Genomic DNA, 144,179 nt, shown 5'->3' with positions numbered 1-144,179 from the left:
CATGCTCTCGTTCCTTTTTATGGCTGAGTAGTAGTACATGGAGTATATATGCCACATTTTCTTTATCCACTCATTGGTTGATGGGCACTTAGGTTGGTTCCGTATCTTTGCAATTATGAACTGTGCTGCTATAAACATGCCTGTGCCTGTGTCTTTTTTTCATGTAATGACTTCTTTTCCTTTTGGTAGATACTCAGTAGTGGGATTGCTGGATCAAATGGTAGCTCTACTTTTAGTTCATTAAGGAATCCCCATACAGTTTTGCATAGCGGTTATACTAATTTACATTCCCACCAGCAGTATAAAAGTGTTCCCTTTCCACCACACTCATCCCAATATCCATTGTGTTTTGACTTTTTAATTATGGCCACTCTTGCAGGAGTAAGGTGGTATCTCACTGTGGTTTTAGTTTGCAATTCCCTAATGATTAGTGATATTGAGCATTTTTTTCATATGTTTATTAGCTGTTTGTACATCTTCTTTTGAGAGTTGTCTGTTCATGTCCTTTGCCCACTTTTTGATGGGATTATTTCTTTGTTGTTGCTTATTTGTTTGAGTTTCTTGTAGATTCTGGATATTAGTCCTTTGGCAGATGCATAGTTTGCAAATATTTTCTTCCACTCTGTGGGTTGTCTGTTTACTGATTATGTCTTCTGATATGCAGAAGCTTTTTCATTTAATTAGGTCCCATTCATTTATTTTTGCTTTTGTTGCATTTGTTTTGGGGGTCTTAATCATGAATTGTTTACCTAAACCAATGTTCAGAAGAATTTTTTGATGCTATCTTTTAGAATTTTTATGATTTCTGGTCTTAGATGTAAGTCTTTGATCTATCTTGAGTTGATTTTTGTATAAGATGAGAGATGGGGATTCAATTTCATTCTTCCACATGTGGTTTGCTGGTTTTCCCAGAACCATTTATTGAATAGGGTGTCCTTTCCCTAATTTATGTTTTTGTATATGTTGTTGTATATTTGGCTATAAGTATTTGGCTTTATTTCTGGGTTCTCTACTCTTGTTCCATTGGTCTATGTGCCTATTTTTATACCAGTACCATGCTGTTTTGGTAATTATAACCTTGTAGTATAATTTGAAGCTGGGTAATGTATTGCCTTCAGATTTGTTCTTTTTGCTTAGTATTGCTTTGACTATGTGGAGATTTATTTATTTATTTATTTCGAAACGGAGTTTCACTCTTGTGGCCCAGGTTGGAATGCAATGGCATGACCTCGGCTTACCACAACCTCTGCCTCCCAGGTTCAAGTGATTCTCCTACCTCAGCCTCCCGAGTAGCTGGGATTACAGGCATGCGCTACCATGCCCAACTAATTTTGTGTTTTTAGTAGAGATGGGGTTTCTCCATATTGGTCAGGCTCATCTAGAACTCCTGACCTCAGGTGATCCATCCGCCTCGGCCTCCCAAAGTGCTGGGATTACAGGCATGAGTCACCATGCCCAGCCTATGTAGGCTTGTTTTTTGTTCACTTTAATCCAGGCACATATCTTAAAATGCCCAATTTGTCCACAAACTCATGCTTATGTTATATCTGTGTGCTACACTGATTAGGACACAAAATGTAGAGGACTACGTGCTCGCAAACTAGGCGTTCCTGATAAGTCCTGCTCTTGCAAACGAAGCAGGGCTTTCCCAATAAGTCCTGCTCTTGCAAACGAAGCAGGGCCTTGGGGGCTTGTTTATGTGTAAACATCTTAAAAATCCAGAAAGTCAGGGAAAGGTCAGAAAAACAACAATGTGTCTTGTGACTTGGCAACATTCCACAAACGACTGTATAAAATAAAGCAGAGCGCGCCATTCAAGGCAGCCGCCATGTTTGTCTTGTCTTGTGTTGTCTTGTGTGTTCATTCCTTTGTTTAGGAAACACGCGGACCCCAACAACAAAATGCTTGAGATGAGGGACAATGCCTATCTTGCCTACTCTTTTAACTTAGAGCCAAGAACTACATCTAGAAGACACTGTATATTCAATAAAAGTTAGGAAAATAAGGACCCTAGAGAAAATTACAGGAGGCTTCAACCACCCATAGGAGACATTACTATTGAGGTGTGTATGTTTTATAACAGCAACCAATTTCTGTTAAAAAGCAAGAAATAAAATGTCATTTTTTTTCACATCTGAGGATGTAATTTCAGAATGCCATGGTACATATAAAGGACTAAATATTACCTATGAAATGTATGTGAAGTATCTAGCATTAAATCTGGCACATAGTAGGTGCTCAATGGACAATTACTATTGAAATTATTGCTGCTATTATTATAAACATTGGGTGTTTTTGTTTTTTAATTCAGGAAATAGACTGCAATTATATGGGTTTTTTTGCCATGGAAACTGAGTAAGGATTAAAATCTCCAGGAACTCTGCCTGTGAAGATAATAAGGACAGGGTCCTCTAGTTGTAATTACAGGGTTTTCTCTGAGTTAGCAGAATACAAGCCTCTGATCATTTTAAAATAAATCTGTCTTCCTACGATCATTTTAAAATAAATCTGTCTTCCCATAAATCACACATATTGAGAATAGTTTAAAAACATAATGAACAATTTTGTGGCATTTTACAAGATTATATGTTTTTTAGAGAAGAAAAGACTACACATATATACATGCAGACTCACAAGTAAGTATATATGTGTATGTATTAGAAAAAAACAGAATTTTTAAAATTGACATAGCCTAAAGTTGTCTCTCTTTATTTTAAATGTACCAAAAATTTTTTAAAGCTAAATGTATAAGTCAGAGACATACACTCTGCCCATAAATTCCGGTGGTTCAAATTTTAGACAGATATTACACTGCAAAAAATTCTTATTTACCCACAGTCCAGACCACTAGGATAGGGAAGTACCATAAATGGACTTAATGGGATTTTTGTAAATGCTGTCCTTCAGTTTTATGCTAAAAGAGAGGGAAGTGGTAAGCAAATACACTGTTAAGGCTTTGGTCGGATGAAACAACCTCTAGAATGTGTAAAGGATTAGGGAAGCCTGCCCAAGCTTTCATGACCAGTGGTTCTTAACCTTTCATTTCTTAGGGATTACTCTAAGAGCCTCATGAAAACCACTGGTTTTCTCTGAAGAAATGTACTTTCACACATGCACATAAAATCTGGCATACAGTTTCAGGGTGTTCACAACTCCTGGAGAAATTAAGTTTAAGAAAAAGCCCACATACTAGTTATTTAAAAGGTTTCCAGCTGAGGTTGTGAGCCATGACCCTTCCTTGCCAAATGCTACATGTTTCCACTCAGTGACTCAGCTCGGGGACAGCCAGTGTAAAGTCCAGATGTGAGCAAGTATACCAGCATAGGTGGACACTACTTTCTTAGAAACTATGGAGTGTACCAGCATAGGTGGACACTACTTTCTTAGTGTACCAGCATAGGTGGACACTACTTTCTTAGAAACTACGGAAATGTTGCTGAATGCATGACTCTGGTCTTTTCTTAAGAATGATGTCCTATGACCTCTTTTCTCTTTGAAAATTCCAAGAATCTCAAGCATTGTGGAAGACAGTGTGGCAATTCCTCAAGGATCTAGAACTAGAAATAACATTTGACCCAGCAATCCCATTACTGGGTATATACCAAAGGATTATAAATCATGCTACTATAAAGACACATGTACACATATGTTTATTGTGGCACTGTTTTCAATAGCAAAGACTTGGAACCAACCCGAATGTCCAACAATGATAGACTGAATTACGAAAATGTGGCACATATTCACCATGGAATACTATGCAGCCATAAAAAAGGATGAGTTCATGTCCTTTATAGGGACATGGATGAAGCTGGAAATCATCATTCTGAGCAAACTATTGCAAGGACAGAAAACCAAACACCGCATGTTCTCACTCATAGGTGGGAGTTGAACAATGAGAACACATGGACACAGGGCAGGGAGCATCACACCCCAGGGCCTGTCGTGGGGTGGGAGGTTGGGGGAGGGATAGCATTAGAAGAAATACCTAACGTAAATGATGAGTTAATGGGTGCAGCAAACCAATGGCACACGTATACATATGTAACAAACCTGCACATTGTGCACATGTACCCTAGAACTTAAAGTATAATAATAAAAAAAAAAAAGAAAATCCCAAGAATCGTCTCCTTATTAAATTGTGATAAGTGGAATTGTCCTTTCAGATGCTATTTAATTATCAGCATGTCAAAAATCTGATAAAGTAATCACAAGTATTTACTTCATGCTTGGTGTATCTCTGGCACTGTACTAGACTCTATGGCGGTCAGTGCAAGACAGCATAAGGCACAGTCTTACCTATCCTTGAAGAAATTCAGAACTGCTTGAGAGGTCTGAAACTTTTGAAACAAGGACATACCTAATGAATAGCATGCACCTAACAAATCTCGAGATGTTTGGCATTATTATATATGTCACTAAAGGAACATACAGTACATTTTAGATTGCCAAAATGTGGTGTCTTATGTAGGAACTTAGTTGCAACAGTATCTTGGGGCTCAGCCAGGCATTGCCCTCTGGTTTATAAGAGAGAACATATTTATTTGTTATATAGCCACATAAAGCTAAAATACCCACCCACAAGAAACTCTATTGCAAAGTATTAAAGTGGTAACCAAATTCAGTATAGAAAAAAAGAGTTATAGTTAAAATAAACATGAGGAATTCTAAGAGCACAAAGCAGCAGCAACTTCGTCAGACTTGGGGACGGGAAAGGTTCATTAGAAGTGGCAACAGATGAGACAGAGAATAGTGAAAGAGAAAGGAAGGATGTGGAGAGGGAGGAAGAGGGAGAAGACACCAGGGAGGGGAATGGAGAAAGGGAATTGGAGAGAAGGAAGGGGAGAGAAGTTATTGCAAGGGGGAAGTACAGGAGAGGTAATGGCTTATTTGGGGCCAGGTGAGTACAGTGGATTACCTGAAGAAAGAAGTGTAGTGGGTGTGAGTGTGGCAGGGGTAGTGGAGTGAGAAGAAGGCTGGGTTAGAGTAGACTTGAGTAAGATCCTACAGAGCCTTGGGAAACTGACTAGAATATTAGACTTTATGTTGAAGGTAATGGAGAACTCCTAAAATTTTGCAAAAGGAAGAACTAATGGAGCATATTTGCAACTCAGGGAGGTAAGTCTATTTGGCAGCAGTGTGCAATGGATGATAGGAGAAGGCAGCCACATGGAAGACCAGAGATTCTGTCAGGAGGTGGTTCCAACAAAGCACCCCATTCAAAAGTGGGCAAAGGACACGAACAGGCACTTTTCAAAAGAAAATATACATGTGGCCCACAAGCAAATGAAAAAAAAGCTCAATATCACTGATCACTAGAGAAATGTAAATCAAAACCACAGTGAGTTGCGATCTCACAGCAGCCAAAATGGCTATTACTAAAAAGTCAAAAGTAATAGGTGCTGGCAAGGTTGTGGAGACAAAGGAACGCTGACACATTGTTGGTGGGAGTGTAAGTTATTTCAAACGTTGTAGAAAATAGTGTGACAATTCCTCAAAGACCTAAAAACAGAATTAACACTTGACCCAGCAATCCCATTACTGTGCATATACCCTAAAGGAATATAAATCATTCTATCATAAAGACACATGCATGCATATGTTCACTGCAGCACTATTCACAATAGGAAAGACATAGAATCAACATAAATATCCATCAATGGTAGATTGGATGAAGAAACTGTGGTACACATACACCATGGAATACTATGCAGTCATAAAAAAGAATGAGATCATATTCTTTGTGTGAACATAGGTGGAGCTGGAAGCCATTATCTTTAGCAAACCAGTGCAGGAGCAGAAAATCAAATGCCTCACTTATAAGGCACTTAAAGTGGGAGTTAAATGATGAGAACACATACACATATAGAGGACAGCAACAGATACTGTGGCCTGCTGGAGGGTGGAGAGTGGGAGGAGGGAAAGGATCTGGAAAAATATAATGGGTACTAAACTTAGTGCCTGGGTGACAAAACAATCTGTACAACAAATCCCCATGGTACAAGTTTACTTATGTAACAAATCTGCACATGTACCCCCTAAACCAATAATAAAAGTTATATTTAAAAACAAAAAGAAGGAGGAGGAGTGAAACTGAAGCTGCCGTCGGTGTATGGAGGGCATGATTTAAAAACAAATCAGAAAAATAGAACTAATACTACCTGGGACTAATTAGATGGAGGGATAAGCCATGAAGGCAGTCAAAGAGGAGCCCCAGTTTCCAGACTTGGGCATTTATTGGCTTGTGCTGCTACTCATCAAGATAAGGAATAGAGACTCAGGACCAGAAATGAAGCAAAAGGTAAGGAATAAATTTCTGGTGTGTCTTTGGTGTATCCAGGCAGAGATGTCAAGCAGCCTGATCAATAGATGCTCTGAAGTTCAAGACCGACGTCCAAACATACAGAGCTGGGAATCATCAGTATGCAAGTGATTACTAAATCGCAGGAGTGATTTAGAACTCTTAGAGAGAGTATGCATAGTGTCCTCTCCCTATAACATTGCTAGGAAGTGGTTCTAAGAAAAATTTAATAATTTAATCATTTCAAAGCTTTTTTTTTTGACATTTTAACGTCCCTAAATCAAAATGCCTCTTAAAATTAATGGAAGTTCATAGTTTAGTTGACAGTACTTTTTCCCTAGGATTAGAAAAATAATAGTTTCTTATAATCAATGACATTTTTGATTCATAAAATAATGTAGCACATCAAAGCAGCCTGGATCTAGTGATTGCTTAATGAGAAGGCTACATTTATTTAAGTTAAAGAAGCAGTTTATGAAAAAAAATGCATTAAAAAATGGTAGTGTAGGCCAGGCACGGTGGCTCATGCCTATAATCCCAGCACTTTGGAAGGGGCCAAGGTGGGCGGATCACGAGGTCAGGAGTTCGACACCAGCCTGGCCAACATAGTGAAACCCCATCTCTACTAAAAGTACAAAAGAAAAAATGAGCTGGGCATGGTGGCGGGCACCTGTAGTCCCCGCTACTTGGGAGGCTGAGGCACGAGAATCGTTTGAACCTGGGAGGCAGAGGTTGCAGTGAGCCAAGATCATGCCATTGCACTCCAGCTTGGGCAACAGGGCAAGATTCAATCTCAAAAAAAAAAAAATTGGTAGTGCAGGTAGTATGCTAATGATGAAAAATAATGAGATGACTCAAGTGACAAATTTGGGAGCACTGCGCTAAAGAGTTTTAATAACAGCAATGGCAAAAACTGCAATTATTTATTGTACACTATATGGCACACTGTGCAGGTGCTTAGCTAAGTATACATGTATATTAATTCAATCTCATATGGATCACAGGAGGTAAGTACTATTATTTCCTTTGTTTTACAGATTAGAAAACTTCATCAGTATGATACAGCATCAAGTCTAAGTCCTAGCAAAGAAGCAAGTCCACAATAGAAATTAGAATGATCTGATGGTTCCCGGGATTGAAGCATAGCCAGAAAAAAATTTTGGAAAGTCAGTACCAAGAAGTGGAGGTTCAACAGCTTGTAGAGGAGACATAAATTGTGTTAGCAAATGACAGAATTCTAGCTACACAGCACAATTCATGAACGAACAAGATACAAAGACTCTGGAATGGAAACTTCCAAGAATAACTCAAGACCTCAGTTCCAAGAAGGGAATGGGGTGCTTGGGGAAGTCACTAGAATGAGAAATAAGGAGCAGAGTCAAGAGGTAGGTATAACAGAACTGACTGAGTCTTTTGGAGGAAAACTTTGGGGATAGAGATAGAGTAATTCTTGGTAGACTCCAGGATATGTACCAGGAAGTGGTTTGGGAACTGCTTCAGACTTAGTCAACTTTTGGTTCAAATTGATTCTGGAACTGAGGAAGGAACTAGCTTATAAGGGGGATGAAGATGCCAAAGTTGTGAGAAATGAGAGGTTACGGAGGCTAGAGAATCAAGCAGGACTTGAAATCAAGAAGAAAGTGTTCAGGAATTCCTTGGCTGTCTGATGTTATCAGTTGTGAGGAAAACTCAGTCTCAGATAATAGTGATGAAGACAGAAATCTCCAATAGTTTCAAATAGCTAGATTTTTGCCCTTCCAATTTATGGGTCAAAAACAATAAAGTAAACCCTGCCACAAGCAATTTACCAATTTATCAAACCTGCACATGTACTGCTGAAACTAAAATAAACGTTTTATAATAATAATAATAAAGCATGAAAAATTTTTAAATCATGTTGTGATTTAGCCAGATCTATCGATTAAAAACAAAAAGTAAAAATATTTATAAGAATACTGTTAATATCCAGCCTGGACAACATGGTGAAACCCATTTCTACAAAAAAAAAATACAAAAATTAGCCAGGCACGATGGCACATACCTGTGACCCCAGCTACTCGGGAGGCTGAGGTGGAAGGATGGCTTGAGTCTGGGAGGGTGAAACTGTAGCGAGCTGTAATTGTGTCACTGCAATCCAGTCTTAATGACAGAAGGAGACCCTACCTCAAAAAAAAAAAAAAAAGAATACTGTTAATATTAATAACTGAAATATAATGTTGCTTATCATGTTCACCATGCTGTATATTTCACATCTACTAACTAAACTCTCCAGATAACACAATGAAGAAAGCCTATTATTACCATATCTATTGCTATACACTAGGAAACTGAGGTTCAGTGATGTGATGTAATTTGCCCAAGAACTAGATAACAGAGACAAGAATCAAACTCAGGTCACTGACCATGAAGCCTATGGTCTTTCCACTATATTATTCTGCTAAAGACCGGCCTGGCCAAGATGGTGAAATCTCATCTCTACTAAAAATACAAAAATAATTAGCCAGGAGTGGTGGTGGGCACCTGTAATCCCAGCTAGTAGGGAGGCTGAGGCAGAGAATTGATTGAAGCCGGGAGGCGGAGGTTGCAGTGAGCCGAGACTGCACCACTGCACTCCAGCCTGGGCAATAGATCAAGACTCCATCTCAATAAATAAATAAATAAATAAATAAATAAATAAATAAGGCCCAGGTGTGGTGGCTCACGCCTGTAATCCCAGCACTTTGGGAGGCCAAGGCAGGCGGATCACCTGAGGTCAGGAGTTCTAGACCAACCTGGGCAACATGGTGAAACCCCATCTCTACTAAAAATATAAAAATTAGCTGGATGTGGTGGTGGGCACCTGTAATCCCAGCTACTTGGGAGGCTGACGCAGGAGAATTGCTGGAACCTAGGAGATGGAGGTTGCAGTGAGCCGACACAGTGCCACTGCACTCTAGCCTGGGTGACAGAGTGAGACTCTGTCTCTCAAAAAAAAAAAAAAAAAAAAAAAAAAATTTAAACTCTCAGATGAAATTTTTGATGCTGGTAATAGGTAAAAAGCTATTAAATTCAAAATTCAAGTAGTTAAGGAGAATATAGATCTCTCTGCTAAAATGAAGAACAACTTCAGAATTGTTAAGGCTTTCCTATACAGATAATCAGTAAGTAAATAAGCCTCAACTTTTCCAAAATGCAAAACACACCTATGTGTCAAGAAGTCCTGGTTTTTATGCAATTTAGGTATTAAGAGGGAAGAAACAAACTAGATTCATGAGGTTTCGTGGGGGTCTAAGCTTAGGATGTGAGTTAGAAAATGACAAAATCCTTGAAAAATTCTAGGTCAGGGGCGGACAAACTGCAGCCGTGGACCAAATTCTGCCAACTATCTGTTTTTGAACAATCTGTAAACTAAGAATGGTTTCTACATTTTTCAATAGTTAGAATAAAAAAAAAAACACATACAAAATACAATATTTCATGACATGTGAAAATGATATAAAATTCAATATTTGGTGCCCATAACAAAAGTTTATCAACATACTGCCACATTTATTCATTGACATATAGCCTGTGGCTGCTTTCTAGCTACAACAGTAGAGTACAGTGGTTGCAACAGAGACCACAAAGTCTTACTATCTTGCCCTTCACACACACACAAAATGTTTCCTGATCCCTGCTCTAAAAGAAAAATGAAAAAGCATCTTTTTCAAACCAATCATTCATAACTCCTGAAAAGGTAGATCCCAGTGGTAAGTGAATAAATTTCATTGATAAAATTGGTGGAGAGTCGGGTGTGGTGGCTCACACCTGTAATCCCAGCACTTTGGGAGGCCAAGGCAGGCAGATCACCTGAGGTCTGGAGTTCGAGGCCAACCTGGCCAACATGGTAAAACCCCATCTCTCCTAAAAATACAAAAATTAGCCAGTGTGGTGGTGGGCGCCTGTAATCCTAGCTACTCCGGAGGCTGAGACCAGAGAATCACTTGAACCCAGGAGGCGGAGGTTGCAATAAGCCAAGATCACATCACTGCTCTCCAGCCTGGGCAACAGAGTGAGACTCTGTTTAAAAAAAAAAAAAGAAAGAAAAAGATTGTTTGAGAAAACACCTCTGGTCTCTACTCCCACATCTCTGTCTTCCCTTTCACATCCCATATTTTCAATCCTGGTTAGACATTATTTTTAGAACTTAGAACCTGATGTCCTTCTACCTTGAGTTTTTGTTTATGCTGTCACCTGGTTGGAACAGTTTCCCCCTCCCACTTCTGCACCAATAATTATTATTGTTGCTCAATCATATAGCCTACAACAAAAATATGCAGATAAATTAAGACTTATTTTAAATTTTTCTATAATTATGAATCTTTAAATATTACATTTTTTCTCATAGAATAAGTTGTCATTACAATGATTAATAATGTTCAGTTGACTAGACAATGGAATTATTTTGTAGATTAGATTACAATTATTAAACATAAAAAGGGAAATGTCATTATGTAAGTATCCTTAATAAGATAAATTGGGTTATTTTAATCTATTTTTTTCTAGGTTCCTATGTCTTGAATGAATATTACTGATAGAATAGCACAGGACTCAGCATCAAGATTTTTCCTCCCCATTTTTCATTATTGTCTTTGTTTTTAGATGTAGCACTGAGAAAATATGTTATCATAAATAAGTAGTTGGGAATAGAAGAGTTTGGGGAGACTCAATTCATAGCCCACCTTGGAATTTCACCACAGACATTAACTTGTAATCTGACATCTAAAAATATTTTTTATGTTTCCTTACTCTTCCACTGTATTAGGTTCTCATTCTTTCTTTTCTAAGCAAATAATTGGAAATCATTTAGATTCGCAAGGGATTAGTTACACAGTCCTTAGTGATTCATTTTCTTATCACCATTGCTCTGTTAGTGAAAAGTTCTTACACATCTAAGTAGAACCTCAGAGACCTGATTTTTTCTTGTAACTGGAAGAAGAGCTACCCTGAAAGGGAGGTAGGAAAGTTCCATCTCAGATAGATTGACTTTAGGAACATGTAACGATGGAGTCTACTGTCTAGACAGTGATGTCTGTAGAATTCTTTGGCTGCTCCTACTACCCTGAAAGTCTATATACATCTGCCAAGTACATGTAGCCCAGTGTGAAAACTGTTGTTGTAAATGTCTCTATCGTTACTGTATAAACTGTATTCACCTCTGCATCTCCACGTGGCCGATACAACATGTGTTCAGTTGTGTTCAATAAATTGAATTTAGATGATTTGCAGATCTAATTATATCATAAGATTCTAACTCTCATTAAAATGTGACATTTTCCTTCCTTGTCATTCACATATGAGCCAGAAATGTCTACATTTCCCACAATTAAAAAAAAAAAAATTCAACATTTTCAGCTTTCAAGGACACAGTTTTTCTCTAACAAAACCCTATAAAGAAATTCAATTCCATATTTCTAACCCTTTTTGAGAAAGGGGGAACAAGAAGCCTTGGGCTTTAACAATACACTAACCTTACCTTTTGAAAATGTGGCTATTGAAAGAACAGATTAATTAACACTCTAAGAGCTAGGTTATATTCACAAATTAGAGAACTCAGTCAAGGTGGCTTCTGGCCAAAATAAGAGTGCTAAGTTGCTAATTAGCTTTGCCTATTATTTGCAGGAAGGCGTTTATTCTGTCTCTGAGAATAAAGTATATATTAGAGCTACCTCAATTATTAAGAAACTTGATATATTGCAACTAGCCAAAAATAATGATGGAATAATAGAAAAACCTGAATACTTGCATTTTCTAAAACAACTTTAATTTACGTTCTGCCTTTTTTCCATAGTTACCTTTTTCTATACCCAAAAACTAAAGGAAGGATAAATCACAATACAGGAGTTCTCTCTGTTATAGAACATTTTCCCAGGTACCTTTTCCCCTGCCAAGCACCCTTTTGTCTATAAAGGCAAAGAAAAAAAATTGATTCCATTCAATTTCTTCTAAACCTGCTACTGTAGTTTTATAAGATAGGAAAACCAAGGGCAAAACCATCCAGATTGGCTGCCTGTAGTAGTAGAATGACCTGAAGTCTATGGTTTGCTTTGTCTTTATAGATATACCATAAATTTCAGGATTTGCTTTTCTACATCTACATTTCTTTTCTTTTTTTATTTTATTTTATTTTATTTATTTTTTATTATTATTATACTTTAAGTTCTAGGGTACATGTGCATAACGTGCAGGTTTGTTACATATGTATACTTGTGCCATGTTGCTGTGCTGCACCCATCAACTCGTCAGCACCCATCAACTCGTCATTTACATTTCTTTATTGGCGTTCCACAGTTAAAATCGCTGACCCCATTAGATGCTTGTTCCTAAAGTAAGCATTGAGCTTTCAGCTTTTCTTTTTTCTTTTCAATGGTAATTTCTGCCTTGAGGACACTGGTTTATACATTCTTGGAATGACCAGTTTGACAGAAAATCCCAAAGTATACTATTTGCAAATGGATCTGCAATATATATGTCAAGGTTGGTTTCATTTAGGAGAAAAGTTGGTCTGAGTGTGAGCCTAAGTGTAACTTAAATTTCATAAAACTGTGTACCATTATCTCTATTGAACAGACACAAAACCTAGGACTACAGATACAGTAAGGTAGCCAACAAGGCTATTAAAATGCAGATCTGGGATTGCTGACTGCATCCTCAGTGCCCTTTCTCAACATACCATGCTGTAAACGCACTTTAATTCTAGAGAGAAGCACTCATGGATAGGCAAGTACTTAGAACAGTCAGTACCCAAGGCAAGGCCAGAGACACTTCCTTTCTCTTCTTAGTATAGAAACACACACCAAAGAAAGTTCAGAATTGCCAGTGGATATACAATTAACCACGTATTGACTTATTCATTACCAATCATAAATGAGTGCTATTTAAGTACCTAAACAAATGACAACTATTTACATTTGAATTGAGGTGACTGTAGGTAACAAACTGTCCAAACATTTTAAAAATGTTTGTCCTCTAGGACCCTCAGAGACTATTAAAAAAAAAAGGAACACATTTATATAGATAAATAATGTGTTATGCTTGTACAAATAAATAAACAGAATTGTATACCATAATAATATGTTAAAGTATCCTACAAATAACTAAAATTTGAAATACTCAAATGAATTCTAAAATCCATCAAGTATCCTCTGCTTACCTCCCTCTCAACCTCCATTTCCACTTTTCTGTAGCCTCCTGCAGCCCTGCTGGTCACTCCAATGTCAACATACACAAAAGCAGAAAATTCTTCAACACAAGAGGCAGCTCAATCTTGAAATAACCAAACATCTAATAGCATCTTTCTCATCAAATAAAAATATATATATATTACAAAAGTCTTTCTTCTCTCTATTTCTCTGCTCAGGGACTTCCTCACTTCTTGCTTTCCCTTAGTGGCAAAATTCCTTATAGTTATGGCCTGCATCCACTGTCTCCATGTCTCTCCTTCTGTATTAGTTTGTTCTCAAGCTGCTAATAAAGACAAGCCTCAGACTGAGTAATCTATTAAGGAAAGAGATTTAATGAACTGAAAGTTCCAGCTGGATGGGGAGGCCTCACAATCATGGCGGAAAGAGAAGGGGAAGCGAGACACATCTTATATGGCAGCAGGCAAGAGAGCTTGTGCAGGGGAGCTCCTATTTATAAAACTATCACATCTCACGAGACTTATTTACTATCACAAGAACACTATGAGGAAAACTGGCCCCATGATTCAATTATCTCCACCTGGCCCCACTCTTGACATGTGGGGATTATTACAATTCAAGGTGAGACTTGGGTGGGGACACTGCCAAATTTTATCACTTTCTCTTCTTGTTTGAAGTCACTAAAGTGAGGTTCTCTCCAGCAGAACTCCACGACAAGAACATTATTGTTTTCAAGTTCATCAGCGGCCTTTGTCATGGACAGAATTACATCTCTCTCAAATTCACATGTTGAAGCCCTAACCCTCAACGTGACTGTTTGGAGATAGGATATCTTAAGAGGTAATTAAGGTTAAATGAGATCATAGGGTGAGATTCTAATCCCATATGACTGGTGTCCTTATAAGAAAGAGAAAAAGCTGGGATACACTTGTACAGAGAAAAGTCCATATGAGAACACAGTAAGAAGGCATTGTCTGCAAATGACAGAGAGAGACTTCAGGAGAAATCAACCCTGCCACCCCTCAAACTTTCAGCCTTTAGAACGGTAGGAAAATAAATTTCTGTTGTTTAAGCCACCCAGTCACTGAATTTTGTTATGGCAGCCTCAGCAGACCAATACAACCTTCACATTACCAAATTCAATGATAGTTTTTTCCATTGTCCAGTTTTACTTTACCTATCAGCAGTATCTTAAAGAGTTGAACATTGACTCAGGATACCACAACTAATTAGTTTTTCTCTTATTTTCCTACCCACTCTTTCTCATCTCCTTTTTCTACTCCTTTTCAATCATCTACTTCTAAATGTTAGTAGGCTTCAGTCAGTGAACTCATCCTCTTTACTAATTATGCTTTGCCCCTAGATGATCTCATCTGGTTCCTGGCTTTAGTTACCACTTGTATGCTGATGACTATCAAATTTATGTCTCCTACCTGAAACTCTCTTCTGATCTCCGGACCTAAATATCCAACTTCCTGCAAAACACTGACACTTGGATGTCTATCAGATATCTCAAAATAACATACTGTAAACTAAAAATTTGCTATCACCTCCAACTCACCTATGCCTCCTACAGGTTTTAAATCTCAGTTAATAAAATCTCAATTTTGCTCCAGGCAAAACAATTGTGTTTTACTCATGATCCAGATCCTGTCTATCGGCAAATCTGTTGGCTGTGCCTTCAAACAGGAAGGAAAACAAGTTCCATGAAGGCATGGAAGGTAAAATGAAGTCCATAAAATGAAGGAAAAATGAAGGTAAATGTAGTTGGGAAAGACCAAATAACCAATTAATTATGCCACACACAGTTTAGGTTACCTATATGCAATGGTTTGAGTGTGGCTCCTAAAGTTCATATGTTGGAAACTTAATTCTCAATGCAATAGTGTTGGGAAGTGGGGCCTAATGGGAGATGTTTATGTCATAAGGACTCCACCCTCATAAATGGGTTAATGCCAAAGGACTTGAGGCTGTGAGTTCACTCTCTTGTCTTCTATCACCCTCTTATGCCCTTCTGCCATGGGATGATGCAGCAAGCAGGCCCTCAACAGATGCCAGCACCTTGGTCTTGGACTTCCAAGCCTCTAGAACTGTGAGGAAATAAATTTCAATTGTTTATAAGTCACTCAGTTTCAGGTATTCTGGTACAACAGCACAAAATGGGCTAAGACACCATCCATATAAGCCTCCCTTTCTAAGGGGTCATCTCCAGCCATACAACATTAAAGAATTGGCTTAGAAAGCCATGTTTTATTCCATATGATGATACTTCTCCTGGGCCTAACTGATGAGACCAGCAACGAGCCACAACAGAAGGACACTGAAAGACACAGTCCTGGAAACTAATCTATCATCTTTATAGCCTCATTCAAAGAAGTGAGGTGAGACAGTAAGAGTCCTCTATCCAGCATTTGGTTTTGGAATGCTGAGAGATTGAGCCCCTGGATAGGCTTAGGACAGAGAATGATCCAGGAATGGCAATGAAGGACCAAGTGGACAGCAAAGATAAGAAGGAGGAGCAGTGGGGAACAAAATGAATGCAGATGAAGTTAGTTTATAGGGGAACAAAACTGGAGCAAGAAAAGAGCATAAAAGCTGTGATAATAAATCAAGGTCTCAAGCGAAGACTTGCTTCTTAAACATACCAATATGGCTATAAACCACTGTTTCAAGGTAACTTGAACAGATTCTTTTTTTTTCCTTGCAAACAAGCTAGTCTAAAAAATTCACCGGCTAAGTGCACTGGGAGGTTATATTTATATTAACTATATAAAAAAATGTATCTTACTCAAGCATTTGAGCAAATGTTTGTGAAGTCAGGTGTGTTTGCCTAAGGGTATCCACAAACACAAATGCACAGAATCACAGTTAAACAACTAAATGTTTAGGGCAATTGCAGACAACAGTGTCTCTCTGAATGACATTTTGTTAAAACAAATACATTTAATGAGCTACTTGCAAATGATTTTTGTTCCTGTGAAAATCTAGTGAAGCTTAGAACTATATAGCCATAATTTAAATTCACCTGACAGAGGTAGGTGTAGTAAAGGTACAGTCTTTCATTTCATTCTTTATTTTCAAATATATGAAGCTAAAGATCAACCATAACAAGAAAAGATGGAGGGTGATCATTTCTAAGGGGATAGAAGGCACATTTTTATTTGGTGATGCTGATTTTGTGGCATCTATTGTATGAAGGTGACAGAGAAAAATAGACCCCAGAGACATTAATCACACAAAATCTGTCAGTAAGGACGAACACAACCAACAATTTTACCATCAAAATGCAATCCATAATCAGGAGAAAAGGGAATTGCTTCTCTGTGTGATTCCAACCCTGATAACTAATTACTTAGATGCCAACTCCTAAATAGTGGAGCCAAGACAGACAAAGGGTCTATTTTCTCCCTTGGCAACAAAAGCGTTTATCAATGAACTATATTCATTTCTTTAAAAAAATTTTTTTGTTAGTTTAAGATTTGAAATAAATCGTTCCTAAAACTCTGATAACTAAAATCCCTCATCTTCAGTATGAATCTACAAGTAGAAAATCTTAGAAATGTGATCAGTAGCATTTATTCCATATATCTTTAAAACAGCATGATACGCTGCTCCGAAAGTTCTAAACGTTTGTTGTTACCTTGAGTTAAAATTTCAGTAAACATTAAACCAGAAGAAAGAAGTTTTATGTAAAAGTCAGATTGGTATATATTTTTGTGTACACATGGCTTACATTTCCTGTTGAGAGTTAACAAAGGAAGTAAAATATGCAAAAGAAAGAAAAAAAATAGTTGTCTTTGGCCTTCAGATTTCAAATCCATTAAAAGATAGGTTTTAGAGAGGTGGTTGCTTTATCTGAATTGTTTTTTTTCTTTTCTTTTTTTTTTTTTTCTATTCCTATCCTAGTTATTAACCAAATTAGAGTTATTACCCAAAGAATAGAGGTCCTAGAATCAGGCCCAGAGGGAATTCAAGGGCAGCAGCTTTTGTGCATGAATTTGTGCTATTCTGTTTAAAGAAAGCCATTCGGGCTTTCAATAACTTTCTTTATTTTTATCAATGTTTTAGGGGGAGCAACAAAAAAAGAATGAATATTGTGTGTCCATAAGGGAGGGGGAGGGTAGGGTATGCGGGATTTGCGTGGTCTAAAGACAAAATTCGAAGAGGAATTGGTGGAATTTCTATTCAGTGGTGTCTTGGGAAATGTTAAACCTAATGGGATGTTGTGGTGTCTAGGTGATACAACGCAAAGCATTACCTGGTAGTTCTACAAATCAGTTGCAGTGAGCAATCACTTGCAGGTTAAAGTAACTACCCCCGATAATTACCCCACACGTTTTCTGTGATTTCCAGTAAAAAGTAAGTCCCCACGCTCTCTAGATCTTATACGAAACTAAAACCTCTTTACCCAGATATGTTAGTAATTTCTTACTGAAAGCAAATTAATTCAGCCCTTTTTGGCATCAGCCACTACATTTTTATTGGCTACTCACCATTTGACTAACTTGTACAGTGTCTTCTGGGTATTCAATGGGTAACACATATTTTCTGCCCTCAAAGAGACCTGTAATCTACAAGTCTGTGGTGGAAGCAGATCTAACACATAAGAAATAACAAAGTTGGAGGGAGGAAAGGCATAGAATGGCACAAAGTGACTTAAAACGCAAAAGAAACCCGGCACCTTGACTCACGCCTGTAATCCCAGCACTTTGGGAGGCCAAGACGGGCGGATCACGAGGTCAGGAGATGGAGACCATCTTGGCGAACACGGTGAAACCCCGTCTGTACCAAAAATACAAAAAATTAGCCAGGCGCGGTGGCGGGCGCCTGTAGCTCCAGCTACTCTGGAGGCTGAGGCCGGAGAATGGCGGGAACCCGGGCGGCGGAGCTTGCAGTGAGCCAAGATGGCGCCACCGCACTCCAGACTGGGGACATAGCGAGACTCCGTCTCAAAAAAAAAAAAAAAAAAAGCAAAAGACATTCCCTTATTGTCAATCCCTCAATCCTAAAATAATTCATGTATAAGTGAATGTGAGGTATTATAATAGTAAAGGATAAACTAATTTTGTCCATGTTTATGCTGTTCATTAGAAAAGCTAAGAGTCCGGGGGGCGTGACTCACGCCTGTAATCCTAGTACTTTGAGAGGCTGAGGTGGGAGGATCACCCGGGGTCAGGGGTGAAACCCTGTCTCTACTAAAAGTACAAAAATTACCCTGTTGTGTTGACGCATGCCTGTAGTTCCAGCTGCTCGGGAGGCTGAGGCAGGAGAAATGCTTGAACCTGGGAGGTGGAGATTGCCGTGAGCCGAGATCACACCACTGCACTCCATTCTGAGCGACAGAGCAAGACTGTGACTCAAAAAAAAAGGTAAAAGAACTTATATTATTTAAATTTGGAAACTATGTTTCATAGCAAGTGTTAGCCAGTTTTTATTGATATAACGCCTTCTGCAAATGTCTCTAATAATTCGTTTATTTTTCATGACCTGCTTATGTTGCTTAGGGTGACTAAACACCGCCTTTGAATCCTTCTTTATTGCTCCATTCTCTATTTCCAAGAGGCCAGTCACTACCAAGGTGCCAATGAAATCTTTTCTATGGTTTAAAGTAAATACTTGATTAAGAGTTTCCTTTTCTTCACAGTATAATGCATGATGAAATATTTGAATTGATTTTTTTAAAGTATACCTATATCATCTTTACTTGTCAGAACGAGGTAGCTTTAAATTATTTTTATAGTGTTTTATGTAAATTTGGCACTTGGGTACACGAGCATCATTTGTGTTCTAAAATGTATGCAGACAGCATTTGGGTATATTATGCCAGCTGATTTATCGAGAGTACTATAGCATTCATACTTTGATATTAGTGGGCTCTGTAAAATATTGTACTAAGTGGCCATTTCTTCAAAAGATTTTTTAATCCATTTTTTTGTTTCCACAAAATGTTAGAAGCAGAGTTCTATGCTGGGTATCAGGAGTCTTAAGTCTTTCTCTCTGCTATAGCTAAGCTGTGTTCTGACCTTGGGTCACATCAAAATTTTGAATGATTTCCCATTTCCTAATAACAATAGCAACAATAACAATAAAAGTTAACATTTATTGAATGCTTTATTATACACCAGGTGCTACATGTCTTAACTCATTTAATCTTCACTTCCCTCTAATGCAGTAGGCACTGTCACAATCTCCATTCACTGTTAGGAAACAAGCCCAGAGAGCTGAGAATCCTCTAGCTGACAAGTCACAGAGCGAGTATATGCCCAGCCTGACTCCAGATTCACAATTTCATCCAGGTTACCTTTGAAACCTAAACTCTCTAATATTCCATTTATGTCTTTCCCCCATGTGTTTTATCCTTATTCTTCAACATCCGTCCTCAACTACCTTTCGTTCCAAACAAATTAAACTCTTCCATTGCCAATTTTTCTTCTAATCTTTGCAGGCTGTGGATTTTTACTTAGGTTTGTTCCTCTGTCTGGAATGTTCTTTGCCCATCTTTACCTTTCCAAAGTCCTTCCTACCCCTTAAGAACTAGTAATTATTAACAACAACAAAAAAGAACAAATAATTACTAATAATAACAATAGAAAAATAAAATACTCTTCAATATCACACCAAAACTTTAGCAACCAACTAAATAAAGAAAAAGATATTTACAGAGTAATTGGAGAAATTTTGAATAAATGGAAGATAAACCATTTACATAGATAGGGCAATATAGTATGATAATGATGTCTTTCTTCCCAAATTATCCTACAAATTCAAAGCAATCACAATAAAAATTCCAGCTGATATTTTTAGAAAATTGATAAAACTCCATCTAAAATTAATATAAAATAATAATGGTCTACAAGTATTTATATTGGTTTTGAAAAAAGAGAATTAAGGTTGAGTTAGGCAGAATTAATTTGCTACATATTAAGATATATTACATGGTTGGCCAGGCACGGTGGTTTATGCCTCCCAACACTTTGGGAGGCCAAGGTGGGTAGATCACTTGAGGTCAGGAGTTTGAGACCAGCCTGGCCAACATGGTGAAATCCTGTCTCTACTAAGATACAAAAATTAGCTGGGTATGGTGGTGCACACCTGTAATCCCAGCTACCTGGGAGGCTGAGGCAGAAGAATTGCCTGAACCTGGGAGGCGGAGGTTGCACTGAGCCAAGATTGTGTCATTGCACTCCAGCCTGGGCAACAGAGCAAAACTCCATCTAAAAATATATATTACATGGTTAAAATAAAACAAAGAGTATGATATAGGTGCAGGAACAAAAATGTCAGTGGAACAGAATGCATAGCTTATGTATATTATGTATAGATCTATTTAGACAAAGAAACATATGTTATGCAAAGAAATATGTATCAGTGATACTTCAAAGCAAAGAGGACAGAATGGATTGTTCTATATATGGTGTTGGTAAAACAAGATCCTTCTATACAAAAAATTTAAACAGTTCTCTACTATATACAAAATGCAAAAGCATACCCCATAAAAATTATTTTAAAAAATTCAAGAGGTAATACCATTAAACTATTAGTTTAATGGTACCTCCCAGGTAGCTGGGATTACAGGTGTGTGCCACCATGCCCAGCTAATTTTTGTATTTTAGTAGAGACAGGATTCACCATGTTGGCCAGGCTGGACTCAAACTCCTGACCTCAAGTGATCTACCCACCTCGGCCTCCCAAAGTGTTGGGAGGCATAAGCCACCGTGCCTGGCCAACCATGTAATATATCTTAATATGTAAATAGGATGAGTTTTTATCTAATAATGGGTAATATAGACAAAGTTAATTGATAAGAGACTGGAAAAAGGTATTTGAAATGTCTGAAATAAACACACTAATACTCTCTTTAATTACAAAAAAAACTCAAAATTTTAAAGAAAGACAGAAATCCCAATCTTTTCAATAGTCAAATATACTTAAAAAGCAGTTAACAGAAAAGGAAGTTCAAATACAAATTTTATGAAAAGAGATCCAACCTCATTAGTTATCAAATAAATTTATATACAAATTTTATGAAAAGAGATCCAACCTCATTAGTTATCAAATAAATTTGTATTCTAATGATGCTATTTTATATTCACAAGCATTGTAAAACCTACTTTTTGGTGAGATCATGTGGAAATAAACTTAGCCAAACAACTTGTTGATTGTGCAAAGTAGCATTCAATCTGGAAAGCAGTTTTTTAATACTTAGTGAAATCAAGTCAGCACGTAACCTTTGACTTTCAAGCACCTTGTTCCTAGGGGTTGGTAATGGTCCAGGTATATAAACATTTTTTTCAGCATTGTTTGACATAATGATTTGGTAACATTAAAATGATAATGATAACATTTGTAGCACAATACCATTCATGTAAAGATAACACACACGCATCAACAACAGCACCACATCAATTTATTTTGCAAAACTACATATATATTTAATGACGTATACCCAACATACCATAGTAAATGTCTACAGGGTAAAACAATGGGAGGGGAGGTTCAGGATGGAGGGAGAAAAGTAAAAGTGTATAAGTAAGAGAGATACTTTGCTTGAACTCACAATAATAATTTGACTTACATGGAAAAGTACGATTATCTCAAATCTCTGCACCTGAAGATCAAGAGGAAAAACAGAAAGTATACTTTAGATTCAGATAAATACACCTGGACCGGTGCAATGAGGAACCCCTGAGAGGGGGCTGGGAGAGCTCATAGGTCTGAGAAGGAGAGAAACAGAGAGGAGTTTTGCCTTCTATTCACTGCAACCATATACAGTTCCCCATTCTCTCTTTCTCTCTGATGATATGATGGTTTTGGCTAAAAGCACATTCTTATTTGGAGAACAAAGAAATGGAACTAAGAGAACCCGTAAGGCACATGGAGGAATTGTTGAAATAATGGCTGCTTTGGTATCAGAGTAAAGTTCTGCCCAGCTCTAGACAGGCCATGTGACTTTGAGTGAGTTATTTATTTCTGTTTGATAAGCCTTGGTTTCCTTATCTGTCAATAGAGGCAATACCCCTTACAGTGTGGCATTGTTACAATGCAATAATTTATTCATTTCATTCTACAAGTATTTATTGTCTCTGTCATATTCTAACTATTCTCGGGGCCAGAATACAGCATGAGCAAAACAAGTTAAAAAAAGATGCCTAGCTTTTATGGATTATAACGGGCAGTGGGGAGAGACTAAAATAAATAAGGTAAGCAAAATGTCCAGAATGGCAGATGGTGATAAATTTAGGAGAAACAAAAAAGAAGGAAAGGAGAAAGGAGGACGGGAAATGCCCAGAAGTAGGGCAATTCTTTTTTAAATAGGATTGTTGGGAAAAACCTTGCTGAGAAGTTTAAACATAGATCTGGAAAAAGTGAGTGAGTAGGCCATGCAGATAACAGGGAAAAGGGCAATCGGTCTTGGTGACCATGAGGGAGAAGTTCTGTTACAGAAGAACAAGGACTCAGTATAATTAGAGGACAGGGAGGAAAGAAGAAGGCAGTAAGGATAAGGGGCAAGAGCTCAGCATCCACATCACAAGGGTTTTATGGACCATTTTAATGACTTTTGACCTCTGCTCTGAGACAGGAGGCTCTTGAAGGCATCTGAATATGGAGGTCATAGGACTTACCTTACTTGAAAAGTGAACTTTCTGGTGACTGTGTTGAGCTAGACTGCAGAAGAGTAAGGTAGAAGAAAGAAACAAGCTAGACTGGGCACAGAGACTCACACCTATAATCCCAGCATTTAGGGAAGCCGAGGCAGGAGGATTGCTTGAGCTCAGGAGTTCTAGACAAGCCTGAGCCAAAAAGTGAGACCTTGTCCTTACAAAAAAAAAAAAAAAGTTTTAATTAGCTGGACATAATGATGTATGTCTGTAGTCCCAGCTACCTAGCAGGCTGAGGCACGAGGATCACTTGAGCCCAGGAAGTCGAGCTTGCTCTGAGCCGTGATCATACCGTTGCACTCCAGCCTGGGTGACAGAGTGAGACCCTGTCTCAAAAAAAGAAAAAAAAAAAAAAAAAAAAAAAAAGCAGAAGCTAGGAGGCATTTGCAGTGATTTCATCAAAAGATGATAGTGGCTTTACCAGACCAACTTGTAGAGCAGAAATAGAGAGTGAGAATCTGGGTCTGTTTTGAATAGGCTGACAGATTTAAATGCAGAGTGTGAAACAAAAAGAGATACCTGGATAAGTGCACATAAGCCACCAGGCATGACACTTGGAATCCGGAAGTCACTTTCTAAAGCAATCACCTCGAATATTAGTTTATACCAGAACTCCCTGGAGGGACACTGTTACAGTGTAGACTGCTGGTATCTGTGCTTAGAGATTTGCATTCAGTACCTCCAGGATGAGCCATCTCTGGAATCTGCATTTTTGACAGGCATGTTGGGTAATTCTGGCACACATGGTCTACACAACCACCCTCAAAGAAACACTGATCTCTACACAGGAGTTGATGTTTTCAAAATTTTATGCATTCATGGAAGAAATGCAATGAAACTAGAAAAAGCTAATGAAAATCCTGAGAAAATTATTGCATTTTAATTCTAAGACAGGGAAAAATATACAGAATAAATGAAATTTATCCCAAAATGTATTAAGAGTGGAAGTAGGTGGTGACTATGGTTAGTGCCTTCTTCTTCCAGTGACTATAAAAGTCAAGATGACTGAGTGTACCTATGAAGATATACTTGATTGCCTTTATGTGTGGGGTTAATGAGCTGTATAAAAATTGAGGTAAAAGCAGAAATGAGAGGAAGGGGATGGACTCTATGACTATTCTTTTACCATTATTTTGTGTCGGGGTTAAAATTAAACACCTGATATTGCCGAAGCAAAATCAGAGGAAATGAAAATTGTCCACCACTGATCTTCAGCTCTCAGCCTGAACTTAAAGAGTCAACTTGGAGGATTAGAAAACATTGTAAAGCCTTCCTTTTTTAACTTGAGTATTATCTTTCTTTTAAAAGTGCAGTGTTTCACGCCTGTAATCCCAGCACTTTGGGAGGCCAAGACAGGTGAATCACCTGAAGTCAGGAGTTTGAGACCAGCCTGGCCAACATGGTGAAACCCCATCTCTATTAAAAATACAAAAATTAGCTAAGCATGGTCAGGGGTACCTGTAATCCCAGCTACTCAGGAGGCTGAGGCAGGAGAATCATTTGAACATGGGAGGCCAAGGTTGCAGTGAGCCGAGATCACTCCAGTGCACTCCAGCCTGGACGACAGAGCGAGACTCCATCTCTAAAAAACAAAACAAAATGAAACAAAAGTGCAAACTACTTAAAGTGCCTCAGTCAAGGTTTCTGCTTTTGTAGATTGAAGGCCCTCAAATGCATCCTAAATTAGGATTCTTTTTTGGTCCAAAATAGCATGTCATGCTAAACAAAGACAAGCGACAAAGTGTAGGTTGTAATTTTAATTAAATATCAAAGGCTCACATGCAGAAGTTCCCTGCATACATAAATTCCCCCTAAATTAGCCACTTTTCTTCAAAGCAGGAAGCCTAGTGAGAGAGCTTGCTCTCCAATTTCAAGCTCAGTATTTGAGATGTGAGATTCAGGAAGCCCAGATCATTTAGATAAGGTTCAGATAAAGATCCTAACGTTTGCATGCTTTTGAACCTCTTTAATTCAACATCTCCATCTAACGTGGGAGTTGGGTATTTGTGGATAAAGCCTAGAGATTGTTAGTAGAGATGGAGTATATAGATAAACATCAAGGTTACTGGCCAAGAGTACTTTTCAGTACTTTTCATAAATAAAAATACAAATAGCATCATCATCTTGGCTTGAGAACTCCTAGAATATTATAAACAACCTTGTTATGTAATCAGAAAAATTAAAGGCAGAGAATGCCAAAAGTAGCTTACTCTAACTAACGAATCATCACGGAGGGGTAAGTAACCAGGCAAAATATAGTACAAACGCAGGAAAGCCAGGCTCAAATGGTTACAGATGAAAGACAGTTCAATGCGGACAAATGAAATGTAATTATGACTTTGAAGAGTCTTCATGCCACAAGACAATGCTTTGTAAGAAATAAAATATGAGATTTTTTTCTGAAAGGATGAAAAAAGTCTCTGGAGACAAATCGCTATGTGTCATTAATGAAAGATAAACAGAAAGAAAAAGATAAATTAATGCAGTGAACAAGTCTTAATGGCTCAATTGTGTATTCACTTCACCAAATCTGAACACTTGAGAGAACACAAAACAAAAGATGACTTTGGAATTATGAAATTCTAGAAATAAGTAATAGACTGCGAAGGTCTGGAGAATCTTTCAATGGTGGGGGGTGGGGGGCAGGATTCATCCTGCATTCTCTCAGGTTTGATAAGCCTAAAATTAGAAAATAATGATGCTCACAAGATTTCCCAAATGACAGCATTTTAGACTATGTTATTTCCTCTTTCTTTTCTTTTTTCTCCCTTTTCCTTGTCAACTACCATCAATCCTTCAAGAGGCAAATAAGGGCAATTCATATTTATGTTGAATTCAGTGACTATCTGGTGGTCATAGGACCAAAGCCAGGAAGAGGCAAAGGCAAAAGTTTGATCTGGAATAATGGTTCTTTACCTCCAGGCAATTTTGCTTCCTAGGAGACCTCTGACAATATCTAGACACATCTTTGATTATCATGACTGGTGGGGGCGTTACTGGTATCTTGTGCATAGAGGCACACAAGGGTGGTGCTAAACATCCTGTTACGTTTTGGGAAAGTTTCCCTGTAATAGAGTCTTCCAACTCAAAATGTCAGTAGAACAGAGGCTGAGAAACTTCAGACTAGACCTTTAAGGAGCCATCAGTTTATGCTCTTTGAGCAAAATAGGAAGAGAAGAATTCAGAGTATAATGGGAATATATCTGAGGTGGTGATTAGTTTATTTAGGGATGTGGAGTAGGCAAGAGAAATACTTCAGATCTCAAGTGATCTTGGAGCTCCCTGGTTGATGGAGGTGAAGAAAGACTGAAAGCAGAGAGACATAAAAGTGAGTGAGAATGTCAATGTCTGTTAAATAACAATCAGGAAGACATGGGGCTGGGGAGAAGCATGTGACATATTCATTCATAAAGTGTCTACTATGTTGTATTAGTCCATTTTCATGCTGCTGATAAAGATATACCCATGACTGAATAATTTATAAAGAAAAATAGGTTTAATGAACTCATAGTTCCACATGGCTGGGAAGGCCTCACAATCATGGTGGAAGGCAAAAGGCATGTCTTACATGGCAGCAAACAAGAGAGAATGTGAGCCAACTGAAAGAGGAAACCCCTTATAAAATCATCAGATCTTGTGAGACTTATTCAGTACTACGAGAACAGTATGGGGGAAACTGCCCCCATGATTCTGTTATCTCCCCCCAGGTCCCTCCCACAACACATGAGAATTATAGGAACTACAATTAAAGATGAGATATGGATAGGGACACAACTAAACCATATCATATGTGCAACTGGTAAAGATGAATTGTAGAGGGAGCCTCCAACTTTGAACACTGTGGTCAAGAGGTTGGACTTATTCTATAGCTAACGTGAAGCCATTTAGAGTTTTTGAAGCCAGGAACAATATTATCAGCCACGTAATTTTAGAAAGATAATCCTGGTGTCAGAAAATAAAATGAACTAAAGGAAAAAGAAGCTTGAGTAAAGTTGTTGGAGTACTTCCCAAAATGAATTCTCAGACTTGTTACGAAGTGTCATTGGATAAGAGTCTTCTGTGATCAAATAAGTTTGAACAATGCTTAGTTAAACTAAATCAAAGTGAGTTCTCCACTACAGCACTTCTCAGAGTCTTTGCTTAGCTATTTGCACATTGTGACCCTTCATAAGGAGGATGTTGCAAGTATATTTGCCAACAGAAATTTTTCATGGCTTATACTACAGGAATGTGTTCCAAAGAACACTTCATAAGAAATGTAAGGTAAAATTTAGGGGTGGCGGGGGGAGTTGACAATGGGTTAATCTAAGAGCTATTGGGATGGCAGAATTAGCTTTCTGACTTTCAGCTGAGAAAATGAGCAGACAGTGATACACAGGGAAAATCCTTAAGGATCAAGATGTTCTTGTCACCTCAAGATAGGCCTGGAGGTAGGAAGTAGGGAACTCTAACAAAGTGTTAGAAGGAAGATGATGCTTAACCTATTTGCCAATACTAACCAATTATTATAGCTGTCTGAAATGCTGGGTTGAGAAGGATTCTAAGATTTCACCAGGAATCAATGTGAGCTTACATAAATCTAGTTATACTGTATTCATCTGTTCTTACACTGCTATAAAGAAATACCCCAGACTGGGTAATTTATGAAGGAAAGAGGTTTAATTGACTCACAATTCCTCATGGCTGGTGAAGCCTCAGGAAACTTACAATCATGGCAGAAGGGGAAGCAGATGCCTTCTTCACAAGGCAGCAGGAGAGAGAGAAATACCAGCGAAGCACACAGAGCCCCTTATAAAACCATCAAATCTCGTGAGAACTCACTCACAATCACTAGAACAGCATGGAGGAAACCACGCCCATGATCCAATCGCCTACTTTTCTCCACTTGCGGGGTTTACAGGTCCCTCCCTTGACATGTTGGAGATTATAATTCAAGATGAGATTTGGCAGGGGACACAAAGCCAAACCATATCAGAAACCTTCCATGGAAGCAATGAAAATAACAAGTAGTGCTTCTGTCATATGTTTGTCACATATGGACCAGAGGTACCCAGCTCAGATAGTTTGTGTTGCGGTTTTAAACATTCTTAGCTCATGAAAACTTTCTTCAAAAGAAACTTCACCTGAAAGGTAAACATAATAGGCAAAAGTAAAACTGTCTATGTAATGTCCACCTGCTCTACTATTTCTTTCTACCTTCCTCCCCACTGACATTACTATTCATAACTTCTGCAGTTAATTCACTAGTTGAGAAAGATAAGGTTAGCAGATGCTCAGGAAAGCTAGATAGGATGAACACGCACATTTCTACCTTATCAGGGGAAAGACTTATTTTTTTCTTTTCTTTTCTAACATTTAGTTCCCATTTGTTCCTTATGAATATTCAGTAAAGATTTGGGGAACTTCCAGAGTAATTCAGTTTTACCAACAGACAATTAAAGGGAGGGATTTTGGTTTCACATGTGGACGTCAAAAGAAAAGATTGGCATGTACAGCTAACGGACCCAGGTGAAGTTGAGGAGTAGATTGGCTGCAGTCACTGAAAGTAGGAAAACCCTAAGAGGAAGACATTATCTGTGGTAAGCAGAGTCAGTGATCTCCTCTCTCTCTCTCTGGCAATTACCCTTGTTGAACCTTAGAGGTTTGGAGATGTATTTAATTACTAGCAAAGGATTTCTTAACTTAATCGTCTGTCCAGTAAACTCACAATGAAGTGCAAAGCACAGGCTCAACATGTTTAAAAATAATATTTTGTCTTGTAGTAGAAGTACTACAAGAATAATTTGTCACTTTGACAAGCTTTGAATAGCTAATGAAACTAGCAGATACCTGGTTTTTTAAAAAGATTAGATCTAGAACAAAAGCAAGTCAATAATTTGGAGTAGGACAATAATTGACAGGTTTTACCGGATACGTTCTTGTCAAGTAAAGCAACTTAATGTTCTCTTCTCTAGTTGCAACCAAATAAATTCTGAAGGCTCACAGCTAGGACAGCTTCCTCTTCAGCTTTGCATCTCCAACACCTAGCATACATGCTCAGCACACGTGTAGTAGGTTCTCAGGTATTATTTACTGATGTAAGGTTATTGTTTTCTGAGTGTCTAGATAATGTGCAACAGCTACCTTACTTCTGAGAGATTTAAACAATAAGGAGGATGAAAAACTCTAGCCCCCTTCTTGGAGGCCTTGTAGATATGTCTGAGAGTATAAAATCTGTGCCCAGGTAGTTGCAAAGTCCAGAAAGCATGCAGACTCTGCCTTCTGACAATTTTTGAGCAATGGGGCTAAAAAAGTTGCTAACAATGCATTTCTATCCATAGATTGAAGTGATTAACAAAGAAGATGGGGTAATTTTTGCTAAGTTACAAACTCCAGTTTATGATAATACAGAATAATAAGTATATTTTAAGCAGTGAATCTTTGAACATTTTCCACATGACTGAGGTAGTTATTTGGTGAGATATGACTTTTTTAAGTGGGTTTTTTTAAAGCATTGATTTTGTGTTTCGAATTATCTAAAATGCATTCTATGCACTGTGGCTATGAAATTTTGAAGAGGTACAATCTTGATCACTTACTCTGGATTTGTTTCAGCCAAAGCAATACTTTTTTTTTTTTTTCAACTAATTGTAAATATCACCTTTCGGGGGTTTTAATGAACCTAATAAAAAGATATGGCAATTTGTCTGCTCTATGCAAACACTTAGCTATGAGAAAATTAAACAAGAATGAAACCATATTAACCCTCATTACTAAGTCAAAGTAGATATATATTTGTATAACTTAAGACAATAAAACAATGTTATATGTGAATCTTCATAATTTTTGAAACAAACATCTGATATTCTTTACAGTTATATTTCAGATGCAATAGATGGGATTACTCCTTATACTTTGAATAAGATGAAACATCTACAGGGACATTTGGGCTTGAACCTGGATAGACCCAGCTTTATTCTAACCATATACTTGGTAAGAACCAGGCACTTTTTCTATCCTTTGTGTGTGTATGTATGTATGTCCTGTTTCACTAAAGTGAACCCCATCATTATAGGAAAAAACTCAAGGATATGTTGTTAGACCTGTGTAGTCGTGTCTACATGACAGACAGTACAACTAACAGGATCTTTTAAAGCTGATAAAACAATTTTTAAAAGTAGTGAACCCTAGGTTCTGCCTTTTGGAACATAGACAAACCATGCATTTTGCTCTCTGGACAATGGATCCCTCTGAAAATGTAAATCACTACATACACACACACACACACACATACACACACTCCAAATAAATGGCCTTCAACTGTATGCCTCCACGTTATTTTCTGAGCACACTAAATGAAACCTTATTCTCACACATCTGGACGTACTCAGGGCTCGTCATGTTGAAATTAAGAACTCAAGATGGCAATGACCCTGCTGTCATTGGGTTTTGACATTTGTATCAGTGTCCTCTCTTTAAAACAGGGGCATGTAGACAGTTCCTGGAGGGTTCTGGAGATCTAAAGCACATGAATGTGACTCCATCTACATGAGAAGGAAATGTTTCATTGTTTGGTAGTGGTTTCCACGCCAAAAGTTTCCAGACACTGAAGATATTGACAGCAAAGTTTCAGAGACTAGGAACTGGTAGAATGGCAGGGAGTGGGGATATGGACAGAATCTCCAGATTTTGGATGCTAAAACCAATGAAAGCTTGAGGTCCCAAGTTATATTTGCCAGGAATTTAAAAGCTGCATCTTCTCCATTTGATGGGCTCTGATGGCCCACAAGAGAGGCATGCCAAAAAGGAGGAGCAAAGAAATTTCCTTTCCTTGTAAGAGAATAATATCTCCCAAATGTCGTGCAGAACCCAGTCATTAGGAGTTGCCAAAACATTTTAACATCACATTTGGCACATTATGGCACAACCTCACTGACTTCATGTTCATCTGCAGAAAATGAAGGATGGAAGCAAAAATGGAGATGGAACGAATGAGAAAAAAATAGCATAAGAACACCAGGTCATCAAGGCAACAGTAGTGATATTATCTGGGAAACTGGAAGAAATCCAATTGTGGATAAAGATAAATTACAGATGAAACCAGTGTTTAAAAAAGAAAGAAAGAAATGGAATAGAAACTATAAGGTATGTAACTTTCAAAGGAGAAAAGGCAGATTCTTCACTCATCTTATCTTTTAAGAATGAGATATTGCACCATCTGCTCCCCAAACCGTTATTTCATTTCACTCTGGATTTCTCCTCGGTCTCCTCCCTGTGTTCTCTGAATTTTCAGATTGGCTCTCTTCCTGTGAGTCACATCCTTTCTCTAAATGTTTCCATATTTCCCCCTGTCTCTGCTGCTTATGTATGACTCTTTGTTAAGCATTTCAAAATATTACATGTTACTGGGTTGTAATACTTTGCTTGTATCTAGCACCTTTTATTTTTAGAACTTGGTGTTTAAACAAATACTGTCTAACTACTGTGTTAAAAATGCCTGTACATTTTATAGGTGTAAAGTTACATCATAATTTTTTAAATGATAGAATGGCTAGCTCACACTCTCATACTACAATGCTTATTCTAACTTTGTGTTTTTGTGGGGCATTTCAAGATATACTCCAAATTATAATAACTTCTATTATTGCATCATTGCCCTTTTCTATAACATCTTCATGGTATATTAACACACATGCCTTAGAATTATTCACTGGTAATTATCTGCTTCACATTGACTAAGCCAGAAACTTACCATCTCGGTCTCCCTTACTTCTAGCAGGTGACCAAACCCTTGCAATTGACCTTAGCAGCAGCTTTCTAGGTTTTGCAAATTCTGACCTGTGGGTCAGTTCCAGCCACCCACCTTGCTTTGTAAATAAAGTTTTACTGGAACACACTCATTTGTTTACATATTGTCTATGACAGAGTTAAGTAGCAAAATTATAAATTGGATGTTATTACCCTCCTGTTTAAAAACCTTCAATGCTCCTTATTTCCCTCAATATAAAGCTCACCCTTCTAAATTCAACCTGCAGAGCCTATTTCTACCTCTGACTCTTCTTTTATCCCCTTCCTCCACATAGACATTTCATGCAGAGTGTGAATGGCATTAAATCAGTTTCTGCAGTATTCCATGCCATACCAGAAAAAGCTCCTGGCTCCGAAAGAATATGTTAGATGCCTCTTCCATGCTCTTATATAGAACGTATGTTTCCGCTCATCTAGTCCTTACTAGAATTGCACTGTAATTTTACTTATTTGTCTGAACCCTCTGCAATAATCTGCTGCAGAGCTAGCATTCTTGCTGCCACATTTAACTGAATCAAATACAGCACCTAACACATAGTAGGGTTTCAGAAATATTTAATAACATGAGTAATAAAATGCAGATACCATTTCTATACTAAAGAAAAAAACGAAAAAGAATCTATAATATCAAGATGAAGTTTAATCTGGAAAAGTACAAACAAAACAACCATTAAGGAGAAGTACGCAAGGTCCAAGAGTGGTAGAGTGAACATGAATTTTTGCTGGGACGTTAGGGAAATCTGAGAAAGTGATGATATAGCTATGAGAGATAATGATGTAATAACTAGACATTTATGGATTATGATACACAACGACCAGGAAACAATTCCATAACTGTATTTCACACAGCTTTGTCCATCATTATAAGCATGTGGATGTCTCCACATCCACATTTTCTTGTTATTAATGATTCTAACGTACCCACTGCAATTATTTAGATATGCATTTTGATTAATTATTCTTCTTCTAAATAATTGCATAGTTTGAATCTCACTGTTTTAAAATATGTTAAAAGTAGTTGCATGAAAGTGGTAAACTTCTAGAAGGTAGAAGAAGAGACATTAGGGTTGCTGATAAATCTGAAGAAGTTTGCAGGTATAGGCATAGGAAATACATGCTTTATTTTCCATAAACACATTTTACAGATGGTGACCCATTGTCAGCATATCCTATATCTTAACTAGTTTATCCATAGTTGGTAATGAATTGTCTCAGATACAGCTGTATGCATTTTCCACATGTATGAATATCATCCTGTGAGACATATGAAATTTTCTTTCTTTCTTTTTTTTTTTTTCTTCTTGAGACAGAATCTCACTGTATCACCCAGGCTAGAGTGCAGTGGTGCGATCTTGGCTCACTGAAACCTCTGCCTCCCAGGTTCAAGCGATTCTCCTGCCTCAGCCCCTGGAGTAGCTGGGATTACAGGCATGCACCACCACATCTGCTAATTTTTGTATTTTTAGTAGAGAGGGAGTTTCACCATATTAGTCAGGCTAGTCTTGAACTCCTGACCTCAGGGAATCCACCCGCCTCAGCCTCCCAAAGTGCTGGGTTTACAAGTATGACCCACCATGCCTGGCCTGAAGTTTTCTATGTTACCTAAACTCCATTTGCCTCATTAGACCAATCCCTAACCACGTAGCCAACGGTTTACCTGGAGTAAAATGAATGGAGGGGTTCACAGGCAAGAAAAGCAGCCAGGAAATTACTGTTTTAATTCACCTTAGAGTATCTGGCCCTCCCAAAACGACTTGGAAATTCGGACTGAATATAGTCTTCTTCAAAAATATTGTAAAATTAATTATATTAAAATATACTTTTATATGCTCTGTACAAATTGCACCCACACAATTATTTAAATGGTCTTGTTAGCATTAATCCTGTTGGAATCTTTGCTTGTATAACTACAAAACAAAAGTATGTTCCAACTAATAGATGTGCTTTAAAACAGTTCTAAGAAGGAAAATATGAATAGAATATCAGAAAATAAATAATAAAACATTTACAAATAAAAGAATTTTGGAGGGTTTGGAAAGCTAGGTATAACCAAAATATAAAAAGGAACCTTAGGTAAATGAGCCCTAGTGAATAAAGAATGTACTCTCACCCATAGTCCCTAAGATGCTCTGGCTTCTTGCTTGTCCCAAAGCAGCCTCTTCCTACATAAAAGTCTTTGCCAGTAGAATTTATGAATCGCTTAGAAATAACACTTGCCTTTTAATCTTAAAATATCCATGGAAAGGACTGTCAGCATTCTTTTCTAACTATAACTTTATAGCATTGGTTTCTAAAGGCAAATAAATGTGGAATATTATCTGATTCACATAAATGACTTGACTTACCCGAAGAAAGGAAAGCCCTCCTACTGTTCTTAATGGTTGTGTGACAGGACAAACCATGTTTGAACTGTTTGAATACATATCCCCTTACTTCTGCCTGGTGGGATTCATAGTCACCCACTAGGCAGGGTTAACTAATGACTGAAATAAAATCCAGTCATTTAAAGAAATCTCAAAGGCTTCCTGGAGTTAGGTTGGAAAGATGTCACTAAGAGAAGGGCTGTACTTTATGCTTTTGCAATGTTTACAGAACCTGTAGCACAATGGAGCATGATTAATGAGACTCTTCAAACTCTAGCACAAGCATAGGACTTTGTACTTGTCATGTCTAAAGATCAGCCTTTATCACCCCCATAACATAAGAAATGTAAACCAGAACCTAATCATTTCCTAAAGGAGTTACCTTGGCTGTTATTCTCAAGTAAACTTAGGGGTTAAAGAGGAGACATTCTCATTTTTTAATAAGAATGGCACCTTTGCTTTGGGAAATGCTTTTCCCTTAAATGTTTTTACATTTATCATTTTATCCTATACTTACCAAATGATGTAAAGCATGTTTGCCCGAAATTATTATCACCTGTGACAGATGAGACATCTGGGGCATAAAGAGATTAAGTGACTTTCCTAAATACCCAGCTATTTTGAAACATATTTGACACCAAAACTCAGCCTGATTCTATTCCAAATAGACTGCAACATGCTATTATGCTTAAACACAGCCTACAAGAGATTAGCAAAAGAACTTGCGCAATTAGCAAATTTTCCTAGTATCTTTGAATCTGCTTTCTATTCTTTCCCTAAAGTCTGAGTAATGTAAAGAATTCTTAAAAAGATAATTTATATCCACAATAAAATATTTTCCATTGTGTTAATTCAAGAAGTTGATCTCAAAACCTTCAGAATTGTGTTTTTCCGTCCATTCAAAGCTCACACCTCATTAAATGTGCCCACCCTCATCTCTCTTCCATTCGGGATACTGTTGTAAATGGGTGATGGATGGCTCACAGGTTCAGCAGATCCAGTAACAATCCTAACCGCCTTCATTCTATCAACAGTTTCCTGAGGCCTGACAAACAAGATCTTCCTGCCTGTAAAAAGGCCATTTAAGAGCATACAAACTCAATTTTACCACATCTTGTGGGCAAACTTCTATTTGAGAAAAATAAACTCAGAATACCAACTAGGGTCCGTTTTCAACTGAGAGCAACTGTGTCAGTTGTCCTGAAGCTTCTTGCGTCAGAATCACACATCAGTGCTTTGGATCCCTCTGTATTGTCGAAAGAGATGTGGATTATTCTTCCCGGATGTTTTCATCAGTTGCATCTAGAAAAGCATGATAACCATCTACCCAGATGTAATAGACATGATGCGACCCTATTCAGTTTTCTTCTTTTTTCCTTTTCTATTTTGGTTACTTTTTTTTCAGGTAATCTTCCCAGTAAAATAACATGTTTGTCTGTTCCAGATATTACAGTGGAAACCATGGAGAAACACTTTTGGTGGTTGTGCTTATTTATTTTCTCGTTGCTCACAGCTCTGGAGCTGTCATCATTTGAGAGAAGAAAGAGCCTTTATCTGAGTTCCTTGATGGACAGGATGTTGTCTTTACTTGTTTTCCCCCCTTTGGCAACTGATACTGTGTCTGACTTTCTTCTTAACCCATCTGTCTTATGCTTTCTTGTTTTGCCAAAAAAAAGAAAAATTTGACATCCTCACAAAATGGTATTTATATTGCCCTAAGTGGACAGAGTAAAAAATACGTGAGTGATGAATATCTGAAGGAATTAAACCATTCTTGAATATGTAAAAATACTTCTTAACTATATTATGAAAGATAGATTTTTATTAATAAACAATCATGTTAACGTGGGCCATAGTAAATAAACGTACCTTGGGTTGTAAAAATAGAAGAATCTTTTGGCAGAAGATCCTGGTGAGCAGAGAGCTTAATACAAATACAGAAAATTTGTTTACTCTTGGTGATTCATAAGCTTTTAAAAAATGTAAACTTTTTAAAAAGGAAAATAGAGTGAAAGAGATATGTCACTTGGTATTTTGTTTATTTCATTTCTAAATTTTACAGATCAAAAAGTGTATTTAATTAGATTGGAAATTACCTGCTGTTTTGAAAAGTTAGGGAACTACAGGAAAAATTGTTTAGACTTGCATATTTGTTCACTATTTCTGATACATTTCATATTCTTTATTTATCCTCTTAAGATAATTCAAGTCCTATTTATTGATGATGTATGAGGATCTAACAAGAATTTGACCAAGATATAGGTATTGACCTCTTCCTTCCTAGCTTTTTAAAAAACACTTTTATTTAGATATATTTTGCATATCATATGATTTGTTCTTTTTGTGTGTATAGCTCTCCATACATCTTTTTAGTAATTTTTTTTTTTTTTTTTTTTTTTTTTTTTTTAGGTGGAGTCTCGCTCTGTCACCCAGGCTGGAGTTTAGTGGCACAATCTCAGCTCACTGTAGCCTCCACCTCCTGGGTTCAAGTGATTCTCTTGCCTCAGTCTCCTGATTAGCTGGGATTACAGGTGCGTGTCACCATACCCAGCTAATTTTTGTATTTTTAGTAGGATGGGATTTCACCACGTAGGCCAGGCTGGTCTCGAACTACTGACCTCAGGTGATCCACCCACCTTGGCCTCCCAAAGTGCTGGGATTACAGGTGCGAGCTCTTGTGCCCAGCCTCTTCTTAGTAAATTTATCAAGTTAAACATCCATCATCATGAATCAATTTTAGAACCTTTTCTTCATGGCATTATGATCCCACATGCATATTTACTGTTAACCCCTATTCTCTCTTCTCTCCCCCTAATCCCACTCCTCTGGCAACCAATAATCTGCATCCTGTCTCCACAGCTTTGACTTTTCTGTAGATTTCTATAAATTAAATCATACAATATGTGGTCTCTTGTATACATCTTGGACAAATTTAACTCCTTTCCCTATACGATTAATAAAAAGCAAAAATCTAATTCTAATAAACTCACTTGTATTCACAGTAAGTGATTGTCCAGCCTATTTATAAAATATTGTACTAAAGGAAGCTTCAAAAGATAAGACAGAGACAGAGAAACAGACACTATTTGTGAGGAACTGTTTCTTTAACTTTCTGATCAAGTTTTTAGTGTTAATTTTATTTTTCAAAGTTGTTTTATGTAGAGAAAAAGGAAACATAAAATCCAAGTGTTCCAACCAAGTAAGTAAATGAGACAACTAAATCCAGAAAACTCAAGCACTAAAATAATTCAGGAATAAAATTAAAAAGCAAAATAAAAGACTCACTTGAAAAACTTTACAGTTACCTCTATTAGCTAAGGAAAACAAGGGTGAAAGAAAATTGGCTAAGCAATTTATACAAATTTTTAAATAATATATATAGTGAAAAGGCAAGCTCAGAATTCTCTGGTTTGAGGAAGTTTATTTCTAGGGTAGGTCAAGTTTATTTCTAGGGTGGCAGATGGTGAAACCTGAAAGCACTGCAGAGTTAACTGTGCAAGAACTAAGCAGCTCTACACCTTCGAAGCTCTCAGAGGTCATATGGAACAGTTACCAACAAAGCAGGAAGTAGCAATGCAATTAATACTCCATGAAATGGCTGAAGGTTAGATGGACTAAATATATCTCACGCTAAATTGTGTTCATATTAATTATATAAATTATATATATTTATATGTTATATAAACACATTAATTATATAAATAATGACAGCTTTTTCTTATTTTGAGCTTTGAAACACCTCACTTTACTTGATCTTTTCATATCTACCCTGAAAGATGATCTTTATTATACTCTTTTTATTTGATAGAAGGGATGCTGAGGCTCCGAGCAGTTACGTGATTTCCCTGATAAGATGGAGACTTGAAATAAGACCTTCCAAGACCAAGCTCAGAGCTCTTTGTAACTGTATAAAGTTTGAGTGCAAATATTCATTTTTTTTCTGTGAATAAGCACTCTTGAAAATTGCCTCTGTCCTTCCAAAGAAGGCAATTTTATTTTTCTAGCACATTGATAGTGAGAGAAAGTACATATCAATTTTAATTCAGAATCTCTTATACATGTTTGATTAAGTGTGTTTTCCCAGATTAAAACATCACTTCTCTCTTTATCAGAACTACAGTTAGATATAGGTAGACTCGTAACTTTTTTTTTCCATATTGATTACTTTATTATTATTATTATTTTATTATACTTTATGTTCTAGGGTACATGTGCACAACGTGCAGGTTTGTTACGTATGTATACATGTGCCATGTTGGTGTGCTGATTCGGTAACATTTTGCACAATGGTAGCATCTAAGTTTGAATAAGTCCCTAGGTAGATCTTTTATCTGTTTGTATGCCTTTTTTAAAAAGGTGTTACCTTCACTTATTCCTCCCAGTGCAGTTGGAGAATGTTTGTATCAAGTTTTTGCCAGCTTCCCTGTGGAATAGAGAGCAACTGCTTAACAAATGGCAGGTTTATGTGAGAGGAAATCTCCATGGTTTAACGTGCTTTTGTTTCCTGCCAGTATGTACCTTCTGTTTTTGTTCACGCATAATCATCTTGTAACCTGCACAGAAAGGCAAAGAAACCAAGGCTTGAGGAAATGGATATTCAAGCAATTACTTTCACGCTGATTTTCCAATTCTTGGCCCAAAGGAATTTCCTTGAGACTAGGGACGCCAGTAGCTGGGGCTGCTGTATGCAGAAGGCTGGATATAAAATAATGCCACAAAGTCCCTGGTAAAATCAGTACATTATCAAAAGACTCTCATCATCATTTGAATGAGCCTTTTCTCTAGAAAGAACCTGTTTCAGGGCACAAAAGTACTTTGCACATATCTAAATTGTTATATTTCCCTAAAGAGAGGATAATTATTTTTCTATGGGTCTCCTCTAGACTTTGAGTTTTGACAGACAGGGACTGAATCTATTCATCAAGGGCCTGATACATGTTTTGTGTTTTCTACAGATGTGTGTTGGATAAATGGATGAGCCATTCCCTGTAGAGTGGTGGTTCAAAATCAGAAGAATATGCATTTCAATGTCACAGATTCACGTGAATCAAGTCACACTCACTAAAGGATGTCATAGACTGAGTATTTTATACTCATGGGAGAAAAGAAACCCACTTCTCCATAGCATGGTAGGCATGGGTTTCCTTACACTGGTCCACATCGTGGAGAACAAGATGCTCTCTACCTGACAGAGGAGCTTATTTGTGAACTCAGCAATCGTGTTTTGAGCATCAATCAGGTGAAAGTTCTATACGGAACACTAAGAGAATAGAAAAGTGAAACGAACTTAATTCTCGGAGTCAATAAGATCTAGTCACGATATTAAACATGTAGATTGTTAATATTACTTTAAGAGAGAATGAAATGAGTACCATAATGGTGGAAAAATGTAAGAGAAAAGGTTAGGATGTAATGGATATTATCTTTTCATAGAGAAGTTGGAGTTTTGAGTCATCCAGAAATGTGGCAATGGGACTGGACAAAAGGGAGAATAAAAAACAAAACAAAACAAAACAAAAACAAAATAAACAAACAAAAAAACTTTACCAAGATTTGGAGAATGACTGGGTTTGGGAATTGTAAAACACAGACTAATTGAAAATTGCTTCAAAATATGTAGCCAAAGGAGATTGTTGAGCACTTTCTCCTTTCCTTTCCTTTCCTTTCCTCTCCTCTCTACTCCTCTCCTCTCCTCTCCTCTCCTCTCCTCTCCTCTCCTCTCCTCTCCTCACCTCTCCTCTCCTCTCGTCTCCTCTCCTCTCCTTTCCTTTCCTTCTTTCCTCCCTCCCTCCCTTCCTTCCTTCCTTCTTTCTGGTTTTTTTGTTTGTTTGTTTTTTGACAGAGTCTTGCTCTGTTGCCCAGGCGGGAGTACAATGGCTCGATCTTGGCTCACTGCAACCTCTGCCTCCCGGGTTCAAGCGAATCTCCTGCCTCAGCCTCCAGAGTAGCTGGGATTACAGATGCGCACCATCATGCCTGCATAATTTTTTGTATCTTTAGTAGAGACAGAGTTTCACCATCTTGGCCAGGCTGGTCTTGAAATCCTGACTTCGTGATCCACCCACCCCGGCCTCCCAAAGCGCTGGGATTACAGGCATGAACCACTGCACCTGGCCTGCTCAGCATTTTCCTAAGGAAATACAGGAGGACTTCTCTAAATTGTATACAGGAAAAATTTTGTGAGAGATTATTCCTGAGTAAATTTGATATTTGAGATGTTTATAAATCATAAATGCTTATTCTGCTCACTTAAAAATTTTAAATTCATGAGGGTGGGCCAGATTCAGTGACTCACTTATAAAGAACCGAGTATTGAAAGGGCAAATAACTTTATAGTAGAGAACTCTGATATGAAATATCTTGGAGAATGTTAATGTCATCAGTGGCATCATGCTGCTATCATGTGCCAGCTGACATGATGTGACCAGTAAAGCATTCCACCTCGGATACTTTTTACCAAGAACTATAGCTAGAGCCTAATCATGAGAAAACTTTAGATGAACCAAGTGATAGATATTCCACAAAATACCTGACTATCACTTCTCAAAACTTACAGGATCATACAAAACAAGAAAAGACTGAAGAACTGTACAGAATACAGGAGATAGGATGTTTAAAGGCAATGTGGTATCCTAGATGAGATCCTAAAACAGGACAAAGACTTAGTGGGAAAACTGATGAACTATGAATAAAGTTTAAGATTTAGTTAATAGCAATGTAGCTGGTTTCTTAGTTTTGATAAATGTTCTAAGGTAATGTAAGATGATAACACCAGGGGAAACTGACAATGTTTACACTAATATAATTTGTCAATATTTTGAAGGCTGATATGGTGTGATGGAATGATAATATCATTAGCAGTAACAAGTCGAATTTCTAAAGCACTTTCTCATATGCTGACTCATGGTGGGACAATGTTATAAGGCTGGCAGAAGAGGGATTTTTTTTCATATTCATTTTATAAATGAAGAGGAACTTCAGCGTCGAATTTACCCAAGATCAAAACTGAGCTGAAATCATGATCTTATTATACTGTGTTATTTTTACTTTCACAAAGTATTAGAAAAGAAAGGCCAATGTACATATGTGTGTATAGATGGGGAATGATGTAAGAAACATGGGGGTGGGGGATTAAAGAATTTGAGATGATAGTCAGTTTCAATTGAAAGGAAAACTATTGAAGACTGAAGTCTTAAGAATAGTGGGCTGACCCTCTGTTTTTTGAAGCTTGCAGATTTGCTTTTCGTTTTTCTTTCACCCACTTCTCTTATGGATCAGTGAGTTTCCTAATAAAAATAAAGTAATGTAATTATTATAGTTTTGTGAGTCTGCAAAATTATCACTCTTTGGAGTCCCTGAGCCACATTTCCTATTCTTTCCTCTGGCCCCATCATCACACATTTCTAAAGCCGACTCATAGGTCATGTGCATAAGAAATTTGTTACAACAATTCTGCTTGTATTTTGGCGTGGTATTTTCCTTACTTAATTTTCCTTGTCCTGATTACAATAGCTGCAACCAATAGCTTTTAATAGGTGGCACATACTCATAACATGGTTTGCTCATGGTTTAGAAACAGCAATAATTTAAAATATGAATTCTGTACATCTGCAACAACTCCCTCCCCCATTTTCGATCTCGTTCGTTTTCTAGCAGCATAAATCAGAAAGCAAAACCTTTGTTGCTTTAAAAGTCCTGCTTTGCCTTTTTAAAATGTGTTCTTAAAGATGAAATAATTACGCTGCTTTCTTGGATCAAGATTTCAAAGGAAGAACCTCCTGCGGATACTTATGTACACTTACATACGAAAATGGATGTTTAAATGCAGGTAGATGAGTATTTGTCCTAAAATGTGATCTTCCTTGTTGATGCTGGAACTTGAGGAGCTATCCCTATGCTCTGCTGCCACCTTGGCAACTCAGACGGATTTACAACGGAGTTCTGCACAGGGAAAGCTGGAAGCAGCATCCCCACAGCCTCTCATGGGGCTGGCACGGCTCAGAGAGGCATTTGAAATGGCTGTTACTGATACCCATAGACTTGGGTATGCTTCAGAGAGGAATTATAACATCTATCTGGTGGGAAAACATACTTTCTCTGTTTTTAAGTAACTCCGTTTCAGCAAGATCCATGTGTGTAGCCTCTGAATGCTCTATAAAGGTTCCGTATTCGTTTCTTTCTCTCCTTAGCCCGGAATAGAGACAGAAGAAGGATTCGGTCGAAGATGTCCGTGTGTGGATCTGAGTTTGCGCTCTGAGCGACGTCCTCGCTCATTTGGGTGTGACGGTGACAGCAGAGGCGCTCTGCTGACAGTTTTTTCTTGTCTAAGCTTGCATTCCGCATCCACAATATGACTCGCCTTCCACTCCGGTTAACTTCTTGGAAGTCCAGAGCACTTAGCAAAGCATCTGGGCGGCTAAGGCAGAGGCTCCTGTATTCTCTATGTAACCGCCTCCAAAAAAGCTGGGAAATTTCGCGGATCAAAATGTAGGCGCTTAAAGCTGACCCGCTGCTGTCAATGTTGGGACTCTGATACATTTTTGCGTCGTCATTCTTGTATGTGTTTCCCGTTCATTCCATTCTAAGGCTCAGGCTCCCGCTGTCTCTCGCGCGCGCGCTCTCCCCTCTCTTTCCATTTCCCATTCACATATCAAACTCCGTCCTCCGCACCCCTATCTTCCTGTGTCTTCGTCTTAGTTATGTGAATGCGTGTCATTAGGCTTACTCGGACACTGGATGGGTGAGTGGGAGGCAGCTTTTCTTGCGGTTTCATTTACACTTGGCATGGGTGGCTGGGTACCCTCCACAATTCGTCTCTCATACGGAACACAGTTAAAATCTATAGCTAGAACCAGCGAAGAGTTCCGAATCTTCAAAGCGCAGCTAGGACAGGAAATAATACAGGGTTGGGGGGCGTGGACGGGGGCGGAGAGTAGAGAAGTAAAGGAATAAAACCAACTTCGCTGGCAACTTCAGTAAATCCGGTAACTGGAGGCAAAAAATAGACTCCGAGGGCTGGGTCTGGTCCGGATGAAACGCTAGGGCTCCTTCCCATCCTTGAATCTGGGCGCTGGAAGCCAGCCACGGGCGTCTTGCCACGCGAGTGCCCCTAGACAGCAACACACCCACTGGAAACGCACGTGAACAAAGCTCTCGCCCCCGGGAGCCGCCGCCTGCGGTTTCCTAGTCGATCCCAGCTTCTCTAGGGAGTGTCAGGCGCTCACAGGGTTAAGTTAGTTCCCTCCCTGGTAGGAGGGAGAGGAGGGGGAGGGGAAAGGCAGCGTACTGTCTCAGGCTGGGTACCTTGTAGTTAGTTGTACGTTCGAAACCTGTCGCCGTCACTTGCGCTTTTGGCATTATCCATTGTCACCGCGGAGGAACGAGCGCTTGAGATAACATCAGCGCCCGCAAATCTCCGCGCCAAGGCGCTGCGCTACTCCTTCCGAGGTGCGCCTCTGGTCCTCCGTCCCGGGTGCCCAGCAGCGGCGAGGCGGCATCTCCGCTCCCACCGCCGTGTCCACCGAGCCCCGGGATCAGGGTGGCAGTTCTCAACGATGGGCAGGAGGGACCTCGGCGGCGACCCCTAAAACAATACCATGCCCCGGGAGCCCCGCTGCTGCCGCGCCAGCGTCTTCCCTTTCCACCTCCCTGACCCTGTCGGATTTGGATGAGCCCTTTGCGAGGAGAAGACGCAGCCGTCAGGTAAAAGGGGCTGCGGTGCCAGGTGAAGTTTCCAATAACCGGCCGAGCTGCTGCTACGCTGGCACCAGGCTGTTTCTTTGGGGGATTTCTTTTTTTTTTTTGAAAGAGTTGGGGTGGTCATCTTAAGTGGGGTGTTCTAATCTTTGTCTTTTACCTGGAGAGAAAATAGGCAGCTTAGCTTTCTCTCGACTTTGGGGACATCTGTCTGCTGGTCAAATCCACCTCCTCTAAGGAGCTTCATAACTGAGTTCTGGGTCAAAACGCAAATTTGCTTGTCTAGTAGATGCATCGATGCTAAACTGGGGTTCTCAGTGCCCCTAACCTTGCCAGAGTTCACCCTCCTACTTCCGTAGATTGAATCTCTTAACTTTCACCAGTAACAACCGTCTCCCCTCCACAAGCTGTTGTTAATGTCACCAGCGTTATTATCAAGCGGTTGTATCTAAAGACACCAGCGTGCTACCTGCCCATAATCTGGGATCCATTAGCAGTTAAACAGATGCGGTGGATACTAATTCCTTTTCCTTAGAGTTGGTGGGGGTGGGAGTGGTGGTGGGGAGGGTGCTTTTTCCAAAACCAAGTCCCTTCCAGCCCTGCTTGTCCTCTTCAGGCTGGCGGGCACTGAGCTGGGGCCATCTAGCCTTTCTAGAGCGCCTGAGGAGGTGGGAAGGCTTGGGGAGCACAGCGGACGGAATCGGGATCGAGTTCCTTGAGCCGCGTGCGTGGGACGCAGGGAGAGGGCGAAAAAAGCCCCCAGGTGCTGAATGCAGGGACAAGGAGCCAGCGAGGTTGACTGGAGCAGGGCCTTGCCAGCTGTTACCCAGTCTCTGAACAGGCTTGGGAGATTGGAGTCTCCTGGAAAGATCCCTCCGCCGCGCTGACCAGTACCGGGCTCGCCCCCGCACTTTGAGCGCTGCCGCGGTCTTTTGTAATCAAGCCCTAGATCAAGGCTGTAAGTGGAAGTCGGGGTACTGACCAGGGAAAGGAAGCCATAGTGGAAGAGGGTGACTGGGACGGGCTGGATCCATATTTGACACCCGGGAAACTCCTAGAGCGTGTGGGGCTCCTGCCAGCGGTAGTTACTGGTGGAGCTGAGGCCACCGCCACTGTCGTCGTTGGCGCTTTGCTCCTGGAACCTCCCAGCAAGATGGCACTCACTGTCTGTTCCCTTCCGCTTAACACCCCCAGCCGCGCCCCCTCCTCCCCGGGATACTTATTAGTCACACTCTGGGGGGAGAAGACGGACTATGTAAATCAAAGTCAAGGCGCGTTCTTAGCCACCTTTGCATAATGCAACAGGAACAGAGAGACCCGCGCGCATGAACCGGGTAGTGTGCGCGTGTGTGTGTGCGCGTGTGTGAGCGCGTGTGCCAGCGTGCGTCTCCGCGCGGGCGTGCGTCTGGGTGGATCCTTGCGTGGCAAATCGGGCTTTTCTCCAAGTCGTCTTAACATGATTTAGGCTCTCAAATACGGGAAGGCGGTAGACACAACAGGGATGCGAAGGAAATAAAAAACAATTGGGGAAGTGGTGCCAAGTCACTCACGCTTTGAACTGAGGACGAGGAGTGCGGTCGCGCCTGGGGCGCGTCCGGAAATCATCCTCTGCCTGTGGCGGCCACCGCCCCAGTACAACTCTTCTGCGGGGAGAGCTGAGCGGATCCCTGGGGGGTTGGTCCTGGGCTAGTTTCAAACTCTCCGGTTGCATCTCGCGTGGCCACACCGACGGCGCGTCTCGGCGTAGCTCTTGGAGCGGGCTCGTTCTCCCTCTTCTGTTCAGATTCAGCCTCACCGGACTTGTTACAACATGACAGCAACTTGCTGGAGGCAGAAGGAGCAGCATGAAATGAGATGAGAAAACCAAAAATATCTCCTCCTTCCGACATGGAGACGTGCACCTAGTTTTTTTGCTTGTTTGTTTGTTTTTTACGTTACTCTTTAACCTTTGGAAAGAGATTGCGAAGTGGAAACGTTGCCTGTACAGAAATCAGGCTTCTTAGCTGTCAAGACTGTTTGCTAATCTTTAGGCTGAATCTCTCGTTGTCCGCTGCAATCTGTGGGGAAATTTAACAACGCTCTTGCCAGAAGCAGCCAGCGTGAAGGAAGAAAGTGGGGGCGTTTAAATTAATCTCTTTCATTTTTTGATCACTCCCCCAGTTAAAGTCATTTAAGGTGGTCCAGGATGAGGGAACTAGTGATGGGGTGAGGAGTGGGGGGGCACATCACCAAGGTTGTCTGCATTTGAAATAACGCCATTTTGGTTGAGAGGTTTGCTGTATTTTACCCTCTAATCTCACGTTTCGATCATTTCTCAATGTCTAAGTAATAGATCCTCCCTCTTGGCAGTACACCATTAAGCAGGCATGGGGAAAATCTCCTTTCAGGGTTCAGATGGTGGCATTATCCCTAAGGGCTGGTGGTAGGGACAGTATGTGCTGGGTAGACAGAGAGAAGGTCAGGTTGGCATCTGCCGGGTTAGCCAGGCGCTCTGAAACTCTTTTCAGAGAGGACAGGGTTAAAAGCCAAGTCCGACTTTGCCTCTTGGAAATCGCTGGGTAGCAGCCGCGCCTCCCAAGCATTCTTTAAACCAGAAAAGTGGGAGGGACTCCGGGAGAGAGGGAGGGAATGAAGCAGGGAGAGAAAGAGGGCTCCAGGAGCGGAGCGCGCCAGAGCGCGAGGGACGGAGGGAGAGGAGGAGCGCGGGAGCTGCGGAGACGATCCCGCGAATTCATTACTGTAAACATCTCTGGGGGTGTCAGGAGGGGTGGGGGTGGGGGCCGCGGCGCCTACATTAGCCCGGCCGCGTCGGATTGAAGCAGTAGTGTGGTCTGAGCAGCCTCCAGACCCACGCCGGGCGGGCGCAGCACTTGGAGCGAGCCCTGCGCCCGCCCCCGCGCAGCGCCGCACGCCCGGCTCCGAGCTGTCCGCACACACGCGTCGGAGGAGCGCCCGCCTCGGTCTCCCGCCGAGTCCCGGGATCCTCCAAATCCGAGGAGCTCGGGCGCCGCGGGGCCGCTTTCTGCCGCCTTCCCCGCTCGCTGTACTTCTTTTGGGGTTCGTTGGCTTGACGAAGCGGAGAGGGGGAGGCGGAGGAGGAGAGAAGGCGGGGGCCGCGGCGGCCGGAGCCAAGAGAAAGTGGCATGCCCGAACCCTGGAGGCGGAGGTGGCGGAGGACTGGGGAAGACGATGCCGCAGCTCCGTAGGGGACGTAGGCGAGAGCGAGCGAGGCGAGCTGGGCGCCCCGGCCCTGGCCGGCTGCGGAGAGGCGCGCGTCGCTCTGAGGCTCCGGCCTCCGCACCCCCGCGCCCCGACGCTGCGGGCGACAGGGCTTGGCTCCAGCAGCCGCCGCCGTCTCCTCCGCCGCCACCCGGAGGACCCAGCAAAAGTTTGGATCTGGGGGAGGGCGCTGCGCTGAGCGGGATTACCACCAGGGCTGGAAGGAGACCTCGAGAACCTTTGCAGGTAACGCGCGCCCCCAAGCCTCTTCTTCCATGCCCCTCGGTTGCGCTCCCGCTTCCTCCCAGAACCTTTCCTGGCCCTCGCGGGTCTGGCAGGAAGTAAGAGGGAGGCGAAGTTCAAGGTCCCGGGGATGGGCACGGAGCACTGGCAGATCACTAGTCACGTTAGAGGGGCAGCTGTGCGGCGAGGCAAATCCCCCCAGGAGTGGATGGGAACCCTCAGCCCCAGCTGGCGCCTCATCTTGTATCTCTTTGGAAATTTGGAATGTGAATTTATGGGCTTTTAGTATTCTTCAGTCCAGAGAAATGGTTCATGGATTTCACTTACCGCACGCACCCGCCTTCACACTCTCACCCGTTTACCATTTTAAAAAAATAATTTGAGCCCACTCCCTACTCGCCTGCTTCGTTTAGCTGGACAGCAAATTTCAGGGGTGAAATACTGCCAGCAAAGGGGAAAAACATATCCTTTCCCCTTTTGACATCCCTGGAGTCCTCCTTCCCTCCCTTCACCTCTGGCGTCATAAAATAGGAACTTTAGAAGTTACATTTTCATTCGGGGGTGAGGTGAAACGTGTTAGCTATTGGTGATGTGAATTTGCCACGACTGTGCGTATGTATGTTTCTGTGTGTGCGTGTTTGGGGGAGGGGGTTAGTGGTGGTGCAGAGAGGCTGAATTTTTCTCGGGGGCCTGAAGCGCAGTGGTCCCAAGGTAGTGAGTGGCCGCGTGTGCGCATTGAGGCGGCGGCAGCAGCGGAGAGAAGACGGTCACGTTTCCCGAACGACAGCCTTACTCAGGCTAAGAAAATAGCTGCAGCTCACTCCAAAAGCAGAAAGATTCCAGCCCCAACTCCCCGACGCCCCCTGTCCCCCAACTCAGTTTTTAGTTTCAAAGCAGCTCAGCGTTTGCTGCTGCTATCTTTATTATGATCATTATTTATTCGCCTGGAAACTCATCCTGTCTTCTCCTGTGAATGGGAATCAGTCTTCAAGAGCTTTTGATTAATTTTAGTAAGGGAATCTCTTGTAAAGCTTACAGTTAGCTAACCAAGTGCAAGGCACAAATCCGTGTAAACGCTCGCTCAAGAGTGCAAGATGCTGATTAGATTTCTTTACATGCTGCGTTTGCTATGCAAAGCCTCTTCTAAATGGGAGCTATTGCTCCCCACTAGAGGCTGTTTAATCACAGAGGGTTACAGGGTGCTTTGGAGCATGTCCACTCGCCCACAGACTTACTGCTAAATTTATTATGTCTAACTTCTCACAGCCGAAAGCTAACACGAAAGCTAGCTTCCATATCGGACCGATATTGTCTGTCGACTTAACCGATATGACCTTAATAAATATCCAATGAAAAGGCCCCCACCAAAAAAAATTTTTTTGAGGTAAATAGAATGCAGATTGGCATTTTTCCAGGGATATATTAGGTTGTTCAGTGTGAATGTAAAATTTTAGGTCAGTATTTGAAATGTTAGAACTAGATTCTTATTTGTTTTCATTACTGAACAACATGGGCCAGCTACTTACGATGGGCAGGCCACCAGCCACCATATTAGCAGATAATCAATCTGTAGGTAATACGCATACCACGAAAAGTTGCTTTTTTCTCCACAGCTTTATTGCGTCTGAGAATACTGCTTCTCTTCCTCCCCTCCTTGAAAGCCTGAAACAGGATAGGGTTAAACCATTTAGGGATTTTTAATAATCACTGAAGACAGCGCAACACCATACTGTCATGTTGAGTTGCATATATCTTTGACTGGAGGAGGTTGGAAGATGAAATTTCAAACATTATTCCATGTCTCTGCCAGTAGATACAAGAAATTGTAAAAAGAATTGGGCTAGCTGTACTTTAGCAGAACCTATTACAAACCTAGCATGGAAGGAATGCTGGTTTTTTTTTTTTTTTTTTTTTTTTTAAAAAAGCCCATGTCTTAACACTTCAGTAGTTTCATTGCAGTTTTAGAAATTCCAGGGGATGCTTTTAGCAGAATAAAGTAGATTCCCAAATGACACCATGCTGGGTTACCCTGGAGTCCCCAAAGCAGTCGTGGCTTTTCCTGTATGCTTGGTTTCAGATGATGTGATCATATCCGAGTTTGACTTTGACCGGCTGGATCTAATTTGAACCTTCTCTGATGCCCATTACATTTATATTCTGGCCTGCTGGTGAGTTTGATTTAGGATTTAGACAACTTTATATTTTCCCAGTTTGAAGCTGTGGTTTTAAGAAAGGCTCAAGTATGTATAAGTCCAGAAGCTTTATTCTGTAGAGACCCAGTGTGAACATCTGATCTAGTTTGACTCTTGAGCTTTGTACTTTACAAGGAAGAATTCCTGCTTCTGGGATCTGAAGCGTCTGAAGTTAAAAAACAGCAAGGGTGCCAAGCGGCTTTTGGTTTTGCTCTCTCTTAAGAAGATTCAAAAAAGGTCAAGGTGTTGTAATACTTGTATTCAGGTCAGACTTTTCCGGATAATCATCTTTTGATATCTTTAATTTCAATTCAAGTTCCTTTTTCACTAGATTACTTTAATAACTTTGTGGTTTCTGCTACAGTGATTCAAATTCAGTCCATTAGTGACCTCTATCTGTGAGAAGTGAATACTCATTGTTTTTTTTTTTTTCGTTCTCATCAAGGTCTGAAGATAATGTTGGGGGTGCTGGGGGTGAATCCCAACAGCTCTGTCGTTCTTTCTGGATATTTCAGTTTACCTAATTTGATTTTTCTAATACAGAGTTCAATATGGATAATGACATTTAATTACAGTAATAAAAATGTTATGGACTAACAGGCAACTAAATGGTTATTCCATATAGCATTGACAATATGATCAACATAAATAAAACACCAGAGCTATCCACTGCCAATGAAGGGATTGTACAGTCAGGCTGACTATTGTTTTGGGACTCACAATGCTGCTGAATGTAAGTGAAATTTTATTGCTCCTAAGTGCTTACATAACAAGGGAAACTTGAGACGAGCTCAGAATATGTATGTGGTAACTAGACTTCGTGGTAGCTGTGTGTCTCTGTCTTTAAATTCAGCTGTGCTTCTACCGTGAACTTATGGTACAGATCAAAGAGTGTGAGAAGAGTATCTATAAACAGATGGTCCTTTTAAGGAGACTTTAAAAATCTGATTCCTAATCCAGGTTTGTCTTTTGAGGGTTTTCAGATAGAAATTTCAATTTTAGCCAATTATTTCAAATGCTAATTGAAGACAAAGTTTACTGAATTTCTTAGGTGGGTGGATACCATTATCTGACATTTTCCAGATGGTTTTGGATCTAGAGGTATTTGGGGATATGGAATTTTTAGGAGGTTTTCTTTCTTTTCCCTTGGGCAATTTTTACACAAAAGACTTTTTTAAGACTAGCTATTATTATTATTAAAGTTAAACAACCATTATCATACTGCAGCCAACTTTCTTACCTTTTCTACTCTCCAAATTGCTTTTGCGCAATTATATCTTTCTTTTAAAACTACATGTTGTGAATTGAAGTATCAGTATACTTTTACTCCTTTCGGTAATAAAGGACCTCCAATTACGTATCTGTTTATAGTAAAACATACACACACACACACGAAGAACCATTTTAAGACAGAGATTCTTTTAAAGGTTTTAAGTATGTTCCTTTTTCAAAGGCTACGACACAAATATTGTAATAAAAATACCCTGTGTTCTGATGAATACAGAGACTTATTTCAGTCTCATGGAACAGTAAAACACTGTATTAGTAAAATAATCAGTGGTATTTTGAGTACATGGTCAAAATCTGTTAGAACCTTCATGGTTTTTTTTTTTTGTTTTTTTTTTTTCCTTCCTTGGCGAATTTCACATCTACTGGTCTTTTTGGTTTTCTTTGATTCCTTCTACTGTGGCTCTTTGAAGTGATTCAAAATTAAACAGTAGCTACTTTTTCAGGGGAATTCATCATGTTATGTTCAGGATTCCAGAAGAGTTAATGATGCAGAAAAAGTCCTGTAAAACATCTTTCTAAAAGAAGTCCTTCTCTTGCAAGCTTCCCACTTACTGGCCTCCTGTACCATTTGCAGTGAATTGGAACTCCGTTATTTATTTATTTTTCAAATACCACCTCTAACTTAATTTAATGTAGGATGTGTTCCTGCCAAAGTGTGCAGTGCCATGTGTCTTGAGTCACCCAAACAAAGCAGTGTCATTGTTACATCCGGATCTGTTAATCAGGGAAGGTCAAAGAAAATATTCTTATATAATTTGGAAAGTCAAAAGGGCATGTTGGTGATTCTCACACACTGGTCAGTTATTCTACTAATACTTAATAAGGACATACTTTTTCTGGCAGTTTAATGGTTACAGACCTCAGCCATTTTTGAAGCATTCACTAAATAACTCTCTGAAGCTACTAACCATTAGATGCTCATTAGAAACTGAGCAGTTTTTCCCCCTACTTTGTTCCCAGGTTGCTTTTAAGGGAATGTGCAAGAAACTTGGAAAAAGGTCTTCTCTTCCCTTGGTTCACATGTCATACTGTTATCTTTCAGTTCTCTTTATTAGAGCTTTCATGACACAGATAAAAGAATCTTCCCTCTGAACCCCTTAAGAACTTGAGGGCTTTTGGATTTAAACCCACTGAAAAAATACCAGGTCCCAAAGTTTATAGATGATATTAGGCCTCAGAACAATTGAAACCACCTTCAGCAGGGAGCAAAAGAACAGTGGCTTCTAAAATTGGTTCACAAATATACTATCCATTGAAGTCAACAGAGGTCATATGACTGAATGGAAAGCATTAGACGCATATCAGTCCTGAAATAGGTTCACATGCTGGTGTCACTCTTAGCCCCAGCTGCCTCTACATGTCACTTTCATCAGAATCCAGCATCTAAACAGCCTCTGTAATGATTTCCTCTCTCACTTTGGCCCCAAAATTGGACTCAAGTACTTAGACAAAGGAAATAATGCAAGGAATTTTAATATTCATCATATCTAATAGACAAAATGGAGGTTACAGGTTAGTTTGGGTGCATATGGGCCATAGAGGTTCGAGGAATCTCTTTTTAAGATTGATTTTGAAAGCACATTCGTATCCACCCTCATCACTCCTGGTCCTTACGTTTTCCAGTTCTCACGTCCAGGATTTCATCTGTTTCTCACAACTGCTTCTGAATTTATACAAGAAAATCCTACCTGCCTCACTTCTGATTGGGTAACTGGAGCCAGAAAGAAGTTAAGGGCTACTAAGGCTGGGCATTTTATTATACAGATGTAGAATTCTGCAGATAGAATTGAGAAGTTCCATTCTTTATGAACCGACCCAAAATAATTAGAGTTGTTTGTTTTAGTTAGAACAGTAAGAAAAATCACAAACCTAGAAATATTTATATTTAAAATAATAGCATTTCACTCTTCTGCATTAGATTAGATGACAAGTTTGCCTGTTCTGAATGAGTATAATCCTATGATGTAGGTATTTGGCACTTTGACTGTGGTGGGGAGTGGGAAATAAATGAGGTTGCCTTAGGGGAAAGAACAGAAAATCTGCATTCTCGTGTCAGCATACTTCTTTCTATAGTCAACCTTGTATGAATTACTTAATCTCCTGGAGACTTAATTTCCTCTCTACAGAGTTCAACAGAGTTGTTGAGAGGTCACATAAGATTAATGTGTGTGAAAATACCTTGATAACAATACAGTGGTATATTCCTATAAAGAGGCATTATTCAAATTGATAACATTTATCACTGCATGCCTGTCTTGTGCTATGACAGACGAGGTTTTATATAAATAAGATGGTAACCAAGACAGAGTCCTGCCTTTCAGGAGCTTTCACTCTTACGGGTTCAAGGGATATCGTCTAACCAATACAGTGTCTGGTAGCCCCCGCATCATTTCTTCCATTCAGTTAATAATGGATTGTCTCCTTTTCTGAGTTTGTGGTATTTTGATGAAAGTATCCATTTTAAGGATAAAGGATAATTAGGGTGAGTTGAGTCCGAGGGTCAAACTTTTCCTTTGACAGCTTGGCTTGATTTTGGAAATATAATTTTGAGGATTTTTTTTGGAAAAAGAAATCATCAATGTTTTCTGAAATGAGGTTGTTTCTCTTTTTGACTGGATTTACAGTTTAACCATCCAGGTTACCTTTTGCAAACACACACCAATAGAAATACAATGATTTTTTAAAATTTTGATTTGCAAAATAAGGCAGGCTAGTGCAAAAGAGTCATTTTAGTACATTGGCAAACCTCCTCAGCCCATTACCAGTGAATAGAAAGATAATTTATTGTGAAGCCAACATATATTCCAAAGCCTGGCTTTATCTTGATGTTAGTGTCATTAAACCCTGTGGAACAGTTCTTTACAGTGTATTTCTGCATGTTTTGTTCAGTTCTGTTTTTTCTGTTGTCAAATCTGAGACACCTAATTTTAAATGTTCCAAGAGTGAGCATGTTTATTTGTTTCTGCTAAATTGTTTACATTTAGGCCTTTGTAAAGGTTAATTCTTAATTGTTTTTGTGTTGCATAGTTGAAGCCTTCAGAAAACAAATCCCTTGGTGAAATCTATATTTATAAAATATGTAGTTGGATTCTGATTCTTGGCCAAAATGAATATTTCTTTCAGTGATTTGAGGTACGAAGTCTGTATCCAACAACATTCTTTTCAATCTATGATTTGCTATTGTAGGAGTTCTGACACTTGCTTTTTTAATGTTTTTGTTTTTGTTTTTGTTTTTTTAAGTTGATTAGTAGTTTAGCAGTACATTGTAAAATATGTGACCACAGAACTGTATTTTAACATGAAAAATTGCTTGCATAGTTTGGCAAAATTAATCTGAATTCCTTTTGTACTGGCAGTGTTGAATGATATGATATTTGAAGAGAGAAAATATTTGCTACTACTTTAAAGAGGTCTACTGATAAAATGAGAATCATCTGTAGGCATATATGTGGGGAGTTAGTATGTATTTAAATCTCTGAAATGCACCAACAAATATAAGTCTTATGTACCATGGGGAGGAAGTACTGTTATACCCTGAAGCTAGGTGGTGCCAGTTTAGCCCCTATGTCCTTAATATGATAAAAATAATGATATAACCCAAATAGTTTTTAATTGGTGCTTTTCTTTTCCAGATAGGTCTTAGGGAAACTGTAAATGAAGAAAAGCACAAAATGAAATCAGAAAATATATTTAAGTCTGACTGGCCTGATCTTCATGAAGGAGATATTCTTATGGAGGTTTCACCAAATGAAGAAAGCTTGCTCATTGATTCAGGAGATGATTTTTAGCACTAACAATGTACTGGGCATAGAGTAAGATGAGACAGGCCAAAAGTAGGTAAGGCATGATCCCTCCACTTGAGGCCAGCTAGGCTGGTAAGCAGAGAGGTAAACACAAAACCTAATTGCACTGCAGTGTTATACAAGATTGAAGGGAGTGCAGTGAACACTAAGTGTGCCAGAAACACATAGTGTTAGTGAAAAGAGCTCTTCATTGGGAGATGGACAGTCCTGGGCTCTAGTGCTAGCTCTGTGACTTGTTAATTTTGTAAACTTGGCCAAATTTTTAAATGTCTTTTACTCTTTGTCTCCTCAAGTAGAAAATGGAGGAAAATACTTTCTGCTCCTAGAGCTATTATCTTAGGATCGAGGTAATTCTTAAAATGTCTACCTGTTCTGGCACATAGTAGAGGCCTAATGAATGACGACTGTAGGTCCTTCTGTCTCCAAAATGGTAATGATTTCATTGTGTTCCCTTACCTTCTACTGACTTGTCTCAGTTTGGGGAATGAACTGAGTCCTAACTTGGGCTTTATTTGTTCGTTGAAAGCATAGCCTTTGTGACAATTAACGGGTTTATACCCGCCCCCATGCCTTCTACCTCATAGCCATGTGTCCTTCTACCAATGACACCAGTGCCTGCAGCTTCCAAGGAGTTCCATGTCTGGACTGTGACACCGAGCTCAGTGAGCCATGGTTATTATGTCTTTGCCAAAGTACAAAAATTTTTATCAAAATGAATTTTAACAACTTTCCTCATACAATTCACTTTATACATGACTCTTGGCAGAGTCATGAAAATATTTTATCATAGAAGATTAGCATGTAAATTATCGTTATGCTTGCTTAAGGCTTATTCTATCTTTATAGAATGATTATACCTTGCTGTGGACGTTAGAATCAGAATGATACTCTTGGGCTATGAGTTCAGTGTGGAACTATTTCTTTTAGAAGATAATTTTCAATTAAGTAAAGGAACTTCTTACTGTTTCTACTGCAGATACTTCTGAACAAATAGCAGTGCTCAGATGTCCTGGTAAAAATACGTGGTACTGGGTTATTTTTCATTTATCATTATAATTGCATGTATGTATAGTATAATTTCTGTGTTCCACTTAACATTTGAGATTTGCCCCTGTTTTTTTCAACACTGTGAATCTGTAAATTTATTGATGCAGGAAAGCTATATTTAACAAGATGTTAGGCATGCCCCAGACCTCCAAGCTAGGAAACACATAGGCTTTTTCTGTTAAGATCACATAATATATAATGTAATATATACATATAATTAATCAAATTGGACCTGAGAGAAGCAGTCACTAGAGTGTGTTTTGTAAGCTGTTAACATCTTGGTAAGTTGCTTCTGAACCAACATTCAACCCAACATAAAACAAAAAGACCTTGTTTTGCTACTTTAGGAAATGTAAGAGAGATTAAAATTCTTTGGGAAATGGTTTTAAAAAGTATTTTTGTACTCAAATAGGTAAAGAACAAGTCCAGTGGTCCTGGCAGCAATGGAATTTAAAACTCAATTCTAATAATCTCTGAGTCCCGAAGGAATGCCACGCAGGCATCCATTTGAGTCACGAGCTTGTAACTGAGGATTTGACAAAGATTGAGTCCTCACTGTGTGCCAGGCACCATGCTAAATTTTGTGCTAGGCCCTTGGGAGACTCTTTCAGACAAGACTTTGTCCCTGCACACAGAGAAATCTGATAGGTTGGCCTATAGTCACTCTTTTATAAACTTGACCTATCTACCCGAATTAACTGAAGGAACTGGTTAGAAATACAGATTCCTGGGCCAATAAGAAGAACCTGAAGTCCAACTTCCTGTAACCATCAACACATTAAACCCTATAAGTTTAGAGTTTATTGTAACCTTCTCATGCCCTTTGCTGTACTCAGTGTGCAAATCATGAAGACTAAAGTGAATCCTGTTTTGGTGGTGATCCTGGTGTGTTAAGTCTGTGATGAAACCTGGGAATGTGAGTTCTTGAAAACTCCCATTATTGGAAATCACTGAGCAGGATAGTTTTTAGAATTTTTTTTCTGACCTGGAGAATCAGTGGTTTTTATAGTTGTCTGACTTGCAGTCACTTGTGACTTTCTGAAAGTTTTTCTGTGTGTTTTGCCACATAGAAAATATTGCTGAATTTAACTCCATCTTCTAGAAAAGTATCTTCAGAGAGGCCAGATATTAGGGCTGGCTTCCCTCTTGGTAGCTGCAATCTCCTGTACTGTTCTTGGTGTCCCCAGAGTTAATTTCCTAAAAACAAAATAAAGAAACCACATCATATTCCTTTAGAAACCTACCTCTTGTATCCCCTATACCTCTGGATAAAGCCCATCAAAACTTGTTATCATGCCATGTGAGATCCGTGACAATCCAGATCTCAAACCACTCCTCAGACCTCATCGTTCAGCACACATTCCCTGTACCCTCATGCCAAACATGGTGAGACATGGCCCCCAAATACTTTGCCTTTCCCGTGCTGTTTACCATTTACCTAGAACATTATCGCATACTGTCCGTTTGGCAAACTCTTCCTTTAAGAGGCACGTGGATGACACTTTCCCTCCCGGTCACTCCTTTTTCTGGGCTTCTGCAGCGTTTTGTTTGAACCTTGATTGGTTCCCGGTTTATGTTGTATTATAAAATGTGTCTGCTTACATGTCTATCTTTCTCATTAGACTTTAGGAACATTGGCCCATTCGTTTCATCTCCATGGTGCCAACAAAGTTGCCCAATGTACCACATTCTGCAAAAATGTAATTGAGTTAGTAAATGGCATAGCACTGGCCAGACCTGGAACACAAGAAGATCTTCATAATCCAGTGAGAAGGACTGCTTCCTCAGAAGTACTTTTTTGTTCCCATAGGTTGATTGCCCAATTTATCTATGGGCAATGCAACCACCACCTTTCTGCCTTACTCTGAGCAGGTCTATCAGACAAATGTTGGCTGGTTAACCCAACCCTGATAAGGAGCAAGCTTTCCAAACCACACATGAGGCAATTCATATGCCACACTGGATAGGTCTGTTTAAAGAAATAATAATTCCACTTGATGATACATCTTTCTTGGAACTGAGTAAAACTGTCAGTTAAGTAGATGTTCACACAGATGTGCTTTTCCATACAATGAGAAATTTAACTCATAGCATTAACTTTGTGTATCTGTCTTGGCATGATTAACAAGAGCAAAGCAAAGGTCTTGTGAAATTTTGTGCATTTGCTCTCTTCTTGATTTTTTGCTTTTCATTATTTTGTTTATTTCATCCTAGGCCCATTATTTCCTGATGGAGGCCTCTCAGGACCCAGGGCTCTCCAGAGAAGGGAAAAGACTAGAAATCACAACGCCTTAATTTGGCTCCACAAAACAGGATCCATCCTTAGTCTTCATGATTTGCACATTGAGTACAGCACAAAGCTTGGGAAAGTTACAATAAATTCTAAATTTATATGGTTTAATGTGTTGATGGTTACAGGAAGTTGGACTTTAGGTTCTTCTTGTTGGCCAATAGAAAACTCTAACAATACTTTGCTGAGTTTTGCAGTAGATTGTCATTTGATGGACAAAGTTGACTTGCATGCAAGTGGTGTATTTGCAAACACACATTAAACACACTCTAATCCCTTCCTCCCCTTTTTTCAACAAAACTTTTCAGTGGCTGAAAAGAGGTAGAAGAGGATAGAGCATAATTTGATATGCCCCTTTCTAGCTTTTGGTTCCATCTGGTCTGTCTGCATGTTGGGAATATTTCCCAAGCCAGCGGGAAACACGTGAAAAAACACCTGAGATGATTTTTGATCAGACACTACCCCTTAATACTGGAGACTTGCAACACCACCCCAGATCTTTTCATGTTAATTTATGAGACTGTTTAGAAACAACGTGCTCTCCTGATTTCTTGAATTACAACGAGTATTGGCAAGGCCAATTTCTTATCCAGAAGTCCAGTAATACAACAACAATAACAACAATACTAATAGTGATATTGATCATAAGGTTTATTGAGAGTGCTGCTTATGCAGTTCATGTATATTATCTCTTTTAAACCTTGTAAAGTAGTTTCTGTTGATGTAAGTTGTGAACAGCCTCATTTCACACAAAGGGAAACTGCAGTAGAGTTGCCTCAGATTGCTTATCTTACTTTAGAGTTATTATGAATTGTCTTAATAGGGTAGATGAACACTGGATAATTTCCAAAATCCACTCAAAATTTATTTGTCCAGGGCTTAAAAATCAAATTCAGAGGTGATTACTCACTGTCCAGTGGATATAAATGATGAGCTGCTAACCAGTGGTCCAACTTTCTATATTTGACTTTTCTAATAGATAACTGCCTAAGAAATCATTAGGTAGTCTTTGCCACTTTTGAGTGAAAGAGATTCATGAGTCTCTCAATGTATTTCTGTAACATGGAAATAGTGAAGAATCATTAATTTGAAAACAAAGCATGACGACTTTTGGCACATTTTCAGTACTAAGGAAAGCTTGTGGATACATGCCTAATGATTAGGGGCTATATTTATTGTAGAGAACGCTCTCCATTTTTTCCCCTTACCCTTTTACCAGCACTGCTAATAAATAGTTAAATGGATTGATTTGAGATTCACCTCTTTTTCTCTGTGGAGGTGATAATGGACAATGGAATGACCAGAGGGAAGATAATAGCATAAAGTGTGTGTCCTCTGAGAGGGCCTGCGAAAAACGGAGAATTGACTGTGTTATTAATAGATCAGCTTCACTGATTTTCGAAATCTTTGTAATTGCTCAGGTGATAGACTTTTATCGGGTGAAAAAATGACCAGAGATGGGCTGGGAAAGACTTGTTCCACATTGATGAATGGAAAATAAGCACAGTATGTGCTTGTAAGTTTTTCCACTATTCAGTTAGATTTTTGACCATCCCTCGCTTTTTGCACTTTCTGTGGTTGCACTAATCTCTACACGTACGAAAGTTGTGTTTTTTGAATTCTAGGGTTGTAATTAAGACCCTTCAGTTATTAGTCCATGGTATTTCTATGTAAATATTATTAATACTGTCTAAATTCTGTGATCCATTCCTTAATTCCTTCACTTCCCTTTAAGCAGCTAGACTGTGGCTTCTGTCACTTCTGTGTTCTTTTGTCACCATCTGCTCATTATCTGTCAAGAGGCAACTCTGAATTGTTTTTGCCCTGGGCCAGTCTAATGGAATCCTTGATGGGGCTGTTTAGGGAAGTAGGTACTACCTAGGTGTGGTAGCAGTTAGGTGAATGGCTCCACAGTCAGCCAGCTCCATTACCACATGAAAGCACCAGCACCATTTGGCTTCCTGGTGAATTCTGCGGTGTTTCTTCTGACTATGGAAGTGCAAATTTAGCTGAAATGGGTGGAACCAAAACGCTTGCCCTCTGCAATTTGCTACTGAAAAATGGTCAGGCCCTATAAAGGAAACCGTAACCTACCAGTGTCTCTGCTGCTAGAAATGGCTTCCTGGTTTGGCTGGACTGCATGCATCTGTCAAGAATCAGCCTATGGCCTGGTGTCCTTCTTCCTCCCCTCCAAGTGCTGAACTCACTTGGATTTTCCACTGGACTTCGGTGTCAGTGTGTTTTAGAATGAACTAAACATTCCCAATAAAGTCCTACTTGTGCTGAATTAACATTTCTTTATTAAACAAAATATGCTGCCTAGAATCAGTAGTTTGAGTCTTCTTTGATTACTGTCTTTTATTCATCGTCATGTGTTCTGTCACTAGTCTTAGGCACTTAAAACAAATTTCTGTTTTGGTTATACTGGGGTCATTGTAATTAAGCCCATGTTTCTCCCTCCCTTTCATCTTTCCTTTCCTGACCTGCACACCAATTACATTACTCTTCCTCATTCTTGTGGTGACAATATGACTCTCCATTGTTTAGAAGATCAAGTCTAAACTCCCCAGTTTGACTTTCAAGGCCCCTCTTTCTCAAACTGTCCCTAATCTTTCCAAAGAAAGTTATTCTTCCCTTCTGACCTAAATTTAGGATGTGCCCCCATTTTTATCTGCATAGTAGCCCCAATGTGATATAAAATTTCACCAAATGCTTTGCCTTTTCTTTTTTTTTTTTGACGGAGTTTCGCTCTTTCGCCCAGACTGGAGTGCAGTGGCGTGATCTCGGCTCGCTACACCCTCTGCCTTCCAGTTTCAAGCGATTCTCCTGCCTCAACTTCCCAAGTAGCTGGGATTACAGGTGCCTGCCACCACACCTGGCTAATTTTTGTATTTTTAGTAGAGACGGGGTTTCACCATGCTGGTCAGGCTGGTCTCGAACTCCTGACCTTGTGATCAGCCCGCCTAGGCCTCCCAAAGTGCTGGGATTATAGGCTTGAGCCACCTTGCCCAGCTGCTTTGTCTTTATTTTCTGAGGGTAAACTCATCTAGAGTATGAACCCCGAAAATCTGAGACAGGTCTCAAGTAATTTAGAAAGTTTATTTTGCCAAGGTTGAGGATGTGCACCTGTGACACAGCCTCAGGAGGTCCTGATGACATGTGCCAGGGAGGTAGGGGCACAGCTTGGTTTTTATACATTTTAGGGAGGCGTGAGACATCAGTCAATACGTGTGAGATGTCCATTGGTTCTGTCCGAAAAGGTGGGACAACTTGAAGCAGGGAGGGGGCTTTCAGATCATAGGGAGAAGAGAGAAAAATGGTTGCATTCGTTTGAGTTTCTGATTACCTTCTCCAAATGAAGCAACCAGATGTGCATTTATTTATCTCAGTGAGCAGAGGGGTGACTGAATGGAATGAGAGCCAGGTTTGCCCAACCAGTTCCCAGCTTGACTTTTCCCTTTAGCTTAGTGATTTTGGGGCCCCAGGATTTATTTTCCTTTCACAAGGGCAAAAATAATGCTGAATAAATGTTTGAGGAGTTGAATTGAACTCAGGTGTGTGGCCCCAAACCACCTCTGTGAAACTTACGTAGAGTACCACTCTGTCTACTTCATGTATGCTACTGCCCATTAGATTTAAATATTGGGTAAATTAATATTTACCAAATAGGCACAAATAACTCTGATATATATGAATTTTAAAATTATCTCATAGAAGAAGCTTCCTTTGTTCCCTCCATGGAATCTTTTCCAAAGCAGTGCAGCCTCTTGCCTTGAAAACAGGAAGGTAGCACATTCCAACAGCATCATGAGTCCTCTGTTTATATTTGTAAAACCTGTGCTCTTTCCAAGCCTCTAGGCAAGAACAAATAGAAATAATCAGAGGCATTAGAACTTGATTGTGTTGAATTGGATTCTTATAACTGAAGCTTGATAGCCCAAATTAATTGTGCTATAGTTTATATTGAAAGAGATGCTTGTGATATTGCAAAACCATAGACTAGCTTGCTGCAATCTTCGAAGACATCTGGATGTTTTGGAAAATACAACAATCACATGCTTTTTATTATCTCTATAATTGTGTTCTTTTAAAAAAGGAGCTGTGTAAATGATACAAACAGGAGGCAGGGAAATACTGGGTAGAAGAAGGTGGTCCCTGGCGAGGACCACACCCTCAAGCCTGGACCTGTGGCCCAAAGTGAGAACAGGCATTTCTGTTTTCCCTGCCCGAATGTTGCCTTTTCCAAAACCATACTGGCCTGTCCTGTCCCCCTTCCTGTACCCATAAAAACCACAGGCCCCACCGACAGAGCAGCAGAGCAGCTGAGAAAGAGAGAAGAGAAGTAGCTGGACATTGGAGAGAAGCAACTTGACTTCAGAGGGACAGCTTGACAGTAGGACCTTGGAGAAGAATTTAACCAGGGATGGCCAAACTCCAGGGGAAGACCACCTTCCCACTCCATCCCCTTTCCAGCTCCCCATTCCACTGAGATCCACTTCCATCGGCAATACAATCCTCTGGGTTTGCCATCTTCAATTTGTTTGTGTGACCTGATTCCTCCTGGATGACAGACAACGACCCAGGTGCAGGTGCAAGACCCTCCACTGAGCTGTCTAACACTTAAGCCATCCATGGATGGCAAAACTAAAAAAGCACACTGTAACACAGGCCCTCTGGGGCTCCGGGGGCTTGTGGGCAACCCCTAGATGCTGCCATGGGCCTGCACAGAGTTTTGCTTCTGCCAGTTTCCCAGAAGCTCTTGTCCTGGCCTCTGCACCTGCTCACCCCATGAGGGGTCGAGAGCTGTGGGCTGAGTAAATGAGCCAACCCCTTCACGAGTCTTGCAAAGGGTCCGAGGGGAATATCCCATTTCATAAAGAGTGAACATAGAGAGAAGGTCATGGAGTTTGGAATCAGACAGACGAAATTTGAATCCCGGTTCTGTCTCCAGCAGCTAGGATGACTTCGGCATGTTTCTTGGTGCTTGTGTTTGTGTGTACTTCCTCAGTTTTTCAGTGGAGAAAAAATAATACTCATAGGACCACTCTGGTGAATTGTTGAATAGATTGCGTGTTATCTGCCACACTTCAAGTACTAGTATGCATTAAAATCCCTATCCCTTTGCCCTCCAATGCAAAATAACATGAATCTTGTGGCTTACACACAGCTATTTTTGTTTTTTGTCCTGTATAGATAAGGCAATTCTGTAAGGCCAGTGTTACAGGACATCTTGCGTAATTTCTTTTTAACAATATTTATTTCTGTGGTCAAGAAGAAGATAAGGTACCTTAGAAGTAGTCACTGTTCTGTCTCAATCTGGATATGCTTGTTGAAGAACTCTTACAACCACTTATTTCTGGGAAAAAAAGAAATATTTTCAGACATCTCATCACCTCAAAAACAGCAGGCATCGTGGATTATTGGAAGGGAATTACCCAGAGCAAGTACTCTTAAAAACAACTGCATGTAGAGGAGGTTGGCTTATCAACAGGCAAAAAAGGAGATTTTTTTCTAGTAAATTTTAGCTTGTCACTATAAACGAGAAAATAGCCACATTCGTAATATAATCTATGGGGACAGTGCTGTGAGTGTTTCCACTAGGTGGAATTCTCAAGTAAGAGGTTCTAAGAATGAGCATTTACTCTTAGAAAAGCCTAGGGAATAGCTATTAGGAATCAGGTAAACAATGAAATGAGAGCCCTTTCAAACACGGAAGCAAAAAAAAAAAAAAAAAAAAGGCAGATCAAGTAAATGAATTCACTATAGACCACATTGTGGAAAATGTGATGTGATATGAGACACATTTCATTTACCTTGAATGACCAATGTAATTACAATCAGCTAATGAGTATTTTTTTCTTTTTCTGCATAATATTAACATCATCCAAGTTAAGAAGGTATTTTTTTCAGATGAAAACCTAAAGTCATGTAAAATTATGTGGACTTTTTTTCTGATGCTTGGAGAGAAGTTAGGGTTGTTTTAGCCTTTACCTACATTTCAGTTTAAGGCTTATCCACAATCTAGAAACTCAATGTTAAAAGATAAAGAAGGATCTATAGAACACATTTTTTTTTTTTAACTTAAAGCATGGATATTAGAACTTGTATTTGATTATGTTTTTCTTTGTGCTGAAGGATTGATCTCCTTGTCTAACACACTTTGAAAATCTGGAAGGAGTTTCATGGGAAAATTGTAGCATTTCCTTTATTAGCTACCCTTAAAATAACAAGAATAATTAATCTGCTGGTTTTGCTTAAATTTGGTCTTATGACAGGCATACACACAAGCTGGCTTGTCATTACCCTATCCTCCTCCATGATTCTGTCTTGTGAAATCATGAATGGAATTTCTATGAAAATATATAGCCAATGGGTTCCTGAAAAAATTGCTATTCACATGATTCATCATCCTTAAGTGACAGAGATTTGTAAATAATGAAATCTAGTGAGAAATCTTTAATATCATTTAGCTAGTAGCTTACAAGTGATTCTGATTCCACCTGTTTACCAGAATTCCTAAAGAGAAAATGAAGGAATTTAAACTTCAAATCCCATCTCCTTTTCTTTTTGAAATTAAAAGCACCTTGCTGATGGAGGAGCAGTGATTGGTATCTGTGCAAGGTGGTATATGGGGCCATTTGATCATAACTGATGTGATGTAAGGAATGGGGTTGTCTGGAAAAATTAGGAAATGGGGGGGGTGGCGGGAGAGAAATTTGAGAAAGGCACAGGCATGCCACTGGTGGAAATTACCTTCTAGTATCTCTTTTTCTGTTTACAGTAGCTCTTACCCTTCTCCAAGGGATATGTATTGAGTATTCATGAAAAAAGTAAAATGGCTCCAGTGTTACCTCCATTTGTCCTGTTTATTGTTGTGGCTATTATGTTTTTGGCTAATTATCATTGTATCCTAAGTTCTTTACTAAATGAGTGGATGAATGCATGCATACATGGGTGGATGGACACATGGAATGGATGACTATATATAGGGGTTTCGTCCTGAAATACCTTAAGATTTATGGTATTTTAGATTTTAATGGACCTGACTGAGATTACTGATGACTTAATTCAATTATTGCCAGTGAGAAAAGGTAGCCATGTGATGAGACACTTGAAGGTGAGAACCATTTTCCATAATCTTTTCCATTTTTATAACTCACATATTTTTTATTTCTTAAAGTTTCCATTTTGGTTATCATTTCACTTCTTTATCTCCTGTAGTAGGTAAGGCATATGTATTTATCCCTGTTTCTAGATTTCCAGAGAGGAAAATGAACTACTCAAAGGTCGTGTCCCTTTCTGTTTTGTGCATCTATGTAGCAGATGCACATCTTATCAACAACTCTTGCCATGAATTGGATTTTCAAGCAATGAGGGATACTCAAAATATCAATAGGATAGTGAGCGGGAGCATTAAATTCTAGGTTTTATGTTATCCCTAAAAAAAAATCTGTGACTTTTGTCAATTTACTGAACCTTGGGCGCACAGTGTCTTCATCTGTACAAGGCCAGTCAGTTCTAGTAATTCTCTGATTCTCAGAATCTAGGGAGCTTGTCTTATTGGTTAGAGTTTGGCTCTGGATTTAGTTTACTTGGGTTTGTAGCTGCCTTCACTGCTTCATAGCTTTGTTACCTTGGCAAAGTACTTAACCTATATAAGCCTCACTTTTCTCATTTATATAGTGGGGATAGCAGTAATAAATCCCCTTGAAGAGTTGCCAGGAGGATTAAATAAAATAATCCACAGGAGGCATTTTGCATAGTGCCTGATGCAATTAAGTGCTTAATAGATTAGCAGATCTACTGTGGCTTATTCAGAAAAAGTTAAGGTGAGTATCACTGATGTTTTTAGAAAGCAGTTGATATTAACAGGTTACTATGTGACTGATCCCACTGCCCGAATGGTGCCCAAATCATGAGAGCTCTCTAAAGGGCAGAGCCATCATAACTAATCCCACAGTGTCCCACAGGCCTCTTCAAAGAGAAAAATGGCCCCTCTAGGAGCTCAGCAATTGTTTGAGGATGATAATGTTGATAATTCCGTCGCAGCATTGGGTTTTCTGGTGCAGACAGGTAAGACACGGAGACCTTTGGGTTGATGGTAAGATTTTGAGGGCTGATGGTGGCACCTTTGATGTGAGGAGGTATTCCTGCAATCCTTCCGAGACACCTGTGCTGCTGTAAGTAATGAGTCTTGTTGCTCACGTATCTGATGCTTCTGCCACTGTGTTAAGTCTCTGAAAAATTTGCCAGCCTGACACCCGGGATCTAGTTGTAGAACACCGCAGGAATAATGGTATTTTTTCACATGGTGCTCAACATACAACTCCTACATTGAATTTCAACTATGGGATTTTTGTGAATTAAAGACTTTCAGGTAAAATAGATACAGTGAATAAGGCAGGGATAAGAGAGCAGCTGCCTTTCACCCATTGGCCCTTTTCTTTTGATTTGGTTAAGATTCTGTGAATATCTGCACTAGTTATTGTTATGAAATGCATACCCAGCTCTTCTTTGTAGCCTTCAGAAAGAGCAAAATAATTTAGTATAATGCAGCATTAAGGTTTATTGGCCAAGAAACACAAATAAGGACAAGATGTGATGATAAAATCTTAGAATGCAGACAGGGAGTTTAGTAGTGGCCACCTTTTAAATGCCTGTGTCGAATAATCCACACACTCTCTCACTTAGTGAGGCTGTGCTACTGGGACCATCTAAGGTAAGGGCGTTCAATCTTTTGGCTTCCTGGGGCCATATTGGAAGAAGAAGAATTGTCTGGGGCCATATATAAAATACAATGATAGCTAATGAGCTAGAAAAAAAAATCACAAAAATTATGTTTTAAGAAAATTTATGAATTTTGTTGGGCCTTCATTCAAAGCTGTCCTGGGCCATAAATGGTCCATGGGTTATGGGTTGGACAAGCTTGATCTAAGGGTTATTTTTGCTTGTTGAATCCTGTGAGGACTACAGACATTAGATTCACACTTTTATCCCCAGATCCAAGCACTGATTAGTCACCAAGTCAGGAGTTAACAAATATTTGTGGAAGGAAAGGGTGAGGATGGAAAGGAAAGATTGAGGGAGAAGGAGAAAGGGAAAAAGATTAGAGCCTACCTCCAATAGTTGGTTATAAATATTTCGTTGTTGTTGCTTTTAGTTTTCATTCTGCATTGTCACTTTGGGGTTGATAGAGTGTTTTCGTGCTGTTGAAGAAATAGCATTAACAGATGAATTTTCGGGTGTCTTAAAACTGAACGCTGCCTATGAGATGGACATAGTTGTCCAAAGTACTTTAAAAACAATAGATTCAGTTTTATATTAATTTGCTTACAGGGTAGGATAGATACTTGTCAAATGTGGTTTTGAGGGTTTACATTGGAAAGAAAAATCTCATCAAAAATAGGAAGCAAGGCCTCCCTTCTCTTTTCATTCTCATTTGGAAGAAAGGGGAGAACATCTTATTTTATTCTTTTTTAAAGAGCATAACTTATTTGAAGGCTTTGTTACACTCTGCAGGACACCGCCCATATTTAAATAAAAAAAAAAGATTCATGAGTGAGCCAGCAATCAACAAGTATTTATTGAAGACTCACATACCAGAAAGTTCAAAGTGCTAGTTTAAGTGGTCTTCCTAAGGGATTTAACAAAATCTTGTCACAAAATACATTGTAGAAGATAAACATTTATCAGTGAGCCATCACAGGCCACAAGTGCCCTTACAACAGAGCGGACTTAGGTTCTTCATTTTCTGACGTAATAGTAAATCTGAGAAATATTGCCCAGGATGTATAAGATGTACAGTATTTTCATTGTCCTTAAGTGCCAGCAGACTACAGATGGCTCTCAGATCCCCTCGGATCACTTCTGTGTGGTTTGTGTACCTATTTTGAATCCTCTAGACTTTTCCTGCATTGAAACCTCACATTCCAATTAAAATTGCTTAGAAATTCAGCTCACCTGATAGGGTGGAGAATATTTTCTTCTCAAACTGTGGTATTTCTACTTGATCCCTTATCTGTAAAACTGAATTCACTGACTTTGATCTAAATAATTAGGGTTGTGAATATTAGTCTAGGTTTTAACCTAATCCAAGGAATGGTTACTTCTCTTTAGTTTTTCCTTTCTGGTGATAAAAATAGAGGGTTGCTGCTATGAATTTCAATAAACAGCCTGGTTGGAAGAGCAAGTCTGTCTGTATCGTTACAGGATGCCCTCTAAGGGTTGACTCTAAGTTCCCTTTTCCCTGTGGCTGAAGGTGGTAGTTTGCCATCCTGCAGAGTCAGTGGTGGCATCTGTCACATGCCACTTCTGCAGAATGCCCTGATGTGTAGTAAAGATCTATAACATCATCTAATAATGCCTACCTATTGGAGATAGGCATCACTTTGATAGTATAACTGTGGGCCTTAGAGATGTGGTATGCAAGTTAGAAATTTGATTGTACTATTTGTATAAAAGCTGTCTCTTTAATGGAAAAGAAAGAGCTAAAATCTAAGGTGGTAGTATACTAATGCTTAGTTTCTTACTTTAAATATCACAGTAGATTCAGATCCTGACTTATGGGCCAAAAAGGTTAGCAGTCCTGGTAATCTTGCTGTACATTTAGAAATGACCTAGTCAGTCTGTCAGAATATGCGTAGATTCCTAGAAGATGTTACACATCAGCAGATCAGCAGTGTATTAGTCCGTTTTCACGCTGCTGATAAAGACATGCCTGAAACTGGGTAATTTATAAAGAAAAAGAGGCTTAATGGACTTTCAGTTCCATTTGGCTGGGGAAGCCTCACAATCATAGTGGAAGGTGAAAAGCACATCCTACATGGCAACAGACAAGAGAGAATAAGAACTAAGCAAAAGGGGTTTCGCCTTATAAAACCATCCATTCTCATGAGACTTAACTTATTCACTCCCATGAGAACAATGTGGGGGAAACCGCCCCATGATTCAATTGTCTCCCACCAGGTCCCTCCCATAACCGGTGCGAATTGTGGGAGCTGCAATTCAAGATGAGGTTTGGGTGGGGACACAGTCTAATCATACCAATCAGTTTAACTATTTCTCCCTTATCTGAAATCTTTTTTATTTTATTGTATTGTATTTTATTTTTTAGAGATGAGGTCTCACCCTGTTGCCCAGGCTGGTCTCAAACTCCTGGCCTCAAGTGATCCTCTTGCCTCAGCCTCCCAAGTAGTTGGGAATACAGGTGTGAGCCCCTGTGCCTGGCCTCTATCTGAGATCTTAAAATGAATCTGGTAAGGAAAGAAGAAAATTGGAAGAAAGCCAATTATTAAAAACTAGAAAACACTTTTAAGGACTTGAGGAAGAAGTAAGCATTAAGATATACACATGATTCTAATTTCTAGCAATGATATATTAGTATAATATAGATGGAAGGCATGTAATTAAGAAATTTACCGTTAAGTTGGTGAATCCTATCCCATGAATACAGATGTTTTAGGCTTGCATAAAACTACATGGAATATAATCAATACAATGATAAGAAGCAGTGCTGTCTGGACATTTAAAACTTTTTTTAAAAGTTTGGTATCCTAGAGACAACTGTATAGATTTTGCAAGAAAATGCCCACTGGGTCGCTGAAAAATAAGCTTATAGGGGTATATGCGTGGCACAGTGATTTCATTGGTAGGAGATTTCTTTTAGATTTTTAGCTTGCCTTCAATGAGCTCTATCCTGTATCCCAAATACCTTCTTTTCTTTTCCTCCATTTCACATACAAGTGGAGATCTGCTAATTTCAAAAAGCTAGTGATAAAATACTGTTGCTAAAAGTATTTCAGCTTGCCTGAGCTTGATCTGGGGAGGACACATGTTTCTGGGAGAGAAGCCACATTTAACCCTGTAATGTTGTGTATATGCTACTCTGCAGGGCGTACCTATGCCAAGAGGCAGTTGGAGAAAATGGTTAAGCTGGTTGTGGAGCCAGACTTCCTGGGTTCAAAGTCTCATTTTGCTACACATTGGTTAACTGTAGATAAGTTACTTGTTTCTCTGTACCGTAGTTTTCTCATGTAGAGCCTGGAGATAAGACCAACTTTATAAAGTTGTTGAGAAATTAAATGAGTTGCTACATAGAATAGTACTTGACACATGGTGTATACACAGTAAGTATTAGCTATTGCTATTAGTTGTAAGTAATGCCTTACTAGCACAATTTCTGTACCTTTTGTGATTGATCTGGTAAACCATGTTGTATTAGTCCGTTTTCATGCCGCTGATAAAGACATACCCAAGACTGGGAAGAAAAAGAGGTTTAATTGGACTTACAGTTCCATTGCAGGGGAGGCCTCAGAATCATGACGGGAGGCAAAAGGCCCTTCTTCCATGGCAGCAGCAAGAGAAAATGAGGAAGTTACAAAAGCGGAAACCCCTGATAAAACCATCAGATCTCGTGAGACTTATTCACTACCACAAGAACAGTATGGGGGAAACTGCCCCCATGATTCAAACTATCTTCCACTGGGTCCCTCCCACAACACGTGGGAATTATGGGAGTACAGTTCAAGATGAGATCTGGGTGAGGACACAGAGTCAGACCGTATCAGATGTTATGAATAAACCTGCAAAACACAGAGACCCTCTTACTAAGGTAGAAGCTTAAAAACCATGACTAATCTCCACTGTTCTTCTTCTTTTTTTTTTTTTCTTTTTTTTTGAAGCATTTTTTTTTACTAGCCAGCTACCTTACTGGTTTGCAAATGCCTTAAGAGCAAGGTTCATATCATATTCATCTTATAATACCTCTGCCACACCTAACCGAGTATTGAAGTGTTGAATAAATAAATCTTCTGGAATTTCTTTTTTCTTCAGGTTACATTAGGAATATGAAGTATTATGAGTAGGGCACCTGGATTTTCAAAAAGGAGATAGAAGAGGTGGTATCTCCACTAGACCCAGATAGAGTATAGAAACAAAAGCACGGCAGGGCGCGGTGGCTCATGCCTGTAATCCCAGCACTTTGGGAGGCTGAGGCAGGTGGATCACCTGAGGTCGGGAGTTCGAGACCAGCCCGACCAATATGATGAAACCCCGTCTCTACTAAAAACACAAAAATTAGCCTGGTGTGGTGGCATGCGCCTGTAATCCCAGCTACTTGGGAGGCTGAGACAGGAGAATTGCTTGAAGCTGGGAGGCAGAGGTTGCAGTGAGCCGAGATTGTACCATTGCACTCCAGCCTGGGCAACAAGAGTAAAACTCCATTTCAATAAATAAATAAACAAAAGCAAACTAAAAAGACATTTCTCAGCGCTACTTTGCTTATGCCACTAGTTTATGGTAGAAGGAAAATGGTGACTGTAGGAATAGTCAAGCTGGGATCTTTTTCAGGAAATGAAACACGTAATGTAGACTTACGTGGAAAGCATCCATAGACTTATGTGGAAAGGATAAGTAGACTTCCGTAGAAAGCATCCATAGACTTCCCTAGAAAGCACTTATGATGTTGTATGAACAGACCATAAGGAGAACGAAGCCTTCCATGTATTCTGTTTGCCCTGGGAATATATGTGCATGTACATGTGCTTGTGTGTTTATTTTCATTTGGGTTTATGCCCTATTTTTATTTTGTAAGCTGAAAAAGAGGCAAAGGGCTCTCCTATGCCCCCAGAGTTATGTAGTCAGGCTTTTCAGGAATTTTTTTTTTTAATCCTTCAACATTTATCTTTGCATCAAAAGTAAATTTTTTAAAAAAGTAAATAAGGATAAAAGAAAAACTGAGTAGGTGGGAGGGAAGGAGGAATTCAGAGTCATGGGAACAGGCAGGTGTTCAGCTGATTTAAAATGAGAAGTAAAGCAATGGCTGATATTCCTAGATAAATGTCGATACGCATTATTAAATGAAACAGTGGTAAAATATAGACCGTCAGAAGCATTTTTCTTCTAGAGACGTGAGGAGAATTGAAATGCAGTTTCAAAGGAGAAGTCTCGTTCGGTGCTTCTTCAATCATTTTTTTGTTTGAAGCTTTAATTACAGTGCTCCTTGCTACCTAATACTTTCAGTTTAAAATCGCATCACAAAAAAGAGGAGAAGATGCAATTGCTCAGATGAAGGGCAGCCATCACAGCAACATTGAGGTATTTATTCACCCAGGGAGTTCCTGCTACATGATTCTTTTCTAGATCAACATTTTGTTTTGGAATGCTTTTGTATCATGCATATTTGACACGGTTTGTCTTTAGGGTGATTGCTGTGATACTGCTATTGCCAGAGCAGATAATAACCTTGGGGAAATAATGTATTCTGAAATAAAGGAATTAGTTATTTGCATAGTTTTCTCTGGATTGGATAATGTGGATAGGTGGCTAGTGGCTTCCTAAAGGTTTAGTATTCTAATCAAATAAACTTGTATTTAAATACATTAACATGGACCAATACACGCACATAGAAGCACATCTGTACACATAGATAGGTGCACGTGCTTATGTACACGTACATCACTGTCAGAGCTCTTCACGCAGAATACTTTGCTATTCAGCCCCATCAAGACATACTTTTTGAAAATGTGCTCAGCAGAGGGGTGCAAGCATACAGAGGACTCAGACCCCATTTTCAACTTCTTCAAAGTCTTGTAGGAACAGACTTGGGAGCAGAGATGCTATGATGGGAGAGGGTGTGTACACTGCAGCCCAGGAACAGAGTAGAAGGGGGCCCTTTCTCCTGCGGGCCCCTGGGAAGACTCCAGGAGGTCATGGATGACCTTTGAGTTGGTCCTTGGTGAAGGAACATGGATTAGCTGAGCAGAAAAGAAGGAATACTGGACGCAGTAAGTAACCACTTTGGGACTAAATTTACACCAAAATGAGTGTTAGGTCCTTTCGTTCCAAAAGGTTCAGATGTTCTTTAAAGGGACTGTTCTTACTGCCGAGAGGAAAGGGAGTGAGCTGAACCATAGGTGCTTGTAGTAAAGATTATATCTGTGTCATATATGTATATCTCTATATAATATATCTACCCATGAATATACGTTGTCTATAAAACCCCTTTACACTTTTTTTTTTTTTTTAACCTCATAGCAGCTCAGCAGGTCAGTTTAATATGATCATTATTTTTCACCTAAGGAAAGGGAGGCTCACAGAGATACATGGCCCAGTTTCCCTCCAATGATGTTCTGGGACTCACTGCTCTTACTCAGGTCTGTGCTACCCATGACCTCCCTGAGGTTAGATCACAGGTTACAAGTTAGATCTCTGATATCCAGATCTCCTGATGGCATTAGCAGCATTTAGTCAGTGACTTGGATCACTCTCACTTCATGTATGATGATCTGTCTCAGGAAGCCATAGAATTTGAGCAAAAATGCAGACTTCCTGGAGGCTTTGCCGAGTCCTCCACCTCACTCCCCTCAGGAATGTCAACAAATCTCTTAATGCTGCTTTGTCATTTCTGTACTTCAAAGTGTTTCTGCCAGGCATACCTTGTCTGTCTCAGCTCTGACTCTTTGGGGCTGAGTAGGTTTACTTGTTTATGTTTTGGCTCTTACTTGTCTCCAACTCCATGTGGATTTACATCCTATTGGGTGCAGTTTTGTTTTCCCTTGTGTCTATAGGTGAGAAGATGTGAACATACAATTCATTGAAACTAAGTCTAGAATCATGAAGCCTGAAGGAGAAACACATCAGAATTAGAAATGACATCACAGGCCGGGTGCGGTGGCTCATGCCTGTAATCCCAGCACTTTGGGCGGCCGAGGGGGGGTGGATCACGAGGTCAGGAGTTCAAGACCAGCCTGGCCAACATGGTGAAACCCAGTCTCTACCAAAAATACAAAAATTATCAGGGCAAGGTGGTGCGTGGCTGTAATCCCAGCTACTTGGGAGGCTGAGGGAGGAGAATTGCTTGAACTGGGACCCGGGAGGCGGAGCTTGCAGTGAGCCAAGATCACACCACTGCACTCCAGCCTGGGCTACAGAGCAAGACTCCATCTCAAAACAAAAGAAAAAAGAAAAAAAAAAAAAAAAAAACAAGAAATGACAACACAAAAAAGGGCTGGCTCCTCATAAGGCAGTCTTCACACATAGAATGCATGCTATACGACCAGGAAATTCTAGCAGCTGAGAAACCATAGTTGTTCATAAGAAACAAAAAAAATTAGAAGGCACAATACGCCCGTGCTTTAGGGTCTGTGTGATGCTGATGCGAAACTTAAAAAAAATATGAAGAATTTTCTTTTCTTCTTTTTGTACAATTACATCTTCTTGACTAAGAAAAAATGCAGACGAGCAATTACTCTGTTACTTTAATTACTCTCCTAATTATAACTATAACCTTGTCACATTATCATAATTCCCCAAACAGAAAAATGCATCTCCAAATTGCACCAATATTTGGTAATTTTACCTTGTTAACGGCTCACTGTCAGTACGTAGAGCACTAAATTTTTTCCCCATTACCTTTCTATTGCACAGTCTATATTTCTTTGCCTCAGAAAATGATAATACATTCCGTACAACATGTTTGTGTTGCACGACCCCGTGATTTTAATACGGTTTTTTAACATCTCGCAGTTTCAGAAGCTATCTCTTGAGCAGTTTGTAATTCTCCCCTGGCTGTTTGATAGTAATGGGAGCTGTACATGTATCTGGAGAGAGGAGAACCAGCCTGGGGTAAGAAAGTAGCTATTTATCAAAGTATCTTACAATCTCAGTTTATGTTGTTGTAAAACGTTACTGTGCATGTTCCCTGAGATTATATCCGCTAGAAATTTGTCAGCCATTGTCAACATACTGTAAGGAATAAGCAAGTGTATTATTCTAGTCAACTTAATTTTATTCTGCATTTCTTTGCCCTCATTTTCAAAGAGACTGACTACTGGGGACACTTGCTTCATGGTGCCATCTGTCAGGTCATGAATTGTACAGAATAAATGTTGGAAATGTACTAGAACACTCACAGCACCCTGGCAGGTAGATGACAAAACACCCTGATGCATGGCTCCTGCCATTGTGGAAATTCTCCCTCCACTATTACAGCAGATGATATTGTTGACAACCAATAAAGTTACAGAATGACTGTCTAGAATACAATGATAAAGTAGGAACGAGACAAAATAGAATCGTACCAGAAGCCTTTCCCACTAGAATGTCAAATTGCCCTTCTTTGAAAATGTATAGTAAAGTAACATTGAAAATCATTAGTTCTTTAGACAGCCCCAGCCTTCGGTAAAATTATGAAATTCTGTTGCTGTCATCGTCTTTGTATTTTGTTGTTGTTATGGTGGTTGTTTGTTTTTAGTGCCCCTAAAATTCCAGAGCTTCTCATCCTCACATCTATGTGACACTTCCGTCATTTCCATGGACACATTCACTCATTTCTTTTCTGTCCTTAAACTTTCTTGCCAATGAAACTGGTCTCAAGATAAGTTGAAGACTCTTTCCCACTACAGGGAATATGACTACCACTAATGCTTAGTGTTAGTTTTTTTGACAGCTTTTACATTTTAAAACTGTGAGTAAAACCTTTGACTAAATGCAAGTATCTGAGAAAGTAAGTAACAGTGCTCATGGAAGGAAAGGCATCACTTGTTCAGTACACATCTGGTCACCTTCTTTAGTCCATCAGATTCACTTCCGTTTCCAAGAGAATATTTCATTTCCACACAGACATAGACATTTCTGAAAGTTAAACTCGAAGTAGCTCAAATGTTACATAAAATTTTTATATTGGTTTGTGTGTTTCTTGGGTGTGTGGCCTTTGGCATCAAGACGACCCACGTTTCAATGCAATCGCTACCACATTTTGGCTGTGAAGACCAAGTGCAGGTTATTTGACTTTCGGGAAACAGTCTCCTCCTCTGAGAATTGAGGTTAGTAATACCAACTCATGAACTCATTCTGAGGATCAGATGAGAAAATAGAAAGATCAGAAAGAGTAGGTAGGTTTATAATGTTAGTTACTTGAAGCTAGTTCCTAAATCTCCTCTCAACCCACCTTTCTTCTTTTTTTTTTTTAATCCAGACTGAAGATACCTAGTTTATTGTATCATTGCCTTAAAAACTATGCTCACGGACATCAATTCTTTCTTGTCTTTTAGGGCAGTATTCAGGCCACACAGTTCAATAACAGGAAAGAATGTCATCACATGATTGCATCATGTTCTTCAAAATGAAATCTATTGAACAATATAAACAACAAAGAACATCATTGGTCAGAATGACCTGGGGGAAATAGCCCCGTGAAATTAAGCAAAGGGAATTTTATGCTGTGAGGGAAAATCAATGGATTGTAACAGAACCCTGTAAGAAGAGACATAGCTTTCAAATCCCAGATACCTAGAGGTGATTGAGAAGCAGGATGTCCCAGAAACTGGACTTCTTGTTCTCCTTACCTAGTGCCCTTTCCACAGTGTTACACATGTAAATAAATAGTAAAGCAGTGTGATTTAATTTTTTTTTTAACTTATGTAAAGTTAGACACCCAAAAGCATCTGTTGGACCTCCACTCCTTAAACAGAACACATACTAAGTTTGAGAATTATGGCTCTCTGGGCATTGCTGCCTGACATGATTACAGAAGCCTAGGGAAGTAGGGGTTATCACAGTTGTTCCCAGGTAATATCACAGCAGTTACCCCTGTCACCAGGGCCTTACAACCACTTCCTTATGGTGAGATTGGAATGAGTCTGGATGTGTCTGACTCCGTGGTCTATGGTGTTTAACAAATGCCAGATACATTGAGTCCCACACACCTTGTGTTAGTTTGTTCTCACACTGCTGTGACGAGCTACCTGAAACTGGGTAATTTATGAATAAAAGAGGTTTAATTGACTCACAGTTCCTCAGGCTGCACAGAAAGCATGGCTGGGGAGGCCTCAGGAAACTTACAGTTATGGAAGAAGGGCCAAGGGGAAGCAGGCACTTTCTTCACATGGTGGAGCAGGAGGAAGAGAGAGAAAGGGGAAGTGCCACATACTTTTAAAAAACCAGATCTCCTCAGTCACTGTCATGTGCACAGCAAGGGGAAAGTCTACCACCATGATTCAGTCACCTCCCTCCAGGCCCTTTCTCCAATGTGGCGATTACAATTAGACATGAGATTTAGGTGGGGACACAGAGCGAAACCATGACTTGGCTCAGATCTCTTATCTCTAAACCCTAGTATTTTAAATAATCTTAAAAAAGAAAAACAGACAAACAAACAAAAAACAGATAAAGTTGACTTCTTTCTCAAGAAAAGTAAAATGTTCTATTTGCTCTTAGGTGGAGACCATAAGTATGTCTGCTATTTGTACATAACTCAGTGAATGATAGTTGATCTAAATTCCAGTGAAGGTATGAGAGTTTAAAGGGAGAGGCTCATGTAGAAGCCCTAGCGCGAAATGGCCCTTATATTTGACACTTAAATGGACAGCCAAAAGTCAGGGCACTTGTCCTCTTCCTACATAGGTGACCTTATTAAGGGAAGGAGAGGGTGGACAGAGGGATTTGCTTTTCTATGGCTCTGTTTTCAATGTTGACATGGCAGAACACCAAAGTGGCACTTGGCTACCTGCTCTTCTCTGCCTGTACATAGGGAATATTTCAGCCAAATGGCATTGTTTTCTCATAACCCACGAATTGATTTGGCCAGTGACTATGTATTACTCGAATATGTATTGCTTGGATTGGCTTCAATTGCCTATATCAATTTAGAAGCTTTAACAATGTTTAACCCATATGTCGAGTAGCAATTTGGCAGTATTAAAAGAAAACACTGGTTTCCTTCATGTTAATACAAATGAATCGTCTTAGAGAAATAGAAAGTAATCAAAAATTAAACAAGTAAATACAATCACCAGTAACCTGGGTTAAAAATGTATTTAGATAATTAAAAACCTAAGTCATTACATTTCCATTGGACCAACCAAGATTGTTCTAAATGTATTTGTGGAAGATTCATTCAAGGATATTTTATGAGACTCAAATAACATCAAAAGGCTTTGAAAGTAAGATTCTGTCATGCACACCTTTTCCTGTGTCTTTTGAAGACGTGGGTAACACTATTACAGAAAAATGCTATTATACCTAGCATGATTGAAACAAACGATACGTGATTTCATGTAATAGTTCTTAAACTGTGCAGCTTCGCCTCCTCTGCAAATCAGCTCCTACATCTGGATGATGAGAATTCTAATAGCACTGATCTCAAAGGGGTTTTTGGTTGTGATGTGAGATAGATATTTATCATGTGATCACTAGTTGTATCAAGTGAAGGAGATAAGAGACTCATCAGATGATCACTAGTTATCTTGGCTCTCTGTCTTACCATTTCTATGACGGCAAGGAAAGAGTAGCAAAGTTATGAACTCTGCCAGTCTTGGTATGCAATTTTTAAGATAGTATGTATAACAGTCAGTGGTACGAAGCCACAGAAATCCTAAAGTTTTATTTTAAACCAGATTTCCATTTTTTTTTTTTTGTCACCTCCATTCCTTTCAGGGACCTTGGGAAAGGGAACAAACTACTTTACTTTAAAAAACAGTTTTTGTTTTTTTTGTGAATGGAAGCCTTCCTGACCCAAATAGCATGCAGTCTGTAGTGTCATATATTGTTTTTGCCTAGGAGTGATGTTAATAACCTCAGTAAGTATGGAGTCATAAAAATAGCTGTTGTCATAACATCACTTGTGTGCTGCTACTTGTCTCATAAGTAATCTGTCACATTCACTTTAAGTTAAAGTGTGGATATGTGACAGGTGGGATCTACAGTTGTTTTATGGGGCTGGATATAGAAATAATGACCTTGATGTTGCTATTCAGAATATTATGTGGCATCTGGAACCCCGATAGTTTCCTAATCTTATTGATAGTGATATTACTACCTCTCCATTACATGCATGATTAGTGATCAAATTTGTTTATTTATTTAAATTTTTGAATGATTTTGGAAATCATATGCATGGAGATGTATTAAGATACATATGCTTCTTGTGCTGAGGTTATTGGTTTTAAAATACACATTGTTAGCTTTTACAATCAAAGTTGGTATTTCGAGTCGTCATGCTTGAAAGACACTTGGAAGTAGCATTAAAAGACTCCTAGATTGAAAGCTATTTTAGGTCATGAGGGAAAATGTGCTTGATGTGACACTGATAACTTCATATGAATTGAATCCATGGGCCCTTGGAACCTGAAATGGAATTCATTGTAAAATACCCACCTTGAGGTCTTATCTTAAGGGAGAAAACACATTGCTTTGTTAGTCCTGCAGACAGAAACTTTACTGTTTGGGGAATGATTTCAGTACAGGATGAAAGGACGAATAAGCAAAATACACCAATTTTTTGTAAACCACCCCCCAACCCACATCAATGCTCCCACATCAATCATTAGAATAAGAAAGATTAGTCTTTGTCCTTTGCCAAATCTAAACCATGCTAACAGGTAAACCCGTATAGGAAAATGACACAATTAAGGACATTTGCAAGTGGTCCTATGCCAGCAGTAGTTTTTTCCATGAAGTAATCTGATGATTCATACACTAGAGATCAGGAGACAAAATAGATTCTACCTGGATAGAGACCCACTTTCACAATGATACTTTTCATTTTGGTTGAGGGCCTTAGAGAATGCACACAATCTGACAAATAATAGTGCCCAGATGAGTTGGGGGAAAGAGTCAAACTGTTGTACCCTGATGAGCCATGCATGCATGGGTCAGGGAGGATGGTTTTCACTGGATGTCTGTTGAGTCTGATTGTAGAGACATTCAAGAGAGGGTTTTATTGAGAAAAACAAACAAACGAACAAACATAGCAAAGTATTATTCTGCTTTAGACTAAAATCAGGGACTGTTTTCTGAGAATAAAATGACTTCATAAAGGAATCAAGAAAATTATCTTGATGTTCAGCCTGTAAGATAATCAAAGGTAAATTCTCAAGTTGAATCCTAAAGAAACACTCAGTCCTTTTAACTTCCATGGTTTGTGTGTGTGTGTGTGTGTGTGTGTGTGTGTGTGTGCAAGATGGAAATTTCTGCAGCTATTTTGGTGAAAGCACTTTGGAAAATGCAACATTTAGTATTGTTCAGTAGTTGATCCAAATAGATATGGTAGAATATACAAGGTTTATATTCCTGGCCTAGTTGCAGGGGAAGGAAGTGTCATCTCATGGCTGAAAAATAGTCTCAGTGTTGGGTACCATGAAATCTTCGGCATGAAAAAAAAGCAGCCTATCCCTTCTGTATATCAGCTTTCCCAGGAATGAAGCAAACATAAATATTTTTCAGTTTGGTCATTTGTGAATTAGTCATGATGAAAAAGCCATCCATTTCTACCAGATGAGGAGTAATACAGCACAGCACTTTGAGGCAGTATTAATATTTCTATTGTGACTAAAAAGTAATCAACATAGTTTCCATGGGTCATACAATATTTCTCATGATTGCAACAGTGTCATTGAAAGTTGGAGGAAGGACACATCTGTTAGAATCTATTTAAATGAAAAATGTGTTTATGCTTTCACTTCATGGTAGTTTTATCAGAGGAGCTGGGTTTGGGGAAGGTACCTGCAAACACGTGCATAAAGTTTGGGCTTCAGAAAAGTGGGTGAAAGCATCATATTTGAACTGCCACGTTTGACATGTCCCCTCAGAATCCCATGGACACTGGACGGTTTTCTGAATGCTGTGGTTTCCCCATCCCTGGTGGGTGTCTGCATGTAATAGAAGCTCCAAAGATACCTGGAATCTCGAAGCTTCCTTCAGCATCTTCCGTTATTAGACCGACTTGAGGCTTTCTAGAAAAGCATACACTCTGTGTTTGCAATGTGTGTGTGTGCCCAGTTGCCACATTATGCTGGATAAGAGCATGGATTCTGGAGCCAGACTGCATTGGCTCATATCTTAGCTCTGCCACTTCTTCAGGAGCGTAAGTTACTGCACCATCCTGCCTCAGCATCTTTCTGTACAATGCATATAGTTAGAGTATCTACTCTTAGGGTGTTTGTGAGGATTGAAAGAGTTAGTATCTGTGAAAGGCTTAGAAGAGGGACTAGCACCCAGGAAGTGACTTATGTGATTTCTTTTTTTTCTTTTTTGAGTTGGAGTCTCGCTATGTCACCCAGGCTGGAGTGCAGTGGCGCTATCTTTGCTCACTGCAACCTCTGCCTTCCGGGTTCAAGCAATTCTTCCACCTCAGCCTCCCAAGTAGCTGGAATTACAGGCACATGCCACCGTGGCCAGCTATTTTTTGTATTTTTGGTAGAGACGGAGTTCTACCATATTGGCCAGGCTGGTCTGGAACTCCTGACCTTGTGATCTTCCCGCCTCGGCCTCCCAAAGTACTGGGAATACAGGCCTGAGCCACCTTCAATGCCTGGTGTATATCAGCTGCCTCTCTCTGCCTCTCACTCATTCCGTCTCCCCTTTTCCCTCGTCTCCCTTCTCTTAAGGATTTGCCTGCCAATCTATCTGTTATTGTAGAAATCCCAACGGTGGTACTGATGGATCAGTAAACCCTTTCATGATACATAGTAGCAGTTTTCTAGTGACTGCAACTCTTCACTGAAACAAAAGACTTCACAGGTGGTGGATTTTTAGGCTTTGTGACAAACTTGTGAGGGCTCTGTGGGGACAGAGGAGGACATTTTAGCTGCTCCAGATTACCATTTTTGCCTTTGAGCATTGTTCTTGGATTTCTCCTAGAAAGAAAAGAGGAAACTAATCTGTCTGAAGCAGCTCTGCCATCCCCCCACATCCTTGGCAGTTGAACACCGATTGTCAAACCTACCATGGGCAATGCAGGTTTCCTTTTGCCAGCGTGGCATGGAGTGAAGGGGAAGTTTGTGCTCCTCTGGTTCCCTCAGCTGACCAGGAAACCATACCAGGAGCAGCAGGGAGGGCAGAGGTTAGTGGAGTCCTCTGTGCTGGGACTGTGGGACCGGGACAGGGCAAGGGCAGCAGGAAGAAAAGATCAGCTCATGCAGCAACCACCGCCCACACTGGATGCATTCAACTCGGTCCTTAGAGATAAATGTTAGAGAGACAAAAGCACCATTAGGAACCAGGACATTGGACGTGTACTTTAGAGTTCTCATAAAGTCGGCAGACAGTCACCATGAGGAATGCGCTGTAAGAATTTCCGATGAGGTTTATTTTGTCCCCCAGCCCTTTGGTTACCACGGTTTGTTTTGGTTTTAGCAGAGCTAGTAAAAAATACATTTATCTTGCTACACAGTGATTTGACAAGAGCGGAATACCGGTCCTGAAATCATGTTATTAAAGCATTTTCTTTTTCTGTGCTTTTGGAGGGATTTTGCATTAGCCAAAAAAAGGATGACAAGTGTTGTCATGACCAAGTTGTTTTCAGAGTTTCGGCCAGATTGCGTTGTAGGATCATATTAACGTGACAGTGGGTCTTAGTGGTATTTGTAAGATGTTGGTATGGCCATTTTGTCTACCACAGTGTTCTTTAAACAGCCTTTCTCCAAATGGGCATATCATCTTTCAGCCTTACAGAAATCAAAAACAGAAAGTGACAAGCTTTCACACCAAGTGAGACTGAGTATCTCCACCATCCCGTTCTCTAGCTTCTGATATTTACAGCCATCACCCAAGAGGGTAGAGCTGTTATTTTGACACATAAATTGTACCTTGGGCTCCTTCGAAAATATTCTCTTGTTCCTTGTCAAGTTTGCATTGAATATTGAAGATGGAAGATCTTGGTTTTTATAGGTGTCATATTCCAACTCCAGATTACAGTCTATGTGAGGATATTGTAAATAACTCAGTAAACATGTATGAAAATTGAACATGTAACAGTTCAACTTCCTTTTCATTTTAGGCATTAGAATTCATAGTCTTACTTTCTTACCTTAATCTGATTACTATATTAGAATTATCCAAATGACTTTACATTTAGCTTTCAATTATTTCTTTTTTTAAACATTGCATAGGTGTGCTTCAATTTGTATAGTTAATGAAGGAGCAAAGAGTGAAGTGCATAGTTTTACAGAATGTTTTATGTTTGTGTTTCCCTTTAAATTCTCCTTAATTTTTTTTAAAAAACAGCTCTGGTGGCTTAATGTATTCCATTATACTTTCCTTTTCTTTGCACTATACTGAGTCAAGAGTTTAGATTTTAAAGCCTCTGTTACTTAAAGTTTATGGTTTTCAGTAGTGTTGCATTTGGATGATGGTAGATGGTGACAGTAGATCTAGGGTCCTGGTAACATCCTGAAGATTTGGAACTCAGGGCTTTTCTTCATCTGCTTTGCTCAAGACTGAGATGTTTCAATGGATATACTTTACTTCAGCCCTGGATGATATCTGTGAATGTGTTTCTGTAGAAAATGATGTCATTTTAAGAATCCCATCATGTTAACCTAGGGTCTGCTATCATGTTTTTATAATCTGGAATTTCTTGCAGAATAGAAATTATCACCTTCTTATGTAATAGTTTCAGAAATTTTAACAAACCATAAAAAAAGTTGGGGGGTAGAGAGAATATTGAATTATTAGGTGGTCAAATAGTGTATAATATGACATTTTCACTTAACTGTTGACAATTGGCAGCATGAAGAGTGTAACCAGTGGAAGGGGTGATTGATGTAGGCATAAGGAAGAAGAAATGGGTTGTATAATCTCTGCTCTTCTATTGACATGCTTAAAGGCTGGCTATACCAAAGATTGATTCCAAGAATTAGAATCAAATGTAATCATTGTTAGTCCAGTATTAAATATTTCCTTGACTTCCTTACCATGGTGGAGTGCGAGGAATCTTATTTAGGTGGGCTGTGGTGGGTCAGCATAGGGACAGAGCCATAGGGAGGCACAACTTCTCTGACTTCTTGTGTATTTGATGTCTGAAGAACACAGTTAGGACCTTTTTTCCTTATCAAGTGTCTCATGATGTGGTGTGTCAGAGCTCTCAGTGGCTCTTATAATTCTCACTACAGTGTCCTAAACCATTTGTCAGGAGACACCGTTGTTTTGCATTCAGTGAAACAGAAAGGTGAGTATGTGTGTATTTGTTCTGGAAGGATACCATAGTGCCAGTTTGTTAGCAATTTCCTATAATCTGCAACCAGTCTTATCTATGCAACCCCAAATATTTTGGGGTCCAGAGTCTTGAGAATGATCATTATTGTTATCTGACAGCTGCATAGGGGTGAGACAAACAAAACAAATACAATGTTGAGAGCCCTGGGCCTAGACAGCTATAGCCTCACTGTTGTGTCTGGCATTCACTGCTACAAACAACACAAATCATGTGTTTTATATCTTGAAGTCATCACTCAGCCCTGCGTTTTCTCATTTCTGTGTCTTTACTTAGATCATAAACCTAGGATTTCCTCTTCCCTGCTTATCTAAATCCTACTCCTCTTTCAAGGCCAATCTTAAGTGGCTTATCTTCCACGAAGAATTCCCAGACTCTTTGAACTCATGGTGGTTCCCGTTTTCTCGGAGCTCATAGTCATTATCAATTATACCACTTTAGGCTATTCATCAGGAACTGCCATGTGTACCTTTATGTTCTTTTGTAGTTGTTATTTGACTGTCATTTTCATTAACTTCTCAAGCAGGTATGCGTTATCTCCTCAACCCAGACATGGGGAGCAGGACAGTATATCCAATCATATTTTGTGTTGTCTGCATAATTATTCACGTCCCGTATTCATGGTAGGGGTTGTTATTAAGCATGTATTGGTTAACTGATTATAAGACAGTTGTGTGCAGACAGTAGGCCTCACTATTCTGTTATAGCTCGTTTGTCCTGCATGTTGCTAGGCACAGAGTAAGTTTTGTGCTTTAGTCTCTGTAAGTACACGATAACTGGCTGACCCACTGGGTCCACAGAAACACACTTTCATGCTTCTCATTCTATATATTTAGTGTGCCTTGTGCCCTGCTTGTGGAAGATACTTCAAACATATTAATTGACTTACTCATCACAGTAGCCCTCTGAGTTAACTGCTGTTATTTATATTTTACAGATGGCTAAGGGACTTAGAGGGTTTGAGTAGCCTGCCCAGATCTCATGGCCCATGGAACCTGGATTTGAACACAAGTCTGAGTGACTCTCTCAAGAGAGAGTTTTTATCACTCACTATTTTCCACTCTACTGAATTCTTACTACATATATGCCATGCTTCAGTTTTTTAGTCATTCCTATCGCTGATTAGCCACAGTTTTGTGTGCATACCTTTCTTTCTGAGTGAGTCATCATTTTGGGCATAGAACTGGGTTGGGACTTATAGTCAGCAACCCAGATTTGTCTATCATATTCTCCATCAGAGGAAAGTTCCTATCAGTGTAAATAGGGGTGGGTGGCGAGTTATTTTAAAAGGCTGATATATCACAGAGAAAAAAGTCCTGCTGATGAAGAGAGGGAGACCCTCCCTCTCCCACCCCTTCACTCTTACACCACACATCACACTCACACATCACACACATCACATACATCACATTCACACATCTCTCTCTCTCTCTCACACACACACACACACACACACACATCTCTGGGAGCAAAAAGTAATTGAGTATTACTTTTAGTACAGTGCAATAAGATTTTTCTTTACTCACTTTCAATGTTATATTAGCTTTCTCTGGTAAAATGAAGAAGTAGTTTACACCTGTTGAGGTAATTTCTGAATCAGATGTGGGTTTCTTTATGCTCCATCGTGATTGGCCAGTTGCTTTGTAGTGAAGGAGTTTGCATTTCAGCTAAGCCTGGAAAAATGTCTCCGCTCTTTCTACTGGGTGTGCCACCCCTTTCAGCTGTTCGAGACACAGGATGTGAGGAGGAATTGTTTAACAGTTACAGCATGGGGTACATTCTGACATCAGGTGTCAGGGGTTCTATTCTTGGTTTTGTTTCTGGACTCCTAATTTAGGGTGAGGATTATTTTCCCCTCAGTGTGCTCATCTGGGTAATGAAGAAGTAGTCCAAGACAGTATTTTTGCAGCCATTATTTGGATTTACATGATCTCCTTTTGACATTCTCAAGTCAACACTGCTTTAAGATTTAAGACTTTTATGCCACATCTGAAGGCACAAGGGAGTCAGTTGAGCCATCAGAGAAATCTGGTTTGTTGTGTCTTCCTCATTTATTTTGATTAGTCTGAGTTACCAGATCATTTTCAAATGGCTGTGCATCAAGGCTCACCTGGGAGCTTATAAACATAGTGGTGCTCGGCCCATAAGAGGCCGGATCCACAGGGGAAGGCCCCAGTAGTTCAGATTTTCAGAGTTCTTCCCAGGAAAGCATGAAGCATACTAGTGATAAGGGCATCTGGATTGCACCATTAACCAGCTCAAAAATAGTTCATTCAAAATTTCCTCATGACTATTTCATTATTTTGTTATTAGAGTTGATAGTTTTAATACATAAAAATAGAGGATAAATAATAATATTTTATATATAAGTAAAATATATAGTATAGATAATAGTCCATTAATACATAAGAATAGAAGATAAATAATAAATAAAAATAGTTATATTTGAATTTCTGATAACACATATTTTTGCATACATATGTCCCAGGCAATATTCAAATCTTATTTTATCTTATTTGGCAATGCTTCATGCCATAGAGCCAGGAAAATCTCAATACTTTTATAAAAACTAATGCTGAGAGGTCACAAAGGACCTTGAGACAGAGGGTGTGTGGAGGCTTTGGTACTGCCCATTAAAATGTATTCTGCGTCCTTTTGAGAACCATTACACTGGACATTTGGAGATGCCTTTTTAATTTTTGGTTCCATTTCTTCTCTTTCTGTTGCATTTTGCCAGTGCAGCATTCACTTTTATTTCTTAAATAAATAGAAGATTTTTTTTTTTTTAGAGTGCCAAGGAATTTCACCACATGCTCCTATTAAGTCATCATTTCATACAGAAATTTGTTACACATTTTCTTGTGGATACTGCCACCTTCTAGATTGCAAAGTATCTTGATGTGAGGCGTGTAAGAAATCTAAGACCTCCTCAGTGGCCAATTTGTTGTCTTCACAAATAGTTATTCTTTCAAATAGAATATTTCTTACTGGCTTGAAATTGTACTTCTGTAGGCTCCTTTGGAAAAAATTTACCCAGGACATACCAAACGAGGTAGGAAACCAAGGCATTGGCCATTGCTCAAGAGCAAACCAGGTCAGAACCAGCAAAGCCAGGATTCATTGCCACTGAAATTGATCTCAGGGTACCCCCCACAGTTATTACAAACTGACTCGGCAAAAAAGGCCTGGGGCCATTCGATAAGCACATATTTTTGCTTTGGCTTTTATTTAATACGTTTTCAAATGTGGTTTTCTAGGCCTCTAATAGGCACACTTATCTTGTGAATACGGCACATACCAGCACAGAGTCTGCAGTGGCGGTTGTGATTGTCAAGGATCTGCTGCTTCTGGGTACTTTGGGGTGGAATGTGGGTGGATGGAATAATGGCTTTGGTGACTGAGAACCACATTCCTCTGTGTCTGCAGCTGAGGGCAGTTTGATTAGTTCTTAAACTATTTGTCTCATACTCAAAAATATCTACCAATACTTCTGATTTTCCACCTTAAAATATTGTTGTCGAAGGAATTAAGGGGTTCTGCAGCTCAAAAACGAAGTGTTCCCAAATTTACTTACCTTTTTGGTAAGCACATGTTAGGTCGGACCTGGGGAAATAAAACAGTTCTCTGTGTTGGCTCAGGCACCGTGGAAATCCCAGGCAAAGGGTAGTCAGCGGGGAACTGAGATGAACACTTTGCTTCCCTGAGGCTCCAAACCACTGTTTTCTACAAGGAGCATTGGAAATCCTTCCCTCAACTGCACTTTTTTTCCACAGGTCAAATGGACTAATGAATAAAGAACAATGGGCAGCAATTTCAACCTCTGTGAGAGCTGCAGAGAGTGAAAGAGTTTAGGAGGGAAGACAGAATGGGCCTAGCTTTGTTGCCCTTCAGCCAGCTCCTGAAGCCCTAGTCTACAGCTAAATGCCTTCACGTCTGTGCGTCAAATATTCATCTTTAAAGAAGTGATAATGCCACTTACTTGGCTGGGCTGTGGAGAAGATTAAAGCAAGTAATATGTGTTAAGTGCCTAGCACAATGCCTGGGAGGGGTATAGCTTTTAAGGAGTTCAAGAAACCTTAATTCCCTCCTGCCTTTAAAACTCCATTTGTGGAGTTTTTCTAGAATATTCTAGAAATATTCTAGAATTAGAAAGGGTATATTCTAGAATTAGAAAGGGTGCTTATTGCACTAACTCATTAAGAGATTATTCATGGACTTGTTTATTTATATGCTGTGTTTCCTCTGATTAATAACCTACTTTGGAGCTCACTGTGACCAAACATGAGGTAAAATGATCTTCCTTTACTCAAAATGTGTGCTGTATTTGAAATTCTGACTGACAGTGGCAACCTCAAAAACTCATGACCTCAGTCATCCGGGTTTCTTTCAGCTCTGATGCTGTTTTAATTATAAGTATTTACTTTTTTTTTCCTTTCGTGGCAAGAGCTGTGTATTTCCATCACCATAGTTATCTTCTGATGCCTCAAAGTATTTGACTGTTTTCTTTTATTTAGGCATAAAGGCAGAGACATTATAATTTGTCCAAAAGTATTTGCCGTCTCCAAACCGTAGACAGAATGGCATACGTTTATGAAGTGCTAAAACATTACCATTGTTTTGTGTTTGGTGCTTGCAAACTGGGAGATTTACATGTTATTAAAAGCTTTCAACACCTTCTTTTCTTCCTTTGAAAAATAATCAGCATATTGCTTGCCTCCAGCATTCTTTTAAGGAAAGCCAAAGACAGTGTTTTTCAATTTCTGAAAATCTAATTCCAGATGCAATGGCATTACACACTGGTTGGACCTTTTAGGGGTAGGTTAACAAGCTGTCTGTCCTATTTGTTTTCAAACCATTTCAGATTTGCAGCTCTCCATATTAAAACTAGTTGCTTGCTTGTTGGTAGAAATATTCTATTGCATTGGAGAAAAGGTATTGTAGACACACCTTGAAAGTATTCCAAGTCTACTTGAAAGAGCGCTGACATTCAGCCATCAGAGGGGAGCAGAAATTTTGCTGGCAGACCCAAATCTTTGACATGAAATTCACAAAATGCGCACATGTTTTGTACTTTTATTTAGAAAAAGTGGAAAGCCAGTTCTGCCCATGTATGCTCCTGATCTTAAATACTGTTATTCTTCTAAATATAGTTTGGGACATTTGTCAGTGAACTGTGAAGCTATTGTTAAAAATAAAATGGAAATTCAAACCTCAAAATAAACGAAGACCGATTTGTATTGCATTACCACTTGCGGTTTTCACTTGGGGTTGGTAAATCTGAGGCCCATGGAATCCCATTGCGGGGGAACCCTATTTAAATAATATAGTAAAAGGCTTTTGAATCTTATAATTCTGGTGGCTACTTTTGCATTTGAGTAGAAACCTACAAAGCTGGATTGATTTTTCAAAAACGTATTTTTATAGTTTGTCAATATATATAAAAATGGAGGAGAGGAAGTGAAATGATTCATTTTAGATGACAAATGAATCCATTTTCCCCTGCAGTGCTCTTACAAAATTCCTGTTGACATTAAAGTTAAGCACAGGCATGAAGGGGAGAATTCTAGTCACAGACTCACTGCTGCTGTCTCTAAAAGGAGATGCATGGATTTTTGTTAATTCCCTGCAGCCATGCTCGCTTTCAAGACTCTGTTTTCTAGGCAGTCTCCTCTCTTTCAGTTTGGCTGTTAGCCTCTGAGGACTATGCCCTACCTTCAATGTGTGTTTTCCTTTTGTTGTTGTTGTTGTTGTTGTTTTGAGACAGGGTCTCACTGGGTTACCCAGACCAGAGTACAGTGGTGCCATCATAGCTTGTTGTAATCTGGAACTCCTGGGCACAAGTGGTCCTCTTGCCTCAATCTCTCAAGTAGCTAGGACTACAGAAGAGCAACACTGCACCAGCTAATTTTTAATTTAAAAATTTTTTTTTGTAGATATGGAGTCTCACAGTGTTGCCCAGGCTGGCCTCAAACTCCTGGCCTCAAGCGATCCTCTGGCCTTGGTCTCCTAAAGCACTGGGATTACGGGTGTGAGCTACCACACTAGGGCCTGATTTAATTTTTTTTTTTTTTTAACTGTCAATAGGGCTTGTGCGAGAAGGTCATGAACAGAGTTTGGCCTTTATTCAGCAAATGGCTATCACTGTCTGTAGAGATTGTGTCAAACTGAATTGAGCAGGAAGAGGCCCAATCTTGCATCCAGTGCCACCTTTTTGTTGTCACCTGTGCACAAAAGGACACCCAGTTTGTTGTTTAAAAAAAAAAAATACATTGGCTCCTGTGTTTTAGCCCCTAGTTCTCCATGTAGCCATTTGGAGAGCTGCTCAATATTCTCCTGCAACAGTTTTTGTGTGACTCATGCCAGAGCAAAAAATCACAGGCTCACTATATTAACTAGGCAGTGTAAAAGCATATTGCAAACATTATTATCAGAAGAGAACAACTTTATAAGTCTATAATCATTTTGAATACTAATGGCAGCAATAACAACGGTAACCGATGGGTGATAAACCGAGGACGGATGGCTAAGTGGCTGTCTTGGAGAAGTCAGCTTATAAATCAGAGGCAGAGCGGAGGGAAGGAGGACAGGCCTGACTTCAGGACACAGCTTTCAACCCCCGACACAGGCAAAGAAAATAGTCATGGTAGCATCTTGGGGAGATACGGGTTGAGGGATGTAATAAACCTCTTTTAAGGAACTTTCTGATTTTTTCACATATTTACTTTATGTACCTCAACCCAGGGGGCATTTTTTCACAAAAGGAGTAATGCTTCAAATTGAATCAATGCGCACACACACACACACAAAAATCACAGGCAGCTCTGTTGGATGGTGAAATACGGCTGCCTTGTCGTGGGAGGAGTTAATTGAGTCTCATTGAGACCTGGATGGCCATCCCTGCTTCTCTAACCGGAAGGCACTCCAAAGGCTGGAGATGTCTTGCAAACCTGGGAAATATTTGAGCAGCAGAAACACATCTGCTGGAATCTCAACCTTCTGATCCACCTCAGCACCCCTGATAGAAATCAGCTTTGGGAAAACACTTTGAATTCTTGTTTTGAGATGACCGGTGTCCGCAGTGAATCTCTGTCCGTCTCCCACCCTCCCCTATGGATAAGGTCCTCCTTTCTGCCGGCCCTGTTGGACCTTTGTTTCTCCTTTCCCCGGGAGCTGCCTTTGAAGTCAGTGGGAGCTGTGCAGTGGGCTGGTGAGAGTGGGAGGCTGGAGTCGGGGAACCGGGACCAGATGCAATCCATGCTGCTTAGTGGGATTACGGGTTTCTCCTTCTCCTTCCTTTTTATATATATATATATATTTTTGAAATGTGTGTCTTCTCTTGGCTAAAATAAAGACCAGGGAAATTGGTCTGGCTTTAAAGAACCCACTGGAGCCATTTTATTTATACAGAGTTGACTGTGACAAGCAGCCACCAACAAAGCCACGAGTACCAGAATTTGGAAATTGGACATAGACCCATTTCATTTATGCTTAGGTTATTTGGGAGAGGTGGGGAAGGGCTGGAAAGTGTCAGAAAATTTATAAAGGAATCCTGCTGTCCTCTCATTTCTAGTGTCTCGTTTTCCAGCCACTTGGGGCAAATTAATTTGCCTCTCAGAACCCCAATTTTCCTTATCTATAAAATGGAAATAAAATTCTTAGTCCATGGGGTTGTTTTGAAGATGCAAAGACTGATATTCTTAAGCACGTTGCATAGTTTCTGGTTCATTTTAACTGCTTAATAATTTGAATTCTTTATCATTATCCAGACTGTATTTATGAGATGGCAAGTTTCCACTGAATATGTAATCAGGGCTTAAAGGGCAGAAATGACAGGGCTGTCGTTAAAAGCAATGCCACTGGGATACCAGTGAATACTTCTTTGTGAATATGTCCACCAATACTCTAGATTGTGTCGGGGGGGTCATTCCGTGCACAGGGTATTGGAATTTTTTTTTTTTTTGAAGTAAGTGATTATCCAAAGGGGTTGATGCCTGGGTCATTTGGAGATTTGTCCTTGAACATTTCTCCAGTCTGGCTTGGGTTGTCTTAGTTTTGTCACTCAGATTTGCATCTTGTCTTTCTTTCTGTGTTTAGTTGTTTGGATTTCTCCCAAAGTATTTGTGGCTGAAATTCCTTTTGGACTCTGAGCTGCCTTTTTTACATAAGCTTTGGATTGGAATCAATAGAATGTCAAGATGCCAGGCACATTCAGCCTAATAGCAGGTGGGTGTCTGCTGGACAGTGTGCCTGGTTTGCCTGACAGTAGCAAATTGAGGCCAGAATTAATGAGCCAGGAAAGGTACTGTTGGTGTTGCAAGATTTTTGCAGTTTTCAGAAATAATTTTGTTTTTCCCTTTGAATGGGATTTTCAGAAGTTTTCAGAAGTAATTTTGTTTTTCCCTTTTAATGGGATTACATTTGCAAAACAAGTTTGAGTTCGTATATGTGCAAGTGCATGCATGCTCCTTTATTATAATACCTTTATGATGGCATTGAGCCAATTTATTTTTAGAAAATAATATTCACACATACCTAAAAATCTGGTTCATAAACCTTAATAGAGTTTCGTTAAAGTTAACGGTTTGTCTTAGTCTATTTAATGTTCAAAGAGAAGAAAACACCCAAAAGTGAAGTGAATTGCTGAAGTTTTTTGTGTACACTTATTAGGACATATTCCTGCTATATGAAGGGCTATCATCAGAAAACAGTCAGTCAGCAGAAAGCCAGGTCATGTGGGCTGGTGCGTAAAGGAAATGGGTGTACAGCCAGACATTCCTGTATTTCAATCTTGCTTCTGCTATTTAGAGGATTGAGAAAAATGCCTGCCTTTTGATTTTCTTTTTCCTCTGGGATTTTACTTATATATCAAGGAGTAAAAAAAGAAAGCCTTCATTTATCTAGGTACTTTTAAAGAATAAATGTGGAAATGCAAGTAAAGTACCTGGTGTACGTCCTAGGCATTCCAAAAATAGTGGCATTCTGGCTAATCCGAAGAGATTAGATTAGAAGTCCATAGTGATGATTCGTGTTTCTGTCACGTTTTATATATTAGCTGGCCTTTTTGTTTTTCTTATTCTCTATCTTGCAACAGGCATTCTCTTATTTCGGCTTTTAATTTCTAACATAAACTCAACTCTGAAACCCATGCCTTCTAATTGTTGACCACGGATACCCTTGAAATTTGCACCACCTCCCACAGTGGGACGGTATTAAAACATCCTGATCTAGATTTGGGCAGAGGATGAATAAAATGGAAATGAGGCTTATGCAAATTAGCTTCCCATTTGTTTGGAGATGGTCGAGGGCAGCAGCAGTCCTTGAGTCTTCCAGATTCTGGAACAGAGCAAGCAGTGCTCTGAATGACAAGCCCGTGGTTCCACATGGCTCATAACAGGATACCACTTACCCCCAGAGAAGACTGACCTCTATATTTAGTGGTCAAAGAAAGGAAAATAATTGTTTGATGGTACCATTGAGTCCTAGTTCAAACCGTTTAGAAAACTACCACATCTCCACTTCTTGGACCAATATGGCGGTGGCTCCCTTCCCCTAGGTTCACGGTCTGAGTCTTCATGGGCCTTCGTAGCACAAGTAAAAGAATATTAATGTTAGAAGTTGACTCCAGAATGAAGACTTCAATTTTCTTCCGGAATAAAAGATTGAATTATCTCTCTAAAGTAGTAACATTATATACATTCTTCTTACAAAGTTTGTTTTACAGTATTATTTTAAACTTATAGCAATGGATTTTATATAATGAAATTATTTTTATTCAGGGAAAGTGTGTACTTGTTTATGGGGCTTATGAGATTGGCACCCCAAAGTTCTTGACCCATGTTTCATTTGAGTAAAACTTGGTGTGATGTGTGGAATCATTTTGTAGTGTTATTTCTTAAGATCTTTCCACCCACAGTTAGGAAGTGTGACACATGCGAGTCTATGTCATTTCATTTCAACTTGGGTCTTACTTAGCCTTTGAAAGGATGAAATCTTGACTGTGGTTGACAGCTGTGTCTGTAAACATGGGTGCAGTCTGGTATTAACTTTTATCTTTCCATACAGTGAAGGGCATGTAACAGTACCACTAACAATGGGAGGTGCTTACATAATGTTAAATACCACTCTACAATCTGTGTGATATAGGAGGTTGAATCCATATTCTGATCCTGCTCTTAGATCCTGTAGATTGGTGGTAAGGCGAAAACAAATGGAGTGTTGATAGAATTCTGTTGAGTAGCCATATGAGCATTATTTTGATACATATGAAACACAACCTTGTGATTATATGATATATGTTTGTGTATGCAGGCAGGGTGTAGTTGTGGTTTGTTTCAATTTACGAACCTCTATGAAAGTGACAGAAAGCTTGAATGGAGACCCTAAGGAAGAGGTAGAAATTACTTGTTCAGTAACTCTTAGAGGTCTTTTTCAATACTACTCATTGATTGCTATGTGTACTTAGTGTTTGTTTGAGGCATTGTAGCAAAGTGGTCAAGAAGTCTAGAATTAGGCCAATCAAAGTTTAAATCCTCGAATTTATTAGCATAGATTTTGGGTGCATTATTTATCCTCTCTGGGATCAGTTTCTTCATCTGTGTAATGGGAATAACTGGAGCATCGACCTTGTAATGCTACAGTGTGAATTAAACGAAGACATCTCAAATAAGGTGCCTGGTACGTACTTAGGCACTCAGTAAACCATAGCTATTGCCATTATAATCATTACTATGATATGTGTAATGGGAATAATAATTAGTCCATCTTATGGACTAATATAGTCCTTGTGTGGATTACATGTCTAGTTGTTTTTATTATTAATTTAGGATGACAGCACCTAATTTTGAGAGTTGTTAAGTAGTGGCTAGCAAAAAGGACCTATTTTATAGGAATCTGTGTATGTTGGAGATATATATATATATATATATATATATATATATGTATGTTTACTATGTATTTCTATAATTTTCTGCCCCATTGTTTGATTTCACAGCTCTGGAGGTTAAAGCTAAGCTACCTCCCCACTCTCCTCTCCCCGTCTTTATCTAAAATAGAAAGCCATCTGAAAGAAAAGAACCTAGGGAAAATTCCCATGTGAGAAATGAAATTGTCCTTGTGAAGGGTTAGGGCTCTAGGAACTGTGTGCAGAAAATCGTTGAAAGATAATCTTTATAGGATGCTGAAAATTACTGGCAGGGATCAACTCTGAAGGTTAAATTGTCTCTCCCAGCACTTCTAATAGGAAATACAAGGGAGATTTATTTCTTTATAATGTCCACCTTCATTTTCGTATACTATGTTGTAATACTCAGAGAAATAAAGATAATGGAAAAGAATAGGTAAAGTTCATTCATTTTGTTCAATCAGAAATTAGAGAAACACTCTTCACCCACTCAGAAGCCTTGCAGCTGGTGTGCTGAAGTGGCCAGATTTCGCCTAGTTGTAGCTGTCAAGGAGTTAATCCATTGAGCCACTGATGAGCACTCTGTCCCATGAACGGAATTCAAATGTGGATTAAAGCAATGAATTTTAGGAGCAGAATGCTCCTATTTTGGCAACAGTTACTTAAGCCCAAGTACTTCCAGAATTAAGCAGTAGATGCTGTGGAGGGATGCTCCTAGCACAGCCCTGGACTCCTACAGGATAAAGTCAGGACCAGAGCTCCTGGTCTGCTTGAAGAATATTCTCTCAAGGCATTGTGCACGGAAGGAGATATAACTTACTTTATGTAACGTGGAGTGCTGCATGTTGATTGCCATGCCCCAGAAAGAGCAGAGGCAGGAGCCTCCTGAATATCAGGCAGAAGGAAGAGAAAATGGACTTTTCTGAAACTAATCAGAATCTGACAATGGATATATGGATGTTTTAAGAATAGGTGGTGGCTGAATGCAAAGGTGCACCTATAATCCCAGTGACTTGGGAGCCCGAGCTGGGAGAATCCCTTGAGCCCAGGAGTTGGAAGCCAGCCTGGGCAATGTAGCAAGACACTGTTTCTTAAAAAAAAAGAAGAAAGAAAAAAAAGAGTAGGTAGTGATTGGCATTAGTGTTTTGATCTGCCTCTGTGGTGCAGTGGACCGTCTTTATTCTTGCAATAGGATTTCTTTATTTATCCCTCGGAGAATATAGGCTGCCTCACTTCCTCACCAGTGAGTTTGCAGGCTCAGGAAAGCTCTACAATTAAATTGCTCTATTGTTTTAACCTCTCTGTTTAAGCACTGGCGAACTAGGGCTCCTTAGCTACTTGCCTAGCAAAATGAACAAGTTGATTAATATTTGCACAGTACTAGAAAATGGCTTTTGTGAATGAGATGTGCATATATGGCTGCATAGTATTGACTCAGTACATTGCACTTATTTCCTTGTTTAAATAATTAGCAAAAGAAATCACATAAAAAATGCTGAAAGGTATAAAGACAAAAATGTGATGGCCAATCAAAGCTGTGAATGGCCTTTCTTATGCTGCGTCTTAATTCTGTATTTCTGGAAAGCAGTAGGCATTGAATGCCTAGGTGGAGTGGCTCAATACAGTCAGATTTTGAGGTTTTTCTTTAGACATTCTGCAGTTCTTTCTCCCCTTGCCGTCTTTCAGGACATGACAGTATGCCCCACAGAGCCACAGAGGACAGACATCCTTCTCTGGGCCTCCATGCCTGCTCCTCTGCAAACAGGGCAGGTCCTGCCTAGGCTGAGCAGAGGATCACATCCTGTGCTGTTGCTGGCTGCCCCTGCAGATGCTGGCTGACACAGGGTTCTAAGTGGTGCTGAAAGCTGCTTTATGAGCCTTGCAGAGGCGGTGTGCATGTGTGCAGCTGCACATCTGCGAGAATACTGTTGAGTTCAGGCAACCCTGGCCCTACCTTAGCCAGGCCTTCTGTGTGGGAGCTATATGAGGCTTTTGTACTCCTGCTTACTTTTCATTGCAAATGGGGCTGTATCCAAAAGGCATAGAATGGGGGTGGGAGGTGGGTGGCGGGGTCAGGGGGAAGGTAGGGATGATGGATAAAGATGTAAGAAGGATAAGGAGAGACCAGAAGCAGTCGAGGGCTTTTGTGGCATGAGGAAAGGATATTTAACTTGGCACCAAGAAATGGGGTGGCATTCTAACGCTGTCCCTGACCTACTGTGTGACCTGGAGGTCCAGTTTCCCTCTTTGTAAAATGGTGGCCTTGATGACTACCTACAAGGTTGGAGGTGGGAATAAGGGACCTAATGCGTGTCCAATCATCTGTCGTCATCACTCGATAAGCCTTTTCCTTTCGTGACCATCCATCTTCAGGTTTGACGGAAGTGAGGATCTGCCCTCTGGGTTGAAAGGGCAAGATGGTTTGCTCAAATATTTTATTTCTCTTATAAATCTCTCGCCGGTTTGGTTCATCCCAGACTGTTATTTTTCAGGGCAGTATCTATATGGTCACTGTGTTCAGGCTGCCTTCCCCATTTCACAGGGCCCGGCAGTGTTCAGTTATACTGATAATACCAAAATTATCTTCATTTTTGAAAATGTATACCTTTTTATTTCTGATCATTAATGTAAAGTAAGTGTATTGTTGATAATTTGGAAAATCCAAAGTTAAAGGATACAATTACTAGTAATTATAATCTCAACACGTAGAAAGAATCGTGTGTGTGTGTATTATATGCATGTGTGTGTGCATAGAGGACATTCTATTTGCATTATATTTCTTTATTATTTAGGGTTGTTGATACTGTAAAATAAAGGTTTTTTTTGAGAATGAAGATGGGTGAACCTTGTTTTTCTCATATTTAACTAAATCTAAATGACAGGATATTTGGTAAAAGGAGATATAAAGCTACAAAGGCCCTTGTGGCACCTGCCCTGAGGTCTGTCTAGGTGAACAGCTGGGTAACCAAAGATGAGCAGCAGAATTTTCTGTTCTTGATGTTCTGCAGGAGTAGTGATGCACCAGAGGATAATGATAGAAGATATTTTGATAATTTATTCTTCGGCATTCGTTCTACATACTTTTAATTAAGTATGTATATTTTTAGTTAAATGTATATATATAATTAAAAGCATATATTTTAATGAAATATATATTTAAATAAAATAAATATAAATAAAATTAGTATTAAAATATATGCTTTTAATTATATATACACATTTAACTAAAAGTGTATATACTTAATTAAAAGTATGAAATATATATTTCATTAAATAAATATATATTAATTAAAATATATATTATACTTGTTATATAAACTATATACAATTTTTATATAGTCAGTGTATATATATTATATTTTTATATAATCAGTGTATTATAATACATATATACACCCATACACATACACATATATGTATATATATTACATGTTAATATAAATATGATTAATTCTAACAACTCCATGATACATAATTATTTTATCTTCATTTTACAGAAGAGGAAAAGAAGCCACAGAGAGGTTAGTGAAGTAACTTGCCTATAAGTCACACAGCAGTAAGCACTGGAGTCAGGCTTCAATTCCAGGGCACTCTGGAGTCTGAGCTTTCTTATCTACTCTGCTTACTGCATTGACAATACTGATAATAAGAAACAATGCTCAATCAATAACATACAGTTTCATTTGTGGAAAACGAATAAGTTCCAGAGATTTGCTGTATGACATTGTGCCTATAGTTGAGAGTTCTATATTGAACGCCTAATTTGTTAAGATGGTAGACAGCATATTAATGTTCTTACTATAATAAAATGAATACTTAAGAAAGGATACTTAAAATTGGTGTTTTATAATCATGATACAACTCACTCATATTTATGTGCCAATTCTCACACAGTTTAGAAATTGAAAATATGGTATTTTGATATATATATGTAAATATATCAAGTACATATATATGTACACACACACATACATCTCAAAGTAAAAAGGAAAAAATTAAAAAGGTCTTCGTTTAGATTTTTGTTTTAGCAACTGAAATTTTAATGCCAATCAGGCAGATTCTCATGGGCATGGTAGATATGGAATCAGTTTAGTCATGATCCAGTCATTTGTACAGTGGGATCATGCTGTTTCTCAAAGTCAGAAGAAAGAAGTTCACATCCAAAAGGTTGACGTGAGAAGGTAAGCTAGTTTTCATTGAGCTTAGGTGGAGCTGGTTTTCCTCTATAGACCACTATACATTCTCCTGCTTGGCCATAGGGAAATTATATGCTATTTTATACACGATTATATATTACTTTCTACAACCAGTATCGAACTTGATATTTAGCCCTTGGCTGTATCTAAGACAAAGGTATTGCAATTGCCCATTTTACCATCAAACGAGGAAGCTTTGTTTTACTTTGCTTTCAAAATGATACTTGAAAGCACACACACATACACACACCAGCACTTACATTCTTTTAGTATTTCAGGAAGTGGGCATGCGTAGGTTTTAGCCTTGAAACTGCTTTGTCGTCCAGTTTGTAACTGGCTAAGGAATGGAAAAAAAAAAAAAAAAAAGAAAGCAGAGCTCATCTTGATCATTGTAATTGGCACCGACAGCAGACACCAGTGTGCCAATAGCTCCAAAGAATTCCTACGCAAAAGCTACTTCAGCTGTCCGAGATTTTCCTGATTTGTTTTGTTTGTGCATTTGATGTATAATCTTGTGGTTTGGCCCTCCTCACCACCTAAAACAGAAAAAACATATTCAGTTTCTAGGTCGTTTTAACTGGAACTTGCTCTTCAAGTTCCAACTATGTCAACAAATTAAAGGACTTGACCATGAATTTTTTTTTTTTCTAAGTGAACACTTTGCCATTCCTCAAACCCTACCACAGGTTCAGCAGACACATGCAAGCGGCCTCTTTAGATGTGGTCACCGTTGACAGCTCAAAAGAACAAAATCAAAACCCTGAAGACTTTACATAAAAACTCATCCTTGGAAGAAGAGCTCATATTTCAAAGATGATATTAATACGGGAACATTTTTTAACATCCTCTTTTAGCATAAATTTCTCATGATTAAATATTAGCCACAATGCTGTATTGTCTAATCACCTGGTTAGTAAGATGTCTGGAACTGTGGCATGGTGAATGATGAGGAATTGTTCTGGGGGACTGCTTTTATTTCAGCTTCTTTCTTATTGATGATGATGGGATTTGACAAAAATATTGTAGAACGAACCAAGTATGACTATTTGAGTCCTGAATTTTATTTTCTTAATACTATTATACACTTAAAATTAGTGCCTGTTTTTGTGGCCTCATATAGTTTCTTTCTTCTCATATCTTGTTAAGTGAAAGACAGACGCGCGTTAATATTACTAAAAACAATAAAAATACTTCCAATTCAATAAACATTTCAGTAACTGGGTGAAGGGCTTTGCTTGAATTGTCTCTTGTGGTACCCTCATCTACCCTTCAAGGTTATTGATAGTATTACTCAAATAAGACTTGGCCTTCTAGAAATTAAATGACTTGATCCAGGTCCTATCAGTAGCTCAGTTTTTGTTTTTTTGGTTTTTTTTAATTTTTTCTTTTTGTGGGTACATAGCAAATGTATGTATTTGTGAAGTACAGAAGATGTTTTGATGCCGGCATGCAATGTGAAATAAGCACATCATGAGAATAGGATATCCATCCTCTTAACAATTTATCTTTTGTATTACAAACAATCCAGTTATACTCTTTGAATTACTTTAAAATGTACAATTAAGTTATTATTCATCATAGTCACACCGTTGTGCTGTCAAATAGGTCTTATTCCTTCTTTTTATTTTTTTTTCTACCCATTAACCACACTCACCCTTCCTCCACCCCAGCCCCCTACTACCGTTCCAAGCCTCTGGTAATCATCTTTCTATTCTATATGTCCATGAATTCAATTGTTTAGATTTTTAGATTTCACAAACAAATGAGAACATGTGATGTTTGTCTTTCAGTGCGTGCTTTATTTCACTTAACATAGTGGTCTCCTGTTCCATTCATGTTGGATGGATGACAGGATCTCATTCTTTTTTGTGACTGAATAGTACTCCATTTTCTTTATCCATTCATCTCTTGATGGACACTTAGGTTCTTTCCAAATCTTGGCTATTATGAATAGTGCTGCAACAAACATGGGGGTGCAGATATCTCTTTGATATACAAATGACAAACATTTTCTTTCTTTGGAGTATATACAGTAGTGCAATTGCTGGATTCTATGGTAGCTTAATGTTTAGTATTTTGAGGAACCTCCAAACTGTTCTCCATAGTGGGTGTACTGATCTACATTCTCACCAACAGTGTACAAGGGTTCCCTTTTCTCCGCATCCTTGCCAGCATTTTTTATTGCGTCTCTTCTACATATAAGGTATTTATTTATTTATTTATTTATTTATTTATTTATTTATTTTTTGAGACGGAGCCTCGCTCTGTCACCCAAGCTGGAGGGCAGTGGCACGATCTCGGCTCACTGCAAGCTCCACCCCCCGGGGTCACGCCATTCTCCTGCCTCAGCTTCTCGAGTAGCTGGGATGACAGGCGCCTGCCACCACGCCTGGCCATTTTTTTGTATTTTTAGTAGAGACGGGGTTTCACCGTGTTAGTTAGGATGGTCTCGATCTCCTGGCCTCGTGATCCATCCACCTCGACCTCCCAAAGTGCTGGGATTACAGGGGTGAGCCACCGCACCTGGCCTATAAGGTATTTTAACTGGGGTATGATGATATCGAAATGTAGTTTTAATTTGCATTTCTTTATTGATCAGTAGTATTGAGCACCTTTTCATATGCCTGTTTGCCATTTGTATGTCTTCTTTTGAGAAATGTCTATCCAAATCTTTTGCCCATATTTTGATTGGATTATTAGCTTTTTTCCTATAGTCATTTGATCTCTTTATATCTTCTTGTTATTAAGCCCTGGTCAGATAGACAGTTTGCACATATTTTCTCCCATTCTGTGGGTATGTCTCTTCACTTTGTTGATAGTTTCCTTTGCTGTGCAGAAGCTTTTTACCTGTGATCCCATTTGTCCATTTTTGCTTTGGCTGCCTGTGCTTGTGGGGTATTGATCAAGAAATTTTTGCCCATACCAATGTCCTGGAGATTTTCCCCTAGGTTTTCTTGTAGTAGTTTAATTGTTTGAAGTCTAACATTTAAGTGTTTGATACATTTTTATTTTATTTTTGTATATGGCAAGAGATACAGGTCTATTTTTACTCTTCTTCATATGAATATCCAGTTTTTCCAGTACCATTTATTGAAGAGACTGTCTTTTCCCCAGCATATGTTCTTGGCACTTTTGTCAAAAGTGAACACACTCTAGGTGTGTGGATTCTCTATTCTGTTCTATTGGTCTGTGTGTCCGTTTTTATGCCAGTACCATGCTGTTTTGGTTACTGTAGCTCTGTAGTATAATCTGAGGGTAATGTGATTCCTCCAGTTTTCTTGTTTTTGCCCAGGGTTTTTTTTTTAACATAACAGTATGGACCTTTTGAGCTCTTTATTGTAGGATGCTGAGCTGTGCATCGTATGGGATTTTGCAGCATTCATGGCTTCTACCCACCAAATGCCGGTAGCATCCCCAGTCAAGACTATCAAAAATGTCTCCAACATTGCCAGATTTCCTTGGGGTGGGGGCAGTGAGGCAAAACTGCCCCCGTTAGAATGACTTTGCTAGCCATGTGACAGAGCCTGGGAGTGCCCTAGATGAATTTCCTTCGCCTTAACCCATGTGCTGTATAATACCTGTCTTCTTGCCCTTCTGTTTTTTCATCTGAACATAAGAGTGTAGAACTTGAAAAGCAAATCACTAATGCCTGCTTCTTCATCTCAATGATGGGTGAAGTGCATTGATAAATACTTCCTTCTCTCTTTGTGGGTATAGTAAATTAAAACTTGTGTAGAGATCCATGTATTGTGAAGGCAGTAACATTTGCACAGTATCATGCATATGGAGAAGGGACAAAGTAAGCATTTTTTATTTCATTTTATTTTTATTTTTATTTTATTTTTTTGAGACAGAGTCTCACTCTGTTGCCCAGACTGGAATGCAGTGGTGCTGTCTCAGCTCACTGCAACCTCTGCCTCCCGGGTTCAAGCATTTCTCTGTCTCAGCCTCCCGAGTAGCTGGGACTACAGGCACCCACCACCATGCCTGGCTAATTTTTGTATTTTTATTAGAGACAGGGTTTCACCATATTGGTCAGGCTGGCCTCAAACTCCTGACCTCAGGTGATCCACCTGCCTCGGCCTCCCGATGTGCTAGGATTACAGGCTTGAGCCATAGCATTTTTAAAATTGCTCACCTCTCTTTCCTAATTGTGTGCTTGGGATATGCAGTAGTTACATGTTCGTTGAGTCAGACTTCTTTTTTTTTTTTTTTTTTTTTTTTTTTTGAGACGGAGTCTCGCTCTGTCCCCCAGGCTGGAGTGCAGTGGCCAGATCTCAGCTCACTGCAAGCTCCGCCTCCCGAGTTGACGCCATTCTCCTGCCTCAGCCTCCCGAGTAGCTGGGACTACAGGCGCCCGCCACCTCGCCCGGCTAGTTTTTTGTATTTTTTAGTAGAGACGGGGTTTCACCGTGTTAGCCAGGATGGTCTCGATCTCCTGACCTCGTGATCCACCCGTCTCGGCCTCCCAAAGTGCTGGGATTACAGGCTTGAGCCACCGCGCCCGGCCGAGTCAGACTTCTAATCAATATTTCCTCTGAATTGCTGTGTGGCCTTGAGTGAGTCATTAAATCATTTGTGTTTCTTCTTTATCTTTTTTGGGAAGCAAACACCATCTTCTACTGTAATATCTTTTACTTTTGACTTTGGGGGGTAGCGTGATAGTAACTGCAAAACTCTTTGAAAGGAATTCCAAGACATCCAATTCATTGAAAAGCAAATACAGATTTTGGAAAAAGAAAGCATTGTTCATTGGAATTAATTTTGGAGATGAAACAGTTCATTTGTCAGCCATCAATATTTCAAATACGATAAGAAGAAAGTGAGGAGGTCGTAACACAACCCCTTTCCAAGCCATTTTCTCAGGGATAGACCCTTTCTCAAGCCTTGGAATCACTGAGGATTGGGTAAATACAAAACCATTGTAGAGAAACTGAATGAAAGCACGCATCAGTAGTGACTGCATGTTGGTATCACGCATTCATTTCATAGAAGCTGAGGACACATCTTACCCTTTTCCAGTATAGATATGTTTGAAGTACATTGTCCTGTGGGAATGCCTTTCCCAGTTAGAAATTCTGCAATGGAAAAAAAGATCTGGCCTCCGAAGTTCTGAAGATGCATGGACAGCAGACACACCACAGCCCTGCCTCTTGCTCGAGGAAGTTACAGAGCAGATTGTAATTAAGCACTTGAAATGTAACTTAGGTGAATCCTTAGGTGACTGGGAATCCCATCACCTCAAGCCTGCAAAATAACCATCAGATTGCTTTTGCCAATTAGTCTATGAAACAACTGAGAATATAACAGATCTCCATGTGTCTAGGGCAGTAGTCAACTAAATGTTTCTTCTTAACTGCTCTTGATTTATTGAGTGACAGGTGTACATGGCTATCTAATTTATAAATGAGGTGGTGTTTTGTCTGGTGAATACATAGCATTTTTATCGCTTATTAAATATTTCATGAGCTAAGCCCTGACTCTTATAGATGTGGGGAATAGAGAGGCATTATGCTTATATAGAATGCTATATAGTTTTAGTATGCATTTATGTCATTGTTTTAAACACATAAGCAGTCAAGAAATGAATAACTCACTCCATGAAGTTGAAATTAACAAAGTAAATTACAAATTGACTTTAAAAGTGTCACATTAAATATTTTTTTACATAGTCGCTGATTTTACTCTGCCTGCAGTGGGTCGTTAAAACAGATGTGACAAGAAGAAAACAAAAAAAATTTTTATAAGATTTTTTTAAAAAAACAAGTGATAGGATAAAGATGGTTTTCTTGTGATGATAGAAGAGAAAATAGAAAAATAAGAAAATGTCCCCAGAGAAAGAAGGTGGTAGCTCCTCTTTCTTCTGCTCATTACATCCCAAAAACCACATCCTGGTTCCTCTCCTAATCTGGTAGCAAATGGGCTGCAAATTGTGGGACAAGTGGTAAATGGGAACCTCCACTCTCCCTTCTTTTTCTATCAGATAGATAGAACTGGTTCAGATAGATAGAACTTGTAGACCATCCTGTTTGGTGATAAATATACGTCAACTCTAAGACCAAATGGGGTCTGGTATGTGCAAAGCAGTATCACCATTACTTGCCAGGTGAAAACCTGGAATCAGCTGGATGCAGTGGCTCATGGCTGTAATACCAGCACTTTGGGAGGCCGAGGTGAGCAGATCACCTGAGGTCAGGAGTTTGAGACCAGCCTGGCCAACATGGTGAAACCCCATCTCTACTAAAAATACAAAAATTTTAGTCGGGCATAGGATTGGTTACCTGTAATCCCAGCTACTGAGGGGAATCGCCTGAACCCAGGAGGTGAAGGTTGCAGTGAGCCGAGATTATGCCACTGCACTCCAGCCTGGGTGACAAGAGCAAAACTCCATCTCAAAAAAAAAAAAAAAAGAAAATCTGTACCTGTTCATACATTATACCATGCAGAGTATAATGGAATAGTCATAGCTGGAGGACATTCTACATTGTTGGCTTCATGTGCATAGGGCTTTCTTTGTAGTCATTCTATAATGTTTTCAAAATACATAAATGTTTAACACAGTATTTTCAAGTAATAGTTTCAAATCAATGAATTGAAAATGCAGAAAAGGTATCTTCATCTGTTGTACACTAAATATCAATTCACATTTGGATATGGGTAACCTTTCCTTTTTTTCCTTAGGCTAAGTAATTGCCACCAGGTTATACTGTTTCTTTAAGAACATTGAGGTTAACTACAAAAGAGAAAAGTAAACGGACATTTTGCTAGATGTTTATATAATTTTCCTAGATTAGCTTTTACTTTTTTTTGAAGCTGCTTTCAAATGGTTAATTTTAGACTTTTTCCTAAAATTTTCAGATTTTTCCCACAATGTCTGTGTACCCAGTTCTATGTGACTTTTGAAATTCCATGAAATTAACCACTATCTCTTGCACATCATGTTCAAACTCTTTTTCTCAGACCTCACCTTCTGGCTGCAGGGCTAGTAGGGTTAATTTAGAGCTTGTCACACCTTTCATATGACTCTTCCTTACATATGATTGAAATTCTGTTGATTTGGTAAGACTGAAAATGTGTTGTGCCCAAATCTGTAAGTGCCAGTAGGGTTTTGAATGTCATGTACTTTCTGAGAATAAGAACCAAGGTATTGTTTGGTATTTATAGTCTACTTCAGAGCCAGTGAATAATGTTTTACAAATTGTTGACTCTTCACATCATTGCCAACCTTCAACTGTTTCTTTTGGCGATTTAGCATTGTTCATGTGACTCTTAGTTACCTGGACATTTTTTTCCCTTTAATTGAAACAATCTTGTACCTGGCTCTGAGCATTAAAGGTACTTAGCATTTGATTTTTTAAAATTATATTTTTGTGTAATCCCAGTGCTTTGGGAGGCCAAGGCAGGCGGATCACTTGAGGTCAGGAGTTTGAGACCAGCCTGGCCAACATAGTGAAACCCCATCTCTACTGAAAATATATAAATTAGCCAGGCATGGGGGTACATGCCTGTAATCCTAGCTACTCCAGAGGCTGAGGCAGGAGAATCGCTTGAATCCAGGAGGCAGCAGTTGCAGTGCGCCAAGATCATGCCACAGCACTCCAGTTTAGGAGACAGAGTGAGACACCATCTCAAATAAAATACATATATATATACACACACATATATATATGTGTCTGTGTGTGTGTGCCTGTGTGTGTGTGTGTGTATTTAAAATTCCTAGTCACCTTACATATTGTATATCCCATCATTTGTCTACTTACTTAGAATATTCAGGTCCCAGTATTTGTTAATAATTTGTTTTTAATTTCATTAAAATAAGTATTGTTTAATAATATTAAACATACACTAAGCATATAACATTTAACTGTTATTGTTTAAATATTAAATACTCTTAGTTAAGGGACAAGAGGAAAATGTTATGTAGGCCTTGATCAGTATGGCTGGGAAGGCCTGGGGATTTGCGTTGTGTGTGGCGTGTGTGCACGTGTCTTTGAGTTTGGTTTTGTGTGAGTGAGTAGAACTTCATCAAATAGCTCCTCCCAGAAATGTGTGTGTACCTCTCCCTCATGCTTGTAAGTCTCAACTCACATACCCTAGGTGCAGCTTAGCTTGACCGTGACTATTTAAACCTTGGCCCTTTACCACACACTCTAAATTTCTGTTACCCCAGTAGGTGCTCAATAAACAGTTGAGAACTTTCTCCGTGAGCTCTGAAAGAATGAGGGTCTTTGGAGTTGTTTAATCTCACTCATTGGCAGTTGAGAAACACATATTTTGGTACCCTTGAATCTAAACCCGTCTCCTATTCAATTTTCCTATAATCCTCATAAAAACTAAAGTTTACTTAATAGAGTTGACTCTTGAAAAATGCTGGAATTAGGAACACAGACCCTCTGCACAGTTGAAAAATCTGCCGTTACCTTCTAACTCCCCAAAAATGTAACGACTAACAGCCTATTGTTTTTTTTGTTTTTTTGTTTTTGAGACGGAGTCTCGCTCTGTCGCCCAGGCTGGAGTGCAGTGGCCGGATCTCGGCTCACTGCAAGCTCCGCCTCCCGGGTTCACGCCATTCTCCTGCCTCAGCCTCCCGAGTAGCTGGGACTACAGGCGCCCGCCACCTCGCCCGGCTAGTTTTTTGTATTTTTTAGTAGAGATGGGGTTTCACCGTGTTAGCCAGGATGGTCTCGATCTCCTGACCTCGTGGTCCACCCATCTCGGCCTCCCAAAGTGCTGGGATTACAGGCTTGAGCCACCGCGCCCGGCCAACAGCCTATTGTTGAGTGGAAGCCTCACCGATAACATAGTCGATTAACACATACTTTGTATTTTATATGTATTATTGACAGTATTCTTACAATAAACTAGAGAAAAGAAACTGTTATTAAGGAAATTGTAAGGAGAATACATTTACTATCCATTAAGAGGAAATGGATCATGATAAAGTTCTTCATCCTCATCATCTTCACATTAGTAGGATGAGGAAGAGGAGGGGTTGGTCTTGCTGTCTCAGGGTGGCAGAGGTGGAAGAGATGAAGGGTGAAGGGGAAGCAGGAGAGGCAGGTACACTTGGTGCTACTTTTATTCAAAGAAATCCATATCTAAGCGGACCTGCATGGTTCAAACCCATGTTGTTCTAGTGCCAACTATATAGTTCCATAATGTCCAAAGTCATTAACTAATAAGAAATATGTGTTAATAAGTTAGAAAGACTGTGGCTTTGGGAGTCACATAATCCTAGGATCAACTACTGATGTTTACAGTCTGTGTAAATTTAAGCAAATGAATTTACTTTTCTTAACTTTAGTTTTAAAATAAATCTCACTAATGGGCTAGTAATAATGACCTACAAGAATTTTGTGACGATTAGCAGTAAGATGTAAAAATAAAAAATAAAAAAATGCCCAACAAGGTGCTTGGCATTGAGAAGGTGCTCAGTAACTGATTTGCATACATTTCAAGTATACACGTGTGCTTGTGTGTTACCTATCTGTATACGCACACAGCTATGAGAAATCATGGATTCCTTTCGAAAATATGGAAGAAAGAACCGTTTGAAGTCTATATGAAAAGAGCTTAGGAATTAATGTCCTGCTTTTATCCAAGGTATAACTGCCTACCATGTTCAAAGGGCATCGATAGGATTAATATTCAAAATTTTCTTTGAAGCCCTGATACAGAAGGACCTGGAAAAATCCATAGCTATTTCTATAGGGGGATAAGTTCTCAATATCAAGTAATAGACCCAGTGGGAAAACTAGGCTATTTCTGGTTTGCTATGCTTTCTTGACTTCACATATATATTTTCTTGGTTCTGTGAAGAAGATTTGGAAGGGTTCAGTTGGTGAAGAAGTGATTGTGTTTCTTGGTCTGTTACTTGGAGTTGAGCTGAACAAGTCCCCTGGGGCAGGTTCGGAGGTCTTTTGAGATTTCTGCAATTGGGATTGGACTGGTTTTCATTCCGATTCAGACGGGCTATGGCTGCATCTCTCAGGAAATTACAGTTCATTTTTTGACTGTCCAGGAAGAGTCTTTTAAAATACTGATGCCCAAAAAACAAACAATGACTCCCTACACAGGGCAAGGAGGCCGCATCTCACCCAGGGGCCAGGAAACAGGCTTCCCTGAACCTTTGCCGTTGTTTGTTTTCACACGTTATCTTCTCTTCCAGATCTGGAGACTGACATAGAAACTGTCCTCGCGGATTTAGGTGCGGTCCGTTAAATTACCACCAATACTCATCTTCACAAGAATCTTAAATAGAATCAGGAATTTCTGTAAATATTAAAACAACTGGACCCACCCTTTTCATGTCGCTCTGTTTTCTTTTCTGAGGAGCTCCAGCACATTTGTTAGCTATTTGTCATGTTACGCCTTCTACAATCATGGACCAAACCAGAGATTAGACAGTAACGTAAAACAGACTTTTTTTTTTTAATGTGGAAAAAGGATTTTAATGTGGGAATTTATTTTCCGGAATTGTCCAATATAAAAATAGATAAAATAATTTCAGAGGTAGCGATTCTAAAGTAATTGAACCCATCACCTTGCTAAAGCTTTTTTTTAGAAAACATTTTCATTGTTTAAATTCTCTTTGCCTATCATGATGGTACCTGGGAGAATTCAGATTTTTCACAGGTGAGCAGTTACCATGCAACTGGTGCAGATAAGAACATGCCTTATTATGGGGTGTGTTGACTTTCAATTGATTTTAAGCACACTTGAAATGGTAATGAGAATACTGAGCTGGGAGAGAGCATATGGCCTTAACGATTTGATTCTCAGAAAACAAGCAAACATTTAAAAATGATAGAGTTTTCTGAGTGCCAAAGTCAAGGTGAAAGCTGGGTGTTTGAATGACAGAAATGATTTCTTCTTTATTATTTTTAGCTATGCCTTTATTATATTTTATTGCATTGAGATGAAAAAAATGAAGAGGAACACCAGCGTTTGCTATCCAAGTTTGGATCAAATTAAATATGACATAAAGCTTTGCTCAAAAGGTATGACAACTTTGGTGCTTTTGAACTCAAATCATCCTTTCAAGCAAAATGTAATATGAAAAAGTCAATTAAAATATAATAAGGAAAAATGTAGCTCAAGGAGCTGGAAAATGAGAGAATATATATCAGGCCATGAGAGAAAGGTGAAGAGAAATATAAGATGTTAGGGCATGAACTACATTTATATACACAATACTCCATACACGTTCTTTTATTAACTAAGAGAGATATGTGAGAAAAGGAGATGGACGATTTAGAGAATGTTGATTTATGAGAAAATATATCATATAGGTCATTGTAAGTTTGTCTTTTTATTTATTCCACCTGATTTTGCTGGCTGCCATTACCAGCTAAATGGCAAAGTCTGTGAGCTTATTTTTTTCTGAAGTTGCTCTGTTTTCTTGATTAGAAGCCTGATACTGGAAGTAACAAGATGTAGTCGACTTTATTTATTTATTTATCTATTTACTTACTTACTTACTTACTTGAGATGGAGTTTTGCTCTTGTCGCCCAAGCTGGAGTGCAATGGCACGATCTCGGCTCACTGCAATCTCTGCCTGCCAGGTTCAAGCAATTCTCCTGCGTCAGCCTCCTGAGTAGCTGGGATTACAGGCGTGTGCCACCATGCCCTGCTAAGGATGCAGCCAACTTTAAGATATTTATTGGGTTTAAACAACTTGTGAGGAGTCCAGTCTGTTCAGAGACACAATTATTTCTACTTCTGTGGAAATCTAAAACCATGAGTGAATTACGTGGAAACGTGTGGCTTAAAATTGTATACTGATAGATGTTAAAGCTGGGTGGGACTGCTGAGATGATATATTCTGTTGGCATTCCTTTATACCCACAAAATGATTTATTTACAGTCAGAAACATAATGGTCTGCAGTTGAGAACTGATCTGAGCTGATCTCAGTTTCAAATTATTTTTCTTATGGCTTGCCTACACTTGTTACTATTTCCTTCAGTTGTTTCACTCAAAACTGTCAGTCTAGTCACTTCATATAGACACATCTTACGTCTAATGATGAAAATAATGATTGCCATTTATTGAGCACTTACTCTATTCAGGCCATTTACTAAATAAAAACGTTGCATAAGTAGCCTCATTTAATCTCTATAACCTTGTTGCAAGGAGATTTGGGATCAGAATAGTTACATGATTTGCTGCATACTTGCCCACTGCTCATTAATGACAGAGGAAGTGTTCAGACATGCAAGTCTGTCTGACTGCATTTCAGAGAAAAGGGAACGATGGAATGGGACTTGGGTGAATTGTGTTTCATTCATCCTGGAATTAAACAGATTTCGTAACTGAATAAAGGCATTATACTGGAATTCTAAACTTAGATTTTCAAGTGATTTTGGGGTACATTGCACAAGTGATACCAGATACTGGAAGCAGATTCAGAAAACCAAGTCTTCTTTATCATCCTTATTAGCACTTTATGTCCAGTGAATTCATCATAGGGCTTGGCTTCTGATGGTGATGTTCTGATGTTTGGAGAAGTCCTTTAGAAGTTTGTGTGATCATAAAGCTGCTTCTCAGTTGGATCTCATAGGATTTTCAAGCTGAAGGAAACCTTAGACATTATAAAATTCCTCTTCTTCCTGTTCCGGTTTTAATATGCAATCCTAGATAAATGAAGTGACGACACTTCCCAATAGTGACAGAACAAAGTAAATGATGTAGGTCTTTGGAATTCAATGGTTTAACTCTTTCTACTATCATTCAGACAGCCTCTCTTTAAAAGCCTGTGTTGTGTGATAGGTTTAATGATATGCAACTTATTTTAGATAGCTATGCATTAAGATGAAATAAGAGAAGTGAGTTTTGTTTTTTTTTTTTAAAGATGGCAAGTACTGCAAACAGCTTTTGGTCCTATGAAACACTCTTAATAAGCTAAAAGTATTTACAAGGTGCAGAAATGGTCGTATTTTGGCTGCTGCCTCTCGAAACCACTCTGAAGAATAATCTTGTAAGTAGGGGGCTACCAAAGATACAACACATTTCTCTTCCTAATTGTTAAAGCAACCCTGTAAAGTAGATACTGTTATTCATATTTACCAGGAGACAACTGTGACCTAGTGAAGTTAAATTACTTTCCACAGTATCACAGAGCCACTCACTAGAATATTCAGGCATTGAACACTGGTTTCTCTAATGTATTTCCCTCTATACCACATTGGATTGAAGGAAGAAGTTTTAAGTTAGTCTGATAATGCCATGTACAACTAAACAAACTTAAGTCGTACCTTAGCCATTAATTAATCTTTAATCAGTTCAATTAATCTTTCTCTTTCTCTCTCTTTTCTTTCCTCCCTCCCTCCTTCTTTCTTTCCTCCTTTTCTTTCTTTCTTCCATCCTTTTCTTTCTTTCTTCCCTTTATCAGTTGATTAACAAATTATACGTGTATTTTACAGGTGAAGAAACCAGGCCACAGGAAAATTAAGTAACTTCCCCAAGGTCACATAGCTAGGAAGTGTTAGATCTGGGATTTAAATCCAAGATCCAAATAAAAAGGCTGTATACAGCCATGGAAATGTTAAATATTATTGTCACAGGCAGTAGAAATAAAAGTTGTTAATAGGACAGTATATGATGGGCACAATGATACTTTCAGAATATCATCTGTAAGTAATTGATGGTGATTTAGAGACTGGAGACAAAGAGATGTGAGGCAAGTGCAGTTCAGCTCATTTATGGGGATAGCTATAAATAAAGGACGGGAGGCATGTGAGCGATGTTGTAAAAGAAGAATTGACCTCACTAATGATTCATTTGGGCGATAAGAGGAAGTAGTAGGCATAAGAGGAAGTAGCAGGCGGCAGCATAGGCCTCTTTACTGTAACAAAAGATGTTGATGCCATTGGTCAAAATGGAGAAGTCAGAAAAAGAGCTGGAAAGATTTGGTTTGAAGTTCCGGATGGATGTGTGACTGTCAGTATCCATGGATTTGGAAATGTAGGGCTACATTTCTGATCAGAATGTTCTAATTGGGTTAAAGATTCGGGATCCAGATGTATAAGATTAAAGTGGTAGCATTTAAGCATGTACGTTTAATCTGTGTACTGAGGACGAGGTGCTTGGAAATAGAACTATGAGGACTGCCCACGTTTATGTGCAGGGAAGAAAACAGGTGTGGTCAGAAAAAGGAAGACTCTGATAGGACATCAAAGAAACTGATGGAGGTTAGAGCTTGGGGAAACGAAACGTGGTCAAGAGTATCAATCCTTGCAGAGAAGTCAAGACAAAGGAAAATTGAAAGAGGCCATTAGATTTTGTACTTTGAAATCATATTGTGGACTTTTTTTGCAATTTCAAAAGTATTTCAGGATAGCGTAAGCTGGATTATAAGGAGCCCGAGAGTAAGAAATAGAGACAATATAATTTACATGGAAGCAAAAATAAAGATGGAGTGGGAGCCTGGGGAACTTCCATTGCTGGGAAAGAGTTTTTGGAATAGTGAAGACCTGATCCTCTTTCTCGTCAGAGAAGACCTGGCTGGGGGTCAAGTCTGTGACTTATGCATTATGCTGTACAGAGTGTTATCCATTCTACCTATTTAGTAGATGTTTGTTGAATGACAAGTTTAGTCTTTATCAAGCCAGGAGATAGATATTACTTTCATTTTATATTTTATAAAAAATCATAGAAATAAATAAGCAAATGGAAGTCACGTCCTACAATAACAGGGTGGTGAGAGGGAGATTGGATGAGGGCCACAAGCTTCGCCTCAGAAAGGAGAATGTTCAGCTAATGACCAGGTAGGGACTAAGGTGCAGGAAGCAGTGACGATGTAGAGGTGGAAGCTGAAGTGCTGTAGGTAGTATAGGATGAGATGGAAGGGAGATGCAGTGTGGAAGAAACCAAGTGAAATAATTTTGCCATGGGCAGGCAATAAATTGTTAGGCCAAGCCATCAGGGCCAGGTTGAACTCACCATGGACTCATGGACCATTGTTGAGCCATTTTTTAAGCATTACTTACAAGCCTCTTTGAACTTTAAATGACACAGCACGATCCTAATAAAGAGGTTCTGGAACACAGCCAGACTTCCAGGACTAAAATTATGCCCAACATCACCAATTCCCTGGGGAGACCACAAGCCTCTGGATAATGCAAGACAGCAGGCTGTCCTAGCAGCTGGTGAATGGCAAGCTGCAATGGATTAATGGCTTAGAGAGCAAAGCCCTGAAGACCTTTCCAGCCCATAGGAAAAAGCACAACCCTAGAGTCAGAACACATGGGTTTGAACCCCATCTTTGCTACTTGCTAACTAGACAAACTTGAGCAAAACCCTGCTACTCCCTGAGCCTCAGTTTAGTCACTTATAAAATGAGACCAATGATAATAGTTGCTTTAGAGAGATGTAAGGATCAAACGAGATGCATCAGAGAAAACTTTGTACCTTCTGTGCAAATATTAGTTTTTTAAATAATTAGAATTATTACTGGTAAAGTCACAGAGATGTGAATGACTAAGAAAGAGTGCTAGCAGAAGGATTTCCCTGTGTCTGACATACTCTGCTTAAAAATGGGAAATTTTCCCTTGAGGTCACCGTAGAATATTTTGAATATCAGGTTCTGGAAACAGTTGCTCTTGGAAGTCAGGTTGGAAGAGTTCATTGTCTACCACCAACAATGATTATTGATCTGTATGAAGGAGCAGCCCTTTTCACAATAGAGGATAGAGAAATGGAGAATTTTAACCATATCTAAGCCTGTGAATGCAATTTGTTATTATTAATTTGTAATGAGGGATAGTAAAGTGTCTGCTCAGATATATAGTGGCTTATAAATACATTTGCACACGTGTATTTACATATACACTCTTATACATATGTACACCCTGTAAATGCATACATAAATATGCATGTATATTACACAAAAATACATACGTAACTACTTGGTTTTCTTTACTGTCTCCTGACAAAGCAATCTATTCAAATTCAGTCTCTCAAAGTAACCATTTTGCTAACACAACCTTAGAACAGTCCGTTTGCTCTGACTTGGAGTTGTCACTGCAGAATTATTCCTGGGACACTACTGGCTTTGCTCCGTGCTCAGCTTCTCAGTTGGAAGGCGAGATGGCACTTCCAATTTTATTAAAGCACCCTGGAGCTCAAAGAACAAATTGGAGAAATCAGGATTGATTACATTATGTGCTCTCTTTGTCTTCCTCCGGGTTTGTTCAAAGCCAAGTTTGAGCTTTCAAAGCCAGAGTAGCTGAATGGAGTTCTACGCTCAGCACAGGGAATTATGATTTGGCAAAAGTTCCAATTATGAAGAGTGAAATGAAAAGAGTGGGTGTAATTTTGCTTTAGGAAAATGCACCTTCACATTAGTGACTTTTGCCCTGTTAACTGAATGGATCTGGCAACTTATTAGGAAACAAGTTGCTAGAGTGTCACAAACGGATGGTGTCTGCTTTGATGTATGTGAATTCTTTGTGTAGGGGACCCTTCATTTCTGCTTACAATGGAACAAAATAACCCATTTGGAGGAGGTATTGCAGAGAAATCTACCATAACCCCAGAATAATGATTACCTCTGTTTTAGGATTTCAGGTTTTTTTGTTTTGTTATGTTGTGTTTTGTTTTTGGAGAATGGAGGCATTTGAGCATAACTTCCTTCTTTACATCTGATGCAGAATGTGAAAAGTACAAATGAAGTTTTTCTTAAATGCCCTGTTCTCTTCAAGTCTTTCAAATATTCCAGTTAAATAGGATCTCTCTTTTGTGCCTGGGTATAATTTTGTTGATACCTCTATGGCATTTATGACCATCTGCCTTAAATCATTAACTGAGCCATCATCCTTGTCTTCCTCTCTCCTAAATAACGTTCAAGCCAGGACTTGAACTGATTTATTTCTGAATTCCCTGAAGGTACTTGGTACAAGCTGCGACAGAGAACAATGCCTATAGAGCTGTCTACAGAGAACAGTAGATAGAGCCCCCTTTGTGTCTATGGGAAAGAGGAAAGTTGAGGTTCTGGGCATCGATTATGAAGGAGAAAAAAAAGATGTGTCATGATGCTTTCTAGAATAATGGGATTGATTGAATAACTGATAGCCTCAAAACCAGCATATAAAGAATAGCTGTGTCTCACTGCTCATTGCTGAGTGAGACTTTCTGATGAGGACGAGATAAGGTCAGATAAATAACTTCTGATAATAGATGACAGGATTTTCTTTTCATTCTTCTCTTTCTTTCCTTCCTTCCTTCCTTCCTTCCTTCCTTCCTTCCTTCCTTCCTTCCTTCCTTCCTTTCTTCCTTGTCACATCTTGTTAGGTAATTAATACCTGACCAGGCACAGTGGCTCACCCCTGTAATCCCAGCACTTTGGGAGGCTGAGGTAGGCAGATCACCTGAGGCCAGGAGTTTGAGACCAGCCTGTCCAACATGGTGAAACCCCATCTCTACCAAAAATACAAAAATCTGCCAGGCATAGTGGCATGTACCTGTAGTCCCTGCTACTTGGGAGACTGAGGCACAAGAATCAATTGAACCTAGGAGGCAGAGATTGCAGCGAGCGGAGGTCTCTTGCCACTGCACTCCAGCCTCGGCGACAGAGCGAGACTCAATCTCAAAAAAAAAAAAAAAAAAAAAAAAAACCTGGATTGAGAATGGAGAACAGATCAGAAATTAAATGTATGCATGTTTCTGAACAACACAAGGTGACTTTTCCTTGTGTCTTGAGGGTGCCATTTTTACTGTGTTAAAACATGGCTGCTTTCATGCGAACCCATTTCTGTTGCTTTCTTCAATATCATTTTGATGCGCTGAAGAACTTCAGGAAGCCATCGTACCTAAACCTATCCCAACCTGTCTTACTAGTTAGTAAAAACATTTTCGTGGAGTGTTGTTACTTCTTGAGGGTGAGATGGATTGGAAATGGTCACATATTTTAAGATTGAAAAGGAGCTTAACTATCATCTGCTCTGTCTCCTTTCATGCTGGTGGGTGGCATGATGCATAGGAAAGGTAAGTGATGTGTCTGCCTTAGTGGAACATTCAGGAGTAAAATCATGACTTCCTGACTCTTATCCAGATCTTCATTTACTTACACCTATTTCCTCCGTTTTCAACATTTATATATTGCCTGGTAATCTCCAATGTGCTCATTTTATTTACGTGACTAGATTGTAAATTTACTAAGCACTCAAATCATATCTTTGACTTCTTTTGAGCTCCCACCATCTAGCCCAAGTCTTTGAACATTATAATTCACAGTAGTATTGTTCACTTTAAGGATTAATGATTGCTGTGGGCTGCATTTGTTTTCATAAATTGCTCTGGGTGAAGAAATTGAGAGAGTTGGAAAACTTCACCAAAAAAGAAAAAAAAAAAAATCAGAAACAAAATAAATAAGCCTAGGACTGTTTTTAAAACTGAGACGATTTTTTTTGTTGTTGTTCTTATTGTTTTTGAAATTGGACTAATGGTAGAGGGAATAAAAGGATGCAGATAAACTAAATTGCTCTAAATAGCTGTAGTTCAGAGCAGTGCTAAAGAAATACCTTCAAAGAGCACTTAGAAAATGGGAAAGAAATTAGTCTTTCCTGCTGCGTGTGTTGACAGAGGGATGAAGTGGGTGGAGGTTAGGAAGGAAAATAGGAAGACATTTGGTCCTCCCAGCCTAGTCTGGCCTCCTGTTAGTGCCAACATGATTCTTTGACACAGACAGTTCAGAATCATCACAGGTCACAGAGAAGATGCCAGTAAGAATTCATAGCCCTTTTGGGGCCTAACTGCAGCGAACCTGATAAATAATTCAGGCAGTCAGAAGTGCCTGGGTATGGAAGACTTGAACTGAGCATTTTTATCTTTTCTTTTAATATCATCTCAGGCCTTTCCAGCTACTTTGATTAAAACCTACATTTCCCCACACCCCCTCTCTATTGTCAAGAAAGACCATTTAGGGAGCCCAGAGTTTTGTTTTCTCTCAGCTGCATTGTGCGTTCGATAACTCGGAAATAGAGTTGCAGACTGGGAACATCATTAAGCCGGTACTGGCAGCTCACTCCTGTGAATGGCGCTCAACACTTTCGCTTGAGTCTTTGCCTCAAAAAGTCACAGATTTTCCAGAAATTTAAGGCTGATAGAACCATGATACACATTTGAAAATGTATAGAGTGTACAAGTTACCTAAAATCAGACATAATTGGGACAGTTACTTCAGTTGAATTAAGAAATCACAAAGATATTTAATAATAACTTGTACACAGAAACATCAAATTGGACATTAATTGGCCAGTCTTTTCACGTAGAGCTCAGTTTTCCTCTGCACATTTCCATAGCACCAATTGAATTCGTATATTTTCTCCCCTAAATATGTCAACTCTGACTTCCAGTTTGCTTTCTTATATTGAGAGGAAAGATTCGTAAGATTCTGTTTTCCCTACTTCTCCCTCCCACCCCCCCATATGCCAGCAACTTTAGCTTGCATTCATGAATTTTTCTGAACCATTCAAGTAACTTTTCATACTATGAGTAACTCCTTTTTGTACTTCTAATACTGTTGGACCAAATATTTCTTTTTATTATATAATTACAGTTAAAAGGTATAAGTGGCATCATATACTTAGGGACTCTTGGTGAGCACACAGCTCAGTGGTTAAGAGTACTGTGTGGAGGTATTAGAAGAATATCGTAGCAACCCGCTAACCCTCAGTGTGTCATGGGCTGGTGTATTTTGCTAAGGGTGTGAGAACACAGCGTTTTCTATGATTAAGTGGAATATTGGTAGGAAATTTTCTGCTACATATATCCCACCCACCTGTAAACTTGGGAAAGTTACTTAAATACTTAATGTCCCAGTTGCTACAGCCCTAAAATGGCAATGTAATATTTACTACACAGTGTGGCCACCAGAATTAAATTAGGTAGCAAATTTCAAACACATGGCATGGTGCATTACACGTTACATGTTACATGTTACATGTTAGCTGTTTTTTTATTTTTATTTTTATTTTTTTGAGAGGGTGTCTCGCCCTGTTGCCAGACTGGAGTGCAGTGGCATGATCTCAGCTCACAGCAGCCTCCGACTCCCTAGTTCAAGTGATTCTCCTGCCTCAGCCTCCTGAGTAGCTAGGATTACAGGCACACACCACCACGCCCAGCTAATTTTTGTATTTTTAGTAGAGACGGGGTTTCACCATGTTGGCCAGGATGGTCTCCATCTCCTGACTTGTGATCTACTCGCCTCAGCCTCCCAAAGTGCTGGGATTACAGGCATGAGCCGCCGTTCCCGGCCTGTTCTTATTTCCATGCTTGGTAGTCTATGACAGTGTCTCTCAAATGTTTTGCATTACCGCACTCCCCAGCCCCCTGCCACCATCCAGAAGGAGATTGCCTAGATTTTTTTTTTTTCTGAAGATTGCATTCCCTCATGACATTTTAATACTGCAGATTACTGTATACCTGTGGATGTACTGTAGCCACCTGGAGGGACACAAATTCCCATAACAGCTAAGATTTTTTTTTTTTAATCTCCTTTCCCCAAGAACCAGCTTTTATCCTGCTGGGGAAGACTCCATATGCTCATTGGAAATGTGTGATCTATTGGGTTACAGATTATTGTGTTCCTCCTCAACCCAAGGCATCAGAGCACTGTGTTAGAGGAGGGTTGACTTTCTAATATGGGATTGAGCAAGTTTTGACCGGAGAGTCATGCTCCCTCCGCCCCTGGAAGTTTCCCTGCCAAGATGGAAGCTTAGACTTGGGAGCCATTGGTGCAGAGGGTATACAGTAAAGAGTTGATGCACATCAGTGATTTTTAAAGTCTGAGAAAGCAATTAGAGTTAGGCGATATTACTTTTCCTAATAACCACTTAGCAGCAGTTTTCATTTTTGTTAATGTATTGTCATTGAAGATTCAAAGTCATTATTCATTGAACAGAAAAGTAGGGAGTGAGTGGATTCTTGCAACAGACAGGGGTGGGATCACAGCACCTGGGAAAAGAAAGTTTTCAGCTCCAAGAAGAAGAAATGCTTTTGGGGAGGCCTGGAAGCTGAGATTGAATTCAATGTGAATGTCTAGAAGAAGGACTTGCCTTCAGTTTACAAACAAGTGTTTGCTTTACAGTCCTGCTATGAGAGTTGGGCATAAGTGAGCTGTTTCTTAATCACCTTGTGTTGTAATTAGTTGTGGCATGCTTGTCTTATGTATTATGCATTTTATGTGCTTTCTCCTGTATTAAGAAATCAAGCGTCTCTGTATGAGTCAGCTCAGACTGCCCGAACAAAGTACCACAGACTGCACAGACTGGATGACTTCAACAACAGAAATGTATTTCTCGCAATTCTGGGGGCTAGGAGTTCAAGCTGTCAGCAGGGCTGGTTTCTTCTTAGGCTTTTCTCCTTAGATTGTATTGATAGATAACTGTCTTCCCTTCTCTTGGATCCTCACATGGTCTTCGCTCTGTGTATGTTTGTGTCCTAATCTCCTCTTCCTATGCAGACACCCAGTCATATTGGATTAGGCCCCACCCTCAGTACTTTATTTTAACTCGATGCTCTCCTTAAAGACTCTATCTCCAAATATAGTCACATTCTGAGATACTGGGGGTTAGGACTTCAACATACGAGTTTTGGGTGGGAACAGTTTAGTCCATAACAGTACACTGTCTGTCATGTGTTTATTTAATAAATGATTTTTTTTTTTTTTTTTTTTGAGACAGAGTCTCGCTCTGTTGCCCCAGCTGGAGTGCAGTGGTGTGATCTCGGCTCACTGCAACCTCCACCTCCCGGGTTCAAGCAATTCTCCTGCCTCAGCCTCCCAAGCAACTGGGATTACAAGGGTGAGCCTGCCACCACGTCTGGCTAATTTTTGTATTTTTAGTAGAGGCTGGGTTTTGCCATGTTGACCAGGTTGGTCGCAAACTCCTGACCTGTAGTGATCCACCCGCCTCGGCCTCTCAAAATGCTGGGATTACAGGCGAGCGTCACCTTGCCCAGCTGACACATGATTATTGAATGAGTGAATGAACAGATGAATGGATGGATGGATTTTTATTTAATGGTGGTGAATCTGTAATCTAGCAATATTCATGAGTGAAGTCATAATGTTTCCTAAAGTTTTTGTGTTTCTTCCACCCTGATGATATGCTTAAAATATGACTTTCTTCAGCAGTGTTTCTGTGTATTCAGGAAGTATGCACGACCCTTCTCTTCTTGGAGGCAGGTCCGCTCATGATGTGAAGAGCCACTGCCCTCAACAGGCCCACGCAAACATTTACCAGGGTCCTGAGCAAGAACATGGGGAGAGGCCTGCTTTAGATCGAATTGTTCAAAAGTTACAAATCTCATTAGCAAGTTGTTTAAAAAGTATAGTAACTTTGCTTATTGTGACCCATCTGGCTTTGAGAATGTCCTGGAAGGCCAGGCAGATTTGACCTTAGAATTCTCAAACTCTACCAAATACAGAACAGAAAGTGGCAGTGCAGGGATAACTGGTCCCAGGTCTCTTCCTTTCCCACTGAAGTTCCGTCCTGAAACCCAGGAGGCTTTGCACACACACCCCAGCTCTGCACTCCTCCTCCCTAATCCAAACAAGCTTAGAAGTATCATAACCTCAGGAGGACAGGCCCAGTGGAGAGGTTCTCCAGGGCCCTGTGAGAAAGTTGGAGCCAGGAAATGCTGGAATCTGGGTACCCAAGACGGAGCCTGGAAGGAGTAATACAGGCTTTGGATGGTCATATCCCTTTGACCCTGTGCGTTCCTTACCGTGATAGGAGGGGCGTGGGTGGTAGGTGTAATGTTGGTACTGTGGTCAATTTCAGCTTTTTCAGGAACTCTCACTGGTTTTGAGATTATTCCCATCTTCTGAATTCCCTGCAGAATGGTCAAGAGAGCTGGGGAGATAGAACATTTGGAGAAAACACTAGAGTCAGAGCTTAGCCACATGCAAAGGTAGTTGATGGAGGTGGCTGTTTCACTGCGAATTTGCTTCATTTAGTCTTGACCCTAAATACCTAGTTTCTGCACCTGTGAGTCCCCACAAAAGACAAAGTAACTCCTTTAGGAGACTGAGTTCTAGAAACATATGAGCAGATTTCAGGAAGAACCAGAGCATGAGTGGGCACCTGCACTCCTTAAAATGGGGCCCGCCCTCTGCAGTAAGCCAGGAACTGGGGAGCAGCCCCGGAGCTCTATTCTCAGGTGAGACAGGGTCACCTCTCATGCATGACACAGCCCAGGCAGCCTTCTAGAAATGTGGCAAACTCTATTGCACTAGTAACTTGTTTATTGCTAGGGTCACTAAAAGCCACTTTTTCAAATTATCGGAGGTCGTTTGCCAGGCTGTGCACGGAACTTCAGAAGAAGGAAAAAAGCCAATGTTTCTCTTCACCACACATAGAATAATTTATAGGTGGGGACCAATTTACTCGCTAGGGAACAGCGGGTGGCCTGTGCCTTCCCCAGTGGAAGGGACATTATGCTAAGCAGGGTGGCAGGCTTCAGTGCTCACGATAGGAGTCAGGAGACCCTTCTAATTAATTACATGACTGTCTTTACCCAGCATGGGTTCCTCACTTTCTCATCAAAGCCCTTGTTTAGTCAAAGCTGTATTTCTTTCATTTATTTATTATTTATACTTCCTCTCTTTCTAAAGAGAATTTGAGACAGCTGGAAAAAAAGATGTGTGGGGATGTTTGCGAGAAGAGACTCTCTGAAATGGGACATTTGGAAAGAGAATTCTGACAGAAGTGTAGAGCATACTTTTCTTCTCCAGGCTCTTGTTCTTGATGCAATTTCCTGTTCTACGTCATCATTACTTCTCAAGAACTTCTTTCAGCTCTTTATTGGGTAGATGCAGGTAGCTTCTTTGATCTTTACCTTCTCACTATACCTTCCCTGTGGGCTTTTCATTGCCATGAGAGTAGAGTCTAAATGGTTTACCAAAGCCATGAAGATTTGCCTGTTTAAGTCCATTAAAACTCTTGACCTTATTTCTGCACTTTGTCTTCTCCTCATTTCTCATAAAATTTCCCAGACACAGTGATCTTTCAGTTCCTGCCAGAGCTAAGGCTCTCTCTTCCTTCTATCCTTGTGCCTGCTCTTGCCTTTACCTGGACTTACTTATTGGCCGCTCTTCTCCCGAGCACTGTCGTTCGTCACCCTGGATCCCCCATCCTTAGCAACTCCTCATTCTTTAGGAATGCCATTTTCTAAGATGCCATCTGTGACTGCCATATTCAAATCTACCTGACGTCCACCATTACCATCCTCTGTGACACTTCTTTATTTCCTTCATGACATTGCTTACAATTTTATCATTTCTAATCTCAAGTTTTGTAGTTTTGATTAATTTCTTTTTTGAGACAGAGTGTCACTTTGTTGCCCAGGCTGGAGTGCAGTGGTGCAGTCTTGGCTCACTGCATGCGCCGCCTACTGGGTTCAAGTGATTCTCCTGCCTCTGCCTCCAAAGTAGCTAGGATTACAGGCACCTGGCACCACACCCAGCTAGTTTTTGTATTTTTAGTAGAGACGGGATTTCACCATGTTGGCCAGGCTGGTCTTGAACTCCTGACCTCAGGTGGTCCACCCGCCTTGGCCTCCCAAATTGCTGGGATTACAGGCGATCTTGCTTTCTAAACATAGCACCTTCCGGACGGTAGGGACTTTATCTGTCTTGCTCACCTGTGCATCTCACGGCCCTCCTGCTGCATCAGACACACAGCGGCCACTCAATTGTCTGATGAATAAATGCATGAGAAATACTAGCCTTAAAGAAAGGTCTGATACACTTCACTTGGTTTGGAATGTTTACCAAAAACTTTTGCTTTTCTAGAGAGGGTTGCAGGCTGATCCAAAAGAATTGGTTTATAATTATGAAATTTTAAAAAACGTCAGAGAACCAACAAGAAAAGATTTTTGGGGAAATGGAGGCTCATCAGGAAAGCACAACATATGAAGTTGTTGCCCACTCACATGTCTTTTTCCTTGACCTGTTTCTAGAATGTATTGTCTCAGACAGCTGACCTGTCTTGGAGATGTAGTACTTTATAAGAGGAACCAAGTATGATCTTCCCAAGGACCAGGGCCTGCAGTCTAGTCAAGAGTGGGAGTGTAACTAAAGAAGGAATGAATAACCCACTCTCATTTCAAGCATAGGATTCTCTCATCACTCTCACTGTTTTAAATCTTCATTATCATCACAGACTTTACATTATTCCCTTATGTATGAATGTGATTTTTATTGACCATAGAAGATTGGAACTTTTTTCTGGAAAAACATCACATGGTTGAGTCAAGGATGAAAAGTCAATCAAAACTACCTTTTCATGTGTGTGGGGGTGGGGCGGGAGAGAGAGAGCACCCGTGTGTGTATGTGTGTGTATGTGTGTGTGTGTGTGTGTGTGTGTGTGTGTGTGTGTGTGTGTGTATTGGGACCATCTTTCAGCTGTGTTGCCTCCCTCTGGTGGCCATTATATGCACAAGGCCTGAGTGACAGGGACTGAGTCAGAACGTAACTTACTTTTCAAAAAAAAAAAAAAGAAAAAAAACCTAAGTCATTGTATGCTCCTGAGTTTTAAAAATTATTATTGGTGGGAGCTCTTTAGAAAAAAAAACAGTTAAGTGGTTGAAATTGATTAGCACTAAGAAAATACGAGCTTTTTGCCTTTGGGGTAGAGTTTGAAAGCTGCCGTGGCCCTCAATGAAAGCAGCATTCTGATTGTGTATAAACCTGTAAAAGGATCTGCCTGTATGTTTAAATTCTTCTGTGTTTGGAGAACACATCTCAGAATTCATTCACATGATCAAGGCCACCAGTATAGATTATTTTAAAGGTAGCTTTTAAAACCTGCTGTGTATTTTCAATATTCTCCTTCAAATTATTCCTTATGAGTATTGTGCAGCTACACTGGATATGATACTGAGGCAGCTTATCTGGGTTTTATTTTAAGCTTTAGAATGACTTGATTTGATCTTAAGCCATTTGTAGTCATGTTCTTGGGGTAGGGATGGGGGGAATGTCCTGAAGAAGACGGTCAAGGATAATAAGCAATACTAATTTTTCTTCTGTTTCTTATCCCCTCTTGTTCCTCAAATCCAGAAATAGTCTCCTGAACATAGCCTGACACCTCGGCATGACAGGTGTTCTGAAGATGAGAAGGCGCATTGTAAAAACCTATTTATTCAGTGAGGAAATTTTATACCATTTACATTCAGAGTCATCTCTAGGATACCAAAATAGGCTTAAGCAATGAATTTTTCATGTTTTAGACTGAAAACCAGATAACTCACCTGGAAATACACAGTATGTAATTTCATTTCATGCACCTAATCAATATCTTTGACCAAAATCTGTATTCCTCTTGTGAAGGAGGCGTAAGATTTTCTGTTTTGTTATGTATATTACATGTGTGCAATATTAGGGTAGGGAAGTAGGCCATGTTTACCTTTTTGGATTCAGTTTATTTTTTTCATAAGCCTTTTTATAGTTCTCAAAGATACTGGCCTATTTTATGTTGATTCTAACTGTGGAACGGTAAAGGAGTATGCAATTAAAGTTCGGTTGAACTGTCACATTGAATTTATGTAAATATTTAAAATATATTGTTATTATATAAATAGAAATTCATATTTTTTTGTGGTAGATCACAAATACTTGATTTCAGGTCACAACCATCATAGAGGTGAGCTATTAGGTACGGCCATGCCTCTCGACAAACCAAGTATGTTATAATGTTTCTGAGTGATCCTATTTCTGCAGTACTATAAGTCAATTAGAGCATGGAATTTGATGTTATTTGGTAAAATAAATATAGTGCTGTAGTAATTGCAACTATTTCCTTGTTGCATGCCTTTTATGAAGGACATCTAGTTTCTTTAAGCCTAGGGACTATTCATCCATCGCTCTATCTATCCCTCAATCTTTCCAGATAGCTTTAGGTAGCTTAAAACTCTTGAAAGCTATTCTGAAATATTATCTCACTGATTCCTTATGGGACCTCAGATTGAAGATGTCAAAGAGTTTTTGCAGACTGCCTTTTCAAACAAAGCAATCATCTGAAGGTCGTTCTTTGACTCGTTCGTTTATGCTACAAACAGTTCTTGAATGCCTGCCACGTGCTGCTGTAGGCTCTGGGGAAATAATGGTGAGCGAAAGAAGGCCAGCCGGTCTGCCTAGAGCTTACAGAGAGGCAGAACAGGTGTTAGGAGCAGGCCCTGCAGCCCATCCCTGAGTTCAAGTCCTAGCCCTGTCACTTACTCACTGATCAACTTCATAAATGTCTGAACATAGTTTCAGGATTGATGGATGGAAGATGTATATGTATATTACCAAAGAAAAGAACTGTGATCAATGAATGAACAAGGAAAGTAAAAGTTGATGGAGTCAGTACAACCAATTCTCTACCAAATTAGGGACAAATGCTCCCTGGCACAGGAGCTTTCGTTGTTATTTAAAGCTAATCTTAGGAATGACCAACATAATGAGTGTGTTTTCCACACGTTAGGTAATGTTCTAAGTGATTTACATTCCTCTAACAATTGTGAACTATTAATACTAATATTTTCTCCATTTTATATGAATTAACTGGGACATAGAGTAGTGACATAGTATGCCCAAGTTAACACAACTGGTAAGTGGAAAAGCTGTTCAGGTCCTCTGTCTCCAGAGCCCAGCTCTTGCTCATAACACCTTTTCCACCTCTCTTAAACCAGTTTATTGAGTGCCTGATTGGTACTGCTAGTCACTTTATGTGATTTATATCTAATCCTCCCAACAATTTCCTAAGCACAGCTTATTATCCTCTTTGAGAGAAAAAACAGTAAAATTCAGAGAGGTTAAGTCAATTAAGTCAGGTGCCCTTTGTCATGCTGTTAGGGAGTGGAAGCGCTGAGATAAGAAACTAAATTCTGACTGACTCCAAACCCTTAACTCTTTCCACAACACGAAATCAGACCCAGAAGAGAGAAGGACCAGTTGTTTCAGTTCCCTGAAAGCAATTCCTGATAGGGAGTGGCTGGGTGGTCAAACCTTAAAGTGACTGATCATCAGCCTCACTTGGGAAAGTTGACAAGTTGCACCTGACCCACCTCCTTTGCAGACCTATTAAACCACAAGCTGCAGGGGTGGGGCCCAGAAACCTTCATTTCTCATCACTTTCCCCTAGTGTTTTTGATGACCCTCAGGTTTGGGGAAACAGGGTCCCAAGTGATGAGGGGGAAAAATTTTTCCCAAAGGTAAGAGTCTAAGAAATCAATTATTTTCTGTGAAACATAAGATGGTTGGAATCTGTTTGAGCAAATGAATTAATGTTATGAAGGAACTGAATTATATTCCTTTGAAATGAATTGAAAGTATATAGACATCCACTATAGAAGATCCATCTGTTATGGGCCATAGACTTTTATATCTTATTAGTACTCTCTCAATTTATTTGCCTCCTGAAATCCTGCTCTACCAGCTTCCCTTCACTACTGAGGACCAACTACCCAGGCAGTTGCTATCAGGAATAGCTTTCAGAGCATCAAGACAGTTGGCTATTCTTCTGGATCCAACCACCATGCAGGCAGTAGTTGACGTGGAAAGAGGCCACCCAATCCTGCAGTTCCAGATTTTAAAGGGAGCCAGTGATGATCAGTGGGATCTCCCTCCTAGTGGGCTGAGAGAGGCATGTAGCAGTAGTGAAAGTGTCCTCAAGTTCATGCATTTGAATTTATAACACTGGTTATTTGTTCTCAAGTTACCCCCATTACTCGAACCAATTGGAAACCATGTGAGAACAACGCTTCAAATGTATTAGAGTATTTTGTGTTTGCCAAGAGCGTAGCTTTTCCTTTTTGGTCTGTTTTAATGTTTTCAATTTTAGATTGACTGGAGCCTGGAGATGGTCAACTGTTTAAATAAAGTGTTGCTTTTCTTTTCTTCCCTCCTTCCCTCCCTCTCTCCTTCTTTCTCTTTTCCCTTTTTTCTTTCTCTTTGTCTCAGTAAAGATAAATATCTGCCTAATGAGCAACTTCCAGAGGCTTGGTTGAAGTTTAGTGAATGAGATAGAAAAATGGTTTCAGGCTACAGGGTAGCTGTTGATATATGTTTCCCTAAATTCCTTTGCTAATCCCCACACCTCGGTCAGCTAACTATAGGACTCTCCTGATTATTGTGCAAACAGTATTTATAACCTATAGTCAAGAATGTGGAAATGTGCATAAAATCTATAAAGTGCCTTAGTGTTTCCAGATTTGTAGTGCAGTTAGGCCTGTGGATTAGGCACCTGCCTGTGTCTGATTTTCGGCATGAACTGCTTAACTCCAGAAGCTATAAGTCAGATATGACCCTGGGAAACTTTTCGAAGAGAATTCCTCCCTTCAGTAGAGCTTTCTCATTTGTATCACTTCATGCGCCGTGCGGCCTTGTCACAATTCAGCCAGTGCCGAAACCATTAAGATTTTATTAGGTTTGTCCTTGTCATTCTATTATGTGATGGGCAATGCTTATTGACAATTCTTATTTTCTGTCCTATGATTTGTATCGTCTTAGTTTACTCAGCGCTCCTGGAATACAGACTCCTGGAATTAATTAGAAAAAGAAAAAAGCTTCTTAGGCAGCACGAGAAGAGAAACACTGTGCAGAAAGCTTTTGCATGACTTACGTGCTTTGAGTCTCAGTTCCTATGAAAAGAGTTAAATGACAATCAAGTAGCCTGGCATAGCTTCTGCTTTTACTGTCATCTTTAAGAGACTGGCAAGGCCGGGTTCTTGCTGCCCGCAAAGAGCATTTTTTTTTTTTTTTTGCATGTTGATTTATACTCAGGTTTTTGAAACTGTGATCTCCCTTAAATGAAAATTTCTGGTTTTACCTAGCACCTGCGATTAAGCCATTCTTTATCATTTCTAGTTTCCTGGAGAGGAAGCAACATATTCAATACAGTGTTCACATAAACAGGGAAATAGTTAAGAATCAAAAAATACTCTTTTCCCTTTGAATTTGAAATTTATCTTGTAAAGCAATTCTTTTTATCAGCAACATTTAGGCTTACAGGTGAAATGCCCAGTGATTTTGAAACATGAGTTTGTTTATCGTCTTCTAGAAGCACGAATACCTCAGTGAGAAGCAGACAGAGAGTTGGGAGAAAGTATTGTGCAGTTAATGTTTTGTTCCTCCTCTCAGCTGAGCTGGGATTCATCTCTGGCTTCACATTACAAGCAGCTTGGATCTGTATGCAGAACTTACACTTCTTCCCGGCTTGGGCCTCTCCATCCTTCTGATTTTCACAGAGCCATCCTTTCCCTGCAGTGTTTTCCCTGATACCTCATGGGCTGGGGTAGAACTCTTTACACAGGACCACGATTACCTGATGCTCTAGGGTTAAGAACTCTTTACATAGATCGCTGATTCCCCGCCTACTCATTGTTCTCCCCTCACTTAACTCATGAGCCAAAAACGACATCAGCTCCGTATACAGCAGTATCCTCGTTCTAGTGCTCAATAAATATTGGTTCAATAAATTAATGGAAAGTATATTACATTTTCATGCTTTTTGATGTCCATGGGAGAAGCATTTTTAGGTTATGTTTATTAGAAATTTGTCTTAGTTTTCTCTAGAAAATTATGGCAATAATGCTAACTTTCTAAAGCACTTGTAAGAAGGTGTGTGTAGATCATCGATTCTCAACAGGGGATGATTTTCCCACTCCAGGGGACATATATGTGGCAACATCAGGAGACATTTTGGGATGCACACCACAGCCCCACCGCACAGAATTATCTGCTGGAAAATGTCAGTAATGCTTAGGCTGAGAGACTGGGGTGGTTGAAAGTGCATAAAGCTTGGCAGGTCAAGGCTGATTTTATTTTGTTCTACACAGTGGAGTTCACCTCTTTGGATATCGTTAATAATAACAATTACATAGAGAATAATCAGCATTATTACGTTTTTGCCATGTACAGACATAAGTTTTTTTACAAGTATTATTTTATTTAACCCTGTCACCTGTGCTGTGAGTTAGGAACCATTATTACCATTTTTCAGATAAGGAGACCAAGACTTGAAAAGAGAAATGTGTACTCAAGATCCTGCTGCTACTTGGTGATAGAAGTAGGATGAGAACTCAGGATCTATACTTGTTGACCATTATACTTTCTTTCTCTGTAAATATGGTCCCCAACTTAAAGTCTAAAAGGATCTCTATCTTCATTATTCAGTAGGAACCACAGCTGGAAATGCAAAGAAAATTTAATTTTAAAAATCTAAATTTAAAAAAATCATTATGGCCTAGGTGGTTGTAATTTTACTAATATTTGTACTGATTGAAAGAAAAATATAGTGCATTCACTGATAGGTGTAAGCTGTTGTTGATACGTGGAATAGAACAAATCTGCTATATGCTGTTACTTTGTGGGATTCCCAAGAAGGTCAAAGAAAGCTCTGAGAGTTTGTTTTCATTCAAAATTGAACTTGTCATAGCCAATCAACACATTGTGCTCTAGATGGGACGTTTCTCCTATTAAGGTGTATGAACAGTGACAGTTTGCCCCGTGTAATCTTATTAGGAGCTTTCTTCAGAACCACATCATCTTCTTATATAATTATAAAAGAACCACTCATGAGTAAAATATGCCTGCAAGAGAGCAAGGCACGGGGGCAAAGGGTTGGCTGATGGGGACCTATTCTCTCCTTGTAGAGGACACAGTTCAGGAAATGGAAAATTTACAATTTGGATGCATAATAATAGTTTCTAGGCCCATCCCTGAGTTATTTGGTTGACTCCCAGTGTTAATGTCCTTGAGGCTGTTAGCTGATGAACTCTAAGCAAACACCATCGTCTTCAAGTATTGATTGTTTCTTAGCCCCTAATACTTGGCCTATAAGACAATGTAGAAGCATCTATTCTTTTCACATAGGAACTTAGAGACCCTGGTGTTGCTGTTTTTCTACCTTAGGACTTTCTTTTCCATGGTTGTTTCTATCACACTTAGAAGATTCCAGTAGAATACTCAAAAACATTACATTTGATTCTTTAGTCTCACTTTCCTAGCTCTTGCGGAAGTAATTATTAATAGAACCAAACAGTTTTTTATTCTTAAATGTTTTACAGAAGTGGGCTACTGTGATGACAAGTAGCTCTTTAAGGTCCTACTAGACGTTAGTACTTGTCATCCAGAGAAACATTTTCTGTTAAGGCCAAATGTCATACATAGTCATTGCACTGCTCCACCCAGAAGATGTAATTTACATATAAGATGTTATTTGAGACTGTCTCCCGGGGACAAAAGTGATTAGTATGCCTTATGCCTTAACTCTTCTCAAAAGAGTCATGTGACATGCTCTTGCATCTATTTTAAATCTAATAAATTAAAACATGAATGATGAAATAAGATGTTCATGGTGCTTCACAAATTTGAATGCACCCACCCCAGACTCTCGCTAACATGCAGATTCTGGGCCTGAGGTTTAGCTTTTCTACCATCTCCCCAGGTTAGGCTCATGCTACTGGACCAAGGACCACACTTGAGTACCAAGATGCTAGGGAACATTAAGATGGTTTGAAACCTGAGCTAAGAATGCCATCAGGCTGATTGCATTAAACTCATTTTTCCTATGCCACCTCAGTTATATAAATTATTCTTTAAGTCTATAGAGAGGTTTCTTTTGGAAGGAATGGCATCCTTTTCAGCATCAAAACGTATATTAGGTTTTGTAAAAAATTAAATAATGCTTGACTTTTATTATTTTTTTTTTTTTTTAGACAGGGTCTTGCTCTGTCACCCAGGTTGGACTGCAGCAGCATGATCTTGACTCACCTCTGCCTCCTGGGGTCTGACGATCCTCCCACCTCAGCCTTCAGAGTGGCAGAGACTACAGGCTCACACCACCACACCTGGCTAATTTTTCTAATTTTTAATAGAAATGGGGTTTCACTATGTTGCCCAAGCTGGTCTCGAGCTCCTGGGCTCAAGCTATATGCCTGCCTTGGCCTCCCAAGGTGCTGAGATTACAGGTGTAAGCCACCACATGAAATCAAGCCCGGCCATGCTTGATTTTTAATAAAGCATCATATCTCTCTCTTTTTACCTGAAAAAAATCCCCTCCCACCCACCTTATATTTCCTAAACAATAAAAAATGAATTTTACCATTTCTGGTCATCAAAGGCATTTTTTAAAAATGGCTTACAATCTTTTAAATTATAGAACACATTTACAACATCCTTGACACTTAAATAACATTTCCAGTGTTCTTTTTTTCTTTTTTAATTATATTTCTAAAGATAGCTAAGGGAACAATTTCAAGTAGTTCCTCTGTGCTTTTAGATGTAAGTTGTTTCAATCTCCTTGTATTCCTGAGAATTAAGAGACTCGCAGTTTGCCATGTCGTATCATGTTAGCTTATTTTGTAGGGAAATCTAATCTGGCACCTTTCAATTAACTTCTTTACCTCTCTAATCTAAAAACAGATGGAATACTTTCTGTAGCAAGAAGGCATGATTACTATCTGTGGATTGCCTTGACTTCCTCAACTGTGTCTTCTGTCATTTCAAAATTTACTAAAAGACCTCTAATAAAAGCAGGAAAGCACAGACAGAAAGAAGGTGATGGTGTTGAAAAATAATTTACCCCTAGTCGTGAGCTTGGCAACTCTTCGAGGGATCACAATGGTGTATCTCATCTGGACCTAGAGGTCCCGAAGGAGGAGATAAGTGGAGATGTTTTGTACCCTGGAGCTTAGTCATTCTCCTCGGTGACCCGAGTGCAAGCTATTTTGGAGGAAGATAAAGAGGAAAGGAGACAAGAAGTGGAAAAGAAAAAAGTCTCTGCCTTCATACATGCTTCTGTTCACTACGTTTATACTACTTTTTTTTCCTTTGAAAAATTTTTTCTTTGAATTTTTTTTCTTTGAATGATTCGATTTTTTTAAATTACGTGGTCATGACGTATGTTAGGTAACAAAAAGAAAAATAAATAATGATTCCAATTTTGTTAAGTATATGTATAGAAAAAAGGAAAGTAAGCAAATCGATCAGTTATCTCTGGGTGATAATATAATGAATAATCTTTATCACATTCATACTATATTCTTTATATTTTATTCTCTAAAATTTTCCGTTAAGCCTGAGTAAGTTTTTGTATCAGAGTTTTAAAATACATTTTAAAAGGAAATGGCAACTAATTCAGCTACAGCTTTTTTATAACATCGTATTTGAAAGTTCCTATATAGTAAATGTATTTGGAAATGTAATGCATTTGGAATAATTTTTCAGTAAGGATGCATCTTTTTAAGTGACTTTATTAGTCTCCATTTTGCATTTTTAAATATATAACTATGCAGGGCTTCACATTTTCCCCTTCACTTTTGCTAGCTGTCAGTCATCACCTCTACCTTGAAACAAGTCTATGACCAGTGGGATTTGTAGATAATTATCATTAACTGATTGAGTGGATTCAGCAGTGTGCCTGTTGTAATTAAGTGTTTGGATATGCAAATAGATGAAGAATAGATAAAAGAGAAGGTACTGATTGGGCTGTTAAATTCACAATACGATGGTTGATGGTGACAAGTAACAGCATGATGTCCTTTTGAAGATACTATATTATTTCTTGAATACCTTTTCAACTAAGTTACTGTTATTTGAAATTCCACTTAATGCCAACCCTGGCCTCTCAACATTTCATTCCAATCTCATTGTTTTTGAAAGGCTCAGGGTTATATTGGCACTTTTTTCATTACTGCCCTTAACTGACCATTTCCTCTTTTCTTTCCTACAACAGATTGCAGATTGAGCTTAACCAAGAAGTTCGTAGGCTAATCAAGGCTGGCTTGACCTACAAAAGAAGAGAGTTCGGCCTGCCCACTTGGGCTTGTGTTGACACGGCTGATAACTTGCCATCACCTGTTGCCAGTGTGGAAAAATTCTCCCTGTTGAATTTTTTGCACATGGAGGACAGCAGCAAAGAGGGCAACACAGGCTGATAAGACCCAAGACAGCAGGGAGATTATTTTACCATACGCCTTCAGGACGTTCCCTCTAGCTAGAGTTCTGGACTTCCGCAGAACCCGGTCCAGTCATTTTGATTTTGCTATCTGTTTATTTTTTTTTTTCTTTTTCTTTTTCCCACTACATTGTATTTTATTTCTGTACTTCAGAAATGGGCCTACAGACCACAAAGTGGCCCAGCCATGGGGCTTTTTTCCTGAAGTCTTGGCTTATCATTTCCCTGGGGCTCTACTCACAGGTGTCCAAACTCCTGGCCTGCCCTAGTGTGTGCCGCTGCGACAGGAACTTTGTCTACTGTAATGAGCGAAGCTTGACCTCAGTGCCTCTTGGGATCCCGGAGGGCGTAACCGTACTCTACCTCCACAACAACCAAATTAATAATGCTGGATTTCCTGCAGAACTGCACAATGTACAGTCGGTGCACACGGTCTACCTGTACGGCAACCAACTGGACGAATTCCCCATGAACCTTCCCAAGAATGTCAGAGTTCTCCATTTGCAGGAAAACAATATTCAGACCATTTCACGGGCTGCTCTTGCCCAGCTCTTAAAGCTTGAAGAGCTGCACCTGGATGACAACTCCATATCCACAGTGGGGGTGGAAGACGGGGCCTTCCGGGAGGCCATTAGCCTCAAATTGTTGTTTTTGTCTAAGAATCACCTGAGCAGTGTGCCTGTGGGGCTTCCTGTGGACTTGCAAGAGCTAAGGGTGGATGAAAATCGAATTGCTGTCATATCCGACATGGCCTTCCAGAATCTCACGAGCTTGGAGCGTCTTATTGTGGACGGGAACCTCCTGACCAACAAGGGTATCGCCGACGGCACCTTCAGCCATCTCACCAAGCTCAAGGAATTTTCAATCGTCCGTAATTCGCTGTCCCACCCTCCTCCCGATCTGCCAGGTACACATCTGATCAGGCTCTATTTGCAGGACAACCAGATAAACCACATTCCTTTGACAGCCTTCTCAAATCTGCGTAAGCTGGAACGGCTGGATATATCCAACAACCAACTACGGATGCTGACTCAAGGGGTGTTTGATAGTCTCTCCAACCTGAAGCAGCTCACTGCGCGGAATAACCCTTGGTTTTGTGACTGCAGTATCAAATGGGTCACGGAATGGCTCAAATACATCCCTTCATCTCTCAACGTGCGGGGTTTCATGTGCCAAGGTCCTGAACAAGTCCGGGGGATGGCCGTCAGGGAATTAAATATGAATCTTTTGTCCTGTCCCACCACCACCCCCGGCCTGCCTCTCTTCACCCCAGCCCCAAGTACGGCTTCTCCGACCACTCAGCCTCCCACCCTCTCTATTCCAAACCCTAGCAGAAGCCACACGCCTCCAACTCCTACCACATCGAAACTTCCCACGATTCCTGACTGGGATGGCAGAGAAAGAGTGACCCCACCTATTTCTGAACGGATCCAGCTCTCTATCCATTTTGTGAATGATACTTCCATTCAAGTCAGCTGGCTCTCTCTCTTCACCGTGATGGCATACAAACTCACATGGGTGAAAATGGGCCACAGTTTAGTAGGGGGCATCGTTCAGGAGCGCATAGTCAGCGGTGAGAAGCAACACCTGAGCCTGGTTAACCTAGAGCCCCGATCCACCTATCGGATTTGTTTAGTGCCACTGGATGCTTTTAACTACCGCGCGGTAGAAGACACCATTTGTTCAGAGGCCACCACTCACGCCTCCTATCTGAACAACGGCAGCAACACAGCATCCAGTCACGAGCAGACGACGTCCCACAGCATGGGCTCCCCCTTTCTGCTGGCCGGCTTGATCGGGGGCGCGGTGATATTTGTGCTCGTGGTCTTGCTCAGCGTCTTTTGCTGGCACATGCACAAAAAGGGGCGCTACACCTCCCAGAAGTGGAAATACAACCGGGGCCGGCGGAAAGATGATTATTGCGAGGCAGGCACCAAGAAGGACAACTCCATCCTGGAGATGACAGAAACCAGTTTTCAGATCGTCTCCTTAAATAACGATCAGCTCCTTAAAGGAGATTTCAGACTGCAGCCCATTTACACCCCAAATGGGGGCATTAATTACACAGACTGCCATATCCCCAACAACATGCGATACTGCAACAGCAGCGTGCCAGACCTAGAGCACTGCCATACGTGACAGCCAGAGGCCCAGCGTTATCAAGGCGGACAGTTAGACTCTTGAGAACACACTCGTGTGTGCACGTAAAGACACGCAGATTACATTTGATAAATGTTACACAGATGCATTTGTGCATTTGAATACTCTGTAATTTATACGGTGTACTATATAATGGGATTTTAAAAAAGTGCTATCTTTTCTATTTCAAGTTAATTACAAACAGTTTTGTAACTCTTTGCTTTTTAAAACTTAAAAAAAATAGTTGCTGAAGTACTGTACAGGGTTGTACAATGAGAACCCAATGCCAAGGCAAAAAGAACGAGTGATTCTTCCTTAGGATACACATCAACCACTTTGCTGTTGAAGCTGTCAGAATAAATTCCTGATGGTCAGATGAAAGGGCAGATTAAATGGACTCATCAGGGTAAGAGGAATAATATGGGTGAAACAAGAAATGGCCCAGAGAGTTTCACACTATTCCTATACCTCCAGGTCTGGAAGACAGGTAAAAAAATTCTATAATGTAAGAATGGAGGTAGTTACCCTGATTTGACCCGGTGCGGGAAATGCTGAAAGCACCAGGAGGAAGCTAGTTCCCGTGAGATAAGTTAACCCAGCCTGACAGAATCAAGAAAATTGAGATGAGATTTGAAAAGACCTGAAAATGCAGGGGTTGGCTTTCCGACTGGGAACTTAAAAATCACTCTTCATGCTTCCCTGGTCCTAAGTGATAACAGAGTTAGAGACTTGAGTCTGATTTCAGTCATCTTCAGGGACCGGTCTGATGTTGTAGCAAGAAAACTCCCTTTAAAAGTGTTACTGTTCAAATCTTATGTCAGGTTGAATCACATTCAACAGAGATATATTCTAGAATAATTTTTTAGAAGAGGCTAATAAAATTAAGGGAAGAATTATATTGAATGGAATTATTTTTGATAATGAGAATTATTTGGGTAGATTCATTGAGGCTATGTCAACATGATATTTAGACCAACAGGTGATCAATGTTTTGAAAATACAACAATGACTTATTTAAAAATTACCCTTACTGCTATTTAGACAAAAACAACTGGTCAGTGCTTCTGTTATGTCAGCTGACTTTGTTAGTATCATGTTGAAATAGCTTGAAGTAATATCTTTTATCCCCTTGCAAATTCTTGTCTTCCAATCATCTCCCATATATTTTCATAATTAGTTGTTTATAACACCTTCGTTTTTCTCCCTCTCCTCAGTATTTCAAAGAAAATTATGGATGCCAGTCTTGGCTGCACAAAATATCCATATGTACTTATACATTTTTAAATGCATACTAATTTTCACTGCTAATAATTCTGTAAGGACACATCAAAGCTGGCCAAAATAATTAATTTTTTAAAAAGTGACACCTGGTTTCCACCTTGTACTGACTTTGATCCTGTTCCACTTTTGAAATTTTATTTGTTCCTTTTCCGTCGTGGATGTTCCTCTACTTTGGCAGTTGCGGAGGGATCATCAATCTTCTGTTAGCAGGACAACGCATGAAAAACAAACAAGTCAGAGAGTGAAGGCTTGTTCCCCTAATCCTGGCAGAGCAGGGCATAGAAAAGAGAGGGATGTCCTTGCTTAATTCTAGATACTTTTGAGGCAACATCTTCATAAAACACATAGTTTAATCTTTGCCGTCCTTAGACAGAGAAGGGCTATGGATCACATACATTATCAAAAACTACTCCCTTGGAAAAAAAATCTTTTTAAAATCAAATTTAAACATTTCACTCTGTGATGCATATTTCTTTTACCACTGGCCATTATTATAAGGACCCATGAAGTAAATGTCACCATCATCTTACTTGCTCTCTCTCTCTCAGCAAAATAAAACTGTGATGTGTCTTCTTTGTAAAAGTTTAGGTATAAAATGCTATGCAACTTTTTCTTTATAGTAAGAGCTTTATTTTCTTTAATAATATAGCCCAACTTATATGTTTTAATCTCCCTTCTCCCTCAGAATAAGCAGAAAATATAACTGCAGCTGTATGTTAGACACAAGAATTGAAACTGTGCAGTCAGTAGAGCTGAACTTAGCTATGAATTAATTTAAATTAATTCTAAAGTGACTCTGGTTTCCATTTTAGTCTATTAGCTAGAGGGTTTTGGCTGTTGCTTTTTTTAAAGTTAGGTCCACGCAGTGAAGGGAAAAGAGTGTGAAGGTGATCAGTGTAGCACTAAGACATCTAAAGTCAAGACAATGACATGGGGGCTTTGTGTACTTAGCTGGGTAATTCCCTTCTACTGTCCTCTTCCCCTTGGCTGTGTAGATAAAATTGTGCATTCAAATGATGGTACTTTGACTTTTGAGGGTTTTCATTTCTGTTATTCACCAAATAATCATTCTCATGTATGTATATTGTGTGTTTAACCCCCAGTGGGATTTCTGGCTGCTGACATCGCTTTGGGCCAGGAAAAACAAGGATGAAGAGGTTCCTGTCATTTCTTATGGAGTTCACAGAATTATTTGGGGCTTAAGTAGTACAATGGAGACAGTCACGTGCAATGCTTAAGGTGGTCTGACGGGGTCCCTTTTGCTGGAGGTGTTCCTGAAGAGATTGAACCTAGTAACAGGCTTTATTTTCATCTTGTGTACAACATGACAAAGACTGCTAAGATTAAAATCCGTCTCCCATTTGTTGCAGCCTCACCTACACCAGGATAGAAAGCACATGATGGAATCTGTGATGTCTAATGTGTCTTATGAAAATAGCCAAACAACTGTCCCTGGCGATTCTGCTTTGATTGGCATTTTTAGTCATGGGAATGTATTTTTGCAGAAATACCTGCTTTGTGTTTGGGCCTCTCTTGCTGTCATTATGATGTATTTTGAGATGATGAGTCAAGAGTCAAGGTTGAGAGTACAGGCCAAGACCATGGAAAAAAATCCATGCTCGCTGGCCAATAAAGAGCTTGATGCTGCCTGGCCAAATAAGGTGATTCAGATAGAATCTGATCCCGTTCAGAGCTCGGTAACTGTCACTGTACAGAAGACATTGAAAAGGAAGTGGCATAGTCATGATCACAAGGATATATTGACAGTTATCTATAGCCAGGGTAGTTGTTAATACCTGCTTGTTTGGGGAGATATGTTTGATTATAGAGACACTCTGGGCTACCCTCAAACACCATCAGATGCAATTAGCAGCCCACGGCATGGGACAATCGCAGGCAGCTACGAGGATTGTATCCCCTGCCTATTTTCCTTGTGTATCAAATGGAAAACATTCTCCCCTGTGAGAAAGAATGCAGTTTCTAATTATCTGGATGTTCGTTGAAAATATATTAGACATTGTCCCTGAGGTTACAAACAAAACCTATAATGTGACCTGTCTGGTAAAAAGTATTAATGAAGTAGCTCATATTACAACTTCATTTTCTACTAGCACCTATCATAATAGTCTTAGTCATTTCACACAAATCAGAACTTCCTTCCCCACCAGGGAGGACAACTTCATGCTGTGATCGAAGCATCCATTCAGAACACGAGGCAATAGTGTAGTCCACAGGGAATGGATGCTTCACTTGATCGCCGGACCTCAGCTGCAGAGGCCATCGCAGCTCTTGAAAAGTGAAGTGGTTAATTTCCATTGGCATCTTTGCTTATAGCATTTTTCTCTAACCTATAACAAGGAGACATTACGTTTTACTTTAGAACATGAGAATAGCAGTTTTGCTCACGATTTACCATTTCAGCTGCAGGGGAAAGCAAAGCAGAAAGCAGTGCCCCAAACGGAAAAAAGATACTTACACAGAACAAAACAGTTCTTGGTCTTTTTCTTGGTCTTGTCAAACCTTGCCTGATGCTCTTTCTAAAGTCAAAATACGAATGCTAAGAAGGCATAACCTACATCCTTCTCTGATTTCTTCAGCAGGGTCAAAAGACAGTTACCAGCAATGGGGAATGCTTGTCACTGTGGAGAAAGAGTTTTGTACATCTCTGGTACCGTTGTTATAACAAATCAGATTTTCTTACTATAGTTTTTTGTTTTCTAGCTACACACCCACCAGAAGAGCACAAAGGAAGGCCATCGCAACAAGCATTTTAAAATTAATATCAAACATGCACATGCGTGGACACACACACACACACACACACACACACACGGGGGCATTTGTAAAGGTGTCCCTGGAATGTAAGATTTATAACCGTTTAAGGCAAGGTGAAGGCATTGCCAACTGTGTGTCCCTCATAGGACTAGTGTATATTCACTGAAAGTTAACCTGATGATTTGTTATTGTTTGAACCATATGCTGATTTGCTTCTGGTTTCTGTTTAGTGTGTTCTCTCTGACAAGGGGCTGGAAGATTCTGCATCACACATCCTCTGAGACCTACCATGTCGCACACTTTGTTAATGACAAACTTCACTCTACACTATACAGTACCTTGTTGATATATTCAGTAAAGTCTTATTTTAAAAGAAAACCACATCGTGTTTATCTGAGTAAGTTCATTGGGACACAGTCAATACTTGTGCTGTTAATGTAGAATAAATGATGCAGGAGGGCAGGAATAAAGGAAGTAATAGGATTTTTGTATTCTCCTATCATGAAGATGACTTGCATTTCTAAAGGCCATTTGATCCTTTTTGTGTGAGGAGTTTATATGAAATCCTCATGTTCTTTTAAATTTCCTAACTAAATTGTGTGTTCCTATGAATACACACATACACAGAGCATCTTATTTCATATTGGTGATATCTATGTTGTTTAGGATATAGATAATGACATTGTACTTATCAGAATAGTCTTTTCCTCTATTCAAAATAGATGCTATTGGCTTTATTTTTTATTTTTTAATTTTGTTTAAACAAGGTGTCACCATGTTGCCCAGGCTGGTCTCAAACTCCTGGATGCAAGCAATCATCTCGCCTCCATCACCCAAAGTGCTGGGATTACAGGCATAGGACACCATGCCCAGCCACACTGTTGTTTTTAAATGTCAGTTTTCTTTAAGAATTCTCATAGTACTTTTCTGCTTCAGAGTTTATAGCACATCCATCCATCCTTTCAGTAGGCACTCATGGAAATGTAAGTCCATGCTCAAGTTCTGTTCTGATTAGTCTCATGATTTTTCAGAACCCCTTTTGCTAATCCCTCTTGGCCATTTTATTAATAATGTATTTGACAGAGATTGAATCAGGAAACGTGACATTTCAGTTAACTAGTATTACCTGTTTGTAGAATCTCTGTTGGAACATCGACTATGAAAGACAGTGCTAACAGGTAATTCATATTACGTTTGGGGAATTAATGTAAAGTAACATCCATGCTATTCTTGGTTTGCCAAGAGTTACAGACCTTATTCTGTGCAGACTAAACCATTAGTCAAAAAATACCGTTCATTCAAAAATAATTTATTAGTGTCTTCCTACTCTGTTCCAAACGGTAGGCTGAGTTCAGAGGCCTCACAGAATAAGGAAATGCGTTCTTAGCCAAATCAGGCAAATCTCCCTCACTATGTCCCTGAAGAAATCTCTTCATCTGATATATTTACTATTCATCTACTTTGTATAGCACTACGTTAGGGTCTTCTGGGGATTCAGAGAAAAATATCTGGGAGCCATTAAGGAACTCAGATCAGGTAATAAACACTTTTTCTAATGCATTCCAGTGTCTCAGAGACTGTGTAATTACTTTATACTACTTCGTTAAACTGACAGAACATCTAAGGTGACAAAAGAGATGTTTCCACCTGTTGGTAAGGTTGATGCACCTGTCATATGTTAGATGTTCTTGGTTTTTAATAGATGCAGCAATGAGAGAGTACATTGATAAAGTCAGAACTTAATTTGAATTAAATTTTCAAGTTTCCAAAAAGTATTTGAAAACTTTGAATTTGTATTTGGTGATTACACATGCAGCCATTTAAATTTTTATTGAGCATCTCAATGAAAATCAATCTAAAGGAGTAATAATGACACCTGACAATTACTAACAACCTTTGTTTATGTAAGACCTTGTGCAAACTGTGTGATAACATATGTTTGCATTTTGTCTTTAAAATAACCCTGTAAGGTGCATTATTTTAATTTTTAGATCTTAAAACTTAGCTTCAAGAGAAACTAAGTAGTTAGTCTATAGCTACAAATCCTATAAATGACAGAGTCAGGAATTACCCCTGAGCATGACTCCATGGACTCTTAATTGTTTTCCTGCCTCTTAATAAATTGACCATCCTTGAGACTGACTAGCCTTCAGATTTTTCATGATGGAGCTATCACAACTTCTCAGTGGATGCATATATTATTATGGCAAATCAAGGGAAAATTTTGGAAACCTCAAAATTCCTGTCTTTTACAGCCCTTGGTCATCCATTCCTACTTTTTATAAAAATTCTTTTTGTGATGATTTGATGGCTGCACACTTATCTGATTGGAAAGTTTCAGATGGAATCAAGATATGTCTCTACCCATAGGGTGAGCTCAAAGAGCCGTTGAAAGGTCTTGAGTTGGGTTATTTTTAGTAATGAATTTGTTTCATACTTGAGATGTTGCTCTAAGTATTTTGTAGACTCCGCTGAAAAAGCACATATGTCACAATCTATTAGGGCATTAGTAAACTGGCTTCTGAATTTATGCTCTTATTTTTTTCCCATAACATAGATAAAAATGTGTGCTTTAGGGGATATTATATAAGCTTTATTTTCATTGGCTCTGCTGAAAGTTAAGGATACAAAAGTTTTTAATGGTAATACCCCAAACTCTATGTCATTTTAGCACACACATACCAACTGGTGATCATACTTGTCTATTTTTGTTTTGTTTTGTTTTGATATGAAGTCTAAACTAGACGAAAACCTCAATATATCCTTAGGGGAATTCTTATTATTTCAATGACATAATAAACCTCCGTATTGGGTCACTCTTTTCTTAATATAAAACTATGCTGGCTCAGAAAGTCTTCTAAACTCCCTAGTTGGGATAGGATGGGCCTTTGTTGGTTTGGTTTTGATTTCATTCAGCAAATATTTACGGAGGCCTAGTAAGTTCTGGTACTGAATAAGAATGTTTTCCAGGAGAGTTAAATTTTGCACATCAAAAGTCTTTCTGGGAAGCTGCTGGTTTTTAACACTCTTTCTGGGCCTGGACTCTTTCTGCCTCTTTGCTTTCTTTGAGCACTCACACCGCTGTATTTAAATAATCAGCCTAGGATTCTGCTAGTCCCAGCACTAGAGTGGTCTCAACTGTTTTCTCCTCTCGGTTCCCCGACTCTGACTTGGTTAACACCCTTCCTTTAGTCTTTTTCTAATTTAGCCTTTCCAACACATTGAAGGACAAATGGTAATCATAATCTATCAGGAATGGTACTGTAGTGCTTGCAAAATATGCATTTTTATTGCTTGCAAGATAGAATTCAAACTCTTTGTGTGACATATGTGTCCTACTGCACGTTGCTCCAACATTCCTTACCAATATTGTCTCCTCCATTACATGCTGTAGATTATATATATATGTATGTGTGTATATATATACACATATATATGTGTGTGTGTATATATATGTGTGTCCATATATATATGTGTGTGTGTATATATATACATATGAATGACATGAGCAAACAAAATGCTTTCAGTTTATCTTCCTGGGATCTCAAGCTCCTTCAGACCACTGTATATTTGCTGAAGGTCTTTCATCCTATGACATTCCCCTTTGCCTGATGATATATTTATCTTTTAAGATGCCAGTCAAATTCCTCTCTTCCAAAGCTGCTGGAATCACACCTGCTAATTATCTGACCCCTTTGTGCAGTTAATACAACTTTAAAATATTTTTATTTTTAGCACCTATATATTGCAATTTTTTATGAGTCTACTTCATGCCTATACACTAGGGTCCCTGGAGAGAGAGAGAACGTATTCTGTAAATTGTTGTACGTCATCCAGCATTGAGAGCCATGCCCAGGCCCTGGTAGGTGCCCAGCTACAGGGGAAGAGCCACTCTGTCAGTAGCTTAT

The 144,179-nt window shown here is 39.5% G+C and overlaps 1 protein-coding gene across 4 annotated transcripts; it reads left to right on the top strand.

Moving 5' to 3' along the window:
• The first annotated feature begins 41,776 nt into the window (after window positions 1-41,776).
• On the top strand, window positions 41,777-141,831 carry FLRT2 (fibronectin leucine rich transmembrane protein 2). 4 transcript variants are annotated; one of them, XM_003902133.5, is made up of 2 exons: window positions 41,777-43,969; window positions 133,855-141,831. In XM_003902133.5, exon 2 carries the CDS (start codon window positions 134,233-134,235, stop codon window positions 136,213-136,215), a length of 1,983 nt encoding a protein of 660 aa, XP_003902182.2. In that variant the 5' UTR covers window positions 41,777-43,969; window positions 133,855-134,232; the 3' UTR covers window positions 136,216-141,831. The 4 variants fall into 4 exon arrangements, with proteins under 4 accessions (XP_003902182.2, XP_017816916.2, XP_017816915.2 ...); XM_017961427.3 differs by having other exon boundaries at window positions 41,777-46,702; XM_017961426.3 differs by lacking the exon at window positions 41,777-43,969 and adding an exon at window positions 46,759-47,428.
• The last annotated feature ends 2,348 nt before the right edge of the window (window positions 141,832-144,179 follow it).

Source organism: Papio anubis, chromosome 7 (assembly GCF_008728515.1).
Source record: "Papio anubis isolate 15944 chromosome 7, Panubis1.0, whole genome shotgun sequence".
NCBI lineage: Eukaryota > Metazoa > Chordata > Mammalia > Primates > Cercopithecidae > Papio > Papio anubis.
Note: the sequence above shows the minus strand (reverse complement) of the source record. Positions and strands in the feature narration are given on the sequence as shown.

What these genes read in the sequence shown, in the direction of transcription:
- FLRT2 (XM_003902133.5), top strand. Translation starts at nt 134,233, where the DNA reads ATGGGCCTACAGACCACAAAGTGGCCCAGCCATGGGGCTTTTTTCCTG.